At 43.8% G+C, this 104789-nt stretch overlaps 1 protein-coding gene across 1 annotated transcript; it reads right to left on the reverse strand.

Annotated features, from left to right (window-relative positions):
* Positions 1-11285: 11285 nt before the first annotated feature.
* LOC147456489 (Metallo-hydrolase/oxidoreductase superfamily protein) lies at positions 11286-82322 on the reverse strand. Its single transcript, XM_086514938.1, has 9 exons — positions 82114-82322; positions 58973-59108; positions 25999-26126; positions 25727-25874; positions 17197-17302; positions 17025-17083; positions 13634-13669; positions 11632-11741; positions 11286-11548 (listed from the first exon to the last, which is right to left on the reverse strand). Exons 1-9 carry the CDS (start codon positions 82281-82283, stop codon positions 11491-11493), a joined length of 951 nt encoding a protein of 316 aa, XP_086371064.1. The 5' UTR covers positions 82284-82322; the 3' UTR covers positions 11286-11490.
* Positions 82323-104789: the final 22467 nt, after the last annotated feature.

Genomic DNA, 104789 nt, shown 5'->3' on the forward strand with positions numbered 1-104789 from the left:
AGTTGCAGACATCCATTTACATGCTAGGTTTATGTTTCCCTCCATAGAACCAACATGCATGACCAATAAGCTTTGAACCACGATCCCATTGTCATACATGACAGGAGTGTGCAAGATGCCAAAGATAATAGTTTTCTTCTTATTGATATCCTTGACATGGATGGTACTCTTGGATAAAGGTGGTTTCCCTAACTGATACCACACTCCATAGGATATCAAATTATGTTGAGCTCATGTGTCTAATAATGCATATATAATACTTTCCCACAGGATCTATTTAACTCAATTGGTATCGTAGAGGTAGGCCAGAGTCTAGAGAATTGTCATCTGTTTTAACTTGGAATGTACATGCAATTCCAAGATTAAACTCTCACTAGCGCCTAATACACTATTGTCATTCTTGAGCCTCAATTTGGGCTTACACATTTTTCAATTTTACTTGTGCCTTGGCTACCTTCTTTTCATGGATAGCACATAATTCTTCTTGGCTTAGGGAGTCATAGTATCTTTTGAATTTACTCCCATTGAGCAATCCAACGGTTTCAATTCCGTTTAGTCTCCACATGAATGGTACCTTGTGGGGTAATAGAGGTGCATGTAACCATCAAAACAAGAGATTTCTACCTATGCAAGTGGGTGGAAGTAGAATTTTAAGAGAGGCTTGTGGAGGGAAAGGTGGAGCCTTTATCCCACATGCCTCATTCACCCCTTGGAGGGGTAGGGTATATAAATAAACTCAACCATAACTACTATCAAAAGACTAAAACCAAGACCAAGCTCCTGCTCTAGCTTGGGGATGAGGACGAAGACAATTGGGGGTTTTTCTTTTCAACTTAAAAAAAAAAAATGATTCAGGCTTCCTTTCGATATGTGTTGGTGTTTTTTTAATATATTTATTTTTTTCCAAAACTTAAATTGTTTAAAAATTAACAAAAACAGAACCTGCATTATAGAAAATTGAAACAAAAACAAATCTACTTCTTTATGCAACTATGAATGACTATGCGAATAGAACAAAAATTTGAACAAAACAGATTTCCAAAACAAATTTCTAGAATGTTAAACTCAACAAAATTCTATGCTCTATGAGCTAAACTGAAATAGAACCTGTTGCAGAAACAAAACCAAACTCAACACACATAATGCAAATTTGTACTCACACACAACTTCTTCTTTTCCTTTCAAACAGAAAACGTAACCTCAACACACAACACAGACTGTGAGTGGAGCTTCGTGTACAGTAAATCCCTTGCAACATGCTAAGAATGTTGGTTTTTGGGACCTTACTCAGCATCGTACGCGAGCCACACAGCTGCAAGCACACAACCTGTGCACATACAAGCTCTACAATGGTGTGTCACCTCCTGCATCGCCTTGATAAGAAAATCCCATGCAGGTAAAGAGGAAGAAGCCTACAGTAGCTACTGTTTGATCGCCTTGCTAGTACTACTGATGCTCAATTGCACATGCCCCCTCTCTCACATTCACAGACACTCACACTCATAGTGAGCAAGAAGATGAGGTGACAGAGAAGGAGAGCAAGTGCACTACATTAGTACATTGAGAATGAAGAAAAACTAGATTACAAGCCTTTTATGTGGGTCATCTCGTTCACATATGTAGGCTTACACTGAGATGATGTCAAAGCCTGTTATCCCTATCTATTGAATCTTGTGGCATGCCTATCAATGGTGATCACCCCATCCATACACATGTGGAATCAACAAGCCTGCCGACCGATGAATCCATATAAGACAATTGATAAGAATTCCGCCATAAGTTAACAGCTAGGCTAACTCCTGTAAAGGATATTTGTTTCCTCTCCTCTATGGTCCTTAAGGGTCTCACCAAACCCAAAGGCTTCCAATGTAGGAGCCTATGAGGCATCAACCTCTTTGACCCCGATCCTTGTAACTTGGCTGATGGCACGCTAGGGCCAACTACTGTAAGAACGTTGGAAGATGGGATATCCTTCGGCAAGGATTGAATAGAGACCTCATAACAAGGCAAAGCTTTAGTAACTTCCAACCACTTCAACAAGTCTTCCTATGGCCCGTCAGGTGAAGTAGGCTATTCCAATTCAGAGTTGGACTCCACTGATAAAGGACTATGATGCACCACTGGGTCCATCCCTCCTTCAAGGCGAATGGGTTTCATTGGGGAGCCAAGAGTATGTATCCACATGGCATCCTTGTCCCAATCATGTAGCACTTTAGTGTGTCACAGCCATGGTCTATCAATGAGCAAATGAAATCATCCCTCAACCTGGGGAAGAGAAAATCCAAGTTAAAGGTAAAGTCGTGTACCTATGGAGGCACCTTGTCCACTATGCTATCCACTATGCCCAATGGGTAGACTATCATTTGGGGGCGGCTAAAGTAACTGTGAACAGGTGGGTCGAGTAGGCTGCAGACCTAATGCGACCATGGTGAACTCGGGTATTAGGTTGATTCCAGATCCACTATCTACTATCACTCTTGTGAATTGACACCCCAAGATGGACATGGTGAGAGGAGGGATTCTATAATCAGTAAGGGGAGCAACGGAGTGGGATATCATATACGACTTTGGTGGTTTCACTGGGAGGTGCCCACCACTAGGACCTGCTCCTGGGGCAAAGTGAATGAATAACGGCAAGGATGTCACTTCAAAACCCGAATCTAGTCGAAGCATGTCATAGAGTGACACTCGTTGGAAGGTGTTTTTCAAGATAATATCTGATGTAGGCTTTTCTTTTTCTACTAGTTTTTTCTCTGGTACCTTGATCTATTACAGGCCAGCTATTGCTTCCAAGAAAGCCCCATCCAATATCGGAGATCAGAAATGAAGATCCTCTCTTGGCACTAGGAGATGACTTGTCAACTGCTGGAAGTGGGTATTCATTGGAAAGATAGTGGGTGGACGAGTAAAACTTGCTGGAAGGTTGAGACCGAGGGCTTCCCTCTAGGCCCGAGTGAGGACACAAGTGGGTTCCTCTACATGTTGGAATTTTTCATGAGGGGCCACCACATGAGTAGAAGGTGATAGTTGAGGGATGGTGCTAACTGTTATCGAATTGATTTTGGGAAATGTGAATTCAGGTTGGTTTTGACTTGGGCTCCAAGACATGGATGCACGTTGTTTGGAAAAATCCTTATTGTAGTGATCTTTAGCCTCAGAGCAATAGCAGCAAGGAGGAGACCCTTATGGCAAAGGGAATTTGCTTTGGTAATGCCCATATTCACTACATTCCTAGCACAAAATGGGTCGATTGGATGGGCGAGGTGGTCTCGGGGTCTGCTCCTGCTACATGGAGGAGGATGCTGACGTGTAGAAGCTCTGAGGGGCTGGAGGAGCATTAGCATGATAAAAGCTATGAGATGGAAAAGTGCTTTGCATACCTTGCATATGAGGTTAGCCAGCAAAGGTGGGATGTAGTTTGGATGTCAATAGGTGGAAACCATGTTAGATGCAGGTGCCAACCCTTGTTGAAGAGTAGGAGCAAGGCTCTGGTGCAATTGCCGCAATCCCTTTAGGTAGTAGCAATCCTTATCTTCATGCCCATATTTTTCATAGAGCTGAGAATAAGCCCAAAGGGGGCATTCATGTGGAGGATGCCCTGAAGAATGACATGAGCTAAACTAGACCACACCCCTAGACTCTTGTTGAGCCCTGAGCTCTTCCAACTCCTGCTTGATCTAGTCCAAACCTCTTGATGTGGAGGCTTCTGCTATCTAAGAGAGAAGTATCTCTCCTCTTGAAAAGCTCGTTATAGATTTGGTGCTTCTAGTTCCCTGCGTAAAGAAATTGAGGGGTCATATGGACTTTCCATGAGTACTGAGGCAATCTCTACTTGAGGAGGGTCGTTGAATAGATTCCTTCTATCCTTGTAGTAGCAGTGACAAAATCCTCATCAGTTGCTTCAAGTCAAAGATTCTCTCAGATTGAGAAGTCTTGAAGAGAGCCTTCTCCACCCACTTGTTGACCACGAATTCTCCTAGTTGCTAGGAAAATTTGGCAACCTGAGAGTTTGTTCTTGTTATAAGTTCTCCAAAAGTCTCATATGACTGAACTACTAAGTTTGTTAACTCATCCAGATCCTTCTCTTGAAAGTCACCTGGTTTGAAAGCTTCACAGCATTGTCACCTTAGTGTTTCTCAAGTAGTAAAGTGGTTCTTAGCAAACTAAATGTACCATTTATCTGCTAAGTCATCCAAGGTTGATGAGAAGAGCACTAGATAGGCGTCTTCTCTATTGAGGCCATGACCCTTGGAAAGGGATACAAATCTGCTAGCATGGTCGTTTGCATCCTCTGTGGAGAGTCCTTTGAAAGTGGGAAACTTTATGTTCACCCTAGCTAAAACACTTGTCAGTTCCTCCATGGCTGCCTGGTAAGGAGCTTTCTATAACACAGCTGGTGGAAAGTGTATTAGGGAAGGTGACCAGGGTGTTGAGGAGCTAGTTGAGAGAGTTGAGGTAGATGCTTGAGAAGGTAAGGGTAGGGGGAATGGGAGGCTTCTACTCAGCAGGAAAGGATGATGCTTTTTGTGGTAGTACTTCAAAGGGCTCCGCAGTTAGCTTTGTCGATCTTTAGACTGCCTTGTATGTGTCATGCAGTAGCAACAAACCCACCCAAGCTTTGGACGTGAAGACCCTTGAACTTGTTGGATAGTCTAACCATACTTGACTAGACCTAAAATCAGCTAGACCACTCCATCTAGATATGGGTGAGAGAGACTAGACTAGCTAGACCAAGTTGGACGAGGGTGAAGGTGGACAAGACCAAGCTGATCAAGGCCAGTCTAGACTAGCACAATAGACTAGGCGAGGGCATAAACCAGCTAGCTCCTAGACCATGTATGGTTAGTCCAAAATGTGGTGTAGTCAAGGGCGATTACAATTATTTCAAGAGGGGGGAATGTCACGAGTGATGATGTGGCGTGGCCCATAGGACAAGAATTGGCCGAGGCAACAGAGTGAGACTTCAGTTGAGGTCCCACCGAGTGTGCCAAAAATGAGAGCACTGGTAGCAGGAAAAGGGTGTCGTGCTTTCTACTATAGGTGCTCCTCAATGCAATATGCATAAAACCTCACTCCAGCCAAAAAAAAAGAACACAATAGAGCAATGGAAAAAATAACTCAAAGTCACAACAACAAACTTAGAACTCAATGGAAATGACAAACTCATGGACAATATAGACTCTGGCTGGTAGCTCACTCAGCTCCAAGCCTACGACTCATATGTACAATGGAGGTGTTGAGGCTCCAATGTGTAGGGAGAGGGCAGAGGACTCAAGACCCAAGACCTCGCCCAAGACTCAAGATGCTAGACCATAAAAAATAAATGATGCATACGATGACTCGAACCAGATACACATATATAAAATCATAAAGAGCTAGCAACGCCTATCAAAATATCCCTGACAATCCAGCTATGTCTATCTCCAAATTGTGGTGGTGGTGAACCAGCCACAATGTCCACTAAACTATGCCACTGTCTAGGTGAGAGTTTATCTGGTGTGAACCCGAGACCAAGTGTAACTGTAACTGCCTATCCTGTGTAAGTGAATTGTATCCCTATTATGGGTATATCACTCATGTTCATTTCGTTCATCGCATTGGACTTGTTAAAGATTGTTGAAAGCTAGAATGTTTCTCTCATCGAGGCGGTGAGTGTTCTTGTGGCGGGAAATTTGTAGCAGGTATATAATGTCACTTCCATTGGACTGGCAATTAAATTTGGTCTTGGGTACACACTGGGTTGACTCTCGCTTGAAAAGTGACATGTGGCAAACACATGGGTGGTGGTCTAGTGGACAATGTCGCCAATTCACCAGCACAATTCATAGATGGACTTAGCTGGACTGTGAGGGAGATTTTCCTAGCCGTTGGTTGCTCTTTATGATTGTATATATGTGTGGTTGGTTCTAGTCATCGTGGCATCATATACTTTCTACGGTCTATTATCTTGAGTCTGGTGTCTTGAGTCCAGCACCATACAAAACTCTCTATGCACATTGGAGCCTCGACACTCCCATTATACATGTGAGTCCTTGGCTTTTGGAGTTGAGTGTGTTGCCAACCAAAATCTGTACTAGTCCATGAGTTCATCGATTTCCATTGAGTTCTGAGTCCGTTTTTGTGCCTTAAAGTTTCCATTGCTCTATGGTATTTTCTTTCTGTTGGAGTGAGGTTTCATGCATATTTCACTACGGAGCACCCACAGAAGAGAGCACGACACACTTTTCTTGCTACAAATGTATCGTCACTTATGTCATGTCAAATTTACCCAAATCTTATTTTGGCATTGCTCTAATATCATTTAACATTCAAAAAATTGATTGTATTCGAAACCTAAGCTAGAGTTCTGTCAAAATTACTACAAAGGCCTTGCAAAGTGTGCAACAAACAACAATGGCAAGAGAATACCGAACAAAATTGAATACCTTCCGTTTGACTGAATACAAGCCTGTTTATTTTCACAAATAAAAGGGTTAAATTTAAGCTACATTTAGTGTAATTTGTATGATTTGTTACCATATACATGTGGTAGTGATGTGTGTGAACACACTTAGGACCGTCGAGGAATTTTTTCCCTCACTAGGAGGTCTTTCCCCCTGTGCATTGTATATATGTCCATCACTCTAGGGCTATCTTATCTTTCCATTTCACACTAAGTAATACACTCTCTGTTGTGTTCCTTGAGCTTCTTTTTCCATCTCCAAGCTGTGTGTGTTTTTTTGCAACCCTATTTCCAACAATTGGTATCAAAGCAAGTTGCGTCCTCTCGAGCTTAGTCACCAGCACATGCCTGCTCACTTTTGACGATTTTTGTGAGCTTTGGAGAGTGTTCATAGGTCAAAAAATATTTTGGGAGATCTTGTAGATCTTGGTCTACTCAAAATTTTAATTTGGGCCATTTCGGTCTCTGTTTCCACTACATGCAATACTACACATGCTATTTTGTCATTTTGTGCAAAATCTCTATCAGTGTCGTTTTTTGCATAACATGTCTCTTACAGTCTTCTACGATTTATGCTATATAGCATGTGTTGTTCCCGCTCTGTTTCTCCTCTTTTTTGGGCAGTTTTCACGTCAGGTGCAGCATTCACCATGGCTGACAACAACACAGATGTGTTCAAGATGTTTGCTGCAAAGGATAGATTGGATGGGACAATTACCTTATGTGGGATTACCTGATGCAACATGTCCTTGTTTCAAAGGGCATTTGGAACATTGTGCAGGGCATTGATGTACGTCATGGTTTTGAGAATGTAGGTGATGTTGAGAATGTTGTAGGTTTTGGTGGCAGGGTTGCTGTTGCCAAAGCTATTTTGCCTACGGTTGAGCAAGCTTGTTGGGATATAAAAGATGCGCAGGCTCATGCATTGATTGTGTTGTCTATGAAGCGCACTATTACTCCTCACATGCGTTCAGCAAGACCTGCAAAACATGCTTGGGATATTCTGGCTGGTCTTTATGCAAGTCGCAATGAGACAAAAATTACATTGTTGCGTAAAGAGTTTGAGTCAAAGATTATGCATGAGGAAGATGATATGGACACTTTCCTTGTTGGTGTCAAGGATATCAATGAGCAACTTATTTTTGCAGGCGAAGTCATTTCTAACAGTTCCCTTGTGCAAATTGTTCTTGATGGTGCTTGCAAGATTCTTACCAAACTTTTGCTAGTACTTGGAGACTTTTGACCCAAGGAAATCTTGACGTTGTCAAGTTTGATGCATTATGCACAGTGTTATTGCAAGAGTCACTTTCCAAAAGAAACAGGATTAGACAGCGTGTAGTTGAACATGCCTTTATTGCTCCTCAGAGAAAAGGTGGTAACAACAATGTAGCCACTTCTCATGGTTCTTTTGCGAGTGGTAAATTATTTGTTCCTTATGCTTTTGCTGACAACAATTCGTATGGGAATTCTAGTGAAAAGGGAAAAAAGAAGATGTGTTGCCACTATTGTAAAGCTAATGATCACTTGATCAAGCAGTGTCCTAAGCTGAATGCCAAAGAGGTTAAGAAGAAAGAGGCTCGTTTCACTACAAGTGCTGGTTTCACTAGAAATGCAGCTATTGTAGAGTCTTCTCTAAAAGGAGATTTTGATGTTGATGTGGATGCAGAATGGGATTTTAGTACAGAGTGTATTTATAACCCTGAGTCTGTTCCTCATGGGAATTCAGTTACTTATGTCAATAATGCCTCTTATCCGATTCAGGGAGTTGAAAAGATTGTGCTTACTGCTGCTGTTGATGCAGAATGGGCTTTTAGTACAGAGTGTATTTATGACCTTGAGTCTGTCCCTCATGGGAATTCAGTTACTTGTGTCAATAATGCCTCTTATCCGATTCAGGGAGTTGAAAAGATTGTGCTTACAGCTATTGTAGAGTCTTCTTTGAAAGGAGATTTTGATGCAGAATGGGCTTGTATTTATGACCCTGAGTCTGTCCCTCATGGGAATTCAGTTACTTGTGTCAATAATGCCTCTTATCCGATTCAGGGAGTTGAAAAGATTGTGCTTACTGCTGCTGTTGATGCAGAATGGGCTTTTAGTATAGAGTGTATTTATGACCTTGAGTCTGTCCCTCATGGGAATTCAGTTACTTGTGTCAATAATGCCTCTTATCCGATTCAGGGAGTTGAAAAGATTGTGCTTACAGCTATTGTAGAGTCTTCTTTGAAAGGAGATTTTGATGCTGATATTGATGCAGAATGGGCTTGTATTTATGACCCTGAGTCTGCCCCTCATGGGAATTCAGTTACTTGTGTCAATAATGCCTCTTATCCGATTCAGGGAGTTGAAAAGATTGTGCTTACTGCTGCAAATGGAAGTTCTTTCACACTTGTTGATGCATTGTATGTCCAATACATGATCTCAGTTTCGGTGATAAAATTGTTGCACTTGGCATTTTATGCCGTGGGCTGTACAAGCTCACTTTGTATGATAAGTGTCGACAAAATTTTACAAATGCAGTTGGGTGAAAGCAAGACTGGGTGGACACCAAAGCTGTGTCCGGGACATCACTATCTGGCAAATTAATAGTTGTAATATGTTTGACAAAGATAGAAGAACCCAAGGCGTGTGATATATCATTACTCTTGAAGAGGAGAATCTAAAAAGCTGTTTGGTGCCAAATTTAGAATTAATTTGCAAAAATTTTACCGCGCGCCACGTCTAAAAGAGCAGCTATTCAAAACTAGTAATCAACCCATAAAAGTGTACCACCCAGTCATGCTTTCACCCAGTTGTGGATTCTAAGGCTATTTCAGAAGCGAAACTTTGGCATGCACGTTTTGGACATCTGAATTTTGCTAGTTTACTGCGTTTACAGAAATTTGATATGGTTGCTTCTTTGTCACCTCTTGAAGCACCTGTTTGTGAAGGCTGTAGTTTGGGTAAGATGCAGGGTTCAAAGTTTTCAAAGGATGGTTCAACTAGGGCCACATGCAAGTTGTAGCTTATACATAGTCATGCTTGTGGCCCGTGCAAACTCCGTCCTTGGAAAATTACCTTTACTTCGTGACTTTCATTGATGATTACTCCAGGCATGCATGGGTATATCCACTTAAAGTGAAGTTCGAAGTATTTATGTGCTTCAAACAATTTTTGGTTATAGCTGAAACTGTCTCAAAATGTACAATGAGCACCCTCCGTTCCGATCGAGGGAGGAGTATATGTCTCAAGAATTTAACGCATTTCTGGCTAGTCGTAGGATAAAACACCAATGTACAGTGCCTTATACACCTCAGTAAAATGGTATTACTGAGAAGAAAAACAGGTCACTTATGAAAATGGCACGATGTATGGTCAAAAGTCAAATTTTGTCGCATTCATTTTGCCTTGAGGCCATTAGGTGTGCCACTTATATACTAAACATGTGTCCTATGAAAGCGTTGCAGCCTATTACTCCATATGAAGCATGGCATAATAGAAAGCCTTCTATTGCATGTTTTTGGTTGTTTGGCATATGCCTTGGTGCCACAAACACAATGCAGAAAATTGGATGATAAGGCAGTTACATGTATTTTTGTTGGTTATAGTGCTAAAAAAAAAGGTTACAGGTTGTATCATTTGCAAACAAAGTGTATCTTGGTCTTGCAAAGATGTTTTTGTCGAAGATTCTATTCGGTCCTTGCTATAATGTACTAGAGACAATAATGTAAGCTCACAGGACGTTTATGACACTTTGTTGCGTCTTTTCAGTGGTAGAAGTGTAACTTTGGACTCGAGGATTGCAAACCTATTGCCACTCCCATGGAAACAAGTTTGAAATTGAGTCTTCATGATGTTGGTGATCCTACCGATGTCACTCTTTATCAAACTGCTATTGGTTGCCTCATTTATGTATGCAACACGAAACAATATATACAATTTGCAGTCTTACAGGTCAATAGATTCATGCATAGCCCACGGTCTAAGCATTATCAGGCTGTCAAAAGGATTTTTCGCTACTTGAGTGGCACTTTACATCTTGGCCTGTTTTATCCCAAGGAGGGATCATTGCCCCCAGATTTATATGCTTTTTTGGACTCAAATAGGGCTTTTTCTTCTAGTCAAACAATGGATTGGACCAAAGGAATAAATTTGAGCATATTACAAGGGAAATAAATACTCACAAAGTTGACCCTCGCTTTATTCTCGAATCAATTAATGTAGTAACAAATCACCTTGGGACACATTGTTACTTCACAAGGCATCATTGCTGCAAGTATATCACACAAAGACCTTCATATTCAATTATAAATCCATTGGCTTGTTCACTTTTAAACGGACACATATGAGGACCTATATGGCATCATCATTATTGCCCTCTCTCCCCCCTTGTGTGTATCAAATTCACCAAATATTGTAAACTTTTTGGTCTCATAGGTCATTTTGGCCTCTGCAAGATGTTAATATATCATTTTATTTCATCTCCCTCTCTCTCTCTCTCTCTCTCTCCCCTCGCCCCCCCCCCCCCCCCCCCCCCCCCTTTTGTGTATCAGATTCACCAAATATTGTAAACTTTTGGTCTCATAGGTAATTTTGGCCTTTTTGAAGATGTTAATATATCATTTCATTTCATCTCTCTCTCTCTCTCACACACACACACACACAAACAATGCCTACATTTGTCTCGAGATGTCTTGTCTTCGAGATCCAAGAGAGGAGAAGGTAATTTAAAACCACCGGTATACATTAAATTACACATTCAATTAGTATAAACAATTGAACTTGTACATGGTAAACTTGCATTGAGTCCCATGTAGGGTTGATCTCAAGCACTAGATCTTGTTCAATTCAATTCAATATGAGCATCTACGTTAAATGTTTTTTTGCATAAATACCCTCTCAAAGGGTTGTATTACAAATGTTCTTCTTTAGTGCCCAGCCAAAATGTTCAAAAGAATTGCAAGGGCCACTAATTAATGATTTTAAGTATCTTGATTCTTGCAAAATTTTCAATGGTTCTGTAAAATAACACACAAATATCTTTGTAAAGTAATTTCCAGTTTGAAGAAAAATTAAAGATCTATGGTGATTCTTTGTCCATCGTAAGCCAGTTGAACATCAATCCCTTCCCTGCATCCACACACACCCTTGAGAGATTCATGACATGTGATTGGCCTGAATTCTGAGAGATCAAGTAACTTTGAGAGACTTACCTTGAGGACCATTTTCGTAGATATGCATTATCAGTCTCATGGTCAAACTCATGGGTCATGCCTACCAGCAATGCTCGCTTTGGCTGTATTCTCTTGATGGCATCCAAAGTCTGCAAAGAAGGGAGCTCAAGCTCTTGCAAGCACATATACACAAAGAGAAGAGAGGACACACAAAGATGCACAAGAAGATTTAGAAATTTTCTCATGTAGAAAAAGCAGTCTTTTTCAGTGTTTTTCATACAATGCATAACATCATGAGCTTCTGCTCGAGAGGCACCACATACCTAGCTAGGTATGCGGTGCCTCCCTCGCAGAAGCTCATGATGTTGAGTTAAGTCACAATGTGAGAATTATTGTAAGAATCTGTCCAAAACTTCTTGTGATGGAGGCCGTCAAGTTTCATTCAAAAACTACTTTCACAATCCTAATAAACACCCTCAAAACAGCTCAAAATCATTAGGTAGCAGGAGACATGCATGATGCAATGCCAAAAGCATGATGTACAAAATGCACAACTAACTAGCCGTACCAAATATACTGCGGCCAGCTCCAATTGATGCTTTCATGAAATGCTTACTTAGTCTTCCCAAGAACTTGGCTTTCATTTCAAAGGAAATTTTCCAATGTACATCCTCACAAAGTTCTATATCCCTTCTTTGACACAAGGCAGAGCATAGACCGGTGGTCCGCCTAGTCTATCCATGACTGCTGCAGCATACAGTAACTTCAAATCTGGGTTGGATCATCTACAGGCATACAATTCTTGGGAGATCCATTTATTCGAGTCCTTGCTCGGCGGTTTTGTACTTCAGACGGGGTCGTAACTTGTGGATTGCTTCGGACACACCTATGCACTTATCAAAGGAGGACACATCAGATATAACTATTTGAGTCATGACACTGGCATGTGCGATCACAATGTTCCCAGAGACAAATCACCACTTTGAGTGTGACGGAGACTTGCCACTTGACCTTGGCAGGACAGATACCTTGCCAACAGAGGAGCATTTCCATGGAGAAATCACATGTTTCTCCTGAAGAGAATGAGTGCCAGCTTTTAAGTCCATCAAAGGAATGACACTTTTCCAAAAAAGATTTGAGAAAATTGCACTATTTCACAGTGCTGTTCCTGTTGTTTTAGTAGTACAAAAAAGTTGATTTCTGGGCAAAAATACTGGCCGAAGCTAGCTCGCATGCAATTCTCTAGTGGAAGCTGATCGGATGGAAAAGAACACTTCTGCCAAATTGGCACCGATGCACTAGCGAGGAGATACAAGGGATCCCTATTAGGGTCTCTATAAAGACGAGTGGTTGGGTGGTGATTCGGCATCCCAAAGTTGTGATCTTCCTTAAACATTTCTTGGAAGTTCTACTGGACAATTCAAACGTTGCGTGTCTAAAACGCCGCCCCAATCTCAGTCACTCCTTCCTCAAAGAGTAACCCTAGAGTTTTTATGTCCATACACATAAAGAAAATTTAAGAGTCCAATGCGTTGTCAAGGTTTCCGGTATCTAGAGCAGTCTCCCAATATCCCTATGTAAGCATTCTTAAACCAGTGCATCTAGCTAGCAAACCAGCAGTTACACTTTGAACGACTATATATACCTTCATAAGGTCAGAATAGTCTGAACTTACAAATTATAAGAGGGGATAAAATATTGACAAGATTACAAAAGATAGGGACACAAGAAAATAGAAAAAAGAAAAAACTAAATCACATTATTTGTTACTGAACAAAACTAGATGAAACAAACCATTATTCATTTAGAAATGCTTTGGTGATCTCAGTATTCCATCAATCTCTGCTGATTTCATGTATGTGCACTGTGTCTTCAACTCTCATTGCTTTTTGGATGTGACGTGAAATGTATTTAGGAGCTAAATCATGATATTGGATACCCCTTGGAAAAAGTAAGTGTAGAAATTTCGAATATTCTAGCTTATTTGACTCACACAAAAAAGGCTAAACAAACACAAGGTAAACATAGAAAATCAACTCACCTCTGGTAAACAGAAGTGTGTATTATGAGGGCCAACCTGAAATTAAAATGAAAGCTACATAAGATGCTGTCTGCTCATATAAAAACCAAACTAGCACGAGATGCACAACATTCTTCATGACAAATCCCAAACACTTCTTCACTAAGAACCACAAAGGTATTGAAGGAGATAAATGCTCCTTTGCAGGTAGCACTATACCCAAAACAAGTATCCCATAAAACACCCTTTGACACTAACATCACTTTTACCTGGCTGAAAAGGAATTTTGGTGCTCCAGACTTGCAATGAACCTGGATGATCCATGTAGAGCATGGAATTTCTATTCTCTTAAAGTCCTCAAGAACATGTGACTGCCATAGACCTAGCATTTATGTAAGAACCTGACGCTACATTAAGAGCGCTTGAGACAAAGGTCAAGGGAGTCAGAATCCAACAGGTCCTATCATATTCATGTTACAAGAACATTTATGCTCTTGGCATATCAAAAATCTGGAGGGACTTACATGTAGAACCTATCCTTAAACTGAAGACATTTGATTTCTAGAAGTGGTGGAAAAGGCATCATGCATTGAACGTATATTTTCACAATGTGTGAATGAAGCCTCTCCCAGCTTATCCAATTTCTTCTACTTCCACACTTAATTTGCCGTCCAATAAGAGGTCCACACTCGACCTTTGATTCTATGGTATCAATCTTGCAATTAAGGTTCATCCAGTTTAATAAGAAAGTCTTCTGATGACCTGCCAGTACAAATACAAAATTTTATGATTCGTAGGGAAACCACTTAAAAGAGCGAGGGCTGGGAAGGCCTTTTCTGTAGTGTTGTCTGCTCAGCTTGGAGGGCGCCCCCTTGGGGGTAGCCCTCGTGTGAGGGTGTGAGCAGCCTATAGGGAGGGCAACCCCGGCGGGCATTTTTGGGGAGCAGCCCATCCCAGCATTTTTGGGGCAGCCTAGTGACCTCCCTCATATGGAAGCTATGGAGAAGCATTCTAATGGCGACACGACCTAGGAGGCATTTCTTCCTCAGGGCAGTCCACATGGTGCGGCCTGTGGGCCTAGGAGAGCAGAGATCTCCATGACCAATAGAGGGCATCCATACTGGGGCATCCTTGAGGCATGTATCCTCCTCACAAAGCTCCGGAAATCCATACCACCACAGATGGTACTCTCCATGTGGAGGCTGGAAACATAGGTACTATTCGCTCACATCTTTCTCTGCTGGACAGTGCAGAACTAGCTGTAAATTGTGCGAGGCGAGCACAAACTTTGGTGGAAAGTGGTCTAGAGGAAATGCACCATGCTTATAGCATGCAGACAACACTGTTTTGGTCTTTTAGACGTGGCCAGACAGGCTTTAGCTGTTAGTGTTGCAGAATACAAAAGTAGAAGATCTGTGCAGGCAAGTGGAGAAATTCCAAGCATTGAAAGCTTAGTTGACAGCAGCTCTTCGCTGCTCAACAGCCTATAACCCCGGTGCCATCCGAAGGTGTTGATCAAACATTGGCTTGCAGACAAACACAATGCCATCACCACAATTCCACATAAAGGGTCAAGCATCAACCTTGGATAGGAGCAAACTTTTTGGTTTCATTCTATATAGTCTCTCTTTTTGCAAGTTTACGTCACGGTGCGGTTCATAAAGGTTCAAGCATCAACCTTGGATGAGAGAAAACTTTTTGGTTTCATTCTACATAGTCTCTCTTTTTGCAGGTTTACGTCACGGTGCAGTTCATGTTTATCAATTTCCACTGCAGAAGCTCATATTAGGGCCTGGCAGCTCAGTTAACCTCTTTTTTATGCCTCACCCGGACAGTGAGTGGTTTAGTGGCACCCAATCTGTAGGGTGATCTTACTGAGGAGCCTAAGGTACGAGGTGGGAACAGTGTACCTGAGTAGCCGGTGTACCACTGTACCTAAGTAGCCCCTGAACTAAAGGTGTACCTACGACACCCTGCGGACCAAGGCGTACTAGACTCTAGTGTAGACGTGTGAACCCAGGGGCCCAGGAGTACACCTTGCACTTGTGGGACCCATGTCTTTGGGTGTGTGGTAGTGGATAGCCCGGCCAACTAGACCACTCAGCCAGATATCCTACACAAAAATATGTGGAAGTACCATGGGATATCATGCCTAGTGTACCTTTAACCTTCAGTTGAGTGTACCTTGTCTCTAGAGTCAGACTACAGATCACTACACTAGTACCCTGCTCCTCGAGCCTCTTTGCCCCCCTTGTATCTTACCCTATTCCTTGGTGTGGAGCTGGGTGTGTGACAAGCCAGTCACTGGTGTACTGATTTGGGTATGTGTTGAGAATTCACTTGGCAATGTACAGTGTAGTCAGTTCTACTTAGTCTCGCCTTTGTGTTGTCTTAATATCCGGAAATTGTGTTGGTGCTACTGCCTACGTTCTGTACCCGCCTACTGGTGTGTACGGTGTACCTGTCTACTTGTACTTTGTTAGCTTGGCTGTTCACTGTGTGTACCTTTGTTGCGAGAGTGGGATTTCAGCATACTGCATAGAGGAAACCCAGCACAGTACACACTTTTCTGCTACATTGGTATTCAAGCTTCTTGCCCAGCACTTGTCTCTGTTGTATAAGAGAATATTTTAAGCTACATTGGTCTCTGTTGTAAAAGAGAGTATTTCAAAAGCTGCCAATGGGAAACTTACCTGTGCCATCCCCCCATTAAAATTTCAACCTTTTATGACTGTGTCTGCTCTAGATTATTCACAACCCACTATTAAATTGAAAGATTCAATGGTTGTGTGCTACAAATACAGGATAGCGATAAGAACTACATGAGCTATGTTGACAACTCCACCCATGAAAATGTCAAAATTACATTTCCCTGTGCCTTCGACGTATGTGTTACACATAGAGAGATGTGTAACACAGTTTTGCATCCCTCTTTGCAAAATAGCATCAGTATGTCGTGAAAGAAGCCTAGGTATGCATCCTTCTCGTACTCAAGTACAAGACTGAATTCGTATAGAGGTTGTGATTTTGTTATTTCTTTGGCATTTCATGCATATGATGATCTACAAGTCTACCTAATAGCCAGCATGGTCTTCAGCAAAATACCCATGAACCATCAACACTATACACAATTCCCTTCTAAGTATTCTAAATAGGTTTTGTTGCATGGAAGAAGATGTTAAAACATCCTCCCAAAAACTGCATAATCAGCAGTCCTTTCTCTTTTGTTGTAATGACACTTTGCAGGTTTTGTTGGATGCATCATTTCATAGTGTTCCCTGTAATTTCAAGACATTATCAGCCTCCTCTATACCACTACGTACCTTTTGTGATTGTGCAGAGCATGAAACACCTCAACATTGAGAGTTGACTTCAAGAAGGACACTATTCAAAAAACAGGTAAGAATTCAACCTTATAAAGCGTGTCGAGAATGAGTAAATCCACCTCCCCAGCTCCTCTTTTAGAGATGGCTGAAGAATTTAAAAAGCCACGTTAAAAAAATGATAAAATTTTAAATCAAGGGATTGAAAGCTACAGAATTAAAACCAAGTGGTGAATTGAGAGTGTTAGAGTGTGGACTGACCAATTTCTGTGCTTTCAGGGAAACGAGAAATATCAGAAATGTATGCTACTTTTTCTCTCCTACCAAAAAGGAAGCCAAGGCATATATAATCTTCACCATGCATAACCTGAAAAAGGCAGTACAAGAAGCATCAGCTTAAAATGAGATGAATGTCCAGGCTGTTAGGGTAATGTTTGATTACATGCACTTCATATACAGAAATCAGTTCACCTTTGAATGAGAGTGGGAAGAAGAGAAGCCTTTAACAAACTGTTCTCAACAAGTCAACACTTGAATTGCGTGGCGATTTTTTGAGTTCTAGTCAACTTTGTGTATTATAATGATTTGAGTATTTATTATCTTACTAGCAACTCAAGGATTGCAGGAAATTGGGAACATAGAATATCTCACAAGATCGTTCTCTTACCACCTCAAAAACAAAAATTATTACTGAGCACCTTGATTACTGTCATCAGCTTTTGTCTATGAATCAAAAAACTTTATGAAAGATTACATATGTTGTCTTTCCGATTGAAAGATTACATAACTGGACATGTGTTCTTGTGTTTACAGAAACATTATTGATTAGACGTACTATTATCCCCGAGTGGGGAAGTATGAATGGCCATTGATACGTTTTTGAAAAGCATGAAGAACTATATCCTCTTACCTTTTTGGGAAGAGAGATACAAATGGATACAAGAGTATGGAATGGATGGAATCTACCTTTTTCTTTTCCGAGAAAAAGATCCTTCTATTATTTAATGAAACTCCCATAGGGCTACAACCACCTTTACTGGGAGACTCTCCCAATGAAAAAACAGCATATGTACAATCAGGCTAAATCAGGAGATGGGAGGAGGGAAAAGCCACATAGCTGGTCGGTAGTGCCATCTGAGCACACCCTGGACCACGGTGAAGAAAGGCCCAGGGCGCTAGAGTCCAAGGAAAACCTCTCTACGCTCCCGCATGCGGTCGGAGCTGCCCAAGAGTCTCTCGAACTGTCCCCTGAGAGTATGGATCAGCTCTAGCCAAAGATCTCGAACTCTCTGCTGGTGGTACAGGGCGAGCTTCCAAGATGCTGAAGCAGCGGGCCCGCCAGATGAACCAGAGTGTCAGGCCGCAGACGAGCTCCCAACACTCTCCTCTCTCACTGCACCACTCTTGTGGAGTAAGCTCTAGCAGGCTGGAGTGTAGGTCGACCCCCGTGCATCACTATCATCCTGCTGGTGGAGGATAGCTCAAACTATAGTGCCGGGCCCGTGAGAGTGGACCAAGCAGCTGGCCCCCAAGTGTATTGCCGTGTTGTGGAAAGAGTTGGCATCAGCCGAAGGACACGAAGCCAAACTTGTTGTGCCATAGGACAGTCCCAAAGACAATGACGCTGACTCTCCACAGGATGGTCACAAGCTGCACATGCTGCCGAGAGACCACTATGTACAAGCCAGCTCCCCACTGCTGTTGCTCTATGTACAACTAGCCACTGGAACAAAGTGACTCGCCGCGGCTGTCTAGCGTCCCACAACCTTGCCCAAAAAGCTGACAAGAACTCAGCTGTGAGACCCTCCTCCTGCCAATGAGGTGCTGCAACAGGACGAGCATCTCTCCATGCTGCCAGTATGTGACGTCCCAGTTGAACAGTGTACTGAAAGAAAGGGACGCCTGGATGGTCGGCTTAGGTGAAAGGGTCCCTCCAAAACCACTCTCCACGATCCCACTGCACTCGTGCCAGTGGACAGCTCTTCCAAGCCCACAGCCTCCAGTGGCTAGTCTCGAGAGCTGCTGGGTCAAGATCTATGATACAAGTCCTCCCACAGACGCCCACAACTCGGATGCTCTGAAAACAGCACTCTGCAACCTGTTGGGCCTCTACTGAAACTCGGTGTAAACGACCCTCACCCTGTAGCTCAAAAAACAGGGAGGGTTATAGTCTCTGAGCAAGCCCGAACTGCGATGAGGACCTCCAATCGCGTGAAGGCCCCCATCCATCTGGGCGCTGCTTACTCGAGAGGTGTGAGCCACTCAGCTGGTACTACCTCTGTGATATCTTCACACATGCTCTGCACCCCTCTCATGCCCTGTAGCTGGATGCTCTGAAGCTCCTCTGAAAAGCCTGAGAACTGTAGCTAGTCACCTAAAGTGCGTGCTGGACCCTCTACCATGGGACCCCAAGAAACATGAGGCCTACTACCAACCAAGCGGTCTCTCTCAGTGCTAACCATGGGGTTACATACAAGGGGCTGTCTCAAGTGCTCCTCCATGAAAGAAGGCTGGTGCTACTCCAGGCCTCTCCGCAACTTCTCCCAGGATCGGAGCAGACTCACAGGAAAACGGTCCTCCAGTCTCCTGCTCAGGCCAACTCTGCACATCTCTGTGAAAATCCATCTGGTTGAAGGTCTCCAAGGCATAGTTACCCGGAACGCGGAACGGGAACGACGACGGGATCCCCGCAGAACGGGGGAACGGCTAGGGGTCTGAAACGGGAACGGCGCGGAACGGGAGGTATAAGAAGCACCCAAATAGTGCATTTTTTAGCTCCTTGTGTTTAAATACAAGGAGTATTAGAGTGCTTTGACCCTAATACTCACAAAAAACTCGTTTTGAAGACCATTCAACCTTGCTATGACTAGATGATGAATGAGAGAGAGAGAGAGAGAGAGAGAGAGAGAGAGAGAGAGAGATTTGAGAGAGTGAGGGAAAGGGAGAGATTTGAGAGAGTGGGAGGGAGAGGAAGAGAGCTTGAAGCCTTGAGAGAGTGAGTCTTGAGAGGGAGAGATCTTGAGAGTGTGAGAGGGAGAGAGCTTGAGCCTTGAGGATTAGCTTATGGAGAGAAAGGGGGAGGGGGGTGCATTTTATGAGTCCTTGAGGCCTTGCACACTTCAAAAAGAAGCCCAAACATTTACTTCAACTTTTTCAATTTTTTGCCAAATTTGTTTGTAGCCGTTGGCCTTTCCAGGGGCATTCTGGAACGTTCCGGAACGGCCGTTCCGGTTTGCACTGGCCACCCGGAACGTCAGACGTTCCGGGACGTTTCGGAACGTTCGGGAAGGGAACTGCCCCCCGGAACGCCGGAACGGGGGCTAGGGGGCGTTCCCCGGTAACTCTGCTCCAAGGGCCTCTAGCCTGAGGCACTCTAGCACCAAGCTGTTGAAGCAAAAAATCCTTACAGGGATCCTCCCCTGAAAGAAATTCTTTGACAACAAACTTTCCAAGAAGGGCTTTGCTTTGCTGCGCTGGGGCTATGATCCCCAACCCCCCCTGAGAACAAGGTAGAGTGATGGCCTGCCAGACCACTTCGGGCCGGGCTATCTGAGTGTCGCGCCCTGACCAAAGGAAATTCCTGATCAGCCTCTCTACCTGGCTGATGCAGGAAATGGAAAAGATCCAACAAGATGTGATGTACCACATAGTAGCCAACAACACCTAGTTGACCACTATAACTCTGCCTGCCAGAGAAAGTCGTGCGGAGCTCCAATGTAACAGCTTCCTCCTGATGGACAGGAGGAGGGGAGCAATCTGCTGCTCAAGAGACAAGTCCAAGCCAGCTTGGCAGCCCAAGTATCGAACTGCAGTCCCTGGGGGAATCCATCTGAAACCCTCACCTGGCCAATCTGGCGTAGGAGCACTACCAACCGAGAAAGCCACTGACTTTAGTGCACCTAATGCACAACAAAAAGTCTCAAGAGCCTGCTCACACCTGTGAAGGTTGGCCTCCTGGCCTCCTAGTATAAAGCTGAGTCGTTTGCAAACTCAGCATCCACGTAGACCAACTAAGCCACGTAGACCAACCTGCTGGGAAACCAAAAATATGCTCATCGCCTCAGCATAGAACAGAAAGAGGAAGGGGACAAGAGGGCAGCCATGTCTGACCGAACGTGTGAGCATGAAACGATCACCTACCAAAAGTACTTGACTGTGTGGGTGCCAGTCTTTGGGGCCAATATCTCTAGGCACGGAACTCCGCCGGGCCGTGCCGAATAAATTGTGAACTGTGAACTGTTTTGAAGTGAATCTCTGCTGTGTCGCGGTAGTATCTTGACTTGGAGTGTCCAAGTTTGTTACAGTGGTATCATAGCACACCTCTGATCCAAGCATCTGAGAAGCCCATCCTGCGTAGAGTGCCCTGTAAAAAGTCCCAGTCAACTCGATCGTAGGCCTTCTCAAAATCGAGAAGAAGTATCACCAGATCCTCACCACGGAGGCGCGCAAGGGTAGATGCCTCCCAAAAAGTAAAGATGTTGTCAAGGATACTACGCTCCTTGACAAGACCTGGCTGTGTCCCATGTATAATGCTCTCTAGAAGTGGCTCAATCCTCAAACTCAGAGCCTTGGCAAGAATTTTGTAGGCCGAGTTGAGGATGGTGATGGGTCGCCACTGTCGAATCTCACCCAAGGAGCCACCCTCCGTGGGAATGAGGTAAATCAGGCCCTCACTCATGCTGCCAGGCATCTCTCCTGTGTGCAGGATGTACTGAAAAGCGCTGCAGAGATCTGAGCCAAGCAAGTCCCAGTACTCTTAAGAAAAAGCTAGGAGTCAAACCATCCTCACCAGGACAGCTACCATGTGGAAGTGCTCCGAGGGCTGCGTGGAGCTCCTCTAGTTGAAGAGGCAGCTCAAGCCTTTGGCGCATCTCCTCAGTCACAAGACAAGGCATCTATGCCCAAACCTGCTCTCTGCATGCATCCTGACGCTTTGACTGAGGCTCTGCTGACAGTATAGGTCATGGTAAAAGTCAGTAGCAATTGCACGCACGTCCTTTGGCTCTGAGGCATTGGCTCTGAGGCAACTGACCCGTCAGGCCTCCTCAACTGGCTGACCTTGGCATGCGCATGTCGAGGTCCCACCGTCTCAAAGAAAGCCCCTGTCACTCTGTCACCCACCTGGGTCCACTGAGATGCCTGTCAATGGAAAGCAAACTCGTGGTGCCTCTCCTCTGTGCTGGCGAGCCTGCTGCAACTGCTCCTCCAACCAGGGATTGTTGATGCTGCTCTTGCATCCTCTGCAAGGAAGCAACGCCCCATCGGAGACACTGACCCTCCTCTCTCGCTGCAGCCAGGCGGGCCATAGACTCTTGAAGAAATAGCCGACTAAGCTGAGCAAGTCCAGAGGCCACTCTGTCAACAAGAGAGTCCTACATGTCTAAGCCCTCAGTCCAAAGAGCCACTACTCGCTCTCTGAGCGTAGAGTCTAGCAAGACCCTCTCAGGGATGTGTAGCATCGTGCTCCCCCTCCTCTGTCTATCTGTCACTATGAGGATCACTGGTGCATGGTCTGAAACAAAAGTCCTAGCCAGAATGCAAACTGTCCCAGCCAAGTCACAAAAATGGTCACTAGTGTAGAAGCGATCTATCCGAGATAAATTCGCTCCTCCCACTCTACGGTCCGGCTAGGCTGTCTGGGGCCCTCACAAAGCTAGAATGCTGCCACACATCTGAAACCCGCAAAGTCATACATAACCTCTCCCAAGCTGTCAACTCAACTCCATGCACATTAGTATGGCTACCTCCAATTCTGTCAAAGGGGTCCTCCAACATGTTGAAGTCAACCCCAATGCACCATTGCTTTGCCTGCGGCAGAGACTCTACAATGTGAGACCAAAACTCTACACGTGCACTCGCCACATTGGGCGCATAGATGTTCAGGAAGTCCAAGAGGCAACCCTGAACCTTCATAGTGATCCACTGAGCCCTGCCAGGCACAATAATCCCTCTGTCCACAATGGCCTGCTACCAAGAGTCCTCAATAGTCATACATACCCCTCCCTGGATGCCATCAGGTCCAAATGCAGCTGGCCAAAACTTCTTATACCGCCCACGCAAAAGCTGACCACAGCATTTAATGCGGCTCTCACACAGATGATGCTCGTGTAGCATAAGAAGGTCAATCTCTCCTCCCACAAGGCATCGCTGAAGCTCCTGACGCAGTCGGCCCCTCTAGCGCTGAAACTGGGGCTCACCTAATCCCTGCACGTTCCATGAGACGATCCTCATGGGGAGCGAGAGAGAACTGATGTTGCAGCAGCAGCAAGGTTCGCAAGAAAAGATGTCCCTCTCTCGCCAAGCGACTCGTGGCAAAAGCGCTGCCAAGAGATCTCTTAGCAGCCGAGGACGGTCCTGCCTCCTGGGATGGCTGCGGGGAAGGAGTGGGATGAGATGTTCAAGCAGGGGGGCTTGTGGGAGAAAGAGGAAAGGAGGGGCGGGGAGCGGCAAAGGGAGGAGGGCGAGGTGGAGAGGCGAAGGAAGGAGGCGGGGGGGGGGGGGGGAGGGGCGGAAGGGAACTCGGAGGGAGGAGGGTCTGTCGGAGGTGAGGCTGAGGTGGAGGGTGGAGCAGGGACCTCGTCCTGCTAAAGAGGGTCGAAACGGTTCCCTGTGGGAACCCACTACTGCTGGATTGGAGCCTATCGTGGTGTCCCCTGTCGATGTCGACCACAAACTTGCTGCCAACCCTCCTCCGCTTGAGCCCGAGGCTCGGAGGGTGGCTCTACCTGCGTACCCTGTGACTCTGTCTGCTACTGCTAGCCAGCCCTTGAAGGCTGGGACTGAGCCTGCGGTGTAGGTCGGGGTTTCCTCTATGGACAGGCCTTCGCAAGATGGCCCATCTGACGAATAAAACACTGATTTGGGAGGCCCAAATACTCCACGCTCTGACGGAACCAACCTCCACTCACCCGAGGTAGTAGGATGACCTTCGGGAGAGTGTGGGTGTCCCGAACCAGAACACGTACTGTGGGGATGCCGACCGCCTTGGCAGCAATAGAGGCTGTCGTTCGAGGTGTCTTCAGGACAGTCCCAATTGTTGAGCCTATCTTGGAAAGGAGCAGAAGGTACTCCCTCCGCAGGCCGGGGAAGCAGACTGAGATGGACAGGTCTGCCTCCTTGACAAGAACATCGGTAGCTAGGTCGAAACCGTAGCGCCACTATCGAAAGTGTGCTCGAACTGCTCGGATGGCCAGGGGGCTCATCGCGATGACCTTGGACACCATCTTGGGAGTCTCAGACTCTATCTGGTAGTAGCCACGTCCAAGAAGCTGAACATCGAGGATCTTGCCCACCTTTGCGAGAAGGCAGGCCTGAAGGAGGTTGCGCATCTCCCCTCTGCTGGGTCTGGTACCGAGAATCTTGCAGATAACATAGGTGGCCCGAAGGCGCGCCACCTCTGCCTCTAAGCTCGCTTGCTCTGTCGGCGAGAGAGTAAGTCAGATGGTGGGTTCTGCGGGGTCGGGCGAAGGGGCTACAGTGGAGTCCCTCTATGGCGGAGCAGAATCCTCCATCTGTCTGTTGCTGCAAGGGCGAACGAAGGGGAGTCGAAGGCGTCAAAGCGAACGAAGTGAGTCGGTGCCGCTGTGAACTAGCTCCGACAGAGACACAAGGTGGGGGTGGGGGGAATGTGGGCAGCACAAGGAGGGGGGAGTGAGAAGCGGGCGGTCAACTCAGGCAGCGCGCGCGAAGGGCTGGCAGCTCAGGGCAGCGCGGGGCTGAGGCGAGAGGGAGCTGAGACGGGAGGGGGCAGCACGAGGGGGAGCTGAAGGCGAAGGCGATGGCGAGAGCACGCGTGAGCAGCAGCAGCGAGCGATCTGTTTTCGGCTCTTGGCAATATTTGCAACAATACTTTGTGGTATACCCTCTTTGGATGGAATCTACCTTAGGCACACACATAGAGTAAAACATGCATGATGACTTGCATTGAGTGCTGTTTTGAAAATGCTTGAGCATTATGTATTCTACTCAAGAAGAGCTTTCATTTGATTCCCACATTGATGTTTCTGTTATCAATTTTCCACCGTTCTAGATGTTCTAGAAGCTTCTAGTCAAGGGCTAGAAGAATCTAAAAGGAGTATTCCAAAAAAAGGACAAGTTTCAAGACACTTGTTACGCGTAAGGGCACTTGTCAAAGACAAAAGACAATTCAGTTTTTCTTTTTACAAAAGGCAAGAAACTTGTGCCAAGATACTTGAGACATGTGAGGACACTTGTCAAAAATAGTTTATCTTTTTAAACGAGTGGCAAGACACTCGTGTAAATGCTACCACATAACCTCCTTTTTCCAGAGGCAAGTTCATCTATAAAAGGAGCCCCTTTTTACACATTTTGGAAATCAACTCATTGCTGAGATTACTTTCTAAATCTAGCTCAAGAAGCACTTACAATACCATCACCATTGCCCTCTACATGCTACTACTCTCTCCCTTTAGCTTTACATGCTATTTCTCTTTCCCTTAAGCTCTACATGTTAGTTCTCTCCCATAAGCCCTACATGCTACCTCTCTCTCTCATTCAAGTGTATGTGAGGAAGGAAGACATTGGAGGAGGTGTTGCCGATGACAATGATAAACACATAATTAATGAAAATTCAGACCAAGAAAAGTTTCCAACAGATAAATATGTTGATGTTGTAAAAGAGTAGTACAAAATTTTCAAACAGCTCCCCAAGGAAGCTTTTTGTAATTGTTTCAAAAAGGAATACCAGCTACAAACACAAATCGAGGGCCTAATTGCCTGCTAAAATAATAAGTATATACTTTCAAAAGGCAAAAAAAAAAAGACCGCTTACTGGTAAAGGACTGAAAGTAAGGCCAGCAGCATCAAAAGATGCACCAAGCTTGTCATCAATGATTTTCCAGTCAAGCTGAGCAACTCTTCTGATTTCTTGGCCTTCTTTGAGGATCTTTTGCATTAAGTATGGAAATTTTGCTGCAACACTGGAGTGCAAATAAGATTGTCAGGCATATAATCTCAAGGCAATTAATGTTGAAAGGGGGGAAGGAACTTCAAATTCAACACAAGAGTTGAAAACAAAAGACGGCACAATAATTGTGGTGAAACCTCTCCATGGAATGCTTGGAAAGAAAGACTGGTGTTGGTTCGATGAGATTAAAGTGATTTACAGGTTGTATTCCCCTTATGTCATCAAGGCCCAATATAGCATCAGCATGTTCATGTGTCAATATTACCTGCAAAACATTCCCAATAAGATGATATAAGACCTTTCTCAAAACAATTAAATTATTCAAAACAAAGAGTACACAAGCTGCATCAGGTAAAAAACCCTTGAATTAATGAGCATTAACAACCAGGAAAAAAAAAAATTTAGAAGTACAGGGACAAAAGTACGGATACAACAAAGGAAGCGGAGTAATGCCTATTTTTGCTGCCGCACAAAACTGCCGGCACTCTTTCGCACACCACATGATATATTATTGTAGAGAGCTCAACAGTCTTAATTTCCAGAAATAAAACCTATCACTGCAACCTCCATGTATCATTGATAAACAATAGCAGCACTAGTGGCACTCCACTTCTCATATCCTCCGCAGAACTGAAAACACCAGGGACTTGGACTCAAAAGTATCATACAAAAGTTCTCTGTGGTCAGAATGCAATCCTCCTCACAATCCACTGAAATAGTGGAGAAGGCTTGCATTCATCGTCCAACAAAACCAAGGGGAAAGGAAAAGATATAAAGCCCCTGACCAAACCAAACTCCTGACTGAAGAATCGAACTGCTGAGAGTTTAGCAGATAAACCTGAGATCCAAGGATCTCTCAGCCTCTGTAACAACTTGATGGCAAAAAGAAAAACGTTGATCAGGCTCAAGACACGGCCCCTCGATATCCAAGATACTATTTCTGTAGAGAGACTGATCATGTATACATGGTGGAGATCTACAAGTTACTCTGTCAGGATGATCCACGGATACCATTGCCAGAGATTACATAGCGCCTTACTGAGGTTCTCCACACGGCTGCACAGTGCAACCATAGCCTTCCCACACTCACAGCCTACATGGAGAGCCCGTTCTGGGATTGTGCCACAAAATAGCTGGTAGGATGATAAGTGTCGTGAGACAAGAGCCCGCTTACAGCATGAGGTGGCTCTTGGTTCTACTTCACACAGAGAAGCTTAGAGACTCGCTTAATGTCTCATATGCCGAAAGAAGAGACCTTTCTTAGTTTTGTATGAGAGAGATTTATACCATCTTTTCTTGAGTCAAGACTCAAAAGAGGCATGGAGACTTTTTAGAGAGCATTCTCCCGTCTCACCCATCAAATCTCGCAACACATTGGAACAATATGCAGCTACTTTGTACACTCTGCTGGGCCAGCGTCCTATGCCAGACCCACTTGAGCCTTGATCAGAGACTTCTACGTATTTCAGAGCAAGTATGGTTTGTAAAGCCATTCGCAGGCTTTGCAAGGGAAGAGCACCGGGCCATGATGGGCTGGTGGCTGAGCATCTTTTACACTCCAGAGGTACGATGGGCGAGCTTTTGGCTTGTATGTTTAACAAAGCTATGTGTGAGGAATTTCCAAAGTGTTGGAGAAGAAACACCCTTGTAATTTGTGCCCATATTCAAATCTGGAGATTCGACCTTGCCAACTACATTGGCCAAACTATATGAATCCATATTGGAGGACATAAGAAATAGATACTTTGTGGACTTCTGCAAAGCCTTGAACACAGTTCCGAGAGCCACGCTGATGCATCGACGCTCATATGTGGAATTATGGCACGTTATGAGACAGTGGTGGATAAAGTGCACACATCAAAGGGTCTCTCAGGATCTGTCTTCTCCACTATTGGGGTGAAACAGGGATGCCCACTCTCCCCGACACTAGTTGGCCTCTACATTGATGAGATTTCAGATTATATTGCAAGGGGAGGAGACAAAGGAGCCCCTCTCTCAAGCACTTCGATATCCCTTCTATTGAATGCATATACTATTGTGCTTATTGCAGACATCTTGATGTACTGCATGCATATACACATGATAGTGGTCTCTCAGTGAATCTTGGTAGAACCAAGGTCATGGTGTTTAATACTATAACTCAGTGGGTAAAAGCATCAACACTAGTGTTTTTGTAAGAGCATGAGGAGATAGAGTATGTGAACTCTTCTATCTTATTTAGGAGTGGTTTTCAATGGATCCATCTTCTCTATGAAAGCAACATTTGATGCAATACTCAAAAGGGGCTATGCAGCATTAGGAGGCCTTGAGAAGATGTGTTCCCAGGTACAATTTTAGGAGCCTCACACTAAGCTGTGGTTGTTCTACAGCACCATATGGAGTACAGAGATGGGGCATGCATGGTGATTGGCAACAGATCGAGAGACCCATTAGGGCTGAACAAGGGGCTACACCGATTGTAGTGGAGGCCCTCACCAAATCTGTGTCCTTCATTCATAATCTATGGGAGCTCCTTTGCCATTGATATGCGGGACTAGCTCTTGAATCCTCCCAACAAGTGACCGGAAACGGTGACAGCTCATGTGGGTATGCACAAATGTCATCTTGGTTTCAGCTCGATGGCTTTAGCATGGACAAGCTACGGTCTACCCCCCCTTTTAGTACTCTCTAGATGCATCATGTCTTCTTTGAGTCACTTAGAGACTGGAAGATACAGAGGTACACCTCACGAGATGTCACTCTCTCTTTTAAGTGGACCACTTTCTTGAATTGTGGACTACATGGACCGGAGATGCTTGGGGCTCTTTCTTCTTGAGATATGCCAATTTAGAGAGAGACTCTTAAGGATCAAAAAGTCAACACCCAAAGCACCAGCCCAGATAGAGCTTAGGGATTTCTTCACCAACACCATTGAGGATGGCTGTCACGTGACACATCCCAGCGCTATGTGTCCGTGGACAAGCTACACCACAGCAGGGTTCAGTCAGTTCAATCAGTTTAGATTAGCAGTGATCTGACACTTTTGTGAGTTTATTTGTAGACCGTGCATGCCCAGCCACTTAGCATAGATGCATATCCTCTGGTTGCACACAGCATGATCATCGGAATTCCCATCAGAATCTATTAGCATCAGTTAGGGGAATTTTCCAATGCATTTAGCCTATTTTCCTATTTATTGGGATTTTCACTTATTATTTTTAAGTGACTTTCCAACAAAAGTAGGTAGGGCAATTTTGCTAAGTTAATATATAAGCAAACCAAAGCTCACACTTTCTGGCAGAAGAGGCAGCAGGAGCACCTTGCTCAACAGGCAACTTCTCAGCAAGACCAATCCCCGCGACTACTCTGGCGTTTTCTCCACAGAAGACCTAGCGTTTTTGCATCAGATCAGCCTTGGCGATTTGTGCACAGCAGATCAGCCCCAGCGTCATCGCAACACAGCAGATCAGCCTAGCGTTTTTGCATTTGCAGAACCTCGGCGACAGAAGGACCAATTTCAGCCCTGGCGTTTTTGGATTTCAGCAGCAAATTAAGACCAGCATTATTCACCTAAAGTATAGCAGATTCAGCCCGTAAAGACCATCAGTTTTCAGCCCTAAGAAACCTCATTTTTCAGCCAAGAAAACGCAGCCAAAACAGTCATTTTCAGCCACCGAAACAGTCCCGAAATTCAGCGATTAGAAGATCTCAGATTTCAGCCATCGTCGTCGTCATCGTCATCGTCGTCGTCGTCGTCGTCATCAGCATAGACCAAGTTGCATGGTCCATTGCATACGCATTGTACACCTTTGTGCAATCAAAGAATAGACCACTCTCGCCGACGAGAGTGGGGCCTTCGGAGGAGGGTTTTACAACCTCTCCAGTGTCGTATCTCTTCTCTCTCCTTCTCTCAGTCTCATTCACTTGCACGCACAATATCCACTCACTTTGTTCGTGATCATAGCACTCTACAAGACGGAAAGCTCTCTCTTTCCCTAAAGAACTAAAAGGAACCTTGAGCAGTAAAGATCACTAATCTTGAGAAAATACAACATTCATTCCGCTGCACCTAACATTGGTATCAGAGCTTTGGAAGTGTTCTGCATTACTCAAGGAAAGAACAACAAGAACCACAAGAATTTTTTTTGCTTGTTGTGATCGCACGAACCCAAGTTTACTTGGGCGTGGCGATTCCTAATCGTGTTTTGTTGAAGAGTGACAAGAATCCCAAGAAAGAAGGGCTTGTCCAGCCTCCCCTTGTGTCTCTTTTCACTCATTGAGAGCGGACCGTGCACTTAGCGGCCGGCCAATCGACGTGAGGTGGGAAAAAGCAACCTTGGTGTGAGCGCAAGGCCGCCAAGGGGTGCGCCCGCAGAAAGGAGTAGAACTCGGGTGAAGAGAAGATCCTTCTCCAACGCGATTTGCAAGCGAAAGAAAACCTCAAGAACCCCAAGAACCCGAGACCCTCAAGACTCAAGAACCTAAAGAACCCTAGATTCTCACGAATCAAGGACCTCACGAACCTTAAGACCCTCAAGAACCCAAGTTCCTCGTGAACTTAAGAACCCAAGATCCCCAAGAACCCACGACTTCAGAATGGTCATCACTCGAAGCGGAATGGATACTTCGTTGGAGGTGATGAGCATGAGAGAGGCGAAGAAGAATTTTCCGCACCAGGAGGTTTTCCCGACCCTTCCCCATCTACGACAAAGATTGCACTAACTCCTATGGACGAGTTGGACCAAGAAAGAGAAGCAGAAAGAAAAGCCTACCAAGAAGATATGGCAGCCATCGAGCGTAAGTACCAAGAACGAAGGGCAGCCATAGAAGCAGAATTTTATCGCGAGAACAAAGCACAAATGCAAGAGTTATTGCGACTCTTTTCTCAAGCTCAGGCACAGATGCAACAGAATCAGAAAAAGGAGACTCTCTCAGTCTCTTCTTCTCCACAGCATGACACACAGGAATTGCATGATGAGAAGCATGATGAATTGAATGATAATGATTTGCATGATGATTTGAAGCACAATGATAAGCATGATGATTTGGATGCCAATGATTTGCATAATGATTTGGATGACAATGAGAAGCATAATGATTTGCATGATCAAGATGTGATTTCTCACAAGCATGATGATTTGCATGATCAAGATGTGATTTCTCACAAGCATGATGATTTGCATGTTGAAGATGTGATTGTTCACAAGCATGATGTGTTAGTGGATGCTTTTCCTAGTGAAGCTAGCCTCGTTGTAGATTCGATCAATCACGAAGATCCGATCTTGGCTTTCGAGTCGAGGTCCAAAGGACCCCCACAGGAGTATTCGATCATTCAGGACGAACCGATCTTGGCTCTCGAGCCTTGGTCAAGAGAACCATCACAGGAAGTATTATGTGTTCGCATGATTGATACGCACGCATTGTTCGAGTGTTTCATCCGTGAAGGTTTCCTGTATTTTAGTCAGCATCGTTATGCGATCCCTTTTACTAGGCATGACATATTGTATGTTGAGCACGTTTCTCTCATGGATGAGCACGAATGTATGCGGATTGTTCATGAAAAGTTGAAAAGTTTGTATGTCAGGAAGTCACATTCCATGTCTCTTCCTCGGCTTGACATAGTTTCCGAAAGATCACATGATAGTATGAGCACCAAGCATGGGCATTTCCATTGGGATTTGCCACAGTTGATTGATTTTGATCAAACAGAAAAGATTCGAGCGCATTGTTTGCATGTGTTCGATGAACGGGTTGTCACTCCGTCTCTATGTTCATCTACATTGCATACACAGTCTTTAGAAAAGGCAAGATTTTTTTCCTTCACTTTACATGGAATGGGTATGTTCATGATTTTGTGTTGGAGATGGTTTCAGGAATTTTCATCCATGGAGATTCTTTGTAGACGAAAGAAGCAGGACTCTAGACGAAGTTGAAGCAAGAAAGGAGATTCAGAAGACTTTGTGTCACTTTCGGCGCGGCCCAAAGAAGCAAGCGTTGCAGACCTTTATGAAGTTCAAGTACCGCACGACCCACACAGCAGAGTGGGCCAGCGAAGAGTCCCTTCCAGGATTCCGGATGCTGTTGGCGATCTCCCTCGACGCCATACAGTTCGGTACCAGTACCTCACTTTGAAAAGGAGGGGATGTCACGTGACACATCCCAGCCCTATGTGTCCGTGGACAAGCTACACCACAACAGGGTTCAGTCAGTTTAGATTAGCAGTGATCTGGCACTTTTGTGAGTCTATTTGTAGACCGTGCATGCCCAGTCACTTAGCATAGATGCATATCCTCCGGTTGCACACAGCATGATCATCGGAATTCCCATCAGAATCTATTAGCATCAGTTGGGGGAATTTTCCAATGCATTTAGCCTATTTTCCTATTTATTGGGATTTTCACTTATTATTTTTAAGTGACTTTCCAACAAAAGTAGGTAGGGCAATTTTGCTAAGTTAATATATAAGCAAACCAAAGCTCACACTTTCTGGCAAAAAAGGCAGCAGGAGCACCTTGCTCAACAAGCAACTTCTCAGCAAGACCAACCCCCGCGACTACTCTGGCGTTTTCTCCACAGAACACCTAGCGTTTTTGCATCAGATCAGCCTTGGCAATTTGTGCACAGCAGATCAGCCCCGGCGTCATCACAACACAGCAGATCAGCCTAGCGTTTTTGCATTTGCAGAACCCCGGCGACAGAAGGACCAATTTCAGCCCTGGAGTTTTTGGATTTCAGCAGCAAATTAAGACCGGCATTATTCACCTAAAGTGTAGCAGATTCAGCCCATAAAGACCATCAGTTTTCAGCCCTAAGAAACCTCATTTTTCAGCCAAGAAAACGCAGCCAAAACAGTCATTTTCAGCCATCGAAACAGTCCACTCTCGCCACTCTCGCCGACGAGAGTGGGGCCTTCGGAGGAGGGTTTTACAACCTCTCGGGTGTCGTATCTCTTCTCTCTCCTTCTCTCAGTCTCATTCACTTGCACGCACAATATCCACTCACTTTGTTCGTGATCATAGCACTCTACAAGACGGAAAGCTCTCTCTTTCCCTAAAGAACTAAAAGGAACCTTGAGCAGTAAAGATCACTAATCTTGAGAAAATACAACATTCATTCCGTTGCACCTAACAATGGCATTGAGGAGTAGTACCATTTAACCCCTCAACAGGGTATATTGCTTGATCGAGCAGTCCAACTTGGTTGTTCGAGACGTCCGAGGCCTCGACTATGCATAGGCGGCATGCACATGAGGATATAGGGTATCATCACTCAAGACAGGGCGAGACCTCCCCGGCTTTTCACCATGGCGAAGATTGATGCTATTCTGCAGCGGCCTCTGTGAGAATTCATGGGATGACTAATCATTTATTCCCCCCCATTAATGTGCCCTCCTCATTGTCATACCCCCATTCTACAATCGGTAACATGAGACTATATCCGACTTGCCTACCAGTTTCATTACCTTTCCTACTAGGATTGTTTTAGGATCTAGGATGTTTCCTTTCTATGCCGCCTTACCTCAGATGATTGTAGCACATCTAATACGGTTGTAATTTTTGGTCTCATAGGTCATTTTGGCCTTTTGAAGACGTTGATATACCATTTCATACATGCTAGAGATTATATTGATGACTTGTTGGCCTTCATGTTCGATAGGGCCATGTGAGGGATTTCCTAAGACTGGAGTACGTCTATGATTGTACCACTACTTAAGTCTAGAGATCTGACCTTGCCAACTAACTATCGCACTATCATGATTGGCCACTACGTTGTCGTGACGCTCTGCGTCCATAAGGGGAAACTCAAACAGGCCACATGGTTTTGACTTTATCACCGCCCCGGGCAAATTTAATGGCATCTGCTATCAACTTGGTTATAGGCTATTGGGGAAAAATGTCCTGACTGTCAATGCTTTGATTGATTTGCATGCCGATGTGGCGGATAGCAAAGTTTTTTTTCAATATGTATGCTAATTACTGGCTACCTTCTTGGCATTGAAGAAGACTATGGTGCAAAGCCATGGTCGATATTCATGCCAAATATGGTGCACTCTAGAGAGCAGTAATTGCTTGCAGGAATATTTAATTTATGGGCTTGGTAATGATGCGGTACTCGGAAATGCTTTAGCCAAAGTCTTTGCCTAATGTGGTGTTTAGCAATGCTATGGCCGGATCAGTTTTCTATGCAGTTTAGCATAACTATGAGCAAGGAAAATTGAAGTGGATGTATTAAAGTTGAGCTCGCCACTACTTTGGTCGATATCTGGGCCAAATAGGGTGTTTGGTGATGCCAATTGTGATGCCTGACGGCGGCGACTGGATTAGTATGTAAGCAAAATGTGATGCCTTGCAAAGCCTTAGTTGATATGTATGCCAAACGTGATGAATTTTAGAGGGCATAAAGTGGTCGATGAGCTTTGGCATGCCTTGATTGATATGTATAACAAGTGTTGTATTTGGCAATGCTTTGACCGATATGTACCCCAAATGTTATGCTTGGCAATGCCTTAGTTGAGATGTATGTCAAATGTGGTGCCCTTACCAAAGCACATAAAGTTCTTGATGAGCTTTCAGTTCAAAATGTCGTCTATTGGGGGGGTTTGACCTACTCTCCATTTTGCTACAGAGCTTACTCCACAAGCGTGGTGCAGTGAGAGAGAGGTGTGTTGGGAGCTCGTCTGTGGCCTGACACTCTGGTTCATCTGGCGGGCCCGTTGCTTCCGCATCTTTGAGGCTCGCCTTGTGCCACCAACAGAGATTGTTCGAGATTTTTGGCTGGAGTTGATCCATACTCTCATGGGACAGTTCGAGAGACTTCGGGGAAGCTCCGACCGCATGCGAGGCGTAGAGAGGCGTCCCTTCGACTCTACGCCCTGGGACTTTCTTCACCATGGTCCGGAGTGATCTCAGATGGCACTACCGTCCACCTGTGTGGCTTTTCCCACCTCCCATCTCCTGATTTAGCCCTCATTGTACTTATGCTGTTTTTTCATTGGGAGAGTCTCCCCCTTATGATTGTTGTAGCCCTCTCTAGTAGAGGTGGTTGTAGCCCTATGGGCAGTTTTATTAACTAATAGAAGGATCTTTTTCTTGGAAAAAAAAAATGTCGTCTATTGGAACACATTGATTGTTGGATAAGCCCATTATGGCTATGACAAGGAAGCTAAGGGTGGTTTTAACCGAATGCGAAGGGAAGGCCTTTGCTAAATGCAATCACTTACACTTGCACCTTAAAGGCAAGTGGCTTATGCAATTCGTTGATATGGCGAGGGAAATCACGGTGTGATTGCTAGTCAAGAACTGTTGGAGAAAGATGTTGTGCTTGGCAGGGCCTTGATTGAATGTAAATGCCTGTGGGCGGCTACTGGAGAAACATGTTGTGGTTAACAATGTTTTGGACGATATGTAAGCTTAGTGTTGTGATTATGTGACCGCCCAATAGGGGTGGCTGCCCAATAGGGTTGGCCGCCCATTAAATAAATAAGACATATAATGTGAATGAGGAGGTTAATAGAGAGGGCAATGGCATTGGCAATGTGAAAGGCAGCGTTGGGGAGCTTGGATGGCTCGCTCAGGCCCGGGTAGTGCTCGGATGAGCTCGTGTGTGAAGAAAAAGCTGCTCAACAAGCCCTGGCGCCCCTTTTCGGTCCAATTTGCAGAGGAAATGGTGCACCCTGCCGAGCCTTACTGCCACCTCATCAACCCTCTTCCCACGCCACGTCAGTCACGGCACCATGACTGATGCGGGGAGGTGGAGGGGGGAGCATAAGAGGGGAAAAGGGGGAGTATCGGGGGACTCTCAAAAAGGATACAAAGCAAGGAGAGATGAACCAGGGGATACGAAGGTGAAGGATATGAAGCAGGAATACGGTGAGGGAAGCTCGGCTACTCTCTCTCATTTCTCTCTCTCTCTCTCTCTCTCTCTCTGGTCACCGCATTGTAACTTTCTGGTCTCATAGGTCACTTTGGCCTTTAGAAGACGTTAATATAACATTTCATTTCATTTCTCTCTCTCTCTCTCTCTCTCTCTCTCTCTCTCTCTCTCTCTCTCTCTCTCTCTCTCTCTCTCTCTCTCTCTGATACCATTGCTCAGCCTACCAGCCACCCATAGGAGTCGGTAGCACTCCTATCTCGGTTGCTACTGCTATATTGTATCATGGTGACACTTATCCCCACTTTGTAACTTTGTGGCATGACACCATTGTTCAGCCTACCAGCCACCAATAGGAGTCGGTAGCACTCCTATCTCAGTTTTTAGTTTGTAGTTTTCTTTGTTTGTACCCAGACTTGGTACTAGACTCATCATTGTAATCAGTTGGTCTCATAGGTCATTTTGGCCTTTTGTAGACGTTAATATATCATTTCATTTCATTTCTCTCTCTCTCTCTCTCTCTCAATAGACTCATCCGTCAGGATTTGATCCAGTTGGACACGAGGAGGACATGGATAGAGCCGTTACAAGAGTTGGGCACAAAGATGGCTTTCTATCGAGAGCATCTTCTCCACCTCACGGGGGATGGGTTTGTAATTCGACCTAGCTATATGGACACGCATCTTTCGCATGGTTTGCGTTGTGCCATTGGCCAGATACGCACGTCCTCACATCAGCTCGAGATTGAGACTGGCAGATTCAGAGGGACACCAGCAAATAACAGAATATGCCGCTTATGCCATCTAGAGCCAGAGACAGAAGTACATTACATATGTCATTGCACAGTGTACTATGAGATACGAGGCCGTTTTCACTGTCTATTCAGAGAAGGTTTTGGGCCTCTATCTAGGGTCATGAGTTATGAGGATCAAAGATGTCTTGGGCTTTATCTACTTGAGTTACACAAGCATAGAGAAACCTTACTGAGGAGAGGTGAAGAGAGACATCCCCAGAGACAGATCACAGATTTCTTTACACTAGATACTGTACACCCAGAAGAACAGACAGAGGAGCAACCAGCGACGGTGGAGAGGTCTACCCGCACTACTGGCATTCTCATAGACCGAGCATTGGAGCTAGGGAGATATAGACGACCCCGAGGGAGGAGAGGAGCTACACAATTTCGAAGGAGGCTATGTGAAAAGATTCAAGCCATACTCTTTCGTCGTCCAGAGTGCAGATGAAGATGGATCTCTACTCCCCTCCCATATTGTCTTCACATTGTACTGCTTAGTTTAGGATCCCGCAGTATTTATATTTTGTTATCCTAGTTTAATTTATTTTGTTAATCTGACTTTGTATCAGATACACCGCATTGTAACTTTCTGGTCTCATAGGTCACTTTGGCCTTTTGAAGACGTTAATATAACATTTCATTTCATTTCTCTCTCTCTCTCTCTCTCTCTCTCTCTCTCTCTCTCTCTCTCTCTCTCTCTCTCTCACACACACACACACACACACACACACACAAGAAGACAGGTATTTTCCTCGGTGATGATCTCACTCTCTCACAGCTTGCGCATATGAGAGAGGTAATGCCAGAGATTACGGCGGCAAGGGAGAAGGGAAAGATGGCCTTTTACAGAGATGGTCGTGTGGTGATTGTAGAGCGGCGCTCTACATGACGGTGTGAGACCTATGGGACACTAAAGATGGCTACTTGGAATTGTAATGGATCTATGAGGTTGGATGTCGGTGCCTTTGAGGACAGTTTCAGAGACAGGGCCATTGTTTTTTTCTCAGAGACTCATCAGGCCCCTGGACAGCTTATGCCACATGTGGTGGGATACAAATGGGAGACAGCCCACAGGACAGTCGCGAGATCTGAGCATGGGAGTAGAGGTTCAGGAGGAGTAGCAGTGCTATTTAGGGAGGAGTTACAGCCACTACTACATATTGTACGGAGAGATGATCATGCTAGATACATGTGGGTGAGGCGGAGAGCTGACACAGGACGATTTCTATACATTGCCATATGTTACTTCCCCCCCAGTACGTCAGTATATGCTACATCCAGAGGATAGTCGCCTTTCTCTATACTATATGATGATATATGGGAGTTTTCTAGGGATGGTGATATCATCCTCCTAAGGGACTTCAATGCCCGAACGGGCAACTCTCAGACAATCTTCTATGACACTTCAGATGAAATGCTTAGAGAGCTGGATGTGGGTGAGTTGGGGCTTGAAAGATGCTCACATGACAAAGAGCAAACGGAGTATGGGAGATACCTCACGAAGATGACGACTATACATGGGTTAGCCATACTTAATGGCTTACAGCGATACATGCTTTCCACACAGACACAGGGCCAGTACAGTGGACTATGTTATGGCATAGCCGAGCTTTATTCCTTGTATTCAGGATTTCTTAGTGGGAGCCAGACCAGTGAGCGTAGCAGTGCATCATGCACTTTTGACATTGTCTGTTTCATTTCAGTATACTACAACCCAGACATCAGGAGGCAGGTCACATATCCCTTATACATTTACACTAGAGACTGACTCGATTTATACTGAGGAGATCTATAGCCGTCTATGCACAGCTCGTCCTGGCCTCTCAGTGGAGGAGCGCACCACTTTACTGACTGAGACACTGCATGGTGCAACATCAGAGGCATACCCACACACTCAGCTGGGTCAAAGGCGATATTTTGGAAGCATAACCCAGAATAGTTGGTATGATGAGGAGTGCAGAGAGATGAGAGCCGAGCTTCAGAGGGATCTTCTTTTAGGAGTCTTCACTTACAGACAATCTCGGATTGCTTCCCGGTGCCTTGTGCGACGGACGAGACGAGCTTACTTGGCCCAGATGGAGCGAGACTTGTATTAGCTGCTCTTGAGTAGTGACTTAGGAGAGGCATGGCGATTCTTTCATGAGCACTCTCCTCCCCCAATGATTACTTGTCCTCATGTGGGGCCAATATGCCTCATCGTTATATACGGTTCCTGGACAGGACCCCCTTCTAGATCCTAAAGAGCCATGCCCACCTACTAGCACCTTCTCTACCACTGAGATGGTAAAGAGAGCCATTGACAGGATGCGGACCAGTAGGGCATATTGTCACGATTGTGACTATGTTGCAGTATCACATCTACTCCTAGTTGCGGATACGCAAAGTGCCATGCCAAGGAGAACCCCTACGCTTGGATGGTCACGACCTTTCGCTCAAGAGACGAGCCTCTTCGCCAAAAGCCACACCCTTCGACGACTGGTCACACCTCTTCGCTCTATGGTTGCGACTCTTCGTCCAATGTTTGCAGCTCTTCGCCAAAAGAATGTGTCTTTACGTCTAAAGTCGCGTCTCTTCACCATGAGACGTGTCTTTTCATTTGTGTCTCTTCGTCTCCTATATAAGGAGCCTATTGTATCAAACCCACATTCAGTGTCTTGAGTCTCAGTTTGATCTTAAGTATGAAGTTTTAGTCTTAATTATAGGATTAGCACCACTAATCCTCACAGTGGTATTAGAGCAGAAAAAATTTCCAGGACCTGAAGGTTGTAAACCTCTCACCCTCGGCGCTACACCCTATCCCCTTCCAGGAATTGTATGGAAGCAGAAGAAAGGTGGTACACACACGCATACGCGTATAAGGTAACATGAATTTTTATGTTCCAATTCTATAAATAAAGAACAGAACACAGATGTGTGTCGGCTACGTACCCGGTGCATTTCGAGAACCCATCTGTTGGTGCCTCTTCACGTGCCCTTTTCTCGGGTAGTACCCCTCGCCCTTCCCCAAAGTGGCATGCCGTTGTGCACAAGTGCTGGATTATTGAAATCGATGAATTTCTGAATCGCTGGCTGAATTGAGCCTTTGAGCTCGCACCTCTCCATGTCCTCTTCATGTGAAAGGACACTTGGGCACCTCTTCGCAAAAGGGCACCCCTCCACTTTCGTGGCACCCCTTCCTAGAGGATTACACCCTTTCACAAGGGTTGGCTGAATTTCTGGAAACACTGCTGAATTCTGAAACGCAGGCTGCATTTCCACGCTGGCTGCTGCCTCTTCGTGCTCGCACCTCTTGGCGCATGACATATTGGCTGCCCGTGCCTCTTCGACACGTCTCCTCCTCTAGCGTGCCCTTTAGCCTGGCGCCTCCTCACCAATCGTTGAAGTCCTTACGCTGGCAGCCTTTCGTAAAAAGTCTACGCAGGTCACTTATAGAGCAGCACATGGTTTTTTATTACAACCAACTAATAAGCCAGCGCAAGATTTATTAAACTCACTGAGGGCGCCAATCCCCAAAATTTACCCAAATTTTTAAAAACCCATGTGAACCCACTCACATTAATCAAAGGGCCATTTGAACGCACCCTTTCAATTGGCCATTAAACAAAAAACATTAAAGAAAACATTAAAAAAAAAAAAGAAAGCCAGCAATTCGAGAATTCAAACGTTGTCTCCTCCTGCTTGCTTTTGGTGCTGCAAATTTCTTGCGTGTGCGCCATGGCCAACGACAACTATGTACGCTTAAGCTTCCTCTCGTACATAGACGCAATTCTAAAAGAAATCTTACCCAAAAACCCTCTTGCACGTGAGGCAATCGTGATTCTGGACATTTGGACCCGAGGTCGTCACAAATTCCCGATTCCCTGACTCCAAAGCCGGAACCCGTTCCAGACGCAGTTTCCGCTCCCAAATTATTAGTTCTTAAGCTTATTCAGAGAAACAATTACTTTGGCTGAACAGTCGGCATGGCCAAATCACAAGATGGCATGAACTCAATTCCACCCGGGGACCCGATAGCAGTTTTCAAAGAGCAGATGGCAGCACTTTCAACAAGCCTCGCATCGATTCACACTCGCGAGATGCAGATGCAGATGCAAACCTCTTCTCGGAGTCACCCAACTTCTTCTCAGACTACATATGCAGTTTCTCTGCCATCTTCTTCCAACGCTTCATTGGTCGATCAGGAAGAACCACTCAAACATAAGCCTTCGGAACCAAAATTTTCTCACCCAAAGCATGGTTTCTCAGAGACAACTAGACACAAAGTATCTTCTGTGAGCAACAAAAGTCTCAGCATGAATATTCTTAGAAAAGTTACAGTTCTCGGCAGCCAACTTCTTATTGGAATCATCAGCAAACAGAAGCAGCAACATGAAGCTTCCAAAGGATCTCATCTGAAAAAGAAAACAGCCATATCAAGATAGACGGACATTGTCGGACTTAGTGGCACATATATCCGACCCTAGTCGAGTACTCGGTCGTGAACACCGCGACGCTGGACAAGTTCCCCCTCGCGAGCCATGCCCTACATTTAAGTCTTTCTTATCTGATGGTGGTAAAGTCGAAGATTTATTGATCCTTTCCTTGTGCAAGAGGATCCTTCAGAGGTCTAAGAGGCAACAACTTCCTCAACCTCCCCCTTGCCAATTGGAAGCCTTAATACACGCTAAGAAAGCTGAAGATTCAGAAGATTCCAGTTCTTGTGTGACAACCAACAAGCACATAACCCTTTCTTTGGCCGTGATCTAGGTAGAAAAAGTCACCTCATGAGACCTCAAACTAAAAAACCAATCTCAACAATTTAGGTCGTGGAACCTGCTTGCACTCGCTGCTGCCTACGCGCCCCCCCCCTTCGCCTGCTACCTTCGCCCCCCCCCCCCCTCCCCCCCCCCCCCCCATCGCTGCTGCCTTCGCGCCCCCTCCCCTGCTGCGCGTGGGCTGTTGCTGCCGTGCGCTTCTCGCTGCTTGTAGCAACAGTTTTCAGCCAGCGCGCGCCCGCCACAACCCCCGCCCGCTGCTATTTCCAGCCCCTCCCCCCCCTACCACTCATTTCGCTTTCAGCCTTTCTCTCCCCAAAGGTGTTCTTTCGACTGCCTCAGACAGTGCTGGATTTCTAGGCAGTGCTCGTCAGGGTTTGTTGCAGAGGAACTACTCTTTCCGACTCTTCTCCGTTTCTTCTCTGCCACAGCAGCAGACACAGATGGAGGCTCCGGCTCCACCACAGAGAGACTCATCCGAAGCCCCCTCGCCCAACCCCGCTGAGCCCACCATTCGACTTACTCTTTCACCGACAGAGCAAGCGAGCCTAGCCACAGAGGTAGAGCGCTTGCAGGTGACTTCTGTCATCTGCAAGATTCTAAGCACCCGACCCAGCTTGCAGCTTGGCTAAACATACGCATGGTGAGGTTTCTCCTTTGCGTGACCTTCTCCAGGCCCGCCTTCTCGTAGAGGTGGGTAAGATCTTGGACGTATAGATACTCGAACGAGGCTACATCAGATCGAGTTTGAGACCTCCGAGATGGCATCCAAGGTCATCGCCATGAGTCCATTGACCATCTAAGCAGCTCGAGCCCACTTTCGACAATGGAGACATGGTTTTGACCCTGCTTCGGATGTTCTGGTAGAGGAGGCAGACATCCCCATCTCTGTCTGCTTTCCTGGTTTGCGGAGGGAGTACCTACCACTTTTGTCCAGGATAGGCTTAGCGATTGGGACTGTCCTGGAGACACCTCGCACGACAACCTTAGTAGCTGCCAAGGCGGCTGGCATTCCCTCAGTTTGCGTTCTGGTTAGGGACACTCACACGCTCCCGAAGGTCATTCTTTCTGCCTCGGGTGAGTGGAGGTTGGTTTAGACAGAGCGTGGAGTATTCGGGCCTCCCGAACCAGTGCTTCATTTGTCGACAAATGGGCCATCTTGCGAAGGCCTATCCACGGAGGAGGCCTCGACCTACACCACAGACTCAGCCCCAACCTGCAAGGACTGGCCAGCAGCCACAGACAGAAACACAGCGCACAAATACAGAGCCACCCTCTGAGTCTGGGGCTCCAGCGGAGGAGGGATGGCAGCAGGTCTGTGGTCGACGACAGCAAGGGCCATAGCGATAGCCTGGCACTCAGAGTGGTCCTCAGGCGCCTGCCCAGCAGTAGTGGGTTCCCGCTGGGAACCGTTTCGGTCCTCTTGAGCAGGATGAGGTCCCTGCTCCAGCCCCCACCTCAGCTTCACCCTCGACAGCCCCTCCCCCCCCAGAGTTCCCCCCCTCCTCATCATCCTTCCCCCCGTCTCCTGCTCCCGCCGCCTCTTCCCCCTGCCCCTCTACCCCTGCCGCTCCCCCCGCCTTTCTTCTCCACCTCTTCCCCCTGCTCCTACTCCCCCCCCTCCCGCTCCAATTCCACAGTTGACCCAGGGAGCAGGGCCATCTCCGGCTGCTAGGAGATCTCTTGGCAACGCCTTTGCCACGAGTCGCTTGGCGAGAGAGGGACAGCCTTTCTTGCGACCCCCTCTACAGGTACAAACGTCTCCCTTTGCAGCTATCCCTCGTGGTCTAACGAGCATCGACATCCGGCGCCGATGGGACTTCTTCGACTACGACTTTACTCGTTTTCTCGGCGACCCCTCAGCAGACCATGAGGCAGCTTGCTTCAGGGTCCATGTTCTGTTCCTTGCAGCTAGGGGGACAGAGGCCTTGGACTCAACAATTGGCTTCTCTTTTCCCCTCTGCGGCAGGGACCAGACTGAGTGGACTCTCGTCTCAGTGTTGGGGTGGTTGCACACACAGGTCCTAGAGTTCTCTCACCACATGGGAGAACTAGGAGTTACAGACATGCTTCAGACTTTGTGGCCATTGGCCAAGTTTGCGGTGACCCCTCCAGATACAACAGGATGTAGACACATTGTGGTTTACTTCTTTGCCAATACACAGTGCTTGCCATGCTATGTACACATTCATGAGGACTCCTGGACAGAGGAGGTTGCTTTACGTACGGCTCGCTCCACTTGGGCTTGGGCCAGGCACTCGTTGCAATCACGCCTATCTAGAGGACGCTCGGATGCGGATTACTCCCCATCCAAGCCAGCCTCGAAGATAGCCCGTTTAGCAGCACACGATTCGAGCCATACTCTCGACATCCAGAGTGCAGATGTGGATGGATTCTAGTAGTAGTAGTATTTTTATTCTATTTCTTTTGTACCCAGACATGGTATCAGATTCACTATTTTGTAACAGATTGGTCTCATAGGTCATTTTGGCCGTTTGAAGACGTTAATATAACATTTCATTTCCTCTCTCTCTCTCTCTCTCTCTCTCTCTCTCTCTCTCTCTCTCTCTCTTCGATGAAGCTCGATAGCAGAAGCTAGGGCAAGAAGGGGAGAGGATAATCTCTCTCTATCATACATACAAGGACATCAGGTTGTTGCAGAGGATTTCTAGGTTTGCATGTTCACAGAAGCAAAAGGATTGAAGCGCAATTTCCATGTTCAAGGGTGCAAGAGAAATAAAGACAGAGAAGAAAGAGAGGCTTTGGGAAATAAGAGTGAGCTTGACAGCAGATGGGCAGTTATCAATATTTGGAGTGAGGGCCAGTCTACGTTTATCGAGGGGCTCAAGTGCATGTGGCTATGAGGGCTTCAACATGCATCGAGAAAACTTGGATATCATGATCGATTGGGAGCCAAGCAGCGGTTTCGATTGACTATCAATGCTAGAGCTATTGATTAAGCTTTACTCAAAGTCTTTATTACCATCATGGTAATTGTTAGAGGTCAATTAGACCACACCTTGTACAGTTTATTCCAGTTTTAATGATATAGTACTCCTGTTGGGTGTAGTAGGCTACAGTGTCACTTTCACAGGACATTCACAGGACACACAATTGGTACAGTTGGTCTGGTCTGGTTCACACTGGATAGACTCTCTGGGCTGGGCAGTGACACGTGGTAGGGATACGGGCGGTGGTCTAGTGGACATCGTGGCCAGGTCACCACCACCATTCAATTTAGAGATAGACTTAGATGGCTGACATTTATGAGCCGTTGGTGGCTCTTTATGGTTGTACATATGAGTAGTAGTGGTTGGGTCATTATTATCATCTTCTTCATATATATGGTCCAGCATCGTCGTCTAGAGTAGTGAGTCTATACACGTAGCACTTCTGCACCATCCCTGCACATCTGAGCCTCGACACCCCCATTGTACCCGTGAGTTCTAAGCTAGAGCTGAGTGTGCTGCCACGCCAGAGTCTGTACTGGTTTCTTTGAGATAGTCGAGTCCATATGTTCTGGTCTGCTGCTGTGTCTCTGTGTTGATTTGTTGTTATCTATTGTTTCCTGTGTTTTCATTCTGTTTTGAGTGCGATGTCACGCACATTGCACTGAGGAGCACCCACTGTAGAGAGCACGACACACTATCCACGCTACACAGCACTTCTGCACCATCCCTGCACATCTGAGCCTCGACACCCCCATTGTACCCGTGAGTTCTGGGCAGGAGCTGAGTGTGTTGCCACACCAGAGTCTGTACCGGTTCCTTTGAGATAGTCGAGTCGATATATTTTGGTCTGTTGCTGTGTCTGTTTGATTTGTTGTTATCTATTGTTTCCAATGTTTTCATTCTATTTTGAGTGCAATGTCACGCACATTGCACTGAGGAGCACCCACTGTAGAGAGCACGACACACTATCCGTGCTACACACAGCACTTTTGCACTTGGAGCCGGTCCCCCCTCCAAAAGGCGTTTGTATTATAGATTCTCCCATCAAGAGAGACTTGTTACAATACAATCTTTGTGTTCCTTGTGACCTTGGTGATGCTATGAAGATGGAAAGCTTCATGCATCACGAGCATAACATAAACTTTGCAAAAAGCATTAACTATCCCAAGCCTCAGTCCCAAGGCCTCAAACACCTTCGAAGGTGGAGAGAGCTACCGGGAAATGAAGGTAGGGAAGAGGAAGAAGAATCATTCATAGGAGAAAGAAATAGTTCCTCACTTATAATCACTCTTCTTGCTTAGCATAGCATAATAGCATAGTAATGAAGAGGAGGAAGATGGCAAGCTTAAGCATTGAAGCATGGCTCTTGGTTGGATTTGTATTCCATAGCGAAGAGTGTTGGTGTAGGCTCTCCACTTCTCAACAAACTTGGAGAAGAAGATGGAGCTCTTGCACTTTGCACTCCACACAATGAGAGAATGTGTGTGTGTGTGTGTGTGGGAGAGTATACCCCCCTCTCATGCTCTCTCTCTCTCTCTCTCTCTCTCTCTCTCTCTCTCATTATTTTATTATTTCATTTGAACGTGTGTCCTTTTTTTCTTCTTTGAGAGAAAGAACTTAATTATTTATTTTTATGTATCTAAATTCTCATTGGACCCCTTTAAAACCTATCCAATAGCATTCAAGCACATCATGAGGGCCACATATGGAGGATCATTTGAACATGTGTCTTTTATGCTTATTAAGTCATTTGATTGAATTGAATACTTCAAGGACTTGGTCAATCAAGCAAGCATGTGTCTTTTATGCTTCTTAAGTCATTTGTTTTGAATTGAATACTTCAAGCATTGGTCAGTCAAGCATGGAAACGTTCATGCCTCTTGAGAATTTATCTTTGAATTTAACATTTCAAAAACCTTAGTCATTTAAGCATAAAAATCACCTCAAGCTTTGGGAAAGGTTCCCACAACCACTTTAAGCATCTTAGCACCTCATGCTTAGGTAGGATTCCCACCTCGAGGTTAGCCCTAGCTTGCGTAAGGTCAAAGGACTTTTTAACACTAACTTGTGAAGGTCTTTAATGAAGCTAACCCTAAGATCTTTTAAGCTCCATTAGATGCACGTTGCTCTTTGATGGACTACCTTCTTTTGGATCCCTATTGAGATGTAACCATCTCCCCTCTTGGTCCCTTGCTGAGGTAAATCTAGAAGCACTTATTGCACATTGCTCTTTGGTAGACCGTCTCCTTTTGGACCCCTATTGAGATGCAACCATTTTTTATTTTGGTCCCCTGTTGAGATAGGTCTAGAAGCACATATCTATATCCTAACTCTTGTTCCCCTTTTATTTGATGATCAGTTTAATATGAGAAAATCATTTGGTAAAGTTAGATATTATATTTTATGACATTACCTCTCTCTTGAAATCATAGTCGTCCTCGACTACAAGGTAGAGAAGATAAAGCTTAGTCATTAGTCCATGTTTCTTAGCTGGTAGAGGATCCCTTTTTACCCTACGACATCATTCCATGATGACTAATCCATTTGGTGCTTGGGAGACTTAGCTGCCGTAAGCATGTCTGCTCTTTAGTCCATATCATACTTTCAAAGTAGAGTGACAAGTTCTACTTGGTGTTCGGGAGACGTTGTCACCACAAACATGATCCTAAGCATACATATTTCTTAAATTTTGTGCACAACAAAAGTAGAGACAATGAGTCTTATAAGACAAAAACATTGTTCATTTAGAATGCATTTTCATTTGCTTACTGTAGTGTAGCATTGTAAGCATTAACAAGGTGCATATTATCCTTAAGCTAGGTCCCTTGCATCCATCTAGCATCTTTAAAAGGATAATTTTTAAACTTAACAAGATATCATTGGATAACGTTACCGTTTCTTTTTACCTTGTCTTCGTGTCGAAGAATCGATTCGGGCTGCTACACCTTCTTGATCTTCGATCTCTGGCGGGTCCTCCATTTTTGGTTCTTTTGGTGGCTCTCCTTTGTAAGGCTCGAGTAGGCTCACTTGGTTAGCATTGTGAATGAGTCAATGGTTGGGCAACTTTAACTAATAAACCATCTCATTGATTGGCTTAAGAATTTTAAAAGAAAGAACCATAGTATCTTTTTGCTAGTTTAGCATAATACTCTTGGTGGCTTGTAGGATTCTTGCCCGTAGTATGCCTTAGAGGAGCCTTTAGAAACTTCCGCAAGACCCAATCGTTTTTCTTAAAGGCTAAGGCTCTTCTGTGCTTATTAGTAGCAGCCCTTTTTGCCTTTGCTGTGAGATGGATATAAACTTTTTAATCTTTGGAAAAGATTCTTGTGAGTCTCGGCTATATTCATCAGCAACGAAGATCTTCCCATGTACTTTAAGTAGTAAGGGACTTTTGGATCTTCCCTCTTTAACTTCGAAAGGTGCTTTCCCCATAGAAGTATGTACATTGTCATTGTACGCATACTCTATAAGAGGTAGGTACTTCTCTTATTGAGAACGTTGATCTACTTCCATGACATAAGCTTTTAGTAGATTCAAGAATCATTAGATTAGTTAGTTCACTTTGGTCACCGTTTGTAGATGATAGGCCGAAAGAGAATTTTAATCTACTTCCTAAATTCTCAAAGAGACCCTTCTAGAAATTACTGGTCATTCTAAGATCTTTGTTCAACACTATGGATGTTGGCAAGCCATGATACTTGAAAATTGAGGCTTTGCAATGAGTATCCTCTTTTGGAGCTTCAACCATGGAAGCTCTAGGAGTGTCATGGTGTACATTTCTTTTGGGGCAAAAACAATAACCATGTCCTTGCTCCTCACACTTAAAGCATTTATAGTCTTTTTGAAAAGCCTCTAATTCTTTGGGAGAGGGCTTATTTTACCTTTGTAAGCTCCTTTCTCCTTGGCCTTGTTGTTGTTGGTGTTGGTGTTTTGCCTTGGGAAGATTGCTCTTCCCTTTAGCTTCATTTCTATCCTTGTTTTCCATGGGCTTGAAATTTCATCTCGCCCCTTGTTGAAAATTGACCCGTGAAGCAACCATAGTGTAGTGGATCACTACGGTGATAGTGCTAGGCCATTGTGAGTTGACATACTCGGCCATTTCATCAGGTAATCCCGCACAAATTGTTGCTTTTATTTGGCAAAGTCTATCCTTTGAAAGACTGTAGCTTTGAGATGTAAATCCCAAAACTTGTCTACATATTTATGGCTAGACTCGTTGAAGAGTAGCTTCAAACTTCGCCATTTGGTGAGCACTTTGTCCTTGGCATCGTTTGCAAGGAATTGCTTCATGATGGAAGCTCGTAGAGTTCTCCATGTCTTTGGGGCTTCGCCGTTGCCACAAAGGCTGCTACTCCTCTTAGCCTTTGAAAATAAGCACATAAGTATCTACACCCACGGCTTGAGAGCACCTGTAGCGCGGATAGTGTGTCGTGCTCTCTACAGTGGGTGCTCCTCAGTGCAATGTGCGTGACACCTCACTCAAAACAAAATGAAAACACAAGAAACAATAGATAACAGCAAATCAACACAGAGACACAGCAGCAGACTAGAACATATCAACTCGACTATCTCAAGGAACCAGTACAGACTCTGGCGTGGCAGCACACTCAGCTCCAGGCCAAAACCCACGGGTACAATGGGGGTGTCCAGGCTCAGATGTGCAGAGATGGTGCAGAAGTGCTGTGTGTATAGACTCACTACTCTAGACGACGACGCTAGACCATATATATGAAGAAGATAATAATGATGACCAAACAGCTACTACTCATATGTACAACCATAAAGAGCCACCAACGACTCATAAATGTCAGCCATCTAAGTCTATCTCCAAACTGAGTGGTGGTGGTGACCTGGCCACGATGTCCACTAGACCACTGTCCATATCCCTGCCACGTGTCACTGCCCAGCCCAGAGAGTCCGTCCAGTGTGAACCAAACCAGACCAACTGTACTAACTGTGTGTCCTGTGAAAGTGACACCGCAGCCTGCTACATTGGGTTCCTATTCGCAGTCGTCTATATGTGTGTTGTTTTCTCTCTCTTCATCTCTCCCAGCTGAAGGCCCCATGCCTTCTCAACTCACCTCTCGAACACATATCCCCAACAACGTGTACGATTGTACCACTACTTAAGTCTTGAGATCCGACCCTGCCAACTAACTATCGCAATGTCATGATTGGCCACTCATTGGCCAAACTATACTAGAGAGAGAGGGTGTACGAGCTTCATGACGGGTTGGATTCAGGATGGGATTCTTTACACGTGATCATATTTTCACACTTAAAGAGTGATAATTGAGGAGGGCAGAGCAAATGGAAGGAGGATTATTGTAGCTTTGTGAATTCCCGCAAAGCCATTGACACAGTCCCAAAAGCCAGATTGGTACACAGACTACATGGATTGGGTGTCCCACAAGAGCTTGTATGGGGTATCATGGCACTCTATGAGACAGTTATAGGGAGAGTACGGACAGTAGAGGGTCTTTCAAAGCTTTCACTCTACTATCGGGGTGAAGCGGGATGCCCACTTTCTCCGACTTTCTTTGGACTATATTGAGACAGTAGGGGATAGAGGGTGTCACAAAGGGGAGCGCACACGAAGAATCAATAAGCTGAAAATAAATAGAATATTGACCAAAAGAGACGAGGGAGAAGATCGACACAATATTGGGGACTAGAAGATGCATTGGTCCCCCCCTTAAAGAGAGTCATTATTTAGGGAGACTCTTGTTTTACAAGCACAAGAATCAACTAGCCCCTCCGTTCTAGGTCTTAGACTCGATGGTCGATTCCTTCCCGTTAGGGGAATCCAAGAGACTAGCTCTCAATCAAGATACCTTTCCCGTCTGTACTCCAAGCGTGAAGCTCCGCGGACTGTTCCAAATTCCATTTCCGGAATCCCTAAGCATAGGCCGGAGCCTCCTTGCTCCTCCTTCGTGATAGAGTATCTACAAAAAGCACAAACACAAAAGCAATGAATCGTAGAGCGTTTGCACAACTTTCACTTGTCGCTCCTAGTATGGAAAAACGACCTCCATATTTCCACTTGTCACGATCACTTGCGAAACTGGGAAAAGAGAGAGCGCTAGGGATGCTTTTATAGGCTCCTCGCTGCGACAGGAATAGCCGGTGGAACTCCCCTAGTAATAGCAGATGCACGTGGCGCTAGAATAGCTGGAGAAGAGAGATATAGCAGGCGCCAGCAGTTCTAGAGAGAGGAGAGAGTGATCGCTGTTTTCAGCCATAAAGGGGGCACCTCCTCTTGGATCTACTTTATTTAATAGGTGGCTGCCCACTTATTAAGTGGGCAACTGGCCACTTATTGAATCAGTGTGTATGTGTTCAAAAGCTCAATAAAAACTTGTGAGCTGCAAAATGATTCTACATAGCACTCCCCAGGCGTCCCTTGGATGCAACTTCATTGCACAGACGCAATGCACACATAGATTTCCTCACAAGAAAGCAGATGCTTTCCCGAAAAACACTTAAAAACATCCTGTTTTTTATCAAAAGCTTCTCAGAACCCATCTTCATTCCTGTGCTTGCATCTTTAAGCGTAATCCTTTACCCAGTTCGAATTTCCTCCCAGAACAATGGAATATTCCCTAAGCGATGCTCCCATCACCCATGCTATGACGCATTGGGAGTACCCATTCCCCTTTCTCTCCCACCGAACTTACGGAACAACTCTTTCACGATGCTTTAAAAACATCCTGCTTTTTATCAAAAGCTTCTCAAAATCCATCTACATTCTTGTGCTTGTATCTTTACACGTAATCCTTTACCCAATTCGAATTTCCTCCCAGAACAATGGAATATTCCCTAACCGATGCTCCCATCACCCATGCTCTCACACATCGGGAATACCCATTCCCCAGTCTCTCCCACTAAACTTACAAAACAACTCCTTCACGATGCTTAATGTCACACGTCATATGATACATCACAGATGTCCGTTCCTGATGGATTTTATGGGTTCCAGTAGATCTACAGTTTTTTACTTTAACAATTCAAGTGTACACATAAAAGATCCTAATTTCATGAAAAAGAAATTACTTAGAAAATAAGAAAATAGTCCATTTAGCAGCAGAGAGGCATCGTTGTTTGGTACATGGATACCTCTATTGCTCTATGCCGATGATATTGTGCTTATTTGAGACTCTCCAGAGGGTATGCAGAGACATCTAGATGCGTCACATGCTTATGCACATGATAGTGGGCTCTCCATCGACCTTGGCAGAACCAAGGTGATGGTATTCAATACTATAGCGCAGTGGGTCAGGATCAGGACCAACTTTTATACATTGACAAGAGATTGCGGAGTATGTAGACTCCTATACATATATTGGTGTTAAAATTAGTAGACGTGCTTTCTCTCACACGACAGATATGCACAACTAGCGCTCGAGTCATCATGAGAGTTGGCCATTGAGGCTGATACTCCATGTTGGTTTGCACACATATCATCTTGGCTTGAGCTACATGGATTTCCTTTTCAGTATTCCCTAGATGCACCATCCATCACCCTCACACCTTCAAAGAGTAGCCGTATCAGACATGATCTCATTCAGTTGGATACAAGGAGGACTTGGCTCTCTCTGTCACATGAGTTGGGAACGAAGATGGATTGTCTCGAGACCATCTTCTCCGCACTACAAATGATGGGTTTATCTCACGTCCCACGTATATGGACAGCCACCTATCATAGCATTAGATGTTTTATTGGTAAGCTAAGCACCTCATCTCACCAATTGGAGATAGAGATTGGTCGATACAGAGGTATACCCCTAGAGGAGAGATTATGCTAGTTTTGCCACAAAGAGCCAGAGACACGAGAGCATTATATCTGCTAGTGCACAGCATACTATGAGAACCGTGGGCGTTTCAATTGCTTATTTGGAGAGGGTGTTGGCCCCTTATCCCGTATCATGGATTACTATGACCAGAGGTGCCTAGGTCTCTTCTTGTTGGAGATCCATAGACTCAGACACACTACCCTCAAGAGCAAAGGACCTACACATAGAGGATCCATACAAAGGTAGATCACTACTTTTTACAGAGGGACTACCTCGGATCGCCCACCACAGGTTACCTAGTCACACCCTCATTTGGGCATCCCTCTTGATCGAGCCATCCAACTTGGCCGTTCACAAGGATCTTCACATCATAGACGAGGTCTACATTAGAGGCTATCTTTGAGCGACATTGAGCCCCCCCCCCCCGAGAGCTGACTATGGAGGACATTGAGGCCATACTACAAGGACCCAAGAGAGAGTTCAAGGGGTGATCATCATTGTGTATTTTCTCCATTGTACACCTCATTAGCCCTCGTGATTGTACTAGAGATCCAAATGCATATCAAACCCTGCCAAAAGCAAAATTTACATTTAGGCGGAAAAGTCGGGACAGCACATTGTCACCCGGTTTTCTCAGAGTAGGGAAAGAATTCGAGCTAAAGGGTGACCTAATATTTGAGAAGGTACAGGTGATGATCAAGACGGAATTGAACCATATGAGGGGAGACATTGAGAAAGAGATGCATGCAACTCTGGAGAATTATAGAAATGCTATGTATGCATATATGAGGAAAGAGCTCGATAAAGAGATGCTCAGTAAGCGTGATGAGATGTACATGGCACTGAAAGGGGAGATGCAAGCTATTGTGAGGACAGAGGTGCAGGTAATGGAAGCTGTGATGCAAAAAGGTTAGATGACGCTATAGCTGCTAGTGAGTCGTGGAAATTAGATACGGAAAAACGCACAAGTGCAAAAGATACATTGATTGAAGAACGTAAGGGAGAATTGGCAGCTTGTAAGAGTAAAAGTATTCCTGGAAAAGACGGAGAAATTCAGCCCTAAGTGATTAAGGAGCTTGAAAAGATCAAAGAACAGGTGAAAACTCTCCGGGAAGAGGAAGAGCAGAAGTCGAGAACAGCTACTTCATGGACAGATGTCCTCACCAAAACGCAAAAGAAGGTTGCTGAAGCTGAAGATTGTTGCAAAGAAGGGAAAAGCCAAGATGGTTGAAGCTACACTGACAACCACCATTATCAATATGACCGTTAAGGAAGAGCGAAGAGAAAGACAAGAGCCCTTCACGTGCATGTCACAGAGCTTAAGGACATTGGAAATGTGGAAGGAGGAGTGAAAGAACTCTTGCAACACATCAGCATTTCTGAAACCACACACACAGGTGTATGGAGAGTGGGGAAGAAAGGAAACGGTGGGGAGGGAAGTTCTAAGGAAAGAGCGGTCATTTTATGTTTCCCTACTGTGGAAACTAGAAGAGAGTTCTTGAAGAAGAAACCAATCCTTGAACAAGCTTGGATATTTCTAGGAGATGACCTCGCTTTAGCGCCAAATACACACATGCAAGAGTTGATGCCGGAAATCAAGGCTGCGAGGGAGAAGGGAAAAATTGCTTTCTATAGAGGGGGGAGGTGGTGATCCTGGAAAGACGCGCTACATGACAATGCAAGACCTATGAGACCAGCCTTAAAATGGCAGTATGGAGCTGTAATGGATATGAAGCTAGACGTTGGTGCATTTGAGGATAGTTTCAAGGGAAGAGACAATTATTTCTTACTCTGAGACACATCAAACTCCCGGTGTCACACTTCATAGAGCGACGGGATACCACTAGAAGACCACTTGTAGACACGAGGTAAAATCAGAACATAGAGGACGTGGGTCAGGAGTTTACGTTTCATTCAAGTTTAGTACAGCTCCGTTGGCCCATCCATCTACACAAACTAGATACACTTTTACATAAGAGACTGACTCTGTCTACATGGATATAGTATTTACAAACGCCTAGCCACAGAGGAGTCAAGACACCCATTAGAGGAGCTTACCCAGATCTTGACAAAGACTTTACATGATGCAACAATAGAGGCATACCCACACACCCGACGTTCTAGGAGTATGCCCCAGAACAGTTGGTATGATGAGGAGTGGAGAGACGAGAGCTACACTTCAGAGAGAGGTGCTTTTGGGATCCATTACTCATAGACAATCACGGATAGCCTTCCGGCACCTAGTGCGATGGAAGAAGAATACTTATCTTGATCGGTTAGAGGAGGAGTTGTACCAGCTATTCCTGAGCCAAGACTCAAGTGAGGCATGGAGATTTTTCCATGAGCGTTCCCCCCCACTAACTATCACATCCACCAAGATTTGGGGCGCATATGCAGCATCTCTTTACACAGTTCCAGGGCAGCAATCTCTACCCGACCCTCTGGAGCCATGCTCACAGACATGCACTTTCTTTATCGTTGAGATGGTAAAGGAAGCCATTGACAAGATGAGGACAAGGAGAGCATATGATCATGATAGATTGATGGCGGAGCACTCTATACATGGTAGAGATATACTTGCAGAGCTTCTTGCAGTAATATTCAACCGAGCTGTGTGTGAGGGTTTTCCAAATAGTTGGAGCATGTCTACTATTGTGCCTATCTTCAAGGCAGGACAGCCCATGATACTGGGGAATTACTGTACTATCAAGATTGTGTGCATTCTTGAGCAGCAGTTGAGTAGACGGGCACAGAGAGCAGGCATTTGAGCATCAGGCCAAGAAGGTTTCAGGAGGGGTTTTTCTACTCTTGATCATATATTGACACTCAGAGCTCTTATTGAGGAAAGCAAATCACATGGTAGGAGGATTTACTGTACCTTTGTGGATTTTTGCAAAGCATTTGATACAGTTCCCAGAGCTCGATTGATGCAAAGACTATAAGAGATGGGAGTACCCAAAGAGCTGATATGGGGAGTCATGGCTTTATATAAGACAGTCGTGGGGCAGGCTCATACTCCCAAGGGGTTATTTGAGCATATTCAGGCCATTGTTGGATTGAAACAGGGATGTTCACTCTCCCTTACATTGTTTGGTTTATATGTAGATGAGGTTTCAAATTACATTGAGAGGGGAGGCGACAGAGGAGCACAGCTAGCGGGGACCTAGGTCTCATTATTAATGTATGCAAATAGTATTGTGTTGATCTCAGATTCGCCATACGGGATGCAGCGACACTTGGATGCATTGCATACTTTTGCTAGTGATAGCGACTTGTCGGTGAACCTTGGCAAGACCAAAGTTATGGTGTTCAACACCACAGCACAGTGGGTCAAGCGATTTGCACCAACCTTCACATATGGTCAGTAGACGGTTGAGTATACAAACCCATACACTTGGTCTTCCATGGTCCAAAGTTCTCCTTGAGGAGAGCAACAGAGACCAGACTGACGATAGCATATGCAGCTTTGGGGAGCATGGAGAGGATGTGTTCGCAGATTCAATTTCAAGAACCTCAAACAAAGCTCTAACTATTTGACACATTGGTTACTTCAGCCATTCTTTATGGGGTGCAGATATGGGGACCATCATAGCCGCGCTGGCAGTACTCATGAATGGAGATGTATGGAAAGGCCTCTGGTCTCTATGATTTCAAGGACGATTATGGCCAAGGCCTCTGTACCACACGAGATTATTCGTGCAGAGCTTGCTATTCCCCAGCTAGTCATAGAGGCCCTTACCAGATCCGTCTCTTTTATACACTTTTATACACAGTATTTGGGATCTCGCAAAGATAGATATGCTCGCCTAGCTTCAAATAACAACTGAACTGCAAGAAAGATGCATGACACGAGACGGGGGAGTGGTGGAGTTCCACCCCAAGAGAGCACTGGCCCCAAACCTGCACCTGGTCCCAAAAGCACTAGCGCCCAAAAGCTGCCAGCCCGCAAATTACGAAAATCCATAAGCTGCCACATCAACACCTACAGCATAAAATGCGGAATTCCGTACAGTCTGCCGCGTCAGCATGTCAGCACAAATTGCGGAATTTCGTGCAACCTGTCAGCGCGTTTTACAGAGCGTCCGGACATTTGCTGCCACGTCATCAGTTGAATTCGCAGGTCTTCTGGATGCTTTATTTTAATGCCTTTAATCATGTGGTCCCATAAGTTGGTGGGAACTCTTCTTTAAAAATAGGCCACTCAGCAAAACTTTGCAAGTTGATGAAACTTCTTTTGCTTCTTCACTTAGGGTTAAGGCCCCGTCCGGACATTTGCTGCCACGTCATCAGTTGAATTCGCAGGTCTTCTGGATGCTTTATTTTAATGCCTTTAATCATGTGGTCCCATAAGTTGGTGGGAACTCTTCTTTAAAAATAGGCCACTCAGCAAAACTTTGCAAGTTGATGAAACTTCTTTTGCTTCTTCACTTAGGGTTAAGGCCCCTCGGCTGGGATCCCCACGATGGCTCCTTTCTTTAGTGACTTGACACGTCAACAGTTTGTGACAGTATGCACATATGACATCTTGATTTCAGCTACATGGATTTAGCATGAACAAACTAACCCCTTTCCAGTGCTCGTTGCATGCACCCTCCTTGTCCCTCACACAGACCGAAATTACCCGCCTCATCAGACAGGATTTGATTAGCATGCACCAAGAGGACATAGACAAAGCCGCCACGAAAGCTTGGCACGAAGATGACTTTCTACGGAGAGAATCTTCTCCAGCTCACAGAGGATGGATATGTGATCAGGGTTGCCTATATTGACACTCATTTATCCTACGAGATACGATGTGCTATTGGTCAAATGCGCACATCATCGCATCAGCTAGAGATTGAGACTGGGAGATTTAGGAGAGTACCAACAGAGGCCAGGATTTGCCAGTTGTGTTATATAGAGCCATAGACACAATTACATCACATACATCATTGTCCAGTATACTATGAGATACAAGGCTGCTTTGACTGTCTATTCAGAGAGGGATTTGGACAATGGGCTAGAGTCATGAGATATCAAGATCAAAGATACCTGGAGTTGTTTTTGAAAGAGCTGCACAGACACAAGGAGAGTCACTTGAGGAGATTAGACAGTGGGAGACATTCACGGAGAGTCATTGACTTCTTTTAGAGCAGAGAGCGAGATCCGACAGTCAGATGAGCAAGCTTCACAGCAGACTTTAGAGTCCACCTATACCAGAGGTATATTGACTGACAGAGCCATTGAGCTTGGGAGAGCTAGACGCACAGGTCTACGAGGGCCACCACGACATCGATGGGGGAGACTCCATCAGAGGATGAGGACTATTCTAGCACGACATGGAAGACGTCCAATACGACTATTTACAGAGGCGGACATTGACGATGCTTTTCAATGACCAATGCAGTACATCCTCGGACAGCACCCCATGCCAAACATCCTAGGACACTGATGTTCATTTTAGCTTTTACTTTTTTATTTCTTTTACTCTACTTCATTTTAGTTTGTACCCAAACATTGTATTAGATCCACCAAGATGGTATTAGTTTGGTCTCATAGGTCAATTTGGCCTTCAGAAGACGGTTAATATAACATTTCATTTGTGTGTGTGTGTGTGTGGGCGTGTGCAAGTGCGCGCACATCTGATTCCCGAAAGAAGGGCTCCGTTTGTTATCAATGGACAAACTTTGCACTCGAAAGCATTTTGGGGGGCTGAATATTTTGGATCTTCACCGCCACGCTCTTACACTTGCGGAACAGTCTCGGTCTTGGACAGTCATGATTGCCTCGCTATGTCAGCATGTTACCACTTCCGCCTTTGGTCTTTGGCAGACCTCCCTTTGGGAAATTGTGTTTGGCAAGATGATCATTCATATTCCTAGTTGCCCGGTCACCTCTATTTTACACTTTGCTTGGAAAGCTGTTATGGATCATAATTCATGGCAGGGTAGACAACCGTATGGAAATTCGCTTCGCTTGGAAAGCATTCACTGGAGTAGGGAATTCTCTCTTACTCTTGTTGACCGGTCGCCACGACTCGCATAATCTCTCTCTTGCCGAGGCATACGCACGATGGATGATGTGGTTGACGCGTCTCGGACTATGCTTTGTTTTTCTCAAGTAGTTACACGCTTTGGTTTGGGCGTGCATTATCGTCAGACTTGGAGCGCGCTTGAGCGCATGCTGGTCATTTTCTTGCCCATTCCACCAATAGCCTATGGATGTCGCATGTCAGACTGGACTTTATGGGACACTCCTTTTGTTGCCATTTCTGCCAGCAGCATTTATGCTTCTCTTGCATGAGTCTTGGCTGGCTAACCATTGTAATGCGTTATGGTCTTTGCATAAATCTGATCTTTGGTGGAGACAGGCTCTTACCACAATCTAGAAAAGCCATTTGCCACTCAAGAAACGTCTGTTCCTTTGGCGTTTGTTGGGAATTCTCCCTATTGGATTTCTCCTTAGTGCCACCAAGGCCTTCCTTGACAGCATACCAGCCTGTATGCACCTCCGCTTTCCGTCAGCAGTTTTCCACAAACGGTTCTGGGCTTTTGGCATTCTCCTCACTTCCCTTCAAAGTTTTGCGGTCTTCTTCGCATGGGTCAGATTTTGGGCTCTATGGTCTTTGTGCTGTCAACACAATTTTCGCATGTTCCATCACCATGATGCGGATCCATTCCCTTCGTTCAAGATTTCACTTAAGAAATCCTTACATTTTGCCCTTGATGTTGGGGACATATCCCCGGATATCCTACAGCTCTTCTATGTTGCTTTAGAGCCTTTACATCACGGAACACTTTTGTGTTCTTCCCATTGTATCTGATCTTCCTGATGGGTTTTCCTCACTTTGAGGTTTCCCACTTGTAAATTTATCTAAAGATTTACAAAAAACAAAAGTGTGTGTGTATGTGCATCCTTTTTACCAACATGAGAATAAACCTCACAGCTCACAAACATTGAACTCAAAATTCTCCAATGGGAACACTTACGGCATCCACATAAGGAATTTGATAGGATGTAAACCAGCGTAGAACTTGTTCCTTAAAATTCTTTCCGGCATCAATCTGAATGTATTTGGCTTGGCTAGATTCATCTACAAATTTGATGAGCAGGGAGGTGTTGCATCTGCAATTAGAGAATGCAACAAAATGCAGTCATTTACGTAGCATCAACAAGTCACCTTTCACAATATCTTTGTCCAAACTGATTCTCTACAAGTGATTATGACCTTGTAATCATTTGACAAATGCGGATCATGTAAGTGCAAAAAAAAAGTGCTGAAGATGTAGAATTGTAATTACTCATCCTAAAAGAACGAAAAATACACAAGCCACCACAATACACTCTAAAAAAGAAAACAAAATAAAGAATTTCAGAAAACCATAAAGAATCATTTTGACCGATACAAAAATTATCAACATACCATCCACTCGTCAAATGTTCTAATCATGGGCAAAATAAAACATACTCCTGCAATTATAGCTCCCATATCTAAACAATGAAATTGCTAGTATGGCTCCATTTTGTGATTTGAAGTATGCACGTGCTTATTTTTTAGAAAGTGTGGTATCTGGTTGTGGTAACCTAGAGCGGAAAACTTGCATTGTGTTCATAAGAAAGACTTAAAGATATTTCTGTCATGCAATTGGTGATACAGTGCACTGTAAACCCAAATGATGAAGCTAAAACAGGCTGAAAACATGAGATAGCAAAGACAAAATCCTTTAATTTCTTTGATAAAACAAAACATGAGAGGCACCAAACATGCCCATCGCTTTAACTAAAACAGGCTGAGAACACAAATTCATAAAGAGAACCTCTCTCGTAAAAGAAAACATGAGAGGCGCCAAACATGCCCATGTTTGAACTAGGGACTAGGGACAGCCTTTGGAGTCTACAAAATCAGTTGGCAACGGTAAAGGATTGTTTTGATGCGTCTATTTGGGAGTGCTTGGCTCGTTCTGCAGTGCCTCCTACATGTCATTGGTTGGATGGGGCTCTCTTATGGACTACCCCTCACTAGACTCCACACCTTGAGAGACGCACATTTAGATTTGCCCCCTCTTGACAGTTCCTGGAAGGTTGGCTGGCTTTTACATGAGCCACAGAGGAAAGAGGTTTGACTAATCATTAACGCGTTTTTAAGACGATACAGAGGCAAATGTCACACCTTCCCCTATCAGAGTTCACATCTTTCTAGTGCCAGCAAAAGGGGAGGAGGCTACAGATGCATCGATCTTTCCTTGGGAGAAGTCAACAGGATTGGTCGATGGACAGTGTTTCCAGTTGCATTAGGACTCACGCCTTGGAGCTCTCTGACCACTAGAGCAACCTAGGGTTGCTCAAGACCTTTTGACATTTGGCTTGTTCTGGTTTGTCAGTACCAGATGGCTTCGATTGGAGACATTTGGCTATTAGCTTGATTGTTGACATAGAGTGCTCCTTGTTACGTATTGATCTATGAGGATTCGTGGCTGATAGAGGCATGGTGTGTAGCCAAAGGATATTGGTCTATGATTTGATAGTTTTCTTGCCACACTGGTCTTTCGCAGCCTCGCAGGCTATTGGACTTCCCATCCAAACTTTGGTCGAAGATTGCGCACTTTGCTACTGTAACAGCCTCAGCATCCACTACTTCCCCATGAGGATAGTCTCAGGGAATGTCTAAGGACTTGGTAGATCACAGTATCTGCGCTATCATGGTCGATTCAAATAGGAGCTACAGCGATGCCTCTTGAGGGTTGCATCGACATTCTAACGTTTGAGGCATTTCTCCAAGAGCTGTATTTAGCGTTGCGGTTGGTTGCTTGGTAGTCAACATGAGACTGCTTGGTCTGCTGGTTTTGTCACTATGGGTTCTCAAGGAGGTATATGTATTTGTAATCAAAAATATTATTTGCTCTCTATGCGCTTTCAGGGTTAGTTCATTAGTTTGTTGAATGTTTATGCTCCCAATCATGCGAGTGCCTGGGCAGGGTTCTCGGCTATGATAGCTGATGCCTTACCAAATGTGGAGCACTAATGTATTGCGGGGGACTTCAACATGCTTGAGGACCCATCTGATAGAGGGAAGACAGTCACACTATGGCCTCAAGCAGTGAGCTTGCAGCATGGGAGAGACTATGTATGACTCTGAGGCTGTTTAATACAAGGCAGCTATTCTTATAGGCTCCTCCTCCTTCGACCATGCGCCGGGTGGTTTGGTTATCAAGGGGGAGAGAGGAAGGCAATTTGGATTCCTGGAGACTCGAGAGTGCTCTTGAATAAAAGTTTGTCAAGGACCATCGAAGAGATCTGGAAAACAGCAATGAGCAAGATGGGGTCTAGCTCGGAGGACAATGGCAGGGATCACAAGGTTAAATAAAGCCTTTCATGAGTCTCCCTGTGCCCACACACACACTTTTATTTTTGTAAATCTGATTTGATTTATTTACAAATGGGAAACCTCAGAGTGAGGAAAACCTATCAGAAAGATAGATACAAAGGAAAGAACACAGAAGTGTTTCGAAATGTAAAGGCAGCTAGAAGCAAACGTAGGATAGCTGTAGGATATCGGGGGATATCTCCCCAACATCAAGGGCAAAATGTAAGGATTGCCAAAGTGATATCTTGAAGAAAGGAAAGAGATCCGCCTCTTGCTGATGGAACATGTGAAGATTGTGTTGGCGCCACAAAGACCATAAGGACCAAAATCTGACCCAAGTGAAGAAGGCCGCAAATCGTTAAAGGGAGGTTGAGAGGACGCCAAAAGCCCAAAACCGTTTGTGGAAAGTCGCCGGGGGAAATCGAAGGCGCATACATGATGATATGCGGGCAAGGAAGGCCCTGGTGAAGCGACAATCCCAAAGCAGGTGCATAACAATCTCTTCACAAGCTGAACATCTGACACAACAAGAAGAGCTGATGTGACGCGCAGCAACGAAAGCTCCAACAGGGAGAACTCTCAACAAGCAGCACCAAAGAGACATACGTTCCTTCAGAGGCAAATGCCTCTTCCAAATCGCAGTAAAAGCCTTTCTCCACCATTGATCAGATTTATGCAACGATCATAGCGCATTGCAATGATCAGCCAGCCAAGAATCACGCGGAAGAGAGGCATAAATGTTGCTGGCAGAAATGGCATCAAAAAGATGTTTCCCACAAAGTCCAATCCGTCATACGGCTTCCATTGGCCAACGGCGGAACAGGAAGGAAAACAGCCAGCATTTGCTGAAGTTCTTTCCAAATTTGGCGATAATGCACACCCAAACCAAAGTGTTCAACCGCTTGAGAGAAAGGAAGCATATTCTCATACCGTACATATTTCTCGACAAGAAAGGAAGTATGCTTGACGTGGCGAACGGTCAACAAGAGAAAATGAGAATGCTTGATTCCAGTGAATGCTTTCCAAGCGTATAGAATTCCGATATGGTTGCTATCTGCCATACCATGAAAGATTGAGTTGTCACCGCTTTCCAAGCAATGAGTAAACTAGAAGTAATCGAGAAACCAGGAATATGGCCATCCATCTTGCCAAATACAATCTCTCAAAGGGAGGTCTGCTAGCGACCCAAGGTGGATGTGATAACATGTTGACATAGTGAGGTAATCATGATTGTCCATCGTTGGGACTGTTGAGCAAGAGTAGGTAACAACATGGCCTTCCTCGGTAGAGCATGGCAGGAAGATCCAAATTATTAAGCCTCCCAAAACGCTTCGGAGTGCAAAGTTTCTCCATAGATAACAAACGAAGGCCTTTCTTTCAGGAATCAGTGTGCCAGAAATGAGACAAAATATCATACATAAGCGATGCAAGGCGAGGAGGAGGCCAATGTAACAACGGCAAATAGAACTAAACATATGCTATCATTATGCTCTGGACAATATGGAGCCGAACATGTAACGGCCAAGTGGACAATTTCCAATAGTGCAATTTTAGCTTTAGGCGTTGCATAACCCAATCCACTTGCTAGGTATTGGTTGCATTCCACACAATAGGATACCCCAAGTGTGTGACAATCACATGCGAATCAATTATCTCTCCAAGCAACAAAAGATGATACCAGTCACGTGCATTAAGAGGCAATAGTTTGGATTTTCTGTAATTGACCTTAAGGCAAGCCGCAAGCCCAAATGTATCCAAAGCCTGCATAATCTCCCGCATGTCCTCCTGGTTATTACGAGGCATGAATAAGGAATCATCAGCATAAGCATGGCCAATAAAGTCATTCCCAAAGGGTAATTGCAATCCGTGAAGACGGCCAACGGAAGTCAAGTGATCCAAATGCAACAACAAGGGTGGGTGGCAATGGCATACAATAAAGCACTGAGGGGGCAACCTTGCCTGACAAAGCATCCAAGTGGCCAAGGATCAGTCAAGTCACCATCAAGAAGGCCAAATGATGAACTATGAGCATACAAGAAATATACAACATTGGCTATCTTAGGATCAAATCCAAGGGCTTGCATTGTATCAGCAATGAAATCCCATTGTACCGTATCAAAGGCCTTTTCAATGTCCACCTGCATCACGAGTACATCTTGTTGGGTATATTTGGCATATTCCATTCCAATTAAGACATTTTCCAGCCATATTGAGTGGGATGGATACTTGCAAGAAGTGACTCCTTAATGTAATGCACAATCATCTTAGCCAAAATTATGTATATGACCGGCATGAGGGTAATCGGCCGCCAATGAGAAAAATGCTCGCAAAGCGCCTGCTTGGGCAATAATTTCAGCAAGCCTTCTTTCCAAGACAATGGCCAATTCTGCTTATTCCACGCAACATTCATCGTATAGAGCAAAGTCTCTTTCAAGGGCTCCCAGAAGGAGATGAAAAATTCCACAATGAATCCATCCAACCAAGGGAACGTCATTTGCCAAGAGCAATCAATGCTGAGTGCAATTCATTTTCAGTAAAATCCACCTCCATCGCTTGCGCATCATGAGGCGAGAGAATTGCATGCAGTTTAGATAATAGAAGTCGGCGGGCACGACGAGTTTCAGTAGAAACTGGAGGAGGAACACCAAATGCATTCCCAAAATGCGACATCATGGCATCAGCAAGCTCACGTTTCAAAGTTGTCCAAGAGCCCGATTGGAGCTTCACCCTCTTAATGGCTTCATACGCCCTTGAATGGTGTAGGTGCTTAAAAAACTGTTTCGAAGCACATCCCTTATCTACAAACGCTCGATGTTGAGGACGAGTCTGCCATTTATCTAGTTTGCATTTGTCATTATGTTGCAGACATACTCGAGCATGACAAAGCGCTGTCAACTCACAGTCAGTCAGCGGACGCTTATCAGTTAAAATTTGGAGCTCTCAATAACATCTTTTGCATCATCAACACTCCCGTTGAACTGAAGCATACAGTGCTTTCCATAATCCTGAATCACACTTTGTACACGCATGACAAAACGATACCGAAAAATATTAGGATCCAAATGCATTTGGGGGACCAGTTGGGGAATAATATCACGAATCATGCCACGAAATACCTCATGCGAAAGATAGGCATTGTTGATGTGTAGTAAATGTTTCCGAGAGACAGAGACTCCATGCATTTGCCCAAAGCGCAAGGCCATCAAAACAAGGGCATGATCAGACATAACAAGGTGTGGTCAATGCTCATCTCGCACCGATCTAGCCGTGCACGATATGACGAGTGAGCATTATGCTGAAAAGTGTACCCACAAACATTCGGATGCAAAAGGCTCCACAAATCCAACATCCGTGTGCAAGCAACAAGATCTGTCCAAGCCTGCTCTTCCACACCCAACATGTGCGAATGTCCTGTGGTGTTATCTGATGAAGCAGGCGCATTGTTAAAATCACCTCAAAGGAAAGCATCGGAAAGCCAAGGATAAGAAAACATTGCACGCCATAAAGCCGCACGTTGCCGCGAGGCTGTGTGCGCATAAACACCCCCAAATTCATAAGTTTGACCATTGATTGTACATTGAATCACCATCCAATCACCTGTTGGATCATTGTACACAAGAACTGGCTGCAACTCATGTCTAACCAACATCAAAACACCCGAATAGCCCGTCAATCCATCATAAGCTTTCCAGTATCCCACAAAATACGCACATTGCCCAACAAATTCATATTGATTGTGCTCTTGCAAATTAACAATGTTTGCCTTACATGTATGTACATAATGTCGCAGAGAAGAGGTTTTTGCACCGCAGATTTCACTGCAAGAGGTACATAATTACGAGAAGAAAGCTATGAGCGTATTTTGACGGTCTTCTTGGGGGTTATCCAAGGAGATCCTTCCCTTGAATCGACATTCTTACCCTTATCCCGTGTCTCCTGAGCAGTTGCAAGCTTACCTTTGCTCTAAGAGTTTTGGGAACCAACAGATTTGACTTTGCCTTTATCCAGAGGCGGAACATCAGGCAAGGTAGAGACCCCAATGGAGGGAGATCTAGAGTCCTCGTTTCCATTGGAAATAGCAAGTTGTGGAACCGTTGAAGGAGGAGGTTGCAAATGAGTCTTGGGACATTCAAATTGCATATGTCCAAATTTACCACAACGAAAGCATGAATTTGCAAATTTTTTTGCAAGGACGCTTGCCAATGAGAGGGTCCCCCAAGTTGACAGTAATATCTTGAGGCGTGGGAGCATCTGTGTCCCAAAGCACACAAAACCAATTTGTATTTGCGTCAAGTTTGGGAGGACATATTACTTTCCCAAGCGAGAAGCAAGCACAGGAAGAAAGTGTCACCAAGTGCCCGGAAAGTCAACTATTTCTACCCATATTGGGCACTTGTGGCAGATAAGGCTTTGATAGTCTTTGGTAAGAGCCCAGGGCAATAATGTGTCATTTGAGTACCAAAAAACAAAGGCAATAATTCAAGAAACATGTTTCACGCATCAATGTCAGCCAACAAGACTTCATAAATCCTCTAGCTCCAAAGTAAACACCTCGGACTGCTTGGCGTTTAAGAAACGAATCTACCTACTGACCCACATCTTGCGCAATGGGCATTTTGCCCAGAAAAAACAAAATAACCGCATTGAGAGCATACTGCGCCACTGGGTCCAAGAGAGCTCGCACAGGGATAAGCACCTCAGTGGTGGGTTCATGGCCCTCCCAAACGTTCCGCGCACCTTCAAAATCTTCCAACAAACAAGCTCAATTTTGACCCATTTCCGAGGACTTTGGGGCCATTGGCTTTCTGCGTTTATACACTTGATCGAGATCGTAGGCCGACTCAGTCATGAAAGAACCAAAATACTACCAAACCTTATGTAAGTTGAAACCTAGTAGATACTTGAACACAACAAACTTTGTACACTTCCAATTGTACACCTGCCCATTGAACTAAATAGGCCTAACTCTGAAAAATTAACTTTTGAAAAGAACTTCGATTCTGCACAAATCGATATTGAGCAAAGAAAGCAACACAAAGGAGCACCTGTACACACGCGCGCACGCATGTGCACACAGAATGTCACTTCTCCAGAGAGCATCTAGATGCAGAGTATCAGACCCTCGAGAGTTATAATTTTCTTTATTATTTCACTTTGCACAAAGAACAACTCCCGATGGTACAACTCTCTCCGAGACTCTGCGTCCAAATGCACTCTGAAGAAGTGACCCCAAAGGCACTTATAGTACAACGGATGCCCAAAAGCAGAGTCCCAAAATAACAAAATCACTTAGTCCAAAAGCACCATCACCCAAAAGCAACTGGCCAAAGACCACCACACAAAACAGTTAAAATCTGCCAGCAATGCAATTTGCGGAAATCCGTATAGCCTGCCATGTGGCATTGTCAGCACGTTTTGCAAAATTCCTCCGGCCTTCCACGTCAACATGTCAACGCATTTTACGGACACCTGGCCCAAAGTTCAAGCTTTTGATATTTGATTTAGGCCCCTCGGCCGGTGCTACATAAGTTCTTTCAGTTGTTGAATCCTAACCCCTTTTTAGGCCCCTCGGCCACAACAACTACAAAGTTCTCCTTGGTTCAATTTCTCTTGTCCACTCGGTCATTTCTCTTCCAATTGGGTATGCCACATCATCACTTTGTGACGATCTCCTATGATCTTCTCTCTCTCTAGCGTTTTCTCGGCATTGTGGCAACATTTCTCTCTCTAGCATTGAGATCCCACTTCACCTCTCTCTAGCCTCCTGCTGCAAGTGCTTATTGGGCAGGTATTGCAAGTGTATGTTGCCCGTTGCCCGTGTGGTGGGCTCTATCACAAATTGCTGACATGCATAGTAACAGGGGACGCCCTTTTTCGGGCTTCCCGTCCCCACTTTTCCGTCCCCACTTGCCGTCCCGCTCTCTTTTTTACACTAAAAATCCATTTCAGCCCCCTCCCCCGTTCCCCCGTCCCGGAATGCGTCCCTTGTGACTATGCTGACATGTCAAGCCACTCAAGAACGGAGCCGACTTGCGGATCCCGGCTGAGGGGCCTAAACCCGAAGTGAAGAAGCAGAAGAAGCAAATGTACGGAATTCCGCAATTCACGCTGGCCTACCGACGTGGCAAATTGTACGGGTTTCTGCAATTCACGCTTGCCTGCTGACTTGGCAGATTGTACGGCTTTCCAAATTTCACGTTGGCTTGCTGACGTGGCCAATTATACGGATTTCCGTAAATTGCGCTGGCTGCTTTTGGGGCCAGTTGCTTTTTGGATTAGTTGCTTTTGAGTTTAAGTCTTTTCATGTAAACTGCTTTTGGGCCTAGGGTCTTTAAATATGAGGCTATGGCTCATTCTCTGGCACTCCTCTGGGAGAAGCTGCAGAGCGTGGAGTATCGGCTTGTACTATGTTGATGCAATATAAAGAAATACCGGAAGGGGCACCAAGGTTTGGGGCCAATACTCTCTGGGGTGGAATTCCACCACTCCATGTCACTTGTCGTCTCTCTCTCAATTCAGTTGTTATTGAAGTGCTAAAAGTCTGTTCAGTCTATTCTTTTCTTTTGGCACGTGGTGCCCATCTTGTGACAGTGGTATCAGAGCATCAGGCCTGTGCTTTCTGAAAGCATACCGGTCCTACAAAAGAGCAGACAAAGCAAACCAGAGACTACTGGAATTTTGAAGTATCTTTGGGTACCGACCCCGAACTTAGTAGCGACACCCACCCTTACTTCATCGCACATCGAGTGCGCTCCCAGCTTCACCGCTCATGTCTTACAGGGCATAAGCTATAAAGATCAATTGCAAAAGAAGCATCCAAGATTTGTTTCAAGCTGCTTTTTTTCTCAGAGGCAATGCCATGCAGTGGTGGAAGTCTATAGCTACCAATCGCACACTCCAAGGACTTGGCAAGCTTTCAAGAAATTTTTGCCCACAGTTATATGGTTTATGACATCTTCCTTCGGAGTAGCAGAGTGGGGTACCCTGAAATGCTTGCCATGGAAACCCTAGCAAACTATAACTTGAAATTTCTTGACATCTCTCAGTAGGTGTCTCTTTTCGAGCTAAAAACCTTGGAGGTCCAGTGTGATTGCCAGGTCTTGGGACTACCATCACCGCCAAAGAAACATTGCTTGTCGAGGCTTGTTTCGACTATTCAAGAGTTTGTGGATCATGCTGCAGCCCGCTACGACCTTATGGAAGGAACCTAACCCTAATTTCTGGTACAGGTTTCAGGATGGAAAGTCAGTCGACTTTTCGAGCTCGATTGATGTCGAGATTGCTTTTTAAGTTTGAGAGCTTGTTTAGTGACCCTGTTTGGAATTTGTTTGAAATGGATGGTATTTGTTTTGAACCTGTCTTGGTGTCGATTTGAATTGTTTGACACTGGTTTTAATACTGGTTTCAATGATCGGTGATTTTTACTCCCGGGTGGAGTAGTGACAAATGATGTTTGAGGATAATTGCTCATTCATAACTCATGGCCCAAACCTTGTGGTTATTTACGGGGGGAGTATTGAATGTTTGAAAAGTGTTGTTTTACCCATGGCCCGGACCCTTGTGGTTATTTACGGGGGGAGTATTGTTGTTGTTACTCACGGCCCTGACTTGGATGGTAATGCGGAAGGAGTATTAAGAAGTCTGAGCAGTGGTTACTCGCAGCACCTCCAAACGACGCATGCTGTGGTCTAAGGGGCGTTTGGTTGTAAAAGGCCTCTATATCTCATGGCCCGGACCTTTTTAGGTTATTTGCGGGAGGAGTGATGAGGGAGTCGTTGAACAGCTCATGGCCCGCACGCACCTGAATGGTTATTTGCCCGAGGAGTATTCATCGACGACTTTATGTTTCTATGTCTTGTAACATGCATATGTGAGCATTTGTGTTGCATTGTGATGTGCCAACCACTAAATATTCCTAATTGGATGAGATTGCCTAGGTATGTAATTCTAGTGCATCAAGACACCCGTGGAAGATCAGTGCGGCCTGGGTGTGATGGCTAATTTTACTACGCCGGAATATCAAGAGTTCCGATCTGGACGAAAGGAGAAGCCAACTCCTTAACAAAAAGAGCAAATTGATTGTCCCTCGGAATGTCCCTCGGAAATTTTTGAGCTAACTTGAGTTGTTTTGCAGATTTGCTGTAATCGCGGACGATTACTTTCTTTCAAGAAGGGGGGATGTCACAAATTGTTGACGTGTCGAGCCACTGAAGAACGGAGCTGACTTGCGGATCCCGGCCGAGGAGCCTAAATCCTAAGTGAAGAAGCAATAGAAGCAGATATACGGAATTCCGCAATTCACGCTGCCTGCTGACGTGGTTGATTGTATGGATTTTCGCAATTCACGCTAGCCTGCTGGCGTGGCAGATTGTATGGATTTCCGGATTTCGCACTAGCTTGCTGACGTGGCAGATTGTACGGATATCCGTAAATTGCGCTGGCTGTTCTTGGGGCCAGATGCTTTTTGGAACAGTTGCTTTTGAGTTTAAGTCTTTTCATGTAGATTGCTTTTGGGCCTAGGGCCTTTAAATATGAGGCTAGGGCTCATTCTATGGCACTCTTCTGGGAGAAGGTGCAAAGCGTGGAGTACCGGCTTGTACTGTGTTGATGCAATATAAAGAAATATTGAAAGGGGCGCCAAGGTTTGGGGCCAATACTCTCTGGGGTGGAATTCCGCCACTCTGTGTCGCGTGTCGTCGCTCTCTCTCAGTTCAATTATTATTGAAGTGCTAAAAGTCTGTTCAGTTGTTCTTTTCTATTGGCACGTGGTGCCCGTCTTGTGACAACTACTCTTGTTCGGAGGCTAATTGGTGGAGTTTTATCGTGGTAGATCGGAGATCTAGTGGCTATCCATGTTCGAAAGGATGTTGCTTGCAGTTGCAAACTTGATTGTCATCCGATTCACCTTTTCCGCTGCACCTTTGACAAGGAGCCGTCCTGAATGATAGAAGGGACATGTGTCACAAAGTGATGACGTGGCGGACAGCAGAAACCCTAATTCCTGCCAGAAACCCTAAAATTCCTGCAAACCCTAATTTCTGCCAGAAACCCTGATTTTCGGAAATCGCCGAGGCTAAAAAAAAAAAAAAAAAAATTATTTTTTTTTTTTTGAAATGATGAGCGACGCGAATTTTGCTTTATTTTATATAAAAAAAAAGAAAAGACTCTCTAAAGAGAGAGAGAGGACTACTGCTTTTGATTTTAAAAGCTTTTGGGGCTCTGCTTTTGGGCATCCCTTGTAACCTTTAAATTAGTGGTGAGGGCCTCACTTCTCAGAGCATCTGGACGCAGAGTCTGAGAGTGAATCCCGACCCACACTCTTGTACTTTGAATTGATTAATACAAAAAGAAATACCGAAAGGGGCGCCAGTCTTTGGGGCCAATATCTCTAGGCACGGAACTCCGCCGGGCCAGTGCAAATCTATTGTGATCTATGAATTGTTTTGAAGTGGTTATTTGGTGCTGTCGCGGTTGATTCTTGACTTGGAGTATCCAAGTCTGTTAAAGTGGTATCAGAGCACGGCCGATTTCTCTTCTACGGGAAACCCGATCCCCGAATTTTTTTCCGCGGCACCTATGGCTTCAAGCAATGATCAGTCGACTCCCTCTGCATCTGGAGATGCGGGCTGGGATCACAACGAAGATTCTGGCAGAGAGTATGGCCCGCCTCGGCCTACTCAAGCGGAGCAAAGAGAGATGACGCCATAGGCGGAGGTAGTTCGACTGGCACCCGGATGGGATGTTGCCATTACACCGAGCATTGGCAAACTTTGTTTGCAATGATAGGGGTGTTCAGGGCATGCGAGTGACGTTCTACTCGGGATCCCTTGGTACCACAAGAACTACGCCGTGGTTGACTACCGGGCCGAGAAAGCGACTTTGATAAATGAAGGGCTTAGAGATTGTACTTGATAAACTTCAGTTTCTTACTCATTCTTTTGGGAGAGAACTGAACGCTGGATAACGGTTGAATATGTTTTGACCTGATCAAAAGAACGCCAAGATTTTTCTCCACACTCATGCCGATTGCTTTTCAGAGGGTCTGAAGATCAAACCATTGATCTGATACCTGGAAGCACGCCACCGAATCGGCCACCTTATCGTGTGAGCCGAGTACAGAATGAAAAGATTATGAACCCAGTGAAAGACCTCTTAGAAAAGGGTCTTGTCCAGCCTAGTACTTCACCGTATTGCTCTCCAGTGTTGTTGGTTTTGAAGAAAGACGGATCTTGGAGAATGTGCATCGATTATAGCACTCTCAACGAAATCACCATCAAGAACAGATTTCCGATTCCTAGGATCGATGATATACTCGACAGGTTACAGGGATCCTCGTGCTTTAGCAGGATTGACTTGAAGAGTGGATATCATCAGATCAGGATAGCGCCAGGAGATGTCTACAAGACAGCTTTTCGAACGACTTTTGGGTTATTTGAGCTTTTGGTGATGCCTTTTGGCTTAACCAATGCTCCTGCGCCATTTAACCGGATGATGGACAAGATTTTTCGAGAGTACAGGCTATTTGTTGGCACTTTCTTTGACGACATCATTGTTTTCTCCAAGAATGAGGCAGAACACAGAGATCATCTGCTTCAAGTCTTTCAGGCACTACGAGATCACACGTTAGTGATTAATGCAAAGAAAAGTGAATTTTTCCTACCAGAGATGCACTTTTTGGGACACATTGTGTCAGCAGCAAGAGTGCAAATGGACCCGGCCAAGATAGAGACTATCCATGATTGGCCCGATTTGAGGAATGTCCATGAAGATAGAAGCGTCTTGGGACTGTGTTTGTACTACAGGCGGTTCATGCGAAAGTTTGCAGAGGTTGCTTCCCCTTTGCATACCTTGACACAGAAAGGAGTACCTTTTTCGTGGGGACCCACAGAGGTGACTGCCTTTCAGACACTGAAAGAGAAATTGACTACGGGACCTATTTTGACTTTGCCGGACTTGCAGAAGTCATTTGAAGTATATTGTGATGCTTGTGGTCGTAGTCTGGGTGCGGTCTTGATGCAAGAAGGCCATGTCATAGCTTACGAGAGCCGTTTGTTCTCTAGGCCGGAGATGACAACACAGATTTATGAGAAAGAGCTTTTGGTGGTTATCCATGCTCTTACTCAGTGGCGGCATTACCTACTCGGAGCGGATTTTACTGTCTTTACAGACCATCAGAGTTTGCGCTACTTCTTGTCACAGAAGCAGTTTTCGGAAAAGCAGATGCGGTGGGCGAACATCTTGTCACAGTGCCACTTCCAGATTGTCCATGTGAGGGACAGAAGAATGTGGTGGCAGATGCTTTGTCTCGGAAACCGTTGGTTCTGGCTATTTCCGCGATTCATCATAGGAGCTTCGAGGATATGGTCGATCAGTATGCCACAGATACAGATTTTGCAAATATTTTCACACGGATACGAGATGGGGAGACAGTAGCGGGATACTCCCTTCGGGAAGGCTACTTGATGAAAAAGACTATGTTGTGCGTTACACAGCCGTTGAGGGATAAGGTTATGACTGAATGCCACTGTCCACCTTTTACGGGTCACCGCGGCATTGCTACCACCATGAAGGGGGTAGAGAGATACTTCTTTGGGCCGAGACTCAAAAAGGATGTGGAAGAGTTTGTGCGCAGTTGCTTGGTATGCCAGAAGGTCAAGTTTGACAGGCATAAGGCACAGGGATTGTTACAGCCTTTACCCGTACCTACCCACCCCTGGGAAAGTATTGCAATGGATTTCATTTTTTATCTCCCGAGAACACAGAAAGATCACGATGATTTCTCGATTACATGGCACGTCTAAGACGATTGTCTCCGACAGAGACCCCAGATTTATGAGTTTGTTTTGGAAGGCAATTTGGGAGAACATTGGCACGCAGTTGCAGTTCTCGTCATCGTTCCACTTGCAGACTGACGGGCAATTTGAGATTGCCAATTCAGTGATTTTAGATTTATTGAAGTCTTGTATCTCGGATCAGAAGACTCAATGGGAAAAGAACTTACCTTTGGTGGAATTTGCCTACAATAACACGATACACTCTTCGACGGGGAAGACGCCATGTGAGATTGTTGAAAGTGCTACGAAGGTTCCATCCTTCCTGAGCACGAAAGATTAGATATTGGAAGCGGATGAATATTCGCGAGATTTGGATACGGCTTTTGCTTAGGTTCACGAGACTTTACAGGAGTCTCAAGAACGACAAAAAAAGGCAGCGGATCGTCATGGTCGCGACTTGAAATTGAAGGACGATGATTGGGTGCTCTTACTTTTGAGAAGGCACGCCTGAGAAAGAAAAAGGGAAAGGAGAGGCTTTTTCCAAAGCTTAGTATGTGATACTACGGACCTTTCCAGATCACTAACAAGATAAATGATGTCTCCTTCCGATTGGAACTGCCAGATACTTGGAGGATTCATAATGCATTGCATGTGAGTCTCTTGAACCCTGTTAAGTGTGATGTGCCTGATGATGGGGAGCCTGATGAGCAACCCGCAGTGGAAGAAAACGAGGAGATCGTTGTTCCTGAACAAATTTTGGCACATAATGATACGAAGAAAGGTAAAGTCTGAAGGCGGTTCATGGTTTAGTTCAAGAACTTTCCTGCATTTGATGCGAAGTGGATGGAGGAGGAGGACCTAGCAGATACTCCTCGGATTGTGAAACTTTACCTCAATGCTTTGGTTTAGCATAGGCTACTCCAAACGGAACCCAGAATTCAGCTTGGCCGGAGATATGGTGCAGTGGGATGCACAAGAGGGGAGTTACTCCACTCCTTTGTCAACAGATGCCTCGATTTTGATACGAAAGTCACTGATGTCTCTTTGAGCTTCAGGGATACTGAGAGCTGACAGTATTCTGCTGGATGACTTTATGAAATGGAATTCCTGATAATGATACTGATTTGTTCTTGACTTCTTGTGAGTGCAGGAAATGATAGACGAAATGACTGCAGCATTTTGGTCTGATTGATCTCAAATAGACATGGTTGCAATAGGGGTTAGACAATCGGACATTGTTGAGGTCGCGATTGGACCTAAATGTGATTGCTAGCTACATTGCCGATAAATCATGGTCTAAGATCCGAATGAATGTTGAATGTCATGTGATGTCCTGTGATGTCGTGTGATGTGACTATCGATTTTGTACATGTGCTAGATGTGTGTTCCTAGTACGTAGGTACTAACAGTCAGTGTATGCTAAGACGGTTTATGGCTTTTGTCGGTTTTGCAGGCGTAATCGCGGTCGATTACAATGCTTTCAAGAGGGGGATATGTCACAAAGTGATGACGTGGCGGACAGCAAAAACCCTAATTTCTGCTAGAAACCCTAAAATTCCTGCAAACCCTAATTTCTACCAGAAACCCTGGTTTCCGAAAATTGCGGAGGCTAAAACAATATATAATAATATTATTTTATTTTTTTTTGAAATGATGAGCGACGCGAATTTTGCTTTATTTTATATAAAAAAAGAAAAGACTCTCTAAAGAGAGAGAGAGGACTACTGCTTTTGATTTTAAAAGCTTTTGGGGCTCTGCTTTTGGGCATCCCTTGTAACCTTTAAATTAGTGGTGAGGACCTCACTTCTCAGAGCATCTGGACGCAGAGTCTGAGAGTGAATCCCGACCCACTCTCTTGTACTTTGAATTGATTAATACAAAAAGAAATACCGAAAGGGGTGCCAGTCTTTGGGGCCAATATCTCTAGGCACGGAACTTCGCCGGGCCAGTGCAAATCTATTGTGATCTGTGAATGGTATTGAAGTGGTTATTTGGTGCTGTCGCGGTTGATTCTTGACTTGGAGTATCCAAGTCTGTTACAACATGTTGGGAGTGTCAATGCTCGAGTGCCTTCCTTTGTCACCTTGAATTGTACTTCCGATTTTGGAACATGTGAAGGTGACAATGCATGCCAAGCAGATTTGGGATCATTTGGAGTCTATCCATGAGCATGTTACCCCTATGAAGCTGCTTTGTGAGAGTAGTTCATCAACCTAGATGTAGCCCATGCTACTTCCATGATTTTCCCATATCAACAAGATGCAAGCATTGTGGCAAGAGATACTTCGAATGGGGAGGAGCTTTGACTCAGAGGACATGGCCGTTTACTTGCTATTCTAGTTACCACCATCGTACTCGGGTTTTTATTTTTCATTGATTGCAAGTGAAAGACTGAATACTATCACGTGGGAGGAGATAGTCCCAATGGTATTGGCCTAGGAGGAGTAGTTCAGACTCCAAGATAGACCAAGAAATTATGATACATCCGAGGCTTTGGCTGCAGATTCCAAAGGGAAACAAAAAGTTGGACAGAGTGGGTCGAGTTCTTCAAAGAGCAATGCAGAGCACGAAGCCTTGAAAGTCGAGGGACATTGCAATGATTGTGGCGAGAAGAATCATCATTGTAGGAAATGTCCTTTGCGGAAAGTCCAATCTTGAGAAGCAACTCCGGCACCCGTCTTTGTTACGCACGTGAAGATCTCTTAGATCATATATCTATGGAGCAGGAGGGGTTCCCTTGCTTGAATCCGCTGATAAGATAATTGACAATGGTGTTGTTAGGCACAAGACTTCTTGTGATTTGATGTGCAATCGGAGGGTAGAAAAGTAAAGTTTTGTTCGGAAACAAATCATTGGCTCATGTACACAACCCTAGGGGAGTGTTAGATTCTTCATCTCCAGATGCTTCGCACACTGTCTACAGGCTCTTCACCACTCACGTGCACTGGCCCTTGGTTGTGGGTTGGCCACCCGTACACCTGCTAGACAGGGATCTCAGGCACACTTAGGGTTGTTCAGCACATTTCCCACTTTAGACCTATTTTGGTCACATTCCCCCATTTATATTGGAGGGTCACATTTTTAGGTCATTGTGCTATATTGAGGATTATTGCTCGACCATCCCCTATTCACCTATATATAGGAGGGGGGCACCCTCTCTTTCTCATTGTCTTGTATTGTCTCACACCATGTAGCCATCTGGAGTTATTGGGCTGCCAGCCTTTCCACCATCTCTCTCGTGTCATGTCTCTTCTCTCTCTCATGCCATTGTCTCTTTCTCTCTCTCACCTTCCGTTGCACACTTTGACAGGGAGAGGGGGGGGGGATGTCTATCTCCCAAGTTTTATATGTAAGGTGCAGCAAATGTGAATGTTGAACTTTGCTCAAGATGAGTGCTCCGAACTGTGCTCAAGGTTCCTTTTACTTACGGAAGGGAGAGCCTTCCGTTCCTTTAGTGAGAGAGTGCAAATGATTACAAACAAAGTGGATAAACACTGTGAATGAAGGTGCTGACACTGAGAGAAGAATACGACACCAAAAGTTGTCAAACCCTCCTCCGAAGGCCCCACTCTCTATGGCGAGAGCGGTCTACTATTGATTGAACAAATCTCTACAATGCAATGGACTTGCCGATGATGTCGACGACGGTGAGGACGACGACGAGACGGGCTGAAATCTGTAAACGCTAATGGCTGAAATCTTCAAATCTTTATCTGCTGAATTCTGACTCTATGTCGGTGACCACGGCGATGACGACGATGCAACGACGACGCGCTGAAAACGCAGATTTGAAATCTGCGTTTTCCGGGCTAAATCTGCAAACTTTGGTTGATCTAACCGTGCGGCAAGGATCTGTTGCAGGAAGGTGAGGCCTGCAAAGTTCGGGGCTGTTCTGCGGTATCTTGATGCTGAAAATGCAAAACGCTAACGCATGTGTTGGTTCTGTCGCGGTGAATCTGCAAAACACTAAGGGTTCTGCTGTCCAAAAACGCTAGGGCTGATCTGCGGTCTACTGCAAAAATGTTGAGGGATCTACTGTGTCTACTGTCCCCAGGCTACTGCAAATGTAAAATGCTGGGCTAATCTGCAAAGCTAAAAACGTTGGGCTTGTTCTTTGGTCTTTGGCTACAAACGCTAAGTTATCTGTCGGGAGGGGGTCTTGCTGAGAAGGTGCTCTGTTGGATGTCAGGTCCCTGCTACCTCTTCTGCCAAAATACACTAGCGCTAGCTTTTCTTATATAGATCCTTGGCCAAATTGCCCTACCCAGTTTCTCAACAAAAGTCACTTAAAAATAATAAGTGCAAATTGGCTAAAATAGGGAAAATAGGTCTATGCATTGTAAAAATGCTCCTGATGGGTTCTGACTATAATCTGATGATCATGTTGTGTGCAACCAGAGGATATGCATCTACTCTAATTGCCTCGACATGCACGGTCTACGAACAGACTCACAAAAGTGCCGGAACACTTCCTAAGCTAGGCTAATTGAACCCTTGTCATGAAGTAGCTTGTCCACGTACACATAGGGTTAGTTGTGCACGTGACATCCCCTCACTGGTACCGAATTGTATGGCGTCGAGGGAGATCGCCAACAGCATCTAGAATCTTGGAAAGGACTCTTCGCCGGCCCACTCTGATACGTGGGTCATGCGATACTTGAACTTCATAAAGGTCTGCAACGCTTGCTTCTCTGGGACGTGCCGAAAGCAACACAAAAAGTCATCTGCGGCTCCTTCAATGCTTCAACTTCGTCTATAGTCATGCGTCTACCTTCTTCAAGAATCTCCGAGGATGACAACACAAAAACATGAACATACCCATTCCATGTAAAGACCGAAAAAATTCTAGTCTTTCGAAAAAACTGTGCATGCAATGCAGATGAACAAAGTGACGGAGTGCCAAACCGTTCATTAAATACACGCAACAATGGGGTCGAATCTTGACTTTCTGATCTAAATCAATCGACAGTGGCAAATCACAATGGAAATGCCGATGCTTGATGCTCAATCCTTCTTGTACTCTTTCGGATACTGTGTCATGCCAAGGAAGAGACATGGAATGTGAATTCCTTGAATGCAAACATTTCATCTTTTCATGAGTAATCCACATACATCCGTGCTCATTCATGAGTGAATCGTGTTCATCGTGCAATATGGCATGCGTATAGAAAGGGATCATAAGAACGGTGAGTAAAATACAAGAAACCATCACGAATGAAATACTCGAACAATGCGTGCTGACTAATCATGCGCACACATAATACTTCCTGTGGGGGGTTCTTTGAAACTCGACTCGAGAGCCAAGATCGGTTCATCGTGATTGATCGAATCGGCAATGAGGTTAGCTTTACTAGACAAAGTATCAACTAAACCATCATCCTTGGGAACAATCACATCTTGATCATACAAATCATCATGGCTCGTGAGTAATCACATCTTGATCATGCAAATCATCATGCTCGTGAATAATCGCATCTTGATCATGCTTATCATTATCATGCAAATCATGTGTCATGCTTTGGAGAAGACAAGACTGAGAGAGTCTCCTTCTCCTGATTCTTTTCAATCTGCGCCTGCACATTAGAAAATAGTAGAACCAACTCTTGCATGCGTAGGTCTCTCTGCGCTTCACGCTCTAGCCGTCTTTCTTGCGCTCGCGATCCAATTCGGCTATTCTTTCTTTGTGCTCGCGATCCAATTCTGCGTTTCTTTCTGCGGCCGCCAAGCACACTTGCTCCACTAACGCTCTATGGTTGCCATTCTTTCTTCATGCCACACTTCTTGTTGTATATTTTGTCGTATCATCATGTCCATCATCGTCTTGACCAAAGCCTCCATAGGAGTTGGTACAATCCTTGGCGTAGATGGGAAAGGGGGAGGGTCGGAAAAATCTCCTGGTGGGGAAAATTCTTCTTCGCCACTTCCATGCTCACCACCTCCGTGCGAAGTATCCATTCCACTTCAGGTGATGACCATACACTAAAGTCTTGGGTTCTTAAGTTCACAAGGAAGTTGGGTTCTTGTGGTTCTTGGGTTCTTGAGGGTCTTGAGGTTCTTGAGGGTCTTTCTTTAGCTTGCAATCTGTGTTAGAGAAGGATCTTCTCTTACCCGAGCTCTACTCTTTTCCACGAGTGCACCCCTTGGCGGCCTTGCACTCACACCAAGGTTGCTTTTTCCCACCTCACGTCGATTGGCCGGCCACTAAGTGCACAGTCCGCTCTCAATGAGTGAAAAGATAAAGAGGGGAGGCTTGACAAGCCCTTCTTTCTTGGGTTTCCTATCACTCTTCAAAAATACGATTAGGAATCGACACGTCCAAGTGGACTTGGGTTACATGCGACCGCAACAAGCAAAAAAACAAAAAAAATTGTGGTTCTTTTCTTGAATGATACAAAACACTACCAAAGCTCTGATACCAATGTAAGGTGCAGCGGATGTGAATGTTGAACTTTGCTCAAGATGAGTGCTCCGAACTGTACTCAAGGTTCCTTTTACTTACGAAGGGGAGAGCCTTCCGTTTCTTTAGTGAGAGAGTGCAAATGATCACAAACAAAGTGGATAAACACTGTGAATGAAGGTGCTGAGACTGAGAGATAGAGAGAGAAGAATACGAAGGCCCCACTCTCTATGGTGAGAGCGGTCTACTATTGATTGCAAAAATCTCTACAATGCAATGGACTTGCCGACGATGAGGACGACGACAAGATGGGCTGAAATCTGGAAACGCTAATGGCTAAAATCTGCAAATCTTTATCTGTTGAATTCTGACTCTATGTCGATGACCATGACGATGCAACGACGACGCGCTGAAAACGCAGATGCTGAAATCTGCGTTTTCCGGGCTGAATCTGCAAACTTTGGTTGATCTAACCGTGCGGCGAGGATCTGCTGCGGGAAGGTGAGATCTGCAAAGTTCGGGGCTGTTCTACGGTGTCTTGATGCTGAAAATGCAAAACGCTAATGCATGTGTTGGTTCTGCCGTAGTGAATTTGCAAAACGCTAAGGGTTCTGCTGTCCAAAAATGCTAGGGCTGATCTGGGGTCTACTGCAAAAACGCTAGGGAATCTGCTGTGTCTACTGTCACCAAGCTGCTGCAAATGCAAAACGCTGGGCTGATCTGCAAAGCTAAAAACGCTAGGCTTGTTCTTTGGTCTTTGGCTGAAAACGATAGTTATCCACCCGGGGGGGTCTTGCTGAGAAGGTGCTCTGTTGGATGTCAAGTCCCTGCTGCCTCTTCTGCCAAAATACACTAGCACTAGCTTTTCTTATATAGATCCTTGGCCAAATTGCCCTAACCAGTTTCCCAACAAAAGTCACTTAAAAATAATAAGTGAAAATTGGCTAAAATAGGGAAAATAGGTCTATGCACTGTAAAAATGCTCCTGATGGGTTTGGACAATAATCTGATGATCATGTTGTGTGCAACTAGAGGATATGCATCTACTCTAAGTGCCTGGACATGCACGGTCTGCGAACAGACTCACAAAAGTGCCAGAACACTTCCTAAGCTAGGCTAACTAAACCCTTGTCATGAAGTAGCTTGTCCACGTACACATAGGATTAGATGTGCACGTGACATTATATGTGCGTAGTCTTGGGCATCGCATCTTGTCAATGCATGAACTTTGCAGACTTGGCACGGTGGTAGTATTTGACAAGCAGTGTGCTCCTGTTGATTTGGTGTGAATGGTGGAAATACTCGAGTGGATATGGGATGCTCTCCAAGGTACAAGCATGTTGACTAGATGTGCAAGCGAATGTCAACACTCGTAGATGCCAATTGCCATACATAGTAGAGTAACTGACGGAAAGCAAATGAAGGAGTGTCGTGCCTTGTCGTCTTCTCAATCGCAAGAGAGACAAGCTTCTTCTTTAGATGTCACCTAGATAATGCTCTGGCTCATACTCCGACCACAAGTTGAAAGGGAGTGTTTGAGTTTGCCACCTCTTTGGCTGGTCCCAGCAGAGTTGCTAGTGCCCAAGTATCTCCCACTTGGCTTATTATAGAAGATAAGAGCTATTTTGTGGCTAAGCCTATCCTATGTGAGGTAGTTTTCTCATTTCCAGTCTATTTCCGGATTGTTTTGCCCACCGTGTACTATTGGTATTTTTTCCCTGAGCTTTGTGCCATTGGCTTCCACCTACATGTAGGTGTTTTATTTTTCCATTTTTTGCCCCCATTTAAATGGGCCGTGTCGTGCCCACCCTTGTATATACCAATTGATCATCATCACTATGTGTCAATGGTTTGGGTCCCTCTCTCAGTGTCTCCATGTCTCAGATCTACTAGCTTTTTCTCTCTCTAGCATTTTTGCCAGATTGCCCTCCCTCTATCTCTACTTTTGCAGTTTTGCAGGTTCTTTCCTGTGCGTCTCCTGCCATAGGTGACCCCTGCAGTGCCTTTGCAGATTAAGGGTGTGCACCGCAACTGGGTTGCCTCAATATTCTAGATGTTGATTACCCCATGCTTGCTCGGGAAGCCTCTTAAAGTGTCCTACATAAGATTTGGAAGTTCAAACTACCACTCAAATAGAGGATATTCTTTTTGCATTGTCGCATGAGTGCACTAATTGTTGAGGCCCTTAATGCACGCTGGCGCATTGCTTCTTCTCTACGCTATGCTATTATGTGTACTATTGTTGCCACCAACATTGCAAGTCAATACCTCACCTTTTGCAGTGTTGCTCTCATGATCAAGATTTTTTTTATGAGAATACAAAACTGGTGCAATAGCGTTCCCGTCAGAACTCTTTTGGAAGACTTCCTCCGATTTTGGGCCACTTGATTCCAAAAGCACAAGTATTGTTTTGCTTCGGTACAGTTCTGGGCCCTTTGGGCTGTTTATCGTGCACGCAAGGGTGGTTACTCTTATACATTTTTGTACTTAATGCAAATTTAGTTTCACCAGGAATGTGTGTGTGTGTGTGTGTGTGTGTGTGTGTGTGTGTGTGTGTGTGTGAGAGAGAGAGAGAGAGAGAGAGAGAGAGAGAACCTGTAATTTCGATTAGATTCAGGGGGCCTAGCAAGCGCACTGCGGCAGACAAGGCAGGGGGGATCCGCAGGGAGGAGAAGGCAGCGAGGGGTAGGGACTCCAGAGGAGCAGCCGGAACCAAGAATGATGAGCTCCGACAGTATTGCAATCGCCCCGTTACTCGTCGCCATCCTGCTACGCGCAATTTGCGTTACGTTAAAACAATTGTATGTCGTATAGCGAAAAGTGTTAAAGCGTCCATAAAAAGTCACCTTAAAGTGCAACACTTTAATAAACTTTAATCTTTTGATTATTAAGGTATTTCAAAGGAAGGACCGCCTGGTGTAATTGATTCTTTTAAGTGCAAAATGATGATGAATTTTAGATGTATTCTAATGCTATTTGGTTTTTATTGGTCTGCTAAAGGGTCGTTCAATTCTAATGTGTCCCTCCATAGAGTTTAAAAGTGTGTCCCTTTTTAATGATATTTCCCAAGGATGCATTCATTTTTGTGGCATGCTGAAAAAGGCTTGTATTCATAAAGAATATGATCCCATTATGTGAAGTATGATTCAATAATATTTTTAAATATTTTGATTTGTAAAGAGTCCTTTCATTTAAGGATTTCACAAAGATTCATTTTACTAAATTTCTTTATTATTTTCTATGTTTATTAAATCTTTTTTTTATGAAAATATAAGAATATACTTTTATTTTAGTTTTTCAATGTGTCTTTTTATTCTATTTATTTTGTTTTCAAATGATAATATGCAATGTGCACCTTTTATCTTATTATTTAAGTGGTGCCTTTTTTGGGCGGTATTTAGAAATGTGAGTGATAGAAATATATTAGCATAGACAAAAGAATTATAAATTAAAAGCCACGATCAAAATGAGCCATGGCATCAAGCATTACCAAATACACTATAAGAAAGCCATTCCAACCACAGTTTCCACTTCCACATAACCAAAATACACATAGAGCATACTCGTAGGCTTTGTAGGGAGCCACGCTCGAGCAAAAAACAATACATTAATCATCCTACATGAGTGGCACAAGAAACGAAACCTCTCCAATTGGAAAGGTCACCTCCCATACAGTATAAGAACATTCGAAAAACACAAAAGAAAATTGGAAGAAACGTTTGCCATAGAAGGGGGGAGCCCGATCACTCCATCACCTGCTACCCAAGAGCCATGCACCAAAAGAACGGGGGAAATAGAGCACTTGTAGGAGTTGTTCATCCCACGAGGACCAACATGAATGCCATTTGAACCATTGGTTGTTAGTTGCCACCACGCAGCTGGACAGCTCACACATGACCCCTACTTGACTAACAATCTCTTGCACTACACCAAAGCCCGCAAGATTGTAGGTACACGAAGTTGACACCAAGAAGATGCACGACCACCATTTCCCTATGGAAAGAGAGGAGGCAGGGTGGTCTCTACCTATGCCCAAAAATTTGAGATTATGTAAGTATAATGGATAATACAATGTATATTTTTATCTTATTTTCTTTTTATTTTATTTTGTTTTCAAATGATAATGTTCAATGTACACCTTTCACTTTATTATTCAAGTGAAGCCTTTCCTAATATATAAAACATTTGTGATTATGTATGTATAATGGATATTATAATTTTATATTCAAACACAACATAAAATTATATGAGATTGTAGGCACTCATTTAAACTTACTCTCCATAAATCCCATCCCCCCTTTAGCTTAGAAGGCCTTCAACTTAACAGACCTTCGTGCCTCCTCACCTTTTTCAAGCAAAAAGGGATATTCCCACCCCCAGACACTCATAACACACACAAGCATGTGGAAGGGTGGAACTCTTTTCCTCTAAAGAAAAAGAAATGATGATTTTGAGATGTTAAAAAATTGTTACTTTTAGAATGAGGAGATATCTTTTTATATTTCTTTGACTTGGGATTTATAGCCTGTTTTCATATCATACACTATTAAAGAAGTTGGATTCTCTCTTTTCATTCCCTTTGTGAGACTTTTGCTTTTCCGATTAAGGTCTTTATTTTTTATCTGCTAAAAGCCTTAGTACCCATACCTTGAAAGTTGTTGAATTCTAATTGATGGATATGTGACCCTCAAAGGGGGCTTAAAATTCTTGAATGAAAAGAAATCATGTCTTTTTATGCTATTTACCAAAGTTGCATTCACTTCTTTGACATCTATGAGAAAGGCTCACTGAACAAAGAATTAAATAGTGCATTCAAAAGAATTTGATCGTATGATGTCAAGTAATGAATCAATGAACTTCTTTGGCCTAAAGAAGGCCATAGGGGGGTGGTGAAGAAATGGTACAATTTTCGAGCCATTGATGTAGAGATTGTCGATGGTGGACATGTGTTCTCTTGGTTTGAAAAAGAAAGTATTGTAAACATTATATCTTCCTTTTAAATTGTAAATGTGTCTTTCTATTATTGTAATTTGGTACCTTCATTTAAAGCTTCCTTGACTTCTTCTTCTTTTTTTGTCTTTGTTTATTTGAAGTGCTTGAAAAAACCTTGAAGAATAAAACATTAGAAGTACATTCATACAATTTTGATACCATGATGCGGAATATTACAGTATTTGATTTGTAAAAGAATCTTTTCATTTAAGACCTTGTAAAGGACATTTCATAAAAATGCTTTTTTATTTTCTTTTCTCAAAAAATAAATAAATTTTATTATCTATGTTTATCAAATCTACTTTTAGTTTGTAATGAGATCTCTTTATTTTGTTATTTCTATTTTATTTATTTTACTTTATTGTTTTTATGTTACTTTTTTATTTTATTTTATCTTAGAATGCCAATGTGATATTTTCACCTTGTTGTTTAAGTGGGACCACTATAGCAGACAAGGCATCTATACTACTTCTTCATGGAGCATGAAAAAAATAAGTGTCAGCTTAAGGGCAATTCTACGTTTTTCATTTTGAGTGTCATAAAACAATTCCCCTTTTCTTTCCACATCTACACAAACTTTAACCTCACTATTTGTTGACCATTTCAGTTCTATGTAGATGTATGTGCATTTGTGTGTGGAGGACTAGGGAAGAAGGGAAAATGCATTTTCCAAATCCATATCCATCATCGAAAGGAGTGGTGAGGGCCAAACTGATCATTATGTTGATTTGGAACTGCTAGTTTGTAATTATGTGTGTATATGGACAATACAATTCTATATTAAAACAATACAAATGTACAACTGATTAAGACCTACTTTCGATAAATCTTCTCCCTCCCTCCTTACCTTCAGCACGCCATCGTGACTCCTCACCTTGTTTAATATTTTAATTTATAAAGAATCATTTTATTTAAGGACTTCATAAAGATTCATTTCATTAAATTCATGCTTTATTATTTTCTATGCTTATTAAATCTATCTTTTTGTTTTAGTATGTCAATGTGTCTGTCTAACTTGTTGTTTTAGTTTTACTATTTTTCATTTTATTTTGTTTTAAAACTCTAATATGCAATTTGCACCTTTCATCTTATTATTTAAGTGAGACCCTTCATAATATATAAACCATTTGTGATTACGTACGTATAACTAATAATACAATTTTACATTATAACACAACAAAAAATTCATGTAAAATATTGTAGACACTCATTTAGACTCTCTCCATAACTTTCATCTCCCCTTAACGTAATGGGCAGTAGTGCCCTTTCACCTTGTTTTACATGTATGTGTGAATGTTCTTTTTGTGTGTGTGTGTGTGTGTGTGTGTGTGTGTGTGTGTGTGTGTGTGAGAGAGAGAGAGAGAGAGAGAGAGAGACACAGAGAGTCCCAAAAAGAATTTAAGTTTTACATATTTTTTTGCAAATTTTTGGCCCGCTAAAGATCTTAGTGCACTATAGGTGAAGGTCGTTCAATTTTCATTGCTTGACAAGTGTCCCAAGGAGACTTAAAAGTCTAATGAATAGAAAGAAATGATGGTCTTTCAAATGCTATCTCCAAAGTTGCATTCACCTTTTTCAATTAAAAAGTGTATTCATAAGAGCTTAATTCCATGATGTGAGGTATTTATAAAGGGATCTTTCATTTAGAAACTTCATAAAGATTCATTTCACTAGTTTTATTATTTTTAATGTTTATTATATTTATCTTTCTTTATAAAGAAAATACTAAAATATTTTTTGTTTTAATTTTGTATTTTATTGTTTTATTTTTCTTCCTTCTCATTTCATTATGTTTCAAAATGTTGATGTGCAATGTGCATCTTTCACATTATTTAAGTGGGGCCCTTCGTAATATATGAACCATTTGTGATTATATATGTGTAATACATAATACAATTTTGTATTAAAAACAACAAACTTTCATGTGATTGTAGGCATGTATTTAAATTTTATGCGATTGTAGGCATATACTCTTATCTCCGCTTAACTTAGCAAGCCTTTGTGCCACCTCACCTTGTTATCATTGTTAGAGTTTAGAAACGGACTCAGTTTGGCCTTTTGGAAGAAGGACTATCCTTCAAAGGACTATGGGGAGGGAGTACATTTTTGGCATGCTAACACTACCAAAATATCGACGTTGATGGCAGGTGTTGGTATCTGTGTAGCTATATCTAGAGGGAGACCCAAGTTTTTTTATTAAAAAAATAATTCGGACGATGATACTGATAGAAATATCGATGCCGATACTGAGGGTTATACCGACGTCACCTGCAAAAACGAAACTTGCGCCTTCTCTTTTGCATTTTCCGCCCTAAATCTCTATTGCTTTCCTCCTCCTCTCTTGCTTTAGATCTACTACTACGGGGCTTGTCAGGCTTGGGATATCCACTCACATACTCTCTTGCATCAACAAGGTAAGATTATTTTCAAGATTTATGCTAGATTTCTTCATTTGTGTGTTTATGTGTGTGTGTGTGTGTTTTTGCAGATTTGACGGCATTCTCTCAAATTTGTTGTTCTCATATAGGCCACATGTGAGTGCCTATCCTTTTCTTCTCTTGCATACATACACACACACACACATGCAAATAATCAAACATGCAAATAAATAAAAATACATATAAATTTAAACATAATTAAATACATTATGTGTTGGGGTGGTAAAGCCCAATGTGCCGCGCCTAAGTGTTGGGCAGCCGGAGACTACTGGGAACTAACACTGACCATTCATTCTACATAAAAGAATAAGAATTCATAACCCTAACACTATTGTGTTTGGAGTCCACCCAAACCTGTGTCTCCTCTCTTCTTCTCTCTTCTCCATTGCTGCACACACACACACTCTCTCGCACGCGCACTTCAACTGGTATCACAGCTCAGGGATTGCGAGCACCATTGGAGCTCAACGGAGAGGCAAGCGGAGAAGCAGCAAAGACTATATCACATTTTTGCGGATCTGTTTTGGCCTACCAAAACGTCTTTATTCAAGCCAATTCCCTCTTAACTTGACTGTTTTTTTGTCCTCTTCAACTTTGCAGAAGAAAGTTTTCTCAAAATCTTCACCAATTTTGAGATACGTCACTCAGACACTGCCTGTAGGTCATGAAGTAGAAGCTGCAGATTTTTACAGATCTGTTTTGACCTATAAAAACAGCTTATTTCATGTCCATTATCGCGCTCCTCATCTGTTTTCGCGTGGTCTACAACTTTGCAGATGGAAGTTTCTGCAAATTTTGCACAGTTTGAGAGATATTCAGTTCAGATAGCAGGGTGGTCTACCTTCGTCGGTTCTTCTGTGTACAGTTTTTCATTGCAGACTCTTTCTGCAATCTCTGTCACATGCATATTTGATGTAAGGTCTTGAGGGTCTGTTAAATCAGACAAACCGCTGCAGGGGTTACAGAAAAGGGTTTCTGTGGTTGATGTAAGATCTTATGCGGTTTATGTATTGTGATGGAAATATGCAAAGCCTATTGTTGAGGGTCGTGGTAAGGTTTTATTGAGGTGGGGGATTCTCAAATGTGGAGATCCTTTCGGTGATACAGGTTTTGGAGGGAGCCCCCGACATCCCCATAGTTTTGGCATCGACATAGGATGTATGTTTATGCAGTTAGTGCAGTATTGGTGTGCATCTGCTAACCCGCCATTGTTGGCATTGCTATCATCTTTATGCGTATGCATTTGATAATGTTCAATTATTCAGAAACACTCTTCTATAGTTGGAGACACTAACAATGACAGTTCTTTGAGATTCTATCTTGCCATTTTAGCCACTTTGATGAGCGTTTCAGTCATTGTACACATTTGTTTTGGGTTCAGAAGTCAGTTTTGCAAGGGAGACACTGCCGAAATTTTTCAAGTTTTCTATCATCTTCTTTAGTGCAGCGGATCTATTACTTTTGTTCCTTGTTGCGTGATGGCTTCATCATCAAAGAACTCTTTGTTCAACATTGAGGAGTTAGATGGCGCTAACTTCCCATTTTGGAAGGAACAAATTTACAATGTCTTAGCACAGAAGAAGCAGATCCGGCCAATAAAGATGAAAGGGATAAAGCCTGAGGATATGGATGAGTACGCTTGACAGGAGTTGGATGAGCTTGCTAGGTCCACCATCATGCTGACTTTGTCAAAGAATGTGTACTTCAATGTGAACATGGAAAAGACTAGTTATGAGCTGTGGAAGAAGTTATGTGACCTGTATGAGAAGAAAAGTGCAGCATCACAGGTTTATTGGCTGAAAAATTTAGTTGACTTGAAGATGAATGAGGGCACACCCATGTGCAACCATCTCAATGAGTTCAACACAATTTTCAGTCAGCTTTCTGCGGAGGGAGTCAATTTCGACAATTCGGTCAAAGCAATGTTCTTGCTAGTTACGTTGCCAGAAAGTTGGGATACTTTTCGCACAGCCATAAGTAACTCATCACCTCCTGATGGTTTAGCATGTGCTGATGTTGAGGGCAGTTTGCTTACTGAAGAGGTTAGTAGGAAGAATCTTGATACTTCTCGTGGTACTAGCAATGCTCTCGTTGTTCGTGGTCAATGACAAGAAAAGGGCAAGCAGAATCAGAGAAGAAAATCTCGTAGCAAATCACGTGGCCGAAAAGGCATTGAGTGTTATCATTGTCACAAAAAGGGTCATATGAAGAAAGACTGTCGAAAGTGGAAACAAGAGAAAGGTAAAGACAAGAAGTCGGAAGAAGGCAAAACTAAGGAAAGCAGTATATAGATTGAAGAGATCAACAATGTTTCTGTTGAAGATTCTGATGGAGACATTTATCTCACATCTGCCATGGATTCAACATTTTTGGTTGCCACTGATGACTATGCTTTACAGAATTGAGTTATTGACTCAGGTGCATCGTTTCATGTGACTCCTCACAGAGAGTGGTTCAGTACATATGATGCAGCCCATAAAGGTCGTCTTCGTCTTGGCAATGATTTTGCTTGCGACATAGTTGGTGTCAGCAATGTGCAGCTGAACTTTTAGAATGGTTCTTCATCCATGCTCAAGAATGTGAGACATGTGGCGAAGCTTACCAAAAGCTTGATTGTACAAGACAATTGGATGACACAGGATATTACTGCACATTTGGTGATAGTTCGTGGAAGATCACCAAATGTTCTTTAGTGGTAGCACATGGTTCAAAGTCTGGGACTTTGTACATGCTACATGTATCCATTGTTAAAAACCATGAAATTTGTGTAACCGAACAGCCAAGTGTTTCTTTATGGCATCGTCGGTAAGGACATATGTCTCAAAAGGGAATGAAAATCTTGTCTCGTTTTGGTTATGTGCCTGGCTTCAGTTTCTCAGACTTTTCAGTTTGTAAGCATTGTCTTTATGGTAAACAAACACAATCACCACACAAAAGGGGAAGCACTTAGAAAAGTGAGCCATTAGAGTTAGTCCATAGAGATGTGTGTGGACCTATGGCTAACGTATCCATGGGAGGTTCATTGTACTTTACTACATTCATTGATGACTTCTCAAGGAAAGTGTGGGTATATCCTCTCAGGAAGAAGGATGAAGTTCTTCAAAATTTCAGAATTTTGTGGCATTAGTGGAGAATCAGTCTGGCAAGAAAGTCAAGTGCTTAAGGTCAGACAATGGTGGTGAGTATGTCACTAAAGCCTTTCAAAATTTTTGTGATTCCAAAGGCATCAAAAGAGAGTTAACTGCTCTATATAACCCTCCACAAAATGATGTTGCTGAGAGGATGAACCGTACCATACAAGAGAACTTACGTAGCATGTTGTCTAATGCAGAGTTGCCTAATGGATTTTGGGCAGAAGCGTTAGCAACTGCTGTCCATCTTATTAATAGATCTCCTAACAAGGCTTTAGATGAGAAGGCACCTGAAGAGATTTGGTCTAAGAAGCCACCTTCTTACAAGCATCTTAGATTCTTTGGCTATGAAGCGTATTGCAATGTTCCAAAGGAGTTTCGAAGCAAGTTGGCTCTTAAGTCAAAGAAATGCATATTTCTTGGTTAAGGCAATCCTGGCGAGATGGGATTTTGGTTATGGGATCCTGAAGCTAAAAAGATAGTTCGCAGTAATGATGTATACTTCAAAGCTATAGTCTTTCAAAGGATAGACTTCACCAAACAAAAGCAACAATTTTGTGTGGTATTACCTGAAGAAATGGCCAAGTATGTCAACTCCCAATGGCCTGGTTCTTTCAACGAAGTCATTGACCACACTATGGTTGCTTCAAGGATCAATTTCCAACAAGGGGTGAGAAGAAATTTCAAGCCCATGGAAAACAAGGATCGAAATGAAGCTAAAGGGAAGAGCAATACTCAAAACTCTTCCCAAGGCAACACGAACACCAACAACAACAAGGCCAAGAAGAAAGGAGCTTACAAAGGTAAAAATAAGCTCTCTCTCGAAGAATTAGAGGCTTTTCGTAAAGACCATTAATGCTTTAAGTGTGGGGAGCAAGGACATGGTTATCATTCTTGCCCCAAAAGAAATGTACTCAATGACACTCCTAGAGCTTCCATGGTTGAAGCTCCAAAAGGGGATACTCATTGCAAAGGCTCATACCTCTCCTATGCTTGGGAAAAAGTAAGGGAGCATGATGCCCTTATTCTCTTTGACCCTGGCTCTACTCACAACTTCTTATCAATGGAGTTGGCCACTAAGTTGGGCATTCAAGCTTTCGAGATGGGAGATATTGTAACTGTCGATGGAGATTTCAAGGGATAGACAACCTCCATTACTCCCTTGATTGGGAAGTTGAGGCTTCATGTCCAAAGCTACATCAACAAAGAAGACTTTTTTCTATCTCTCCTCTCCAACATGAGGGTGTTATCCTAGGGGCACCAGCATGGCTGCCAACATGAAGTTCCCTGAAAGGAGAATCTATTTCATCTACATGGAAAAGAGCATATACATAGATGCTAATGATTCAGGGAACACCATATCCCTGGCAAATACACTTGCTTTTGATAAGTCAATGAAAAGCTCTTTTTTGCGTATATGATTTTTGTTAGAGAATCTGTAAATGATTCTAATGTTTTCACAAGTAGCAATAAAGGGAATCAAGAGGAATTAGAGTTGTCTAATTTTCTAAATGGATTCCAAGATGTTTTCATTGATGACATTCCTAGTGAGCTACTCCCAAACCGAGGGGATGATGACCCTGCAATAGAGCTTCTACTAGGAAGCTCACCGCCTAATAAACCTCCTTATTGAGTTTCACAAGCTCAACAAGAGGAGATCATGAGGAAAGTGCATGAATTGGCGGAAAAAGGGATGGTGAGGCCTAGCTCCTCTCCACTCTGTTGACCTGTACTTTTAGTGCAAAAGAAAGATGGCACATATCACATGTGTGTCGACTATAGAGCACTAAATAAGATCACTAAAAAAAAAGAGATTTCCCGTGCCGTGGGTAGAAGATCTATTCGATAAGTTACAAGTTTTGGCCTAGTAAATGATTTAGCCGCATTTAAACTCACGATGGAAAAAATCTTAAGGCCACTCAAATTCTCTTGAAGAGTACAAGTGACACCTCTAGGTAATCTTTCAAGTTGTGAGAGAGAATAAGCTTTTCATTAATCAAAGGAAAAGTGATTTTTTCCTACAAGAGATTCAATATTTAGGTCACATTATCTCTCAAGATGGTATATGTATGTATCCATTAAAGTTGGAGGTGATAAATGCATGGCCTAATCCAAGGAATCTACATGACCTAAGAATCTTTATTGGTATGTATGCATACTATAGACGCTTCATAGCAAAATTCTCTCAAATAGCAGAACCATTGTATGACTTAACAAGGAAGAACCTTAAGTACTCGTGGACTGCTAAAGAATAAAATGTTTTTTGACGGGGAGAGTGGACATTGCAAGGCTCGAGCCAAGAGGGCAGGTGAGAGGAGGGTCATGTGAGCAGAGGGCCCAAGGGGATGTGTCATGTCAGCATGGGATGAGAGTTATAGAGGGAGAGAGCGCCCAACAGTCAATGGCCAACTAGAATGGTCCAAAGGAGTTCCGAGGTGGCAGGATAAAGGTGTTCAAAGAGGAGGTCAAAGGAGGAGTACAAGGCTAAGCCTCCCAAAGGGTGAAAAATAAAGGAAGAAAATAAAAATTAAATGATGCCAAGGGGCACTAGCGATGTCGCTAGTGCACCCCCCTCAAGTGCAAAGAAAGGAGATAGAGAGCAGATGAAGCCAAAGGCGGCTATCCCCACCCAAAGTTACCAAATGTGGATGCAAGATGGACCAATCAAATCCCAGATGCCCAAATTGAAAGCAACACCCCTATAAAAGTCAAAATTAAGCCATTTTTTATGTTTTTTTGCCATAGGAGGCTTCCTGCCAGGGCCTTGAGCCGGTGAGCCTGTACAGAGCCATGATAGAGTGAGTGTGTGAGTTCTTGGGTTGGCTTTTTGTGTAGATGTGTGTGTGCCAGCAAAGCCCCAAGTGTATGTTTTCTTGCCCGACGACCATGTGGGTGCGCCGTTTGATGTAAATGATCATCTATACAAAGTGTTTGAGCAATGGTGAAGCCTCCATTATATTTCTTTAGTGTTGTTTCCCTTGCCCCCCCTTCTATACTTCTTCTGCTTGTGTGTGCGGTGCCGGGATGGATGTGTATGCCCCCCGGGCCCCTTCTTGTGTGCACAATGGAAGTGAGAGTGTGGTTTCGTGTGCGGCAGCGGTGTGTTGCTCAAAACGAGCGGCAAAATGCTTGGTTAGTTGTTGTGTGCGTGTCAATGTGTGTCCGGGAGGTGGCATGCCACCGTGTGTCATGAGTTTCGAAGGTGAAATCTAGTGGATTGGGATGTTGTGTATGCCCTGGGCTATAGAGAGGCAGTCTTTTTTGTGTCAGGTGTGTTCCCCCATTCCCCCTCTCCAACGTGGTAAAAGTCAGAACCAAGCGAGTAAGGGTGTGAAGAATCCCCCATGATCCATATTTGCTTGGTTCTGACCAACGTGATTGTCTTGGTACTATCCACGTTGCACCCACACATATTTGGGTCAGAACCAAGTGCAAAGAGGGCTTGGAGGTTTCTTCATGCCCTTCTTCGCTTTGTTCTGACCCAAGAGAATATCAGTACAATTCACGGTATATCCGCGTCCATTTGGCACAGAGGGTCAGAACCAAGGGAAGGGGGTCCTTGGGAATTATTAAGGCCCCTATTCGCCTGGTTATGACCCGTGGCTTGAGAGGCCTAGTCAGAACCATGCAAGAGGCTTAGTTATTCATTTAATACTCTGTATGGAAATAGTTGTTTTAGTTATCAATAACTGATAACGAAGCCTCATGTGACCATACATGGCCTATCAAAGCCAACTCACTCACGATGCCCAAACAGAGCATTAAATGAGTAACCATAGCCTTGCACGGTTAGACAAGGGGTCATTATTCCACTATGCTTTGAACCTCACAACAATGCATGGATAATCTCAACCCATTATTATGATTTGTACCTACACAGATTTTGGCATCGCGTGACCATAAACAAAATTACCATGCTCCGACCTTAACAACTACTCTCCCCTTGTGCCAGACATGAGACACACAAACAGAGGAGAGCTAGCCGTGGGGCACACACACACACACACACACACACACACACACACACACACACACACACACACAGAGAGAGAGAGAGAGAGAGAACCTGTCTCTGCAATATCCAATGGCATTGAGGTGGATGGGGATGTGGCAGGTAACAGCAGACACAAAGCTTTGGAGGTTGCTAAGAGCACAACTATGAGAGGTGGCTGAGAGCAAGATCGTAAAAAGTCAAAGTCAAGGGTGATGGCAACGCGGCAATAATAGACTGAAAGATTTGGAGGTCACTGAGAGCAAGATTGAGAGATGTGGCTGAGAGCAAGATTGCAAAAAAGGCTAGGCCAATCTGTTTCTCCTATTTGGAGATGGTGAGCCTTCGTGCGTGCAAACAATAAAAGGACAAGTACTCCCGTCCACTTGCCGCATTCTCTTCTGCCTCGATTTGTTGATGCAGATCTATCTCTACACAATGCTCAGGTATCCTATCATTCTGTTTTGCAATTCAAATTTGAAAGGTCGGTACCAAGCAAATAGGGGAGGTAGAACTGTGTTTCAGGCTCTGATTCACTCGGTACTGACCATAATCCTTGCAGTTGTGTTTTCGTTGTGCTGTTTGTAGATCTTTTATTCTTTTCTGCAGTTCAAATTTTCAAGGTCAGTACCAAGAGAATAGGGGCGTCATTACTGTATTTGGTGACCTCATTTGCTTGATATTGACCATATTATATGTAGCTGTGTTTGACGCGTGGATCCCCTTGTGTGAAAGTAGCATTCGCTCACATAATTTGATTATTTCTTTGTTATGTTGTTTGTAGAGATGGCTCGTGGAAAGGCCACACCTAGAAGGGCGACAGGTGAGTCCTTGCATGCTCAAGCAAGAAGACACCGATACGAGGCGCACAGATGCGTCCTATGGGAGCTACATAGGATCGAAAGACACATGCAACCAACCATTCCAAGGCTTCCCTTGAGATATGCAAAAATTGGAGAGTGGGCATGTGATTGGCGAGAAGTGCTCTTCTCTGCCTGTAGGAGATTGCAAAGGATTACCTCATTGAATTCTTTAGTGATGGCTACACCACGGCGGCCCATGCGCAGTGAACAAGCCCACATTGATGAAATCATGCAGAGTTACCAGTAGACTCAAGAGGAGGTTCAAAACATGCAATCAATATTATGCGGACTCCACAAAAGTAGAGGATTGGGTTACACGTCAACATCAAGAGAGAGAAACAAAGTGAAGGTTCACAGGTTCAAGATGCATGGGAAGCCATGGAAAAATCCCAAGAATTCGAGCGGCACGAAAGGGCACCTGAGATCAGCATACCCTGAGGGAGAAGGAGAAGCAATCGGGGAAGAGGGTAGGGGAGTAGTGGTAGCAACAGCGGCACGGGACAGGTGAGTAGTGGTAGCAATCGAGGTGGGGGGCAGGGGAGAAGTGGTAGCAACAGGGGTAGGGGACAGGCGAGTAGTGGTAGCAATCGAGGCATCAAGTGAAGTGTATTTGAGAGGGACTCCTTGCACAATGTTGTTTTCTCCTTGGAATCTGAGAAAAACAAAGTGTTAGTATCTATATCTTTAAGGCATTAAAGACAATTGAAATTTATCCATTTAGTTAGTACCTTTCTATTATTGAAATTGGATGCATACACTTCTGGCAGCAGTGGTAGGTCTTCATATGTAAGATCTACCCTAAGCTGTGCAAGAGTTGTACTTGACATTGTGTCCATCACAGTAAGTAGGCGCTCTCGAAAGTAGATCTCCATTGCTAAAGGTTTGTTCTCAGAATTAGACTCTATATCTTGGTTGAGTGGAATAAGCTTCCCACTAAGAAGATGATATCTAAAATAGTAAAATGACACTATGAAATTTTGAGATCTTATAATGTACTTGTAAATTATGGACTTCTTTTACAAAATACAAATTTTGCCCTTCGACCGTTTCCTATCCCAATTATCATCTAAAAAGTCCAAACAGCTCTCAGACTTGCAAATGATTATTGTTGTGGTAGTTCTTATTTGCTCATCAAAGAAAACATATACAAACACTTCAATAGACATAAATAGGGTGAGCCTAACAATCTTTGTAGCAATCAAATACTTGAGGGACTTTTGTATATCTTGAAACAACCTATTTTTGAATCTTTCACTAGTTTTGGACGCTGACAAAGACCAATCCTTGTTGTCAAACAATGGAAGTGGAAAATGAGTCACACGACCCCATGAAGATGATATTTAGGGTTCCAAATATGACATATCATAAAAGAACATTCCATTATCTGCAAGCTCCTTGTGCGATCTTCCTCAGTACATTTGCTCACCAATAAATGCATGGAAAGTATCAAAAATCCCAACTATGCTCTCAACTTGTTTGCCAGTCTGTCTTGTTCGATGGATAAATATTTGCACCATATCAAACATGATATCAACCATAAGCCTATGGAAATAAACATGCACTGAATGAGATATATTCTCAAAATACCATACACTTGGGTCGATGCTGTGGAAAACTAGGAGGAGTTGTTTGCAACCTTAAGTCTGCATGTTGGAAAGCATGTTGTATGAGGACCTCTTTCACCCGCTTGCTATGTGCACACACTTTAAACTCTTTAACTTGACCCTTGAAATCCTCCACAAAATCATTGTGTTGCCTCCTCTTCCTCCTCCTCGTCTACAATAGTACCCAACTGTCGATAGTTATTCTAGATGGTATCAAGGATTGACCATCTGTGGTATAACTATTAAAAATGGTAACAGAAGGTAAATTGTAATGCTAGGCCTTCAAGAGGTATTCATGGTGTGCACTAGAATAGACAGTAGAGTTAGCAAAAATATAAAAAATGGAAGAAAATTTTGAGAGGGAAGTAGAGTTACTCAAAGTAACATTTGGGCGGGAACATACATACTAGATGGAGCCTTCAATGCAAGTTCTGAAATTCTTCGGTACGAAGTTAGTACGGTTTACACCATTTATGCTTTAAAAGTGTGACACTGTATAATTTGAATAACAAATTTTTTGTTTTTCCTTATTTTCTCAACGAGTTTCGCTCTAAAATTCTGATTTTCAATGTAACGTTATCCTCTTCCTCGTTGATCGAACACCACTCTCTCTCTAGAACTAAAAGGCCCAAAAGTGAGTTCAAAGTTCTCATAATGAGAATCTTCCACAAACACAACATCTCATGAGACCAAGATACGCTTTGTTTGCAGATGATACAACCTATAACCTTTGCTTAGCACTATACCCAACAAAAATACATTTGACAGCCTTGTCATCTGTGACGGCTTGTGCCTGCATTTTTCAATGAAGATCGTGTTTGTGGCACCAAAGCATATGCCAAATAGCCAAAAACATGCATGTGCTCAAAAGAAGGCCTTCTATCATTCCATGCTTCATATGGAGCTATAGATTGCAAAGCTTTCGTAGCACACCTGTTAAGTACATAAGTGGCACACATGATGGCCTCAAGCCAAAACGAATGCGAAAAAGTTTGCATTTTGACTATACATCGTGCCATTTGCATAAGTGATCTATTTTTCTCTCAACAACACCATTTTGCTAAGGCATTAAATTCATTGTACATTGGTGTTTTATCCCACGACTAGCTACAAATGCATTAAATTCATGAGACATATACTCCCTCCCTTGATCGGAATGGAGGGTACCCAAAGTACATCTGGAGACATGTTCAGCCATAGCCAAAAAATTTGAAGCACATAAATACGTTGGACTTTTCTTTAAGCAGATATACCCATCCAAGACTGGAGTAATCATCAATGAAAATCACAAAGTAAAAGTAATTGCCCAAGGACAGATTTTGCATGGGCCCACAAACATCACTATGCACAAGCTGCAACCTGCATGTGGCCCTAACTGAACCATCCTTTGGAAACTGTGAATGTTGTATCTTACCCAAAATACAGCCTTCACAAACATGTTTGGCAGGTTCTTCAAGAGGGGGCAAAGAAGCAACCATATCAAATTTCTGTAAACATAGCAAATTGGCAAAATTCAAATGTCCAAAACGTACATGCCAAAGTTTTGCATCTAAAATAGCCTTAGAATCCATAATTGCATTTGAAAAATTCTACCCACACTTGTCATACAAAGTGAGCTCATACATTCCACGACATAAAATGCCAGACGTAGCAATTTCATCACCAAAATTGAGATCATGTAATGTACATCTGTCATCCACAAAGTTGACTAAAAGCCCAAGTCTAGCAAGTGCATATACAAACAAAAGATTCTTATTGATCCCAGGTACATAAATTGCATCAACAAGTGTGAAAGAATTGCCATTCATAGCAGTAAGCACAATCTTTCCAACTCCCTTGACTGGATAAGAGGCATTCAACTTAGGACACTGCTTGATCAAATTATCATTATCTTTACAATAATGGCAACACATCTTCTTTTTTCCTTTTCACCAAAATTTCCAAACAAATTGCTGCCAGCAGAAGCATTAGGAATAGGTGATTTACCACTGGTAAAAGAACCATGAAAAGTGGGTACATTGTTGTTACCACCTTTTCTTTGAGCAGTAATAAAGGCATGTTCAATTGCACGCTATCTAGTCCTTTTTTTTTAAAGTGACTCTTGCAAAAGCAATGTGTATAATGCATCAAACTTGACGATTTCGGGATTTCCTTGGGTCATTAAGTCTCCAAGTACTAGCAAAAGCCTAGTAAAAATCTGGCAAGGCATCAAGAATAGTCTGCACAAGGGAACAATCTGAAATGACTTCACCTAAAAAAATGAGTTTCTCATTGATATCCTTGACACCAACAAGGAAAGTGTCTATGTCATCTTCCTCATGAATAATCTTTGACTCTAGCTCTTTACGTAGCGATGCAATTTTTGCCTCATCGCGACTTGCATAAAGACCGTCCAAAATACCCCAAGCCAGTTTTGTAGATTTTGCTGAACGAATGTGAGGAGTAATAGTGCGCTTCACAAAAAATGCAATCAATGCATGAGCCTGCGCATCTTTTACATCCCAATGAAGCTCAGCCATAGGCAAAACAGCTCTGGCAGCATCAATTCTGCCACCAAAACCTGCAACATCCTCAACATACATCCTCAAAACCATGACGTACATCAATGCCCTGCACAATGTTCCAAACGCCTTTGACACAAGGAAATGTTGCATCATGTAAACCCACATAGGATAATTGTCTCCATCCACCAATCTATCCTCAACAACAAACATCTTGAATACATATGTGTTGTTGTCAGATGGTAAATGTTGCACTTGATGTAAAAACTACCCAAAAAGAGGAGAAACAAAGCAAGAACAACACATGCTACATAGCACAAACCGTAGCAGACTACAAGGGACTTGTTATGCAGACAATGGCACTGACAAAAGCTCTGCACAAAATGAAAAAATTCATACGCAGCACTGCTTGTAGTGGAAATGAAGGCCGAAATGAGCCCAAATCAAAAATTTGAATAGAGCAATCTCTACGAGTTTTCCCAAAGTACTTTCAACCTAAAAACACTCATCAAAGCTCAGAAAAAACGGAGAAAGTGAGTACACATGTGCTGGATCTACTGGCGACTAAGCTCGGGAGGACGCAACCTACTCTAATACCAATTGTTTGAATTAGGGTTGCAGGAAAACACACACAGCTTGGAAAAGAGAAAGGAAGCTCAAGGCACACAATAGAGAATGTATTACTTTGTGCAGTGGAAAGATAAGATATCCCTAGAGTGGTGGGCGTATATACAATGTACGGGGGACAAAACCTCCTAGCGAGGGAAAAAATGCCCCGGTGGTCCTAAGTTTGTTCACACACATCATTACCACATGTATATAGTAACAAAAGCTATTGGCAGCACTGATCTCCATGTGACTAGAAGGCGAGAGTCCTTGCGTGTGTAGTTTCCACTACACTGGCAAGGAGGCTATTGGTGTAGTCTCCACTACACCAATAACCTCTTTGTTGTCCTTCCCTCAATCACTATCATTGATTTCCTCCTCATGATGCTTCCTTTGGCCTTTGTCCTTTGTAGAACCTGTGTCTTTGCCTTTGAATCTACAATCTTTAGATAAATTACCACACTTTCCAAAATTGTAACAACGGTTGTTGGTCTTCTTTCTGGAATCCAAAGCAGCAATTGCTTCCATACATTTCTCAAATCAACACAGCTTCCTCCTCAATGAGAAAAGAGTTGAGATAGTCAAATTCCAGCTTTTCAATCTTCTCTAACATTTTTGCAATGAGAGGTAGATGGTATTTCTTTAATCTGTATCCATTGATCCAATTAAGCATCTCCTCTCCCCCTAATATCACAAGCTGTACAGAACCACTTGGTGATATGTCATTGATCACAAACGGATCATTTCCTCACTTTTTTAGCTTCTTGAAGTGTTACTTCAAGGTTTAGACTAACACATGGTCTCCCTTTTGAAACTCCTTGTTGATTACGTGTTGGTCATGAAATTGTTTCATGTTTCATTTCTATGCATAGATGGACGCAACAGCCCTGAGTCATGACTCATCTATTCTGGTTAGTTGTTTAAGTCTTCCTAACAACTCGTGTCCAATTTTTCCTTATTCTTGTGTAGCTCGTAGTGTAAGAATCAAAAATTTTACTAACAATATGACATTTATCATGAACACCAAGTTGAAAGGTGTTGTATTCAGTGGCGTTTTGTATGCTACTCTATAAACCCATAGAGATGAATGTAATTTTTTATCCCAATCGGCTCTTTATTCGTTTACAATTTTGGTGAGCCCGGTACATAGGATTTTTTTTGTACTCTCATCTTGCCCATTTTCTTAAGGATAATATGTTTTTGATTTCAAATGAAGCACCATAAATTCTTGCAATAGATAGTCAACCATGGCGTTCATGAAATGAGTCCTTCGATCACTCGCTATCTCAATCAGAAGCCCATATCTAGTGAAATGTGCTCATACAAGAACTACATTTTTGTTATGGCATCATTCTTTTGTGTTGCCTTGGCTTCTACCCATTTGGTCAGATCATATGTGGCCACTAGGATGTACAGAGCATTCAATAGGCCGATGGTGAGATAGGTCACACAAAGTCTATCTCCCATTTGGCAAAAGCCCTTGCACCCATCATTGGTCTTAACAACATTTCATTATGTCACATAGATACTTTGGTTTGTTGGTACTTGTCACATCATTTGACATATTGCTATGCATCCATGTACAAACTAGGCCACCAGATTTCTACAAGAAGTATTGCTTTTGCGGTTTTGTCAACCGAAAAGTGATCCTCGTTGGTCCGCCATGTGCTTGCTCAAGAATCAGTAAGTACTCATTCTCTACGGCACAAATTCTCAAGTTGTTGTTGATTCCTCTCTGATAAAGGTATTTTTTATTGATTGCATGTACTGTGGATCTACTCATGTTTTCTAGTAAGATTCCTTATTTGATGTGGTTTACTATGTATTTCACTTCTTTTTGGATTTCATATAGTGTGGATTTACTCATGTTTGCTGGCAAGATTCACTATTCTATGTAGTTCACTATGTATTTCCCCCACTTGGGTGCTTCTGCTATATTGAACAATGTAGAATGTTTGATTGGCTTCTAATAAGAACACAAACATCACATTATCTAACGTAGTCATGGACACTTTGTTGCATATGAGGCCAATACACCTTAAGTCTCATTGGTCTCTCTAATATGTGTGTTTTTGCATTGTAAACCTCGTCAATTGTACATGAGCTTGTCTCAAGTACAAATCCTTCTAGGATGGCTCTATACATAGCCTAAGTATTCCATGCTTTCCCTGCTTACATAGTCATCTTGTTATTAGCACAAATGAGCTTGTTTTCTCAATGATTAATGGTTGTCTTTGCATCTGTAAGAGAATCAATGGTGAGCAATGGATTCACAAGATCAGTCCCAAGCCCTCTCTTTCTATGGTTGTATAATTTTGATTGTTATAAAAGCCTCGTTTGACCAAATGAGTGTCAGCCTTCTCATACCAAGCATGGGGAGATTGCTTCAACCCATACAAAGCTTTGTTACATTTGCACACCTTATCCTCTAATCCTTCTTGACAAAACCGTGAGGTTGTGTTGCATAAACTTCCTCAAATATATCACCATTCAAGAAAGCACTAACAATGTTTGACTGATGTACATCCCAACCAAAAGGAGCTGCAATGCACACAGAAAACGCACAATAGTCATACGACAAGTGGGAGCAAAAGACTCTTCATAATCTATGCCTTTTTGTTGTGCATAACCTTTTGCAACAAGTCGAGCCTTATGGCGATCAATCTCACCATCTGGCTTACGTTTCAACTTGTAAACCCACTTTGTACCAATGGCCTTTTTGCTAGGAGGCAAATCACATAAAGTCCATGTGTCATTTTCTATAAGTGCATCATATTCTGATTACATGGCAATCATCCAATTTTCTGAATTCTGTGCTTCATCAAAAGACAAAGGTTCCTCAACATCATGTAAGCTAGACACAACCAAAGCATAACAATTTGATGCATAAGATGCATGGTGAGAGCCTGAACGAGTGCGACTAGACAAAGATGCATCCAATTTACTGCCACACAATGTATGCACCAGCCATTTTGGCATACCTCTAGCCTGCTAATTTTCAGCCCTTTCCTCATCAAGTACATCATGTACATCTACATAAGTAATAGAATGATCTGTAACATTTTCAGAAACCCCTATAGGCTATATATTTACCTCATTGGAATTTACATTCGAACTTCCACCACTGAAAAGAAGCAACAAAGTGTTATAGATGTCCTGTGAGCTTACATTACTGTCTCTAGTACATGATAGAAAGGGCTGAACAGAATCTTCCACAAACACAACATCTCGTGAAACCAGAATACGCGTTGTTTGTGGATGATACAACCTATAACCTTTGCTTTCGGCACTATAACCAACAAAAATACATTTGACAACCTTATCATCCAATTTTCTGCTTTGTGTTTGTGGCACCAAAGCATATGCCAAACAACCAAAAACACGCATGTGCTCAATAGAAGGCTTTCTATCATGCCAGGCTTCATATGGAGTCACATACTAGGACACCTATTAAGTACATAAGTGGAACACATGATGGCCTCAAGCCAAAACGAATGCAGTTAAGCTTGACTTTTGACCATACATCGTGCCATTTTCGTAAGTGACCTATTTTTTCTCTTAGCAACACCATTTTGCTGAGGCATATAAGGCATTGTATGTTGGTGTTTTATCTCATGACTAGCCAAAAATGCATTAAATTCATGAGACATATACTTCCCCTTCTTCGATCGGAACGGAGGGTGCCCATAGTACATTTCGAGACATTTTCAGCCAAAGCCAAAAATTGTTCAAAGCACATAAATACTTCAGACTTCGCTTTAAAAAGGGAAAAACCCATGCATGCATGGAGTAATCATCAATGAAAGTCATGAAGTAAAGGTAATTGTCCAAGGACGGAGTTTGCATGGGCCCACAAACATCACTATGCACAAGCTGCAACCTGCATGTGGCCCTAACTGAACCATCCTTTGGAAACTTTGAATGTTGCATCTTATCCAAAACACAGCCTTCACAAACATGTTTGACATGTGCTTCAAGAGGCGGCAAAGAAGCAACCATATCAGGTTTTTGCAAACACAGCAAACTGGCAAAATTTATATGACCAAAACGTGCATGCCAAAGTTTTGCATCTGAAATAGCCTTTGAATCCACAACTGCAGTTGCAAAATTCAGCCCACACTTGTCATACAAAGTGAGCCGCTATACAACCCACGACATAAAGTGCCAGATGCAACAATTTCATCACCAAAACTAAGATCATGTATCGTACATCTATCATCCACAAATTTGACTACAAGACCAAGTCTGGCAAGTGCAGATATAGACAAAATATTCTTCTTGATCCCAGGTACGTAAAGTGCATCAAAAAGTGTGAAAGAACTGTTTCTTTCCAACTCGTTGAATTGGATAAGAGGCATTGTTGGCACAAGTGATTGAATTCCCATGAGGGACAGACTCAAGAGAGGTGAACAAATCACAATGTGAGGTAATGTGCTTTGTAGCATCACTGTCAAAATACCACACATGTGAATCTAAAGCAACTGACATGCATGCATCATGGACATCAGGTTTAAAAGTGCACTCTGCACTAAAAGCCCATTCTACATCAACATCAGCATCACAATCTCCTTTCACAGAAGACTCAACAATAAATGCATTTGTAGTGGAACCAACATTAATAGTGGAGCCAACCTCTTTCTTCTTAGCCTCTTTGGCCTTTAACTTAGGACACTGCTTGATCAAGTGATTATTAGCTTTACATTTATGGCAACACATCATCTTTTTGCCCTTATCACCAAATTTCCAGACAAATTGCTGCTAGCAAAAGCATTAGGAACATGTGATTTTCCACTCGCAGAAGAAGCGTGAAAAGTGGCTGCATTATTGTTACCACCTTTTTTTTTAGCAGCAATAAAGGCCCGTTCAACTGCACGCTGTCTAGTCCTGTTTTTTTGGAAAGCGACTCTTGCAACAAAAATGTGCATAATGCATCAAACTTGACAACTTCAGGATTTCCTTGGGTCATAAGTCTCTAAGTACTAGCAAAAGTCTGATAAGAATATGGCAAGGCATCAAGAACAATCTGCACAAGGGAACTATTTGAAATGACTTCACCTGCAGAAATAAGTTGCTCATTGATATTCTTGACACCAGCAAGGAAAGTGTCATATCATCTTCCTCATGCATAATCTTCGACTAGGCTAT

Source organism: Adiantum capillus-veneris, chromosome 6 (assembly GCF_014529385.1).
Source record: "Adiantum capillus-veneris isolate H3 chromosome 6, ASM1452938v2, whole genome shotgun sequence".
Taxonomy (NCBI): Eukaryota; Viridiplantae; Streptophyta; class Polypodiopsida; order Polypodiales; family Pteridaceae; genus Adiantum; species Adiantum capillus-veneris.

What these genes read in the sequence shown, in the direction of transcription:
- LOC147456489 (XM_086514938.1), bottom strand. Translation starts at nt 82,283, where the DNA reads ATGGCGACGAGTAACGGGGCGATTGCAATACTGTCGGAGCTCATCATT. An exon ending in AAATTCCTTATGTGGATGCC is followed by an intron (nt 26,127 to 58,972) that starts GTAAGTGTTCCC and finishes AATGTTTTGCAG; the next exon opens with GTAATATTGACACATGAACA. An exon ending in CACACTTCTGTTTACCAGAG is followed by an intron (nt 11,742 to 13,633) that starts GTGAGTTGATTT and finishes CCTTCTTTGCAG; the next exon opens with ACTTTGGATGCCATCAAGAG.